The sequence below is a fragment of the Microtus pennsylvanicus genome, chromosome 7, assembly GCF_037038515.1.
Source record: "Microtus pennsylvanicus isolate mMicPen1 chromosome 7, mMicPen1.hap1, whole genome shotgun sequence".
NCBI classification, from domain to species: Eukaryota; Metazoa; Chordata; class Mammalia; order Rodentia; family Cricetidae; genus Microtus; species Microtus pennsylvanicus.
In genome coordinates this window covers 85,908,729-86,030,624 of record NC_134585.1, presented here as the reverse complement: position 1 = coordinate 86,030,624, position 121,896 = coordinate 85,908,729, and the positions used below count along the sequence as shown (strand labels likewise).

General features: G+C 41.5%; 1 protein-coding gene across 2 annotated transcripts; it reads right to left on the bottom strand.

The window, feature by feature from the left end:
• Positions 1-259: 259 nt before the first annotated feature.
• Positions 260-88,641, bottom strand: Arhgef38 (Rho guanine nucleotide exchange factor 38). Of its 2 annotated transcripts, none has more exons than XM_075981299.1 (14): positions 88,303-88,641; positions 62,987-63,174; positions 42,420-42,543; positions 32,412-32,559; positions 26,400-26,417; positions 22,217-22,416; positions 19,991-20,124; positions 16,942-17,046; positions 15,464-15,580; positions 11,581-11,892; positions 10,144-10,287; positions 8,999-9,197; positions 8,620-8,879; positions 260-568 (listed from the first exon to the last, which is right to left on the bottom strand). In XM_075981299.1, the coding sequence occupies exons 1-14, from the start codon at positions 88,496-88,498 to the stop codon at positions 383-385; spliced, it is 2,331 nt and encodes a 776-aa protein (XP_075837414.1). In that variant the 5' UTR covers positions 88,499-88,641; the 3' UTR covers positions 260-382. The 2 variants fall into 2 exon arrangements, with proteins under 2 accessions (XP_075837414.1, XP_075837415.1); XM_075981300.1 differs by having other exon boundaries at positions 15,464-15,577.
• Positions 88,642-121,896: the final 33,255 nt, after the last annotated feature.

Genomic DNA, 121,896 nt, shown 5'->3' with positions numbered 1-121,896 from the left:
TCATGTATAAGCTGCAAAATATATATTATATGTATATAGCATGTGTGTGCAAATAAGATGTAAAAAATATGTTTAAGGCAAAGTACAGTAAGAAAATACTACAATAAAGTGAAAACCTTATTCTTTCACTCCTTGGTGTTGATAAACAAAATATACCTTTTAGAAAGATCTTTACCTTTAAATATGTAGTTGGAGTCTAGGCTGTTTACTCTCTGCTGTTTCTGTTGGTAATATCTCTATCAACAACTATTTTTTATACATCAACAACATCTTATTAGGAAGCAAGGTTTTCCTTAAAACGTGATGCACTGCTTCTGGTCTGCAGTTTCAGTGTCTGTTTCATGAGGTAGTCAGGAAATGATGTCATTTTATGCTTATTTTCTTAAGCATATGTCATCTTCCCAAGGTAGTTAGCTGGCACGTAGCCTTTCTGTCCTTGGGCTTCAGCTAACCACCACTCTCTGTTCCCACTTAGGTCACAGAACCTCAGTATGTGGACTCTCTGGTACTCCTGGAGGCTGAGTTCATGCTCACTTCGTGCTTTGAAAGCATGGACTGCATAGAAAATCTAGACAAGAAAAAAAAAAGACATTATTGGAACAAAACCCAGAATTTCGGAGAAACTTACCAGGTTTCTGACGATAAGGGGCTCCTAGCTTTTGACAGTCACACAGTCCAGGACTTCCTGATGGATTTGGTAGGATATGACCTATCAAATCTGTGGCACATAAGAAAGGAAATGGCACTCTTCCTAATTGGAAGGATTTTAGCCTGGGCATGCTTGAGGCAATTCGGCCTTTTCTATAAAATGTTTTCTCGTTGTTAATTCTTTGAATCAATCGCTCAATCTCTTCTGCAGATGAAAACACAGATCATTTCTGCACAACATTTCTGTGTGTGGAGTGAGAAATTGGAGGGATGTGGAAATGTGTTGAAGAGTTAGAGAAGATAAATTATAGACCCTCATAGTAAATTAAACTGTAGTCATTAAAACAGCAATATAGAAAGTATTCACATTAAGTATTTTTAAATGTAAAATTGCAGCTGGAAGATGACTTGGTGGTTAAGAGTACATGAGCTTTTGCAGAGGACCCAATTTAGGTCCCAGCACCCACTTGGGAGTTTCACAACCAGTTGCCAAAATTCCAGTTCCAGGGTATCCAGTGCCCTCTTCTGACTTGGAGAGTAGCTGCTTTCATACAGACACATCCCAACACACAAACACATATGTATAAAATTAGATAAATAATGTATATCTCAAATTACATTTCTCTGAAAAATACTTCACAGTTACTAGGTAAACTGGAAGACCTCTGACCAGTGTTGAAGTCATTGTCTAGTAACATCATAAGGCTGCTAAAAGAAATGTTTCCTTATGATAAAAAATTAAGCAATTAACCAACACATTTGTATATTCATTTAATCAAACTTTGTAAAAAAATTATGTCAGAACCTTACAACTCAGCTAAAGCAATAATGAATCTTTACAAAAGAAAACAACAAAACCACAGTGCCACCGTCACCAACGATAAACTACACATAAATACTGGGGTGCATTTTGAAGCAAGTGGTCTTTGATAAGGGACACATTAATAAAGGAGTTTAGTATGTCACACCCACAAAGGTGAATACATGGAAAGGTGATAGAAAAAAAGGATGGAAAATTGAGGGCTGTGAAAAATGAATTGATGTCACTGAACTAGAAAAGAGATGGACAGTGTAGTGAGAGAACCAAGATTAGACTGTGGTTACATAAATCTTAATGAATCACTTACCTCAATAAAACCCTGATGCCATTAACTGTTACCTTAATAAGGGGCCTGAGGCAGAATTCAAGGAAAGGAACCATATTGCTAGGGTTGGAATGGGTTCCCCCACCTATTCTAAACTACACTCATCCCTTCTAAGTGAAAGTCTAGCCAAAACGTACTATCCATGAACTAAAAAGTTGACTTCATCAGACCAAAATTATCATATATTTTTGACTATAAAGTTGACTTCATCAGACCAAAAATAGTGCTTGATATCAGATTTCAGGTCTCTACAACGGTGAGGATTTTGTTGTTGGTTAGCCATTATGCAGTATTTTGTTAATGGCAATTTGAATGGCCCGAGGTGTGCCTCTCAACTGGTCACATATGCTGTGTGCACAGTAGAGTTCAAATCTTCAGTTGACCTAAAAGTTCTGGATATCATAAAGAGATTGTGGTGTGTACATGAGGATAGACCGTTGGAAATGGATTATGCTGTTTGGAAGTAAAGATGAAACAGAAGAAAGGAGCTATAAGTTCTTAATGAAATTTCAGCAGCGACACTTTTACTGAGTTTGTAACAGTTTATGTCACATGAGCCACATCCTCAACAGCCCTCTTGGTTAAGACTTAGAAACAGTCTTACTCACAAGGCTACCCAGTGCTACTAGGACCGATGCGTTCTAACTCCCAGTCCTGTGTTTGATCAATTTCTTTTAGGGTTTTAGGAATCAAACTCAGTTCTAAGAAAGAAAAGAACAGTGTATTTTTTTGGAGAAAGGGTCTGTGGTCTCTCCTCTGTCCCTACAGTTCTGCAGTTTTGAAAGTGACAATATTGAATAGGTCCATAATATTAGTGTGGTTAATTTGGTTTGCAAAAGCGTCCAGGAGTGTGACGTGCTAAATTATAGTGCCGGAGTGATCTATAGGAGCTGGAATCAGCAGTGTGATCATCTTTGCAATTTGAATCAGTAATAAATACGCTTCTTTAGCTCAGGCATGGATTTTTCAGAAGGATAGATTAGTTACAATCCCATTCCTCAACACTGTGTAGTCTTTCACTTTGGAACAGATTTCCTCAAGGGGAAAATAAAATTTGATTAGATATATTTATTATTATAATATGTATTTTGTTGTGTTTTTTTTTTGGCCGAGTCTAACTGTGCAGTCATCGGCTTGCCTAGACTTCACTATGTAGATCAGACTCACCTTGAATCCATAGAGATCTGTTTACCTCTGCCTCTAGAGTGTTGGAATTAAAAGTATGTGCCACCATACCTGACTTAAAATATATAATTTAAGCAAATATAAATTCTCATGAAATAAGAAATTTAAAATACAAAATTGTGTAACACTTTTAAATTATCATGGTTCAAGTTTGTTTTAAATTGGCAGTTTCTAGTTCTTACATAACATGCTAAATAAAGGTGTACTTTATATGCTCAAAATGGGCCTAAGTCGGCTTTGAAAGAGAGAGTGTCCCTGGTCTTCTAATTATGTGTGTGTGTGTGTGTTTTAGATGAAAAATTAGAGGTTTTCAGCTTGTCATGAATTTTTAAGAACAGAGTGATTTCTTATTTTCAAATCTCAGTTCACACTCTCTAACTTTAAATGTGTATATGTTTCTGCCCATGAACATTCATTAAAATGTTATTAATATGGTTCATAATAATGTATTTCTTTTTTCCTTGTTATTTATAAAATGTTTTGCTGTTTGTTCCTTTGCTGCATTTCATTTTAAATGTGATAACCTGGCAATACAGATCAGCTCTCCACAGCATTTGATTTAAGAGCACCTAGATTCTCACTGTGATTATTATCCATAAACATCATACTGTTCCCTGTGGCACCATTGCCGCCTCAGCAGCCTCTTACACTACATATTTGTGAATTTAATTTTTATTTCTTAACTTCACTGCATTGTGCAATCTCGTTTTTATTGATTTTATCCCAATTTTCCAGTTACAAACAATAAAATTCATAACATATTTTAATTTTCCTTTCCCAAACTAAAAAGCTTTTAAAGCAGCATTTACTGTATTAATTCCAAAGCCAAAATAATTACACTGCTTGGAACATATCATTCTTTTGCTCACCTGCTAGAAGCCAGCTTTTATTTTCTTCATTCAGTGATTATATATTTTTATTAACAAGTAGAATTTTATGAAGAATCTAGGGTTTAATAAAATATTTTAATATGGATTTAAACCTGAGGGTTCAGGAAAGAGTGCTTCCTAGAGCCTAAAACACACCCGAGTGCCTGAGTGTGGCTTTCACTAAGATATTCTCACTTTGGGGACATTAGAATGGTCATATATAGGACTTGGGAGAATTTGAAGCTACTGTCATAAAAGGTGATAATTGAGAGGACAAAGGTAGGTCACAGACATGCTTGGAGGTAGGTTTATCTTCAGTGTAAACAAGTAGTTCTTATGGAAAAAAGTTTCAAAAGTAAACAAAGAAAAAACACCCATTTAAGTCCTATAAACATCTTTATTCCCTTTCTCTCTCGATCCTGTCCTCCCTCCCTCTCTTCCTGAAATGGCAATAAATGTGGAATTGGATATTTTGACAACCTTTGGCCTTCAAAATAGTGTAAAACATTTCCATATTAAATATTCCCTTAATCTTCATTCTAGTGGATTACTTAAATACCTTAAGATCAATCTGCCACACAGTTGATAAACTTTCAAAAAAATAGCATATTCAATATCACTATCATAAGTAGTTATAAAATGCAAAGTCAAAGACCTGCTCACAAGAATGAGAAAACAACATACTTGTCTAAAAATGTGCTCCATAGAAAAAGATCACATGCCAAGAAGCACAATTTCAAGATAATTGAGGAAATCCTCTGCAGTAATGTGAATGGTCCCTCTAGGCTCATATGTTTGAATACTAGGTGCCCATTTAGAGGAGTTGTTTGGGAAGGACTAGGGGTGTGGCCTGGTTGGAGGAGGTGTGTCACAAAAGCCCATGCCAGTTAGGATAGTCATGGACTCTAACCTTCTGAAACTGTAAGCTGCAAATAAACTCTTTCTCATGATGTCTTATCACTGCAATAGAAAAGTAGATGTCCTTGAAAGCCATTCACCAACTTCTTATGCCCCAAGGTCCAGGTTAAAAGCTTAGATCAACTATGGAAATCACAGAGAAGATACAGAATGAACTTGTGGGATATTTGTACAGTGTGAAGATGTATTCACTATGATTGGCTTAATAAACAGCTGAATGGTCAAGAGCTAGGCAAGAAGAGAGGACTCTGAGAACAAGAAAGGCAGAATCACCAGGAGATATAGAGAGGAAACAGGAGATACAAAGTAGAAGAGAGGTAATACCCTGTGATAGAACATAGATTAATATAACTGGGTTCCTTTTACGTTGTAAGAGCTAGTTAGGAAAAAGCCCAAGCTATAGATGGAGCATTCATAAATTAATAAAATGTCTCCATGCCATTACTTGTGAGCTGGCTGGTGAGACAGGAAAAGATTCATTATGTAAGCCAGTCTTCAGCTGTCTATATCTCGGGATTCTCAAAGCCTCAGAGATGCCCCCTTAAAGTCAGGTAGAAGCCCTTCCTCCTAGTCGGGGATCACTTGAATTATCAAGAAGACTTCAGTACAGCCTAAAACTCCGTAGTATATGCTTCTGCATGTCTGGAGGATAATAAAAGGTACCGCCCTGTAGGAAAGAGCAAAGCAAGGAATAGTGGCCCCAAACACCACCCAGTTAAGCAGTACAGGTTACAGTTGATTTTCCTGATTTTTAAGTTTAAATAGTAACGTGGAAAATTGCTTTTGGGGTCTATCGTATATAAGACTTGACAAAGATCCAATTTGCTACCACTTTCAGTCACTTATGTGGACCTCTATGCTGTACCGTTCTCTGTGACACCCAGGAATATAAGGGGCTAAGTATTCACATGCAGCCTGAGAGCGGATGCAGTGGAAACAGCAGACTGTGGCAAGCATGAAGATGTAATCCTTTCTCCTTATTCCCAGGAATGAAGAGCAGCTGCACTAGGAGTCTGAAAACCACCAGCCTCTATGTGTCTGCTGTCAGAGCTAAAGGGTAAAAGGAAGTATTCCTTCCTGGCTCTTCTTTACTCTTTCCTTTTTCTTTCCTTTACTCTTTCCCCACAGGGGTCGCTTCTCTTTGCAGTAGTTGATCTGGGACGTACTCTGTGCTTGCAGTGGAGAGACCTTCAATTTGAATGAAATCACCTTAATCTGAATGAAGTTATCAGAGATCCCATGAGGCCACAGATCCAAGGTGGGCTTTCCGGTTCAATTTTATTAGTAATAATGCTACTATTTATCCAATGCCAGTTATCTATGTTAAACTGGTTTCCAAACTCAGAGGAGACAGAATAAACAGGATTTTTGGATAAGAGCCTCTAACATATTTTCTATTTTGATTCCCTGCTCTGCTCCCCCTATTTAAAGAAAACATTTAGCATCTAATTTACCTGATTTGTACTGGTAGGATCACTTGAGGAAGATTGTTTTATTGTAGCCACTAGTGGGAGCCAGTTTTATACTGTGCTCTTCCAGCTGAAAGAACCTAAATCATGTTTAACCCCAAATCCTAGTAAAGTTAGGCTATGGTTAGAATATCATTCTAGCTTCAGGATGCTGTCTTAGTTACTATTCTATTGCTGTGAGTAGACACCATGACCAAAGCAACTCAAAAAAGGAAGCATTGAATTTAGTACTTGCTTGCAATTTTAGAATGTGAGTCAATGATCACCATGGCAGGCAGAAGATAGGACTGGTGAAGGATCAGTAGCTGAGGGCTTTACATCCTGATCCTCATGTAGCAGGCAGAGAGAAGGGTGGGGAGAGAAGGGAGGGAGGGAGAAGGGAAACCTGGGCATAGTGTGGGCCTTTGATTCTCAAAGTCCTCCCCAGCAACTCACTTCTTCCAACCAGGATACACCTCGTAATCCTTCTCATCTTTCTCAAATAGTTTCACTACCTGGGAACAAACATTCAAACGTCTGAGCTGTTTGAGTTATTCTCATTCAAACTACCAGAGATGTCATTCCAAACTCAGATTCTGTCGAGGCTATTGAGGTAAGTAAGGTAAACTATGAGAATATTCAATCAGGTCTACAGATTGCACTGAATTAAAAAAAATATCCACAAATGAGTTAAGATTATAGTGTGTCTTTCAGAGGCTGTAAGTAAGCTGAGAGGGCTAGCAAATTACTAAAATCGTGTGCTCTGGAGCTACAAAATGGAGTAATGAGAACATGCCTTGAATATCAGGTAAGCTAAGAGTCCATCGTGGCTTGGAAGGGAGATTTGCAGATAAAAATATCTGATAAAGGCGTTACAGTCAGAATTTACAAAGAAATCTCTCTCATAATTAGGAAATAAGAAGAATTTAGTTTTGTTAATGAGATGGACAGGGAAAAGATAATAAAGGAATTTTAAGGTTAGAAAAAAGTAGACAAATATTTGACTGGAAAACAGAGTGATTAATAAGCATACAGAAAGAGACAAAGAGTGTTCCTGAAATTATTTCTTTATGTTTCTTAAAAACAAAACATTTTGAATATCTTTTACTGGGTTAGTAGTCATGTATGACTTATTTTATAAAATAGAATAAGAGCCTATGTCACAGTTCAACCACTCAGGAGATAGAAGTGAAAGGGTGGCCTGGGATGTATCATAAGATGCTGCCTCAAAAAACAAATTTCTTTTAAATTGTTTTGAGGAATAAATTTATTATAAAGACAGAGTTGTGTTTAAGTGTAAAAAAAGTAACACATATGATATGTTTTATTTGTGTATACATTTATGTATGCACAAAATATATCTGAAAGACACACACAGGATGCTGTCTTTGGAGAGTATCACTAAGGGGGAAGTGAATAAAGACATTACATTTAATTTATGGATACTGTTCCAGTTTCACTTTCTGAAAATGAAATGTATTACCCCTGTGGAAAAGAAATTTAGGCTAATGGAAATTACTAAGTTAAAAGGCAGAAAATTAGTTGGTTATTACTTGGAGATTAATAGTTGAATATACCAAAACTTTATGAGGTAGCAAAAATGAACCTTACATTATAATTAGCTTACCAATTTTTGAAGGTGCCGTAGCAGTAGTTTTCACATTGGCGCAAAGAGAGAAAGGCAAGTTAGGAAGCTTTCGTGCCTAGCAGGTGGCATTAAAAAGAGGTGAAGTGTCTAAGTTCTACTCATCTTAATGAAGGCATTGCCTCTAGAATAGTAGTCTCAATCTTCCTGGAGCTGAGACCCTTTCATACAGTTTCTCATGGTGTGGTGACCTCCAAGCAGGCAATTATGTTCAATACTACTTTATAACTGTAATTTGGCTACTATTATGAATCGTAACATAAATGTCAGTGTTTTCTGAAGCTCTTAATCACCCCTAATCCCAAAGGGGTAGCAACCCACAGATTGAGAACCACTGTTGTAGAGGCTTCAGAGACAAGTTCCTATCTGATATTGATGACCACAGCTCAGCTGCCTTTCTCCAACGGTGGAGCATTAGAAAACAAATTCCTGGCCACCCCGAAGACTTAGCAGTAGACTAGTGGCTGCTAAGGTTTGTTGGATCTCTAGTCTGTGTCAAGAGTTCAGCATGCGTGTCAACCCTACTCACAACACCGACTTGGATGCATAGGGATTGGTTTTTGTTCTCTTTTGAGGAAACAGGTTTAGATAATTAAATTCTTTGCTCAACAATCCACAGATGGTATGTGCTAATAGGTCTAGGTGTTTTCAATGTCCAAGCTGATGGTTTCCTAGTAAGAATTTCAGATCAACGTGAGTGGTTAGAGATTCTTTGATTTGAGTGGCCAAGTATTTTTTACCTTGCGGTTTAAAAGTCTTACCTGTTCGTCTACCTCTTGGAAGTGATCAACATCAGCACCGTTTGTTTCAAACTTCCCACAAGTGCCACTAAGAGATGAACTGCTATCGCTTATGCTGCCTTCAGGGGTACCCGTGACACTGTCACTAGCTGGCCGGCAAGACACAAAGAGGCTGAGGTTCTCGAAATCGTCATCACAGAATCTGTTCTCACCATCCACCTTCTGCTCCTTTGCTGGGTTGTAGGGCTTTAGGAAGGAGGAATACACGTAGCCTTTCACAACTGGCAGAAGGAAAAAGAAAGCACCAGGGTTACATGTTGACCTTCCCTGAACACGCAGAGACCCCTGGGAAAATCTCAACCTGAAGAGCAGTAGTAGGTCTGTGGGAAAAGAAACTTACATCCTGTGTCAACAAACCACCTGCTTGTACTCCCCAGGGGATCCTTCTGTTCCAGGACAGCTACCAACTCTCCTTCTAGAAGATTGATGTCGTGCTCCTGGGTGGCATTGCACTTGCGTTTAGCTCGGTAGAGTTCCTCTGCTCCGTATGTGGACAGAAGTTTGGAGCGGTGATCGTCAGTTTGATGTGGCACTTCTGGCTGGGAAAAGGAAGATGTTCTGATTCAGGTGAACATACAGTGAAATCATCATTGAGTTTTCTTCTGGAAGATTATTTCTCAATATAAGTTATATGCTACTCTGGATTTATTAAAAGGCAGATGCTCGTGTCAGCTGAATTTTCGGTTAAAAAAAAATCTCAAGTAGGCACATGAGGGCAGTGTTGTAGAAAAGAAAGAAAATACAACCAGGGCTAAGAACGCAGAGGCTCTGAGAGCATAAAAGCAGCCCTCCGAAGTCTCATGACCTGGGTTCCATCATCAGAACCCACATAGTGGAAGGAGAGAACCCATTCCCATAATGGGGACCTCCAAATGTATTCCTCTGTATATCTGTGTGTGCAACATACATACAGACAGACAGACATACACACACACTACACACACAGGAAAAGTAAATAAAATTGTAAATTATAAAACAGGTTTAAAGAAGACAGAGGTTCTAACGATTCCTGACTGTTGATATTTTACTATTTTCTATTTACATTCTTGCATAGTAAATACTTTTTAATTTTAATTCATAAATTGCCTATATGCATTTTCCCCCTAGGTAAACGAGGCAGGAGTTGCAAAAAGACACTTTCCAAAGCCTGGCCCTAAGAGAGCTTGAGAAAACCACTATATCTCTGGGGGCTGGAAATTAAAAACGAGGGGCTGCACTCTCTTTAAAATCCTGATCAACAAAATCTGAGTGTCCACCGTGCATCAAGCATGTGTCTCAGCATGTTAAGGAATTATCATCAGTGAAACAGAAACAACATCATGCTCTTATGGAGTTTATCATAGAAGAGATAGAAACAGGGAATAAAACTTAACAAGCAAATGACACATTATTTGGATGTAGCGATTGGTATGGGAAACAATCCGCTACTATTGGGAGGAGGCATAGAGATGCTGTTGGCGCTGTCACAGGCAAGGCTCAACTCACCAGACTCTGAGCAGTCTTCTTCTTTTCAAAGCTAAGTTTCCTCTCAATGAAGGTGGCACTGTTGTCCTTTACAAAACTCAGGTTTTGAACCTCTTCCAGCACTCGATTTTGAATCTCAGAGATGCTCAAGACTGGCAGGGGCACCTGTAGGAGAAACAGTGCGGTGTTTTCAGTCACGTGGTCACACTGGGCCTTAACTCTGCCAGGGTCGTGATGACAGCGGGCATGGAAGACAGTGCCACAGAGGAAAAATCTAGGCAACTTGAGAGCTTCTATAAAGATGGGCGATCTGGTATTTCTGAAGCCACACAACATGGCATGGATACTTTTCCTTCTTAAGTTTCCAGACTCCATAGGAGAACAGAATACAAAAGGGGCAAGAAAGACCCAGGAGTAGAGTTCAGAAGATGTGGAGTTAGCAGCCCCCCAGGTGGGACAGCGGGAGTATGTAGGGAGTGAGGCTACAATAAGAAGCATGTTGAGGCATGTACATATGTTTGTCTTATATGTTTAGCAAGTATGGAAGCTGGGAATGGGCAGGTGTTTGGGAGGTGCGTATACAGATGGGAAGAGTAGAGTATATGTGAAATGAAAGTAGAGAGAGGGTTTACCTGGGGGCCCAGACAGAAGGGGTTGAGCGGGCTAGAAAAAGGCTTAAACATAATGCAGAAACGATTTGGCGCCTATGCTCTTTCAAACCACATAAAAACATAATAGGACATAGAACATATGTGAATTGGGCCCAGGAGAGAATATTGGGATCTAAAGGTTTTAGCAGGAATAGGATAGGTAGGTGTGTAGGGGATGAGGCTGTGTTAACTAAAACTAAGGGTATATGAAGAAACCTTATTAAGCCCACTAGTTTGTAAGTGAAATGAAAATATAGTTTTTTAAAAATGAGTTTAAACCATAGTATTTTTCATATCAGAAATATATGCTGCTCCCAGAAGACATGAGTCACAAAATAAAAATCTCAGAGCCAGGCATGGACTCCTCCCTTTGAGTTCTTGGGCAGAGAGACCCCAGAGGCACCCAGGACAATACAGGCTGTTGCTGCTCTTCTGTGTTCCTCCACAGGGAGATGGCAAGGCCGTATTACTGAAGATATCATGCACTTTGGTTGCGGGACCCAAAGAAATAAATCTTGAACTGACCAGGAAACTCCTCTTGATGGCTAGCTTTTGTCTTAGCTAGGATTTCCATTGCTGTGAAGAGACACCGTGATGATGGCAACTCTTAGAAAGGAAACCATTTTCGGGCTGGCTTACACTTCAGATGCTTAGTCTGCTATCATCATAGTCTTTAAAACTATACGATTCAAAATGCAGAAGGACATCTGAATGACTTCCTACTTAAACAACAACACACAAGGACCACACGCGTACACTCTGAAGGAGGTGTGAAATTGAGGTGGCTAATGGGTAGTGCTCTGCTCACCGGCTTGACTGTGGAATAAGCCTGCAGAGCCACCAGCATCAAGTCCCGGAGGAGGGTGATAAAGCTACACAGGCAGTTCAACAGGATCTTCCTGGCAGCCTGGTTGAACGCCTGGAGCTCTTCCACAAGCTGGGCATTGAGGGCCTCATACTCTCTTTTGGCCAAGTCTGATTCGTCGGCTGCTGACCGCGGCAGGGAGCTATTGCAGTCAAGTAGTTTGTCATAGCGCTTTTGGATGAGCTTCTGAGGCCCTGGGAATAAGGACAGCAAGGCTGACAGGGGGCTCAAGATGAGTCTCTGAGAGCGAGCTACCTGCAAAAGAAAAATACGGAAAATACAGGCACATTACCAAGAGAAGAATGGCTCACTCCATAACCAATGATGCTCTCAGTAGGCCTATCTCCTTCTCTCTTCTGAAGCTCAAAGGGACAGGACAGCACCCAGTCATTTGCAAAGAGAATCTCATATGGGGGGGGGGGGCTGCCTAAGCTTCTTTATTCATGCTTAAAGTAGCAACATTGAACCTGAAGATGAGTGAGAAGAGTAAGTCTTCTCATACGGATCACAACTCTTCTGCCTACAGCTGTGCCTCAGACGCTTCCTTCAGGACCCTCCCTCTCGCTCCCTCCTAACCCCAGAGCCAAGCTGAGTTATCAAGCTGTGTCAAGGTTGGGAGGAGCTGACATCAGTGTGTGGCTACAATTGACCAACTCACCACTTCACCTCTTGCTGTCAGCAAAATGGGCACAAGCATTCTGAGGAGAGACTCTTACACCCCTTCGCATCAGTTCCGAGTCTGTTTTTTACCTCTAGGTTTGTTTTTGGATGGAATTGTATTCCCCAAGCAAGCACTGGTCCTTTAAATGTATATCTTATGCCTGTGACAGAAATGACCAGAGCTAAACACTTAAATACACCTAAGGCTTGAGGGCATGTGACTTGGTTTCTGAAACGGCTGCATTTTCAGCTCTGAGACATGAAAGAAAAACCTTATTGCATTAGTGCCCAACCGCATGTCAGCACTCAAGAATCCTAGATTTTATTTCTTCTCTTTTTATGTTTTTCCCTGTGTTCTGAATTGCAATTTTATCCCATGTCTGATGACCACCCTGCCTTATACCTTATCACACATGTTTATAGGAATCTGGAAGTAGTTTATCATTTGTGACCTCAAAGATATTCCAGGAAACCGAAGCAACGGCCTGTATTAATTAATGTAAATGATTCTGCTAACTCTGTTTGAACTCACGGGGAATCTGAAAGAGGGTACCTCATCTGTTAGTGGCACCAGCGATAACCAACACAAATTAGATTTGATTTTTAGTTTATGAAATAATCAATAGATACTAGCCCACCACTTAATGAGCCCCTGGACTAGGCAACAGATGCATTTACTGTATCTGGGATAAGTCACTGTGTTTATTACTTGCCTGGGAGCCACAGTTTGCTAATTTGATGATTATGATTGTAATGTATGTCCAATGCCCATAGATCTGAACTTTATTTGCCAGAGGGACAGTAGTTGGAACAGATAAGCAGGTTGTATTTTAGAATTTTGTGCTACACAGTATTTGTAGAAAAGGATCATTTATGGCTGGATAGGAATAACTTCTCTGCCTTGGGGTAAACTTTTGAGTTAATATTTCTGTTTCAAAGAGTTCAGTATGCTACCCAATAAAATGCCACTTTTCTACCATACTTTCTGGTGATTCTTCTAACTTAGCAGATGTAATATTATTTTATCAGGGCAGACAGGACAATTTCTTCCTTCTTTCTGTCAGACTGTGGAGCATGCTGGCTAAGGGAGAAGCTACGGAGTATGTGCTCATACCATTTTGATAAATACTTATCAAATTAGTGAATTGAAATTGAGCAAACTCTAAATGGTTTTTCTAAAATGTCCTTCCTATGATTGAACCCTGAAAAAAACTCCCCAAGACCTAGTCACGTTTTCCCAATAAACCCATGGGTATAAAAACCTTTGTCTATTAATCTACCTATACATCCATCTGTCCATTCCTGAGTAACTTATGCTCTATCACTTTATTTTGGATAGTATGATATTTAGTCTTCTTACATTTTATTTATTTTTTTACTTATTTTGTATTCCTGCTAGAGAACATTATTTATTGTTAGAGAGTCCAAGCAGAGATCTGAAGAAGTAGGAGTTGGTTCTTTCTGCCACGTGGATCCTTAGGATCAAACCAGGATTCGGGGTTGTTACTAAGCACCTTTACCCACTGAGGCACCCCCCAGGCCTTTTAAAATAGTACATTAATTTTCTTTTATTTTTATACATGATAATGGTAAATTTTGATTGTTAACTTGACAGGATTTAGAATTGCCCAGGAGACCAACTTCTGGGTATGTTCATGAGGATTTTGGCACTCACCTTTAATCCCAGTTCTTGGGCAACAAAAAAAGGCTGTGCTCTGTTACGTTAAAGGCCAGCCTGGTCTGCATAGCAAGTACAAATGTACTTATCAAAAGGATGTAATCTCAACTTTCTGTGTTATAATGCCAAAACCAGCTTATTCAGTAGTTTTGCAGTAGGATGCAGACTGTCTCATATCCTAAGGTTTGGAAATATTTGGGAGCTCATTGGTTGAAGATTATTTTGAGGTGGAGGCGTTGCTGAGATTTTGAGATTCATGGGCTAGGACTGCTAGAATCATCCAACACAAGATCTAAGACAGTCTGGGCCTAATTCTGACACAGCCAACACAGAAATATGGCCTATTATGCTTTCTCCAAAATATATTAAATACTGATATGAAATAATAACATAATGCACCAAACTGAAATTAGCATTACCCAGAAAAGCTTACCACTCAAACTTTAGTCAAGAATGTTTTTATGCTCCCCGACATATATTTTACAGAACTCTTAAAAACAAATAGTCTATGAAGGAATACAGCACACTGGCAGAGTGCTTGCATAGCATGTGTGAGTTTCTAAGTTCAGCCCCCAGAGCTAGGAAGGAAGGAAGGAAGGGAGGGAGGGATAGAGGGACGGAGGGAAGGGAGGAATAAATAAATGAAAGAAAGAAAGAAAAAAGAAAGGAAGAAAGAGAAAAAAGAAAGAAAGGAAAGGAAGGAAGGAAGGAAGGAAGGAAGGAAGGAAGGAAGGAAGGAAGGGAATCTATCATGGGTAGGAAGACTATCTGACAGTTAAGTGTGTCTTTTTTCAATGGGAAGGCTTTGATGTCCAGTGCACACTGTGCTAAAAATCACAGACGGTGAGAATCTGTTCTCCTTCAGTAGGTGCTCAAGGATTTCCATAGGTTCCTTTAAGTCACAGCTTGCTGAGGCAGTGGTGGTGAAAACCTTTACTCCCAGCACTCAAAGGCAGAGGCAGGAAGATCTCTGTGAGTTCAAGGCTATCCTAGTCGGCAGAGTGAATTCTAGGACATCCAGGAATGTTATGCAGAGAAACTCTGCCTCAAAAACAAAGCAACATAAAACAAACAAATAAAAATCAAAAATCCATAGCTTTACAAACTAATATATTATTAATATCTCATACACAGACTCAAACTGAACATTGTTCAAGTATCTGTTTCTTCAGACACTGACTACCCCAGAAACAGAGTATGAGATTGTGTTAAATTTCCATTATAGTACAATCCTCAATTGTAACACTCTAAACATAGGTAAGTATTTAAAAACTCCTGTCGCAAAAAGTCCAAACTTGAGACTAGCTTTGATTTAGTGAATATTTTGTACTAACTGTAGTGTGTGTGTATGTGTGTGTGTGTGTGTGTGTGTGTGTGTGTGTGTGTGAGAGAGAGAGAGAGAGAGAGAGAGAGAGAGAGAGAGAGAGAGAGAACACAGCTTTTAAACAACTGCCGTTTAGTTTGTATTTGTCTGTGTGTGTAACTTACAAAGTCTTGGCAGGGATTGAAAGCATGGTTTTGGGGTTCCCCGCAGTTCGTCTCTCCATCCTTGTATGAGATCTCACGGAGTTCTGCCACACTCTGCGGAGGGAAGGGCATGGCCTGCTGAAACAGAGGATGGAAAGGGTGAGTTCTAAATGAAGTCAGCACATTAACATCTCCCTAGTGTGAGCTTCATCATTGCAATGCTAAATTTCCCTGAGAGATAGAAAACGTTCTATATGATGACCATGGATGCCATCCAGTCAGGCTGCTTGCAACCCTCAATTTCCTTCCCCTCCTCCCATCATTTCTGACAGGTTCTTGCTCTCTTGGAGTAGGAGGAGCCCATCTTAAAATTTCCTCAGCCATTCCTCAGCCTTCAATTCTTCAGATTCTTTATTTTAAAAAGAACTCCTCTTTGATTTGATCAGCAGCTTTTCTTGGTAAATTTAATATTATCTTTGAGGGGTAAAAAAGGTGCTCACATTTTTGTGGATTCAATCAGTGAAAACACCTGTGCATGTGCCTCAGTGGTGCTCATTCCTTGAGCAATACCTGCAGGGCTGCCATGTCCCAATGCTGTGTCCACTGCAGCCGTGTCTGGGGGCTGACTTCACAGAGATTTGCTAACCCCATTGTGCAATGGACTCTGGGTGTGACTGTAAGGATGCATGATCCTCATCCATCCAGAATATGAAACCCTGTCTCCAAAGCAGTGTGCTGGGCATGTCAATTCTCTGCTGGTAGGATGTTTTATCTAACTGTGAAGCTCTTGGCTCCAAAACCAGATACTCAAGAGGAAAACTTCTGGGCTCATTAACTGATTTCCGTGTAACCGCTAACTTCCTATACTTCAAGTCAGAGCTGTTGTCAAGCTGTTTTCAAGGACACCGTGTCCTCCGGAAGATCCATTACAAGAAACCCTCGGCCAGCTTTTCCAACAAGTATAATTGTTCAGTTTTCCATCTTAGGGGCTTTTAAAAGCAGAGATGCTCAAGTAGGTCGGGACAACCTCCCAAGAGGCTAGAAATATGGAGGGTGTTTTTGTCCTCTACTTCAATTGCACAACAACATTTACTTACCACGGTTTGTGTTGTTCTCTAGTTCAATTTGTTTTCCTTTGTATGGGATTTTATCCTGATTTTATCAACCACAAAGAATTATATTGGTAAAATCAGACAACACAGTGCCTGCCTCACATACAATCTAGTGCTCACAAACTCATTTTTAGTATAAAGAAGAAACGATGGGGGTTTATATTGTATGCATCTGAACAAAAGTCCAACAATATAGTGATTCGGACTGGGGCAGGCTGGAGCAGGAAGCGGGCACAGAGCAAGCCTTTATATGGCTTGCCATATCAGATCTTTGCAGCCTCACAAGTTTGATACAGTTTAGTTCAGCACACAAATGAAGAGTCCCATTTCCTCACACCACCCATGGGGACTGGCGTCCTCCTGAAGCAGCATTCGCGGCTCACCCACCTCTATGTGCTGAAGGCAGGAAGAGATGTGCTTCACGCAAAGCCTCAGAGTCTTCTCTAGTGACCTAAAAAGCTTTTCTTCCCTGTTAAAGGTGTTGTCTTTCACCTAAAACACACGAGAGATTACTTAGTTTCACGACTCAAATGCATTTACTATTTTTAAAATGGTACAAAATGAATACAAAATTAAAGATGGCACAGACCACATTGACCCAGGACATGGTGAAAAAAAATCCTTTGCTGTATGAAAATATTCTGTGATATGCTGACTTCCACAACAAAACTTTCTGGATCCACATGTAGCACAAACTAATGTCCAACCAGTGTTGTAAGTCATATCATGAAGTTTGATTTGTTGTTTATTTTGTACCTTCTCACCCATGTCACAGCAGTCATGGGACTGCAACTCCCCCTTCCTCCTCCTTCTCCTCCTCTTCCCCCTCCCTCCCTCCCTCCCTCCCTCCCTCCCTCCCTCCCTCCCTCCCTCTCTCTCTCTCTCTCCCTCTCTCTCTCTCTCTCTCCTCTCTGTATGGCTGTATGTACTCATGTGTTAGGGGTGGGTCACATATCCATCCCTTCAAAAGAGGACATCAGGTGTCCTTCCAAGGCAGAGCTGAAACACTAGATTAAGTTGGAGGTATGGCTGCCCTGCCAAATGCTTCATTTCCCACACTTCTTTGCAGCTAGTCTGCCTATGTAACTGGATTTGAACAAATACAGTATGAAGGAAGTGTTGTGTTTCATGTCTAAGTCTTGGCCTTGTGGCACCGTCTGTGGGGCTTGGAGGGAGACACAGTAAGGACCAAGTTTCAGTTAACTGAAGACAATATGGTTAAGGAAAACGCCATATGAAATTTGGCAAACTGGGTTCCTGGAAGAATTTTTTGAAGCAGAGCCCATCTACTCACATCTCAGGATTATTATCAGAGATAGAATAAGTGGTTACCTGACTAGTATCCTATGTTCTATTTGCTATGGTATTTTTTTTGCTATGTTATGCTGTGCTATGCTATGCTTGAGAATCTCTTTTTGACAGATACATTGTCTTTGCCCTAAAGTAGCAAGCTAGAGAAACATATTTATAGATATGATCAGGATTAAAAACCAGGCAGCCTGAATTCTAGATCTATACCTGTTCATCTTTGTATTCCCAATCTCTCACACAGTGCCCAGTACATGGAAGTTCAATACATATATGATGGATTGAATAGAATCTTCCTCCAGGGTAATAGCTTTACACCCTAACTCGACCAATATTTCACCTGAGCTGCTGACAAGTACAAAATTGATTGATTTGAGATTTATCTCTTCTGCAGTTCAGCCTATGCAGCTGATTTTCTGATTAACAGTGAAATGCTTCATTGCTGACAGGACATCCTCTATGAAGATTAAGAGGAAAAATCTAATTAATATCCCTTCATGCTATTTTAGCTACAATTCACTTTTAGTTCACAGTTAAAAAAAAAGCTTCTGATAAATATGCGAAAGAATATAATGGTCCCCACAAAAGTCTGCCCCACATTAGAAGCTGCCCGCTCTATTCAATAGAACTGTCTTGAGTAAGAAGCAAAATCGCAGAGCATGGAAGAGAATTTCTGCACACATTTATAAATGCCTACAGGGGGCTACTGTCTCCTTGAGTTCATTTTCAATTTGATTTTATTACTGTTGTCTTTAGTTGAAATGACCCAATTATCTATTTCCTGATCAGTCACCATGCGCTATTAATTTCCCAAACTTCTCACAATATAGCTGCATATGAAGCCTTTTTTTGAGATGGACCTGGTGAATCCCTGGAAAATTATAAAGAAATAAATATAATGATGGTAACAACTATGTACCCCACAAGTGGCAAAGTCACTGAAGCCACAAAGAAAGTGAGAAGAAAAAGATGACAATATTATACCATCCTCCTTCCAGGGAGGATAACTTTCTTCTTTCACCAGATCATGAATTTTATTTCATTCTTAATATATGTACTACTGATCACTTACTTCAGATTCATTAACCCCAAAACTCCTGGGTTGTCTATATAAATACAGGGTTCTAGGTTGTACCATTGAGATAGGTGGAACTCTAGGACCTATCTTTTGAAATTATCTCATGTCATTCTCCTTAAGCAGAATAAAATTTAGAAGTCTTTGAAAATCCAGCTATTTATAAGAGGTTGGGATTTGATGTGGGATGCCCTTCTGTTTATGTGTTGTTGTTGTTGGTTGATGAATAAAACTGTTTTGGCCAATGGCTTAGCAGAGTAAAGATAGGAGGAAAATCTGAACAAAAATATATAGAGAGAGTAGGCCGGGTCAAGGAGATGCCATGTAGCCGCTGAAGGAGAAAGACGCCCCACCAGAACCTTTCCATTAAGTCACAGCCTTGTGGCATCACACAGATGAATAGAAATGGGCTAATCGAGATGCAAAAGCTAGCTACAGATATGTCTGAGTCATTGACGAAACAGTGTTGTAATTAATGCAGTTTTTGTGTGATTATTTGGGTCTGAGTAGCTCGGAAACGAAAGAGCAGTCTCTGCCTACAGGGATTTAAGTGCAAGCTATGTTAAACAGCTGAGTAAGGATCATTAAGGACCAATCTTCCAGTATTATAATGTGCATCTAGGGCGTGTCCAGGAAGAGAAGGGGGTGGGGCAAGAACACCAAAACCATCACAATGAATTGTGCATATAAAAAACACCACTTTGTTTTTAGATGAAATAAAGAGAATCCCAGAGGCACAGAAAAACTTTAAAGCAGAAATAAAACAGAGATGGGGGAAGAGGTGGCCTTGAAGAGAGAGAGAGATTGTGAGCCGCTGAGATCAGGTCTCTTGCGGTTTTGTCATCGCCTGTCCTGAGTTCTCATCTCTTTCTGCCTTCCCTGTGGAAACTGAGGTAGTGCTGAAACCACCAGACACCCCCAAAGGAAGAGCTTGGGGCACTACCTTGATTCTGTGTTCTAGATATAGACACAAAAAGAGCAAAGCCAAGGCCCCACGAGTGGCGGTGTTAATGATCCCTGAGGAAACGTAGGTGGTCCAAGAAGAAAAATTACCTGTGACTCTCCTCTGGTCAGGATCTTGAGATGATTTGTGACTCTTTTTGACTTCTTGCTGATTGAATGAATATTCAGTTTAGATAGTTTGTCTTTGAGTGATTCGTCCTCATCGTTCTTCTTATATTTCAGAACTGAAAGGGAAGAACGCAAGGATACATCCCAGTGTGTGCAGCCAGATTCCACACTCCCCTAGCATTTTTAAGGCCAATATTTATATTGAGGACAGGACTTAACCCTTTTCTGCAGGGGCCATTACCCCATTACCCTATTACCCCATTGCCTAGTCTATCCAAAGTACCTCACCCAATGACTTTCAGAAACTCAGATATCCAAGGGCATGTCTCTCAAGGCTATTCAAGGTCAGGTTAATTTACTTCTCACATTAAAGAAATACCTGGATGAGGAAAGAGGTTGGATTTTACCCTCTGTACAAAAGAGGGAAGAAAAGAAAATTCCTTGTACTAGAAGAAAAGAAAGTATCCACTCTCTGATGGTGGGTATTATCTGGGAGTCTCTAGAAAAGGGAATCAGGTCCAAACCAATGAAAAGACAGCTGAACCCATGACGCATAAGCCTCAAATCCTAGGTTGGCTTTTCAAGCACTCTGTGATTTGGGGCCAGGTGAGAATCACTCTGAGTTTTACCTCTCTTTGAAATAACTGTTAGCCCAGGTTTTATTCCAAATGTTTGATACAGTCACTGTTGGGAAGGGCATAGTTCAGTCAGAGACACTGTTGATGAGGGTTCAGACAACGGTGCATGTTGAGTTAGACAAGATGCAATATTTACTGTTTCAAGCTTGTCAGGAATGGTACTGTACCAAACATAGAAAACTCAAGACTGAGCCAAGTATAGCGGCACACGCCTGTAATCCAGACATTTGGAATGTGGAGACAGGAGGATTATTTCAGGCCAGCCTCATCTATGTAATGAGTTTGAATCTAGCCTGAGCTACATGAAATCATGCTTCTTAGAATACAACATCTTTCAAAACATTTTTGTTATTAAGCCAGTTGATACAGTATTTTATGTCATTGCTTTTTAATCTTCTCATCATATCACAGAGCATTACATAGTTTATTATTTATTACTGGATAATTATGTAAATCTTTAAAACAATTGTTGATCAGTTTCCTACTTTTTGTCTAAGATCACGTATAGTAGTGTTTTGACTAGTACTGGCTAGTGACACCCGTTTTCTGGCTCGTGAATTGAGCATATCACATCATTGTGATTTTAATTTTCATTCCCCCAGTTACTAGCAAATCTTCCTGGGAATTGTTCTTTTTATTGACTTTTTACTAGAATATTCTTATTACTGAAATAATTATAACAATAATACATTCTAGGCAGCCATCCTATGTGTGCAGTCTTTTCATTTTGCTTTTGTTATCTTTTACTCTATTGTTTTGGTATCCTGTTCTTTATGGTTTTAATTTGCTAAAACAAATATTTTGCTTTTTACTTATTGGAAAACAAAACCAATCAAAGAAAATGAACTCATTACACTATTTATTTTTAAATGCCTGCCATTATTTAAGCATTGAGTTCAAGTCATATTAGAAACACAAACTTAGATAAGAGCTCTTTGTAACACTAATACCATGAGAAGATGAAGGCCTGTTATTCCTGGGACATAGGGTCTATAGAATTAGCACTCCTATATTAAAACCTACACTTGACATTAGGCATTAATTGCAATATCTTAGCTTAAAACAGTTAAGAATCATTTGTTAATCATAGAAACAAATAACTTTGTGCCCCTGTGACCCCCAATCTTCATTCCTGTGTTTCAGGATCAAACGAGTCTAAAGTCCCAGATAAAACACTTCACATGGACCTGTACTCCGACCAGCCCATTTCTAGGCTAGCCTCCCAGAGCTGCAGATCCCAGGCTTTATTTCCTCCTTACTCTACAGACATTGAGTGGCAGGAGGACGGTCTGTCCATACTGTACCACCGAGAAAACAGTGGTCAGGGGCTAGTGAACACTTGAGCGTACCCGTTGGATTTGCTTTTTTTAATGACGAGTTTTGTATATATTTTATGGTCTTTTTTCTCCTAGCTATTCAGGTAAACTCGCACGTTCCTCGTGTCCTCTGACTCTAGATTTCAAACATCATGTTCACTATGACTGCTGCGTAACTGGGACACTGTGACTGTCACACACAGATGGAACCCTCCAATCCTGGGGACCAATCAGTCTCTCATGCATTTACCTACCTAGGTCTTTCCTTCTTTTCAGCTCATTGATGTTAACGTTAATGTCCTTCACAGCAGCAAAGGCTTCCTCCAGGGCTCTGTAGTCAGGGTGGGAGGGAGGTGTTGAATTCCGAAGTTCACAAAGTAGCAGGGGGTATTTCATCACACGCTGAATAGGTTTGATCATCAAAGAGCCCATGTCCAGCAGGTTTGGTTTGCCTCTATGACAGACATCATTGATACCCATTTTACATTCATTTACTAACTTTGTTTCTCATTTTTTGATTTAAAGAAAAATAATTGCTCCTAAAACAGTTTTGCTCCCTTGAACTATATAAAATTTTCCAAATGGAAACAAGAGCTGAAAAAAAAAAGACAAAAAGAAGCAAGGCTGAAAGACCCCACTAACTAAACAAAAACCTAAAAGAAAACATACAGGTATACACACTTACCAAACAGCGCCCAAGTTTAGCTTTACATTCAGGTCAGTATATGCACAAGGCTTTAATCCCAGTTTCAGAATGTGTCTTCCCATGACAACCAAGAAAAATGGAATTTCCCCATGGTATTTTTGTTATTACTAGTGAGCAATATAAATTCATTACTGAAACCTTCAAATGTGTGACTGGAAGAACACTATCAAAACTCAACACTGTCCTCTCTTTTCTAACAAGCTGAAAAGCTGCTCACGCAGGGGTCCTGCCACAGACTCCAGAAGAAATTTGTAACTAATTGACACGCACGTGATGGCTTCCTCAGCCCTTTTCCCTTTCTCACAGGTGAGATGTCACCAACAGCTCTTTGTACCAATCAGCACATATGCGTGGCACTTCCATATGTGCTTCTGAGACAGAATGTGACCTTCCCACTGGCCAGGGTTGTGTAGGAGAAAGAAGTCCCAAGTTCTGTCAAGTCGCCATCCAAACGACTGTCACTGACCAGCAGTGGCTTCTAAAAATCAATCCAGGAAATGGTAAATTATAGACATTGTTTAAATCCCAACAGATGGATTTTTTTAATACTCATACTTTAAAATAATTTGAAAAAAGAGAAGTAAAAATGTTAAAAAAATGGTCTAGTGGCATCTTAAAAAACCCATCTAGTTCAATTCTTCATTTGACAAATGAGAAACCAATTGTCATGTGTACACGCACATACACCCATACACCACATGTGCACGTGTGCACGCGCGTGCACACCCACACCCGTCTTTATTCCATCTATCTCCCTGTTTTGTGTTCATCATCTCCCCTAGAATGGTCTGTAATCATTTCATTTCCCAGTTTCCTAGTTCGTGACCAATTTCTCTGTCACCACTGCATCTCCCACCCTGATCACATTTTATCAATGCACATATTTAGGTTGAAAAAAATCACTGAGTTTTCAGGCTTTCTGTCATGGTCTTTTATTTTCTTTTGAAAATCCCCTCTCCCCAAATTTCAAAATGGATAAATAAATAAATGACTATATCTTGAAAAGCGTTACACTAACGTGACAGATACAAAAAACGAAACAAACGGAAACATTTCTTAAAGGAAAACTAGAGCGAACACTACATGTTTGCAAAAAAGAAATAGAAAGATAAAGGCAAAGAGAGAGGGGGTGACAGAGAGAAGGACCAAGAAACAGAAAGAGAGCTCAGGAATGGGAGGAAGGAGATATTGTTGGGTTCCAGGAGAACTGAATGGAGCAGATGAGAAACAATCAATTATATTGAAAACCCAAACTAAAAGCATTTTGATTGATGGGATGCCAGCAGCTGGCAGAATTTTTTTTAATGTATCAAAGCAGGGATTATGCCTTAACGATAGTTTATACTCCTATGGAGACAACCCAATGGGACAAGCAAGAAGTCAGGAACGACATCTAAGTGACTATAGTCACAATTTCTAGTGAGTTTATTCTTTGATTACCACCAAACATTAATTCACTCAATCATTCAAAAGCTACTGAAAATACCTTCTGAAATAAGTAGTCAAATACTTAAAAAAGCTAGTAGATCATTTATTTTGAGTCATCTCTGTGTATATGTATATATGCAAGTTTTTAAAACCAGAACAACAACAACAAAAAAAACCCTCAAAAAACAAAGAGCGAAAAGCACAGACGTGTTAAACGGCGCAGCTGTTTCTGTGAGCTGCCCTTCTTCCTCCTGTATCTAGATATGTCACACGCCAATCAGGTCCGTGATTGAGTCCAGGTGTTATCACTACTTCTTTTTTCTATCAGTCTTTAGCACCAATCTTCTAGCGCCTCTGTTTTACAATTCAAGTGATGATTAGAAATGATTATTGTTTTTTAGAAAACCATCATAAATGCAAATCTGAGAAATGACTGACAAAAGGAGAGATTTCCCAGGTACTCTTGTCTTCAGATATAGTTATTTTCAGTTGCCCAGGCAACCATCAATAGTGTCCTGGTATCTGCATTAAACAGACTACCCCTTGGGAGAAACGATAGAGGATGTGTTGTAAGATAACAGCACTCCAGGCACTCGATGTCACAAAGTTCGCTGCCGCGTCTAATCCCTTCCAGGGAGATTACCTTTTGATAACGGTGAAGGCAGAAGAGTCCCGTGCCAGCCAGTTGTCACCTGCTGCCCATAGTAAGGAACCCAGTGTATAACAGTGCTCCACAATATTGTACAGAAACTGGACGCCATGACTAACATATAGCACTGTTTTGGCTTCCTCTTGAATCACAAATTTTTTGGCAAGTGTTTAGTGCCAGACACAGCTACATTAATCTCATCACACACTATTACTGGGGCTTTACCAGGTCAAGGAAACACAGCTTTGCTTTAGTGCTATCTAGTTTTGCTGCAAAGCTTTTTCAATAAAATGGGGGAAAAATAATATTTAGACAATGTATAAACTATGGTAGAAAACAGGAAAAATATTCCATATGAAATATGCCTGTATGTTCTAATCAGAGGGAGAATAGAGGGAAAAATACAATTGATGACTGGCTATAATTTTTTGAATTTCTTCTATTTTATGGCCATAAGTATACTAAATTTTATATTTATTTTATAGTATCCATAAAGTAGTCTTTTAAAAATTTAATCTCTTTATGGAACTTTTAAGTCAATAATAAAGACCAATGTCTTTATTACATAACAAATAGTATTTGCTATAAAATATGAACGCAAAATAAATGCACAACTATTAAGTTTTAGAAGAATAAAGGAGGAAAATGAATTATAACTCATGTAGATGAATAAAGAAGCAGTAACTATGGAAAGACCATACTTAATTATTCAGGAAAATTTACCATTAACAGCTTCTTAGCAACTAAGGAAGTAGGGATAAAAAATGTAAGAGCTTGCTGCCAAAAGGGGTAAGTTCATGAAACCCGAGAAAGTGGCACCGCTCTTGGCTAGACGTACTCTGGGCACAAAGCCATCATCATGAAGAATATTGATATGGCAACTCAGACCATCCTCACAGCTATGCCCTGGTGGCTGGAATTGACCATTATCCCCAAAAAGTGACAGCTGCCACGGGCAAGAAGAAAATCGCCAAGAGGTCAAAGATCAAGTCCATTGTGAAAGATTATAAGTACGGTCACCACAGGGCCCTCTGTGGACATCCCCATGGATAAAACTGTTGTCAGCGGGTTGTTTTAGAAGAGCAAAGGCCAGGCGCAAAGCCAACGACAAGTGTGAGGAACAACACACGACAGGGAAGAACAAATCCATACGAGGCAGGGAAGAACAAACGGTTTTTCCAAAAGCTTCGCTTTTAGGTATATTTTACTTTCATCATTAAAATAAATAAATTTAGAAAATAAAATGAATGTTAAGCGGTACAAACCTAGCAGGGCAGCTCTATGTATGAAGCTCATGGTAACTGTGACAGCTTGCACAAGCCCTGTGCAAGCTCGACAGACTAGACAGGAAGTCCCACCCTTAGCCAAGGAGAGATTGACAAGTGATAGGTACTGGAGAAGAAGCGTCGGTATTCTTTTTAAAATGTTGCCTCTGGAAAGTCAACCATGCTCCAGTGGAAAGCCACACACCCAGGAGGACAGAGGCAGCACAAATTGCACTTGGTGGGTAGAAAAAGAAGACAGGAAGTTGAGTGGAGAGGGGAAGTGGAATTGGGAGGATCTGGGGAAGGATCATGATCAGCATGTATTGTATGAAATTCTCAAAGAACTAATTAAACTAAAAATTAAAAATCTTTAAAAATGAAGTACTTACTCTTGCATATATATATTCCTGTGAAAGAATGAGAAAAAGTAAATCAATACTAATTCACACACATGGGATAATATACAACATTTCAAATATTTTCAATTTTCAAATAAAGTGGTATGTGAGTTTCATGATTGCCCATGGAATCAAGTGTCTCTAATTAGAAATATGTTCTAAAATGACACTTTAATATAGTACTGTTCTTAATACCACATAAAAAATTCAAACTAGTGATTTCGTTAATATATTTTAACAATTTAAAAATATACTAAAATTCATTTAAGTTTACATTTTGGAAGAAATACATCAAATGCAATCAAAGTAATGTTTAAACTAACTCATATAATAATGTTATTAAATATTCTATAATCTCTCTATGTAGGTGCACGAAGATAATTTTTTAGAAAGGGTCTCACCTGGTATCCTCAGCTAACCTTAAACTACACAGACACGGTTGACCTCAAATTGACAATCTTCCTGCATCAGCCTCGCTAGAGCTGGGATTAAAGTGTCCCCCACTGCGGTTGGTTTATGCATAGTATTGACAGGTCAACAAGAATTCTCAGACAGCCTTCATGCAGGCCTTGCTAGCTTTGGTGACTGCTGTTTGCTTTTATAAAACAAGTGCTTCCATGGAAAAGTGCATGGTCTCTGTCTCCTTTTATAGCTCTCTACCCAATTTCCTAGTACTCATTTCTCCCAGGGTGCTATGGCAACTGCAGACTTCTTGCTCCTAGTAAAGTCAGGCAGGCATGCAGCAGCCTCCAGGATTTTGAGCCTACCACTTTTTCTGTACAGAGTGCTCTCCCTCTAGATCCCTATATATCTCACTCCTTCCTCCCTTTCAGGCCTTTGCTCAGATGTCCCTTCCTTGAGAAGCCTTCCCCATCACCCTTTGCAAATGTCACCCTGCTTCACAGCATCCTGGCTCTCCCTAGTCCCTGCTTTTCCTTCTCTTCCTAAGAGTTGCTAATGTTCCATACTATATACCCCACTTCTTTCGTTGTTGCTGGTCTCTCCAACTCAGGCAAGGGTAGGTTACACGATTTGTTTATTTCTATGACACCAATCTAAAAAGGGACTGGTAAGTGTTAGGGGCTCAAAGCATGTATCAAACTAATTAGTCATGAAAAACAATGAAAATTAGTCAGGACAAATTTAAGACACAAAAGAGATGGAAGTTTCCTCCTAAATGTGACTTATATCAATTACAAAATAACACAATAGTTTTATTATATGACTCATTGCCTCCCTTTGCTTTTCAATCTTTTTTAATTCAATGAATATTTATGACATAAATATTTCTAATATAAAAATCACATGGCTATGTTTTTGTTAGTTTGTTTGAGACAATGTATTCCTGGTGATCCTGGAACTTGCTATTTAGTCCACGTTGGGTTTGAACTCACAGAGCCTCCTTCCTCTGGCTCCTGAGCTCTGGAATTAAAGGTATGCCAGGCCTGACATTTTTATATTCAGTGATTGAGAGAAAAATTTAATGATAAAAGATCATGCTAAGCTGGATTGAATAAGTCAAAAATGTTCTGGTTTTCCATACATGTGCAAGTCAGGTACATGTATGTAAAGCAACTACCTTCTCAGTCCCCAGACCTGTATGTGTAAATGGATCCCTAGACATCTTGGAATAACTGGATTCTGCTGAGTCCAAAATTTCCAAATGGGAATCAAAGACAAAATTACACTGCCTTTAAAATCAATACCTGTTATAAGTCTAGGAAATTACGGATTGACATTTAAAAGTTCTGTAGTGAAAGAAATTGTCTCTCTGTGGTCCCGGGATTCTATCCATTTCTTTTATGCTCACATTCTTCCAATCATTTATATATTTCTCTAGTGGAGAATCTCATTTGTTCTAGGATTTGGTGTGTGTGTTTTTTGAAGATCATATGTTATAACATTAGTAAAATATATAAAAAATAAAACCATAATTTTCCATTGAAACATTACTTCCTAAATGAGATTGAAGGAAACCATTTTGTTTTGAAGCCCTGGAAAAGAAATAGAGCTCTTTTTTCTATTTTATTTACTATTTTCTATTTTATTTACTTCAACAACAAAACCTAAAATTATAATAAAACTAAACATGTGTTTAACGTCATATACCACTCTTTATAAAGGAACCTGACTTTTTTCTAATAGAGGAAGCCATGCTCTGTAAGTGGGGGTGGGGGGCTGCATTATAATGTCCCCTGATTTTCTCACCACTAAAGAAGAAACACTCCTTTCCACAATAGATTTTGAAACTTTCCAGAAGGTGATTCTAGCTGAGGACGATCTGGGAAGAAGTTAAGCAGTGTTCATTTAGCCTTTTATGGGATAAAATAATTAGCTCCCTCTCCTGCTGGGCTCATTATAATTTGACTCACAAATTAAAGGTTTTATGTGGCTATTCCTTAAATATTATAGTCTGTTTCCAAACAATGTCATACTGCAAGGACCTGAAGGAATTTCCAGAGGTGGTTTTGATTTTTATCCGGGACTCTCTGTTTAGAATCCAAAACACAAGGTGCTAGGAAACAGCCCCTTAGACAGTGCACGGCATGAGCCTTTTGCTGCTTCTCCAAGTGAGAAAGCCACAGGAGTCACGTGACCAGGCTGCCTGGATGAGTGAAAGGCAAATGCTCTTTCTCCTGAGGATGGGACCTTTGTTAGCAAAAAGATGAATACAGGTTAATTTATAACGTTAAGACATGAGGCATGGGGCTTGGAGTGCGACTCCAGTCACCAAAGCAAGCAAGCAAACAATCGAAAAACTCAGAAAAGCCCTTTTGTTCTTATTTTATTACAAAATAAACCAATCTTTTGAGGCCACTGACCTGTAAGAGACGCTAGTAATATTTCTAACCGGAAAAACTGAGAAAGGAGGCCGCAGACAGGCTGTTCTAACTAGACCTATACTTGCTGAATGCCTGTCTACCCCTTACTTCTCCACATAGTTCAGAACTCATAAATAACTCCAAAGAGGCTAAGCAACGAGCTCCCCCATAAACCCAGATGTAGTCAGGCAACATTGCAGGCAATCCTAGAGGTCACTTGCTCCACTCAGCTAAACATTCCTGGCTGAGTAAAGAGAGCTTTGTAAATGTCCAGTTTCTAGGCTGCAGATACGGGTGCACACTGCATTTCTGGAAAATTTCAGTTTTGAAAAAATACTTATTCTATGTATATGAGCATTTTGCCTCCTGTATGTATGTGTAGCACGTGACTATGAATGTCAGGTGCCCAAAGAAGTCAGAAGAGGGCATCGAAGTCCTTGGCACTGGAGTTACAGATGGTTGGGAGTCACCACATAAAGGCTAGGCAACACCAGCAGGTCCTCTGTAAGAGCAGCCAGCGTTGGTAAACATTGAACCATCTTTCCCCACCCTCTGTTAAAAGTTCCTCACTTTTAACACACTTTCCTGGTATATCAGGCACTGGAGAACTGACCCACTAGGAAATACTGTCCTAACACTTCAAAACGAATTGTCTGGAAGCCCATTGTCATTCAAAAGAGAAAATTATATGAACTTTGTATTGCTGGCAAGCTTTCCAGACAGTTTTATCTACGACTAGAGTTTATGTTTCTGGAGGGCAAGAACCATGCTTATATATGAAAAGTATTTTCAACATTATCTAGTACTTTCAATAAATATTTATGAGGCCCTCAATAAACATATTTTAATTTTGGCTAAAATGTAACCTAAGTCGTTTTAAAATCCGCTTTAGCTTCCAAGGCATGAAGCCACCTCTCATGTGGATATTTTGCTTCAAACCAACTCATTCCAGTGTCCCTTGCACTGTTGAAAATGGAGGCCGGGGCTAATGTTCATCAGGAACAGCAGCCGCTCCTTTATTTAGCCAGTAGGAAAAGGCAAGGCGACAGTAATAGCTTTGACTGATTACTTGGCAAGGGAAACCAAGCCCCGAGGGTGTTCAGGACTCTCTCTGGCCTATAAACCTGTTTGAAAACCTGTTTCTCAGAATTTAAAGCTTGGCTTGGCTGAGGTCGGTGTTACAGTGATGTCAATAACGCCACTGTACTAAGCCTCCAGGCAGGCCCGCACAATTCATCATTAACTTTATTTTCATGGAAAGGCAACTTCGGGGAAAATAGCTGCCGCTTAAGCTGCTTTGTTTTGATTTTCTTTCTCTAAAGAAATAGTTCTGCCAATATTGTTTCATTTGGATTTTGTGCCTTTTGGTGGGAGAGATTATTTCTAAAAGTCAGAATAGTCTGAATACATAGAATTGGGCACAACATAGGACAGTACTTTTGAAGTTTAAAAAAAAAAAGAAGTCATTTAGGTCTGAAAGAAAATTTGAGATTTCACAATTACCTCTACTCTTTAGCTGCTTTGAAAGGAAATAGTATTGAGCTGGGTTGCATAGAGACTACTGTAGTGGGCTCTGTTCTCTTAGGAATCAAAATTTATTGCAGGGCACACTAATGTTTATCCTCACCCAAGGAACTTAGATAAGCAGTCAGGAGAACCAGGGGCCCAAACTGACTAGCTTCATGTCCAGGTCCTTTGGGTCCTGGGGTTAGATGTGCAGGGCAATAGGAGGAGCCAGTTCTTCCTGTGTCATGTGATTAACATTATTTCTAGACCCCGAAGGAAAGGGACTGAAGAGTCGCAGGGATTGTGAGAAGGTGTTTTGTATGCAGGACGTTACTATCTGAAATGGGGATAAAATACCTGTCCATGCAGAGAGCGTGCTCTTCATCTATGAACTTAGTTAAGCAAATACAATTATTTTACACTTTAATTTTTCTTCCTGCTGACCTGCTGACGCTGGCCTACACTGAAATAGCAAACACCAGGCAGAACTGCTTACCCCCCACACGTGAGTCATCTGAACAGGTCAGTCTCCTTGGGGAGTATCAAGTTTTATTTTTGCTTTGTCAGCACCAAGATGTATACACACAGCAGCACAAGCCTTCCAGAATGGTTCACTTTTTTCCCCCTCTCAAGTTATGGGAAAATGTGAAAGGCCTGCAATTTTTGGCCAGTAGGGGGCAATAGAGTGGAATTTAATCTTTTTTTTTTTTTTTTTTTTTAATTTGAAGCCATGGAAACCAAATTAAACCCATTTCAGTTCTAACTGGAGCCTGGAGTGTCGTCCTCCAGAGTGGCCTCATTTAGTCTCCCCACTGCACCCCAATGCTGCACAAACTCATCCTGTAAAAGGAGGACTCCTCCTCTTGCCCTCACCCAATAGAACACATGAAGGTGTGCTGGACGTTCAGACTGGCACATCTTGGCTTCACACTTCCGCCCCCTCAAGCTGGCTAACCCCTGATTGGGTGCCGCTCGTTCAGCAGTAGACCACCCTCAAGAATGAAGAGTCTGTAGGAGAACTTGACAGGATGAGGAAAAGGGGAATGAGCTTAGCTTTAAATATGACTTCAGTTTCATCTGAAAGGTCAGAGCAAACACAGTCTCACAGCCCCTATTTACAAAGATAAGATAAAATCTGTGCTTACTAATTGTTTGGAGAATAGAAAGAGCTTTAAAGAAAAACTCTTATTCAAACTTCCGTAGCAGCACTACCGCCCCCTCACGTGTTCGGAGTGAAGAAGGCAGAATGTTTAATTGTCCTGAAGCTAACTTTCACCCAGCCTTAATCATCCTCACACTCTCCCCACAGTGAACTGGGGCAACAAGGACTATTCAGGAATAATGTAATCAACTCACCGCCCACTGGTCTTTAAGAACGCATGAATAGAGCCTACCTTCCATTTCTTATTTATTTTATTATTACTGTTTGACAGTGTTGCATTTCCCCCATATCTACAAAGCCTTGAATCTTTGTCTCACTTTTTGATTTTAGTCATCTTCTTGGGGAGCAGTAAAAGTCATTCTGGGCTTGTAGCATATTGCCTTTTTATAAAGCAGCTGTCAAAGCAAGCCCTGTGAAATGCTGGCTGTAGGTGACCTTCTGTATCTGTCCACTGTAAATGGCCCCTGCTAAGCAACCAGAGTAGATGGGAATCTCCATTTGAAAAGGCCTTACTTTAAGGACTGGATACAGTGGTTCAAATGTTGCTTCAGCTCTTCTTCCTTTTCGTAGGACTCCAGTACACTGTGGGCCTCATCGTGATGGTAGCAGTAGATTTTATAAACATCCTCCAGTGGTCCTTTGATCTGCATGAATACCTCTCCTGAGCAGAGCAAAGCAAAGATAAAATGATCTCATCAGCCCAAAGTGACATTTCATTGGCTAGTTCTCAGTGCTGACTATTGGAAAGTTAGGTCTATCTTACCGGATCCCCAGATTGTTTGGAAGGGACACAAGACATTGAGTGGATAGTTCTCCTTTCCTTTTCTTCCTTCCCCTTTCTTCTCCTTCCTTCCATGCCTTCCCCCCTCTCCTATCTTCTCTTCTTCCTTTTATAGAACAAATAAAGAACTTGACAGGTTGGTGCACAGGATCACAGTGAGAGCAGACTAGATTAGAGAGCTATGCCTGTGTTTAAATCAAGTTATCCTACTGACTGGCTTTGAGATTTAAGAAAAGGATTTTAATTCTCTGACTCTATTGTCTTGTGTATAAATTACTAGCTACAACAGATTAAATTTCATAGAGATATAATTACAATTAAGATAGGTAGTGTGTACAAAACTCAAAGTAGAGTGCACACATAATAGATGTTCCAAATGGAAAAAAAGTATTGTTGACTTATTAAAATTATAGGAGACGAAACAAGATATAAGGTATGCGGTTTTATTGCTATTTAGTCTACTAGCAATATTTCCTAAGATTCTTGGGAAGGTAAACAGTAGGATTTAGAGAAAAAAACAAAGACAAAAAACAAGATACAACAATAACCAAAGTAAAAGAGTGGGTGGGGAAAAGATTCAAGGGTTGAGAGTGCTTGCTGCTCTTCCTGATCACCTGAGTTTGGTTCTCAACACCCACATCAGGTGGCTATCAACCACCTCAAACTCCAGGTCAGGGTGTTCAATGCCTTCTTCTGACCTTCCAGGAACCGGCACCAGCAAACACATAATAGAAATAAATTTTAAAAATGAATTTAAACTAATAGAACATTTCTCTCTATATAAGGAAGGTTAGGGGAGTATTATGAAACAGCTTGGACCAATTGAATCCAGACATTTAATGAATCCTCTTTGATAATGTGATAAAATTAGAAATATAACTAGTGGGCCTAGTAGATACCAGATGATAATCTGATTTAATTACTTGCCCCCAGCACCTCAAACTGAGCATAAGCTTTCACTTCCAGCCCAGCATTAGATGTTGAGGGCAATGCACAGGAAACACGTGATGAGATCTATTATCAAAAAGCATTGTAAAGTTGAGATGGGAAATAATTCGGAAGCTGAACTGACAGCGGTAGCTGGCTTTATTAACAGTGACGTGGACCTGCTATATATATATATATATATATATATTAAGCAGAAAGTCCTGCCACATGAAACAGGTTTTATATGTTATGTAAATGCTTCCTTCTCTACATGCATGAAAAGATAAGAGGTTATTTGTCTATATGCATTAGGAATGAATAAATCTGAATTGGAAGCAGATAAATGATTGGTTCAAGTCCTGCTGGGAGGTGACAAAGTCAGGCTAACAGGGTAGATATGAGTTTTAGTCCTCACACTCCAGTGCTCTGCTGGACACTGGCTGAGGCGGGAAGACCACTAAGTCAGAATCAGATACCAGGGCTTATATGGTGATTTGGGGAATGATTTTGTTCTAATTTTTTTGTGACTATGTTCCCTCATATTATTTGAGATACTTCTGAAGTGTCCCACTTATTTATAACTTATATCCAGTCGATAAGGCTTTTGTTTCCTCTTCATTATATGTTTTTTTTCTCTGCTTATAGCTAGATTTTTAAGTAACATGAAGCTGTGTGTGTGTGTGTGAGCACTCGCGTGCACGTGCAAGCATGTGCATGTGTGTATGGAGAGAGAAAGAGAGAGAGAGAAGAGAGAGAGAGAGAGAGAGAGAGAGAGAGAGAGAGAGAGAGAGAGAGAGAGAGAGAGATTTGTGTGGCTTGGAATTAATCCTATGAATTGAGCATCTTTTCAGATGAAGGGCTGAGGGGTTCTTGCTGTTGCTGTTTCTGGGATTTAACTGGGTAGATCTTTCTCCCAGTGTAAGTCTTGAAGATCTGCTCTTTAAAACAGTAGTACATGCAAAAGGAAACCATTAACAACAGAAAATAAGACAGGAAAGCAAGTGAATTTAAGGTTGGTTATAAAACAAAGAGAGACCTCAAGTAGTACAACCAGGGAGCAAATGGGAATTTTGGGACAGACCTAAGCCCTAGAAGCAGGATCTGAGGGGGCATGGATAGAGGCTCCCTGGCATCTGAGTCTACACATCTCCATATGAAATGGAGTTACAAATATGAATGTTAACTACAAATGAGGTAATAATAGAGATATAAGGAAATGGGAAAGAGCAAGGGATAGCCTGACAAATACATACTATCAAATCAGAAAGTTAAAAATCAGACAATACTTGCTTTATATGCAAGTAAACCATCACTTGCCAGTGTCCTGGAATTTCTAGGTCTCCGCGTGACAGTGAAAGCTTCATCTTTTTTATAATTCCCGAGTAAAATTCTGTTGGGGCTCTAATAATAATTATTGAAGTTAAAAGATATTTAAGTACTCTAATTGAAAGTCGTTTATTCACCCAGAGGCCAGCTATAACACGGCTGGGCAGAATATTTGATTTCCCTCCCAACCCATTCTGCCTCATAATAGTGCTGATGAAGCGAGGTGTCTCCCGGCCAAAAGTGATTCTGTTTCCACGGTAACGTAAGCCTTGGCTGCATTTCTTCAGTGGTGAAGGACAACCGCTCAGTCTAATGTGTGTGTGCTGGAAGGATGATTGGGGGTGGAGAAAGGAGAGAACCAAGAGCAGGGAAGGTAATTGCACTCTAACTGCCTGACACAAAGGTGCCAGAATCCTAGAAAACAAAACCACCATCTTCTTTTTAAAAATTCTACGACCAAAATAAATTTTTTTGCAGTGATATTCCCCTAAAGCTGCTCTCTTGCAAAGGAGAAAACAAAAGCAAAAACAAAAAACAAAAATTCTGTTTGAAATTTCTTTAGTCATTGTTGTTAAAGGCAACTTGCCCAAGAGGGTCGATGTCCCTGGCAGAACTGTGGCTCAGTTGCCCCTCATTGATGCCAGTGCATTGGGTTCTTCTACTTTTATGTTCCTGCTGATTAAACTCTTCTTTTCTTTTAGAACTCCATGCTTGTGGTGTAGAGTCTGTATCATTCTGAATTTCCTCTGTCAGTATGAATACTTAAGGTAAAGCTGTGCTACTCAAGAAAGCTACTTATCCTAGGCTTTGTATAAGATTGTGGTTCAAACAGAAATAAATGTGATCATTCTTTTTAGCTCATCTCTATATAACTATGGTTTATTGGACGACTGTTTTGCACTGTGGTGGGCTTGGATAGAGACTCCCTGGCATCTGAGCCTATGCATCTCCTTACGAGATGAAGTTCCAAATAAGTATGTTCACTACAAACGAGGTAATAATAGAGATTTAAGAAAAAAGGAAAGAGCACATGGTAGCCTGACAATTACATATGATCAACTCAGAAGGTTAAAAATCAAAGACAATATTTGCTTTATAGGCAAGTAAATCATAACTTGCAAACACAAAGAACCAACAGTTCATTCAAATAACTTATACAAGCCTGCAAGAGCACAAGAGAAGAGTCAGTTCCCATTCACCATGCCTGAAAGTGCAATACTAGGGCTGGGTATCACAGAAGCGAGCATATTCAGACTCTAGGAAACCAGCTTCAGAAATTATCATTTACTCTGCCAAACACAGAAGTGACATATAGGCTAAACCTCCCTTCTTAAAGTCAAATATATCCTTATGTATTGGAATTATGAAGATGTATAGATACCAAAGCGCATAAAGAAACTACATAATCTGAATCTTAATTTTTTGTAAAGCATTACTAAAACTTCCAAAAGAATTTGCATTATACTCAATTGTTATATAAAAGAAACCAAACTTTATAAATAGATGTGTACATTTAGAATGACTAGGGTAATATAGTAATTTAGTCACATTATGTAATAAGTATTAAGAATAAGCAGCGGGTATATTCTATACTTGATTTTATTGAATCCTCATGAAACTCATATGCGATAAATACAACTGCCTTCAATTTCCAGAAAAGAAGCTGAACTTCAATGAGGTTTCATAACTTACCTAAGACCTAGCAATAGAAAGAGATGGAATCTAAATCAACCTGATATTAAAAGATATAATATTATGCCCTTAAATTCTGTACCATCTTTTATTTTACTTATCCTTGTTTACTATTTTCATAAATTGTCATAGAATATTTTCAATTTCAATATAAACAAGGACCAAAGCTCATCTCTAGAAAGTTTAAAACAACTTTCCTATCCAGATCCAGTGTGGATTTTACAGCCCATTTTGTGGTTGGAATCCAAACAGTTCTCTCCGCGTTCTCAGACCTGCAAACTTCTGTATCTATTTATAAACTTGAGCCTCATCCAGACACCAAGGTTTCTTGAGTAACTTTCTCCTCCTTGTTTATCGAGGTATCTAGTGGATCTGGCACTGCAGCTGTGAGTCACAAACTCTTATCCTTGCTGTCTGAGGGCACAGGGTTGAAACACCTGTGCTTTTCATTTTGCGGTAGCATGATTTTGGAAACATCTCAGTCAATCAGTTTAAATTACTAAATCTAAGTAATAAAAGATTTAGTGATAAAGAATGTCGTTGAACTCTGCACTGACATATGGAGGATCTCAGAGGCCACCTGCACAGCGTCTAAGGCAGACTGGAATGCTGATGGACTTCCCAAGATCTTCCCATACTCTCCTGACACAGGGCCTTTACTCTGTTCTCATCAAGACTGCCATTTGCAGCTGGACCATAGTGGCCTTTAATCCCAATACTTGGGAGGCAGAGGCAGGTGGATCTGAGAGTTCGAGGCCAGCCTAGTCTACAAGAGCTAGTTCCAGGACCAACACCAAAGCTAAGAGAAACCCTATCTCAAAAAATCGAGAGAAAGAAAGAAAAAAGAAAGAAAGAAGGAAAGAAAGTTGGCCTTTTTCATGTAATTGCTACCCTTCTGAATTAGTCAAGTCCAAGTAAGTCCAAACACTACATTCTAAATCAAACTTTCCTCAGCATTTGAGCTGAAATAGTTTTTCTTGGGGTTTTGTAGGAATTAACTACTGTTATGCAAAAACATCACCCCCAAACTTAAACAATTGAAAACAACTCATTGCTCTCATCCTTGGAATGAGGGCTGGGCAGTTTCACTCGACGGCTCCTCTCTCTGTGGGGCTGACAGACTTAGACCTTCACAGTCAGCTGAGCAGCAGTGGCAGAGGAGGACTGTGCTCACCTGTCTAAGGTCATTCCTGTTTCTCAGAATGACTGGGTCGTTTGAGCTTCTCTCTTTATGATCATGGGGTAGAACTCACCATGCAGTTATGAAATATCACTTTGGCTTCTTTTATTAGCATCACAAGGCCAGCTCAGAAACCAAAGGTGAGGGGCCCTGAGAGCAAAGCTCCAACTGACACTTTTAAAATGATACTTTTATTGTTTTAATTTTCTGAAATATTTCTGTAATCTTTCCAGGCATGACTAGAAAATTTGGAAGTATAAGCATCTTTAATTGAATGATCTCTGTAAACTGTGTTGTCTTTTAAAATTTGAATTGATATTTCATACTAATAAAGTAAGTGCAGAGGCAATACAGTTTCCCAACATTCTGTACACAGTTTTTCTATGTTACTGTAGCAGATAGCTACAATGTAACTGTCAGTAAAAGGAAACTGATCTGTTTCTATCAGCAAGATATTTTTTGGATATGTTGAATGCTTTCTTCTGCACAATGCAAAAGGTTTGTGATGTGAGGCTGATATTCCCACTGTTCTTGGCCTTGATCAATTGTTTAAAGTACATTTCTTTTTTTTTTCTTTTTTTCGAGACAGGGTTTCTCTGTGGTTTTGGAGCCTGTCCTGGAACTAGCTCTTGTAGACCAGGCTGGTCTCGAACTCACAGAGATCCGCCTGCCTCTGCCTCCCGAGTGCTGGGATTAAAGGCGTGTGCCACCACTGCCCTGGCTAAAGTACGTCTCTTGCTAGAAGGTACTTCTTTCTGATGTCAGAAATTACTGGTAGACAAACCTTGAGACTTTGAAATCTGTGTTCTCTGCTGTAGGATAACGCTCTAGGATTTGTCACTCGTATTGGTTTAATAAAACACTGATTGGCCAGGAGCTAGGCAGGAAGTATGGGGCCAACCAGACCAACAGAATTCTGGGAAGAAGAATTCACCCAGAAGCAGAGGAAGCAGAGGAAAATGCTGCACTGAGAAAAGGTAGCAAGCAACATGGCTAAATATAGATAAGAATTATGGGTTAATTTAAGTTGTAAGAGCTAGTTAATAATAAGTCTGAGCTAACAGGCCAAACAATTTATAAATTTATCGTTAACATAAGCCTCTGTGTGTTTCTTTGGGACTAAATGGCTGCCGGACCAGGCAGGACAGAAACTCCCATCTACAGTTCTCTAACTTGCACCCAGCATATGTCATATTTACTAGTGGATTTTATATGAAGCAGTTATAATGATGATGGTTGCCTGCCCGTGGATTTTTGTATTTTTCCTTTACTTCTGTCTTTATACATTGAGATCTACTGGAGAGCTGGTTTTTATTCCCATTTATTTATAACAATGTTTTTGTTGTTTGTTGATATTCCTTGAGTTGTATTGATTATAAGTTAATACTGACTTTATGTTTGAATGCATTTATTTCGTGGTATGTGTGTCTGTGTGTGTGTGGTGTATGCATGTTTGCAAGTGTGCATAAAGGTGTGTGAACATGTCCATGTGTATGTGGAGATCTGATGAAGAGGACACTAGGTGCCTTCTATTGCTCTCTTCCTTATTTTTTTGCGGTAGGGTCTTTCACTGATCCTGGTGCTGCCCATTTTCCAGGTAGACTGGTAGCCAGCAAGCCCCAGCAGCCCATGGCTCTCCTGTTCACCACACAACACTGGTTTGCTCTGACTTTTTCACAGGTATTAAGGATTTCCAACTCTACTCCTCATCCTTGTGTCTGTACACCAAGTGCTCACCCATAGAGTTGATTCAAGACTAAACTTGCCAAATTCATGAACTGAACTTTAAATTGGAAAATATTTTGTAAATAAAGAAACATCTAATAGGCTCAGAATATTCTGATAAATGGAAGATGTCAAAATTCCAATTGTATATATCCCTATTTAAAGGTGTATTTATTTGAGCTGAAATACTTTTGAAATTTCTGTCTTTTACCTTTGTTTGGATTCTTTTCTTTCTTTTTATAAGTGATAAAACTTACTAATTTTTTCTATCTATGATTTTTCAAAATGTGATATTGTAAAATCTAGTGCAAAATACAATTTTAGCATGTTAAAGAATATCAAGCCAAGCATGGTGGCTTATGAATGTGATCCCAACACTCAGGGGATGAGGCAGGGGGATCATAATGAATGCCAGTCCAGCATGGGCTATGGAATGAGACCCAACCTAAAAAGTGAAATGGAATAAACTAGAAGTGTTCCTTCCAAAGCTTCTTTTCACGAGTCAAGTGTTCAAAAGTTCATTTACAGAATTTCAAAAATATTTTATACAACATACGCTCTTATCGTTTAATTTTCAAGCTCATTCTTTGTTTTGGTAAGGACAAATTCCAGTGCCTTTCTGTTTATAATATAGTTTTGTAATTGCAACCTGTAGACATCAAAAATCTGAAGCCAATTTTTCTGTTTGCTGAATAGCTTAATTAAAACACTGCAATGCTACTCCATAGGCCTCTTCACAAACCAGCCACAGCCATTGCAGGGATGGTGAAGTTGGAGTTACCAGTGCTTGGGAACATGAGTGAAATGTAATTCATCTGCAAAAGCAATATGTGCACTTAACTGCTAATTCTTCCCTTCAACTCCTATAATACTGATTTTTAAGACGTGGCTACAGTAATACTTACAATGAGATCAATCAATTTTTGAATAATAAATTTCTCCAAATTCGTTTCTGGTTCTGCAATTTTTATTTAAAAGTGTATTTGTTACTAGAATGAGCTGGCATTCCATATTTGCTTTCTCTATTAACTGATACACCCATCCCTTAACTGCAAAACCTTCATTGAGGGTGTCACCCCACTAGTAGCCACTGTTTTTATATGCTTCATAGGACCAAGGAACCTTTGAAATAAGTTTGCATGAAGTCAGTGGAGAGTAGATGTTATCTGATGTACGTGAACAATCTTTGGAATGGTTTGCAAACACACTTTGAGCAGCTCTGCGTATACTATCACCTTTCTTGAGCAATCTTTTTAAAACGATGACTAATGTTTTCTCACGTGAATGTTGCTGCTTCTTCAGCAGATATCTGTCTCCTGGTTAGTTTGTGTTTAGTGACGACTATGTTAAGGTCTGTATACAGGATAAGCATTCTGATATTCATATGTTCATCATCAACTTTCTTGAGAAGCAGAAAAAGCAATACCTACATTATGTGACTACAATGAGTCTTTATATCTGAAGGGTTTGTTGCACAATTATAGTAAGCATAACCAAATAATAACAAGAGGGTTGGATATTGTAGTGATATTTTGTTTGTGTTTTAACAAATAAAACTTGCCTGAAGATCAGAGAGATCAGAGTGCAAAGCGAAGCCACTAGAGGCCAGGCAGTAGTAACACATATCTTTAATCCCAGGACTTGGGGGGACAGATGGATCTCTGTTAACTCAAGGCCACCCTGGGATACACATTTGATCCATTCTAAAAGAGAAACAGAGTTCACACAAAGGGAATTCATCCCAGCACTTAGGATCCCACGCCTTTAATCCCAGGACTAGTGAGATGGAGACAGGAGTGATATGGATGGGTTGAGAGAGGAATATAAGGTGGGAGGAGACAGGAGCTCAATGAAGTCTGAGGAGCAGTCCAGCAAGTTTGAGGCAGTCAGTCTTGGAGGCAGTCAGTCTTGGAGGCAGTCTGAGGACAGGATCCCCCCTTTGGTCTGAGCATTGGCAGAGACAAGAACTCAAGGGACTGGCCGTTCCACTTCTCCGATCCTTCAGCTTTCAACTTCTGATAGCTGACTCTAATTTTTATTATTAATACCAATTAGGATCGTGCTACAAGATACCTAACATACAACAAGTGTCCTGACTGCTGCTGCAGGAACAGGCAGAAACTCCCATGCAAAGCTGCCAGCCTCTGTTCCCCGCACACATTGCATTCACATCTAATTGGAAATCCCTGCGCATCTCACCAACTCCACCAATAGACTTTCTGATGGCCTCATGTTTCTCAGGGGCCATAGTGCATGCCACACAGCATAGGCCATGGCACAACTAGCTGCTGTACCCAGTGAGGATGGAAGGGTTTGCAGCCTCATATACACCTCTAAGGGCCACCAGAACAATTCGGGGCCATTTCTAGCTCCTCAGGTCCATGTGTCCTCACTGTATTAGCCGGCACCCTGCATGTGGCACACCAAAGTGCCAGGAAAGGAAATAGGCTGGATTCCAGTTTACTGCGGTGCACTATTTCACTCAGTCAAAGTCGTGGAAGAGATGACATTCAAAGTTGAATTACCTGAATTTCAAATTTGTCTTCAGTACCCTTCCCAAATGTATTCCCTCCCTACTCCTCCTCTAAATAGCTCTTCACATTAGCTTAATCCCTTACCATTTTCTAAATGTGTTGCTATTTTCTATTAGTGCTAAATGGAAAGAATTCTGTCTGTGTTCCGTGCTACTGAGGGACCTCCACAAATGGCTATAAACCCATTTGGAGATAAACGTGGAGTTTGTGTAATTACAATGAACCTGAAGGCAGACTTGGCATTTATATATCTCCTGGGAAGCTTTGTGCGTCAGAAACATAAAACCAAAGTACCAGGGGGTTATTAAAATACTGTTTCCTGTTGTACTGTAGAGTTCAAGAAAGAACAAACATACCGATTACTTGCATGGCCGGTTCCACGTCTGTTGTGGCCTCTTCCAACAAGGACAGTAGCTTGGCAGATATCTGGTGGACGGATTCAATGTTGCTAAACAAGCCTTCCACGTCCAGCCTGTCAACCTGAAGAAGCAGAACCTCTGAGCATTAACCAGTCGGAAGAGAGCCATTGTGTGCTCCACACTTCCTCCTGCTAAACAGCAAGGATTTACCCACCAGCCCTCATCCTTCTCTGTGAACATGCTCACTTAGGACTTCTAAATGTAAATGTATAGATTTTCATCAAGGAAATTATGATGATGTATAATACCTCTGTCTTAAAACCACCAACAAAAAATTTTGACTTGAGTGTATAGCACTGTTTCTCAATATAAATTGGGTTGGGAAGATTTAGACGTAATGGCATTTTTATTAACTGCCCTCTATGCAAGCATGAACCAGTAAACTTAGAATATTTTACTGTCAAGATGGAACGATGGCTTCGTGGTTCACTCGCTGCTCTTTTAGAAGACCCGAGTTCAAATCCAAGCACTACACCTGACTACCCATAACTTCCTGTAACTCCAGTTCCAGGGGATCTGATTGATACCTTCTTCTGGTCTCCGTGATACATATGTCATATCCCACAAACACACACAAAAAATAAAAATAGGAAATTTTACTGCTTTCACCGCAGAACTCAAACTATATCTTTTTTCAAGTAACTATTTTCAAAGCAGTTTTAAACCACAGATGTTGTGTTTTAAACCACAGAACTGATGGCAAATAAATTTTCCTTAGAGATAAATATACTAATTAAGGGTTTGCCATATGTTATAATCTCAAGCATATTCTCAAAACTCAGTGTGATCATTCTTATACTCATATATGTTTATCATGAAATCTTATTTATTCGTCTTTCACCAGATATGTCCTAGGTACCTTCTATGTCCTAGGACATGTAGGAGAAATTGCGAGCATATATTACCACACCTCACTATTTAAGAGGATGCCAAGGACATGTAGTGGACGAGAGATCTGATCACAGGGAGTGATGAGTAGAGACAGGCTTAGCTGACTGTGTTCAGTCATCTTAGTGTGGTGGCAAACACTCTGATTTGGTCTTAATTTTAAAGAGTATTTCCTCTGTCATAATTAAATTATGCTGATTCAGGATACAGCTGCATTGGTGTAGGATCAGCTGAGGTTAGTATACAACAGAAAACCAGGAATTAGTGCCATTTTCCATGGTTTATTGTGACTGAGGTCATGGATGTGCAGCAAGAGAGGAGTTGATGGGGTTCTTCTGATGAAGGCTGAAGATTTTGTCCTCAAAGTCTGTTAGAGCAGAGAGAAGTGAGCAGCATATTGGTCTTCTTCTGGACATGAGTCAATGTGTTCTCCATCTCGTACATGCCTGTTATTTTGGTAAGCACATTTTGTCACTGAAGTTAAAAGGATGACTTCACATTGAACCTTTGCCAAACACCATGACTGCATGGGTTATTTCTTACGCCACACAGCTATACTTCAGACATTTATCTCATTCATCGCTGAGGAATTCCTTGTTCCCATCTCATCACCACTGTCCTTGAGATAACCCCCAAACTCACTTGTCATCAAATCCATTCAATTACATATTTCAGTCTAACCTTAGGCAGCCTTTCCCAAGTACTTTTTTGCTGTTGTTTTGTTTTGAGACAGACTTTTTCTATACATAGCCCTGGCTATCCTGGAATTCACTGTGTGGTCCAAACTGGCATTGAACTCACAGAGATCCTCCTGCCTCTGTGTCCTGAGTGCTGGGCTTCAAGGTGTGTGCCACGGTGCTCAGCTTTTCCAACTACTTTTATGTATTCTGAATTTATTAGGACCGAGTGTAGGTGTAGTTCAGTGGTGAAGTGCTTACATAAAGTGCATGAAGCCATGAATCTGGCTCCTAGCACTGAAAAATATATTGCTTAAACAAACGATCTACATCTCTACACTAACTGCTACATTGTGATTATAATCAAGACTGGCTTTTAGGTCTCTAATCCAGGGTCCCCAAGAATACCCCTTCATTAAGGATTCACTGAGGAGGAAAGAAGATGTGTGGCTCTTTTGCATGAAATCTAGGACTTTGGGGGGCTTCTGTTTTCTCTCTTATAAGGCATACTCAATATCATACAAAATGTGTAGACTCACATTAACGATTACTAGCTCATGTTAGCTAACATGTATGAAATTATCATTTAATAATTTACTATTCAACTGGTCAAAACCATATAGACCTATTGTACCAAGCAATCTTTTTATTATTTATCAGTTTGAAGTGCACTGTGAAATATGAGCCATCTTGAAGAAATACAGAGTAAAGCAAGGTGCCATGTGTGGAGTTATGCACGGAGATTAAGACAGATCCAGCACCATGACCTTGCAGGCCTACAGTCACGTAAAGATCAGCAAACACCACTCACAAGCTAGCCGTCATCTCTGAACTTCTGCAGTTTCTACTGACTTTTCACCAAGTTGCCACTTCTACCTTTTGTTTGCCAAGGTCACTATCCTGTATATCTAATTTAGATTATAAATCCATTTAGCAAAAATCTAATTCTACTTTCTATCTATAATCTTAGCTCAGTGCAACAAACTCTGAACAACAGAAACTTAGTTTTTAATTCCATTTCTTCCTGAAGGACAGAAAGGATTAAAACATCAATTGGCCTGGTTTCAATCCTATCACCACGGGCCCTTGGGGACTCTGTGAATCATAAAATGAATTCACATCCAGGCACGGCTGTGCTAAGGAACAAACAAACATCTGGTCCAAATCGGCTTTTAAAAGTGATAGATGGTTTTACGATTACTGTTATAAATTCATGGAAACATCCACATATATTTATTAATCATTTACTCAAAACAGGCAATGTTCTAAGAGCTTAAAATCAAATTCTACTTTAAGTGAACTAAAATTTACTTTTGACAAAAGTTTAAGAAAGCACTATCCTAAGACAAATCAATAGTTATTCAGATCTATAAAACAGAAATTAAAGCTGAGTGTTGATGCTGACAATTTAATGTGGTATTTTGCAGAAGTGTTTATCATGGGATATACTTCAAATAGAAGGTTTACATCACATTCAAGCCATTACAAGGGTTTAAAACCAGGTAATGTGGTAACTTTATTAGCTCTTGATGGTTCAAAGGTACTTTGGCTATCCATGATATTTTATAGTTTCATAAAAATTTTATCATTCTTTTTTCTATTTCTGAGAAAATATCCTTGGAGTTTTGATAAATATTTCTTTGTGTTGTATGGACATTTTAAGAACAATATTTTTCTGTCTCGAAATATATTTCTATCTTGCCATTTATCTATGTCATCTTCAAATTCTTACTAACATTTTAGCAATTTCAGTGATTGTTTAACTATGCCATGATATTTTAGTTAACAAACCGGTATAGTACCAACATAAATCTAGGCACATATTCCACTAAGCAAAGCAGGGAGCTAAGAAACAGACCTACACATTTATGGTCAATTGATTTTAACAAACAATGAAGAAAGGACCCTCTTAGTAGTATGCTAGGAAAACTGACTAACCACTTTGCAAAAATCAACTCAAAATAGACTAAAGGTTCAAAAGCAAAACCATCAGAGTTAAAATGGACAAGAGACTAGGCAGTTCTCCAGACAAAACACTAGGAACCAGAAAGTATTCGCCAAAATGCTCAACATAACCAATCACTACAAAAATGCAGAGTAAAATCCCAATGACTTATCAGTTCACATCTGTTAGGATAGTTATTATTGAAACTATAAACAATAAGAAGAATTGGTAAAGACATGGAGGAAGGGAAACCCTATGTACTCTAGGTGAGAATGCAAATGGATTTATTCACCATGGAGAACCCTGTGGAGGTGTCATGTGATCCAGACCTCACTTCTAAATTATATCCAAGGGAACCGAAATCAGAAGGCCAAACAGAGCACTGCAATGTCGTGCTCCTTGTATTATTCACAATAACTAAGAAATACAAACTATCTACATGTCTATCCAATAGATAATCAAACTATCTACATGTCTATCCAATGGAGAATCAAACTATCTATATGTCTATCCAATGGAGAATCAGATAAAGTTTGCATTTACCCAATGGTATGCCACTGGTCTTTAAACAAATAATGAAATTTTATGTGACAATGCAGATGAACTTGGGCTAAAATAAATTAGTTAAAACAAATGAATAAATAAATAAAATAAATTAGTGACTAAAATAAATTATTTTCAGCATGAATACTACTTGATTTACTTAGAAAGTATAACAATGTCAAACTTAAAGAATAGAGAGAAAAATTATCCCAGAGGCTAGGAGGGGTTGGGAGTTGCTTGTCAAAATCATAAAGTTTTCCTTAGAAGAAGCAAGTTCAAGAGATCCATTATTTATCATCTATATTATGATACATACCTGAAAAATTGTTGAGAGTACATTTTCAGTGTTTTAATCTCACACACACAAAGATATATTGCTGAGGTGATGTAGCCATTTTATAATGTAAGCGTATATAAAGATAGCATGTTTCTGAACCTAAATATGTGTGATATTTTGTTTTTCAATTATAAAGTAAAATGTCAAGATGTTGAATTTGCACCAAATGTGTATGATATATATGCAAATATGTCCAAATATAGTTCTTAGTAAAGAAAAATAGATTTATGAAAGTACAATAATTCAAAGATTATAATAACTAATACATAATTACTTTGTACCCTACAGGTACCTGGAAATCTATTCCTTGATTTTCCTGCTTTTACATCATGGTTCAAGCTCTTTCATGTACTCAAAAATGCCTTGTTCTCACATAACACACTATCCAGTTAAATCAAATTTAGTAAGGATTATATTTGTCTAGGTATTTTGCCCAATTCTCTGTCCTTTCTTTTGCATTTGAGAGGAGTATCAAGACCCATAGGTCTTTAGTACTATCTGATCCTGCTGGAATTCTCCAATCACGTCCCTCTTTTTGCTCTGGTACACATGCTAGCTAGCAGACCAGTCAATCTGTTATCTCTTAGTGTATGTGCTACAGGCTGAATGTTTCCAATTTCCCCCCTTCCCAATTCATATCTTCAAATCTCACATTCAAAATAATTGGATTGGGAGAGAGGGTTCTGTGGTGGTTTGACTGAGAAATATCCCCATAGGCTTAGGTATTTGAACATTTGGTCCCCAGTTGGTGCTGGCGAAAAAGGCTACTGGACCCTTAGGAGGCAAAGTTTTACTGAGAAGTACATCACTAGGAGTACACAGGTGCCTAAAGCCTCACCTCATCTCCAGTTCTCTCTCTGTTCTCTGTTTGTGGGTGGAAGATGCAGCATCCTAGCTTCCTACACTGGCATGTTTTCCCTGCCACGATGGACTCATCTTTTGGAATCAAAAGCCAAAATAAATTCTCCTTCTTTTGGCCTTGGGGTTTTATTGTGTGTTTTTTGTTTTTAAAAATTCAACATAATAAACTATAGCCTAAGTGCATTCTTTTTGATGTTTTATTTTTATTTAGAGAATTCCATACAATGTATTTTGATCACATTCTTTCTCCTCCCCCAACTCCTCCCAGAGCTTCCCCCACCTCCAAACCTACCCAACCCTGTGGTTATGGTATTTTGTCATAGCAATAAAAAAATAAGTGTTAGAAGGTCCTTGTGAGATTTCTCTGTCATTGGGGTGGTCACCCCATGAACGAATTAGTAAGTTTATAAAAGAGACCTGGGAGAAACTCCTATTTTCTTATTATGTAGCATTATAATGTCTAGAAAGAGCTCCATCACCAGGCATTGAATCTACTGGTAACTTAATTCTGGACTTATAAATCTATGGACTGTGAGAAACAAACTTCTCTTATTTAAATCACTGTTTATGGCATTTTGCTATCATAAAGGGATAAAATGTAACTGCCAGTTTTTGTAGTTAACTTTGGTAGAACATTGGTGTAGAGAAGGCCGTGTAGTGAGGAAAGCTATACCTAATAATATCATATTATCCCCTGACTCTACCCTTGCCAAGCAAGAAATCCTTCCCCTGCAAACCCACTGGCTCTGTTTACTTCATCTAGTTTGGATTTTATTTTGTCACATAACCAAGTATGTCTAATATAACTTTAATTCTCAGCCAAAAATTATATCCTTAAAGGAAGATTTTATCCTATTTGTTAGGGTTAATCTTTTTCTTTCATAACTTTATCTGTCTTTCAAAAATTATTTTAATTGTATAACCTTATAGAATAATGAAATAATTTAATACACATATGCAGTGTGTATAGGTCAAATTGGGCTAGTTAACACCACATATAATGTGTATAGGTCAAATTGGACTAGTTAACACTACCATATCCTTAAAACTTTAAAAAATTGAGCTAATAGGTAATGATTATACTTCCTCACCCCTTGGGGGGCACAATACAATACTGCAATATATGCATGGAATATGTATGAATTAAATTGGACCATAACATTGCCATCTCTTTATAACTTTGCATTGGGAGACTTCAGCCTACACTCTTCTCGTTACAATATACAATACATTCCTGTGAACTCAGCTCCCTCCATACTGCTGTTCCTCTGAAACTAGAATTTACTAATCTTAATTGCTTATGGGTACCCACTATCTATCCTCCTATGAGCCTTGCTCCCAATCTTCCAGCTTCTAGTAAGCATTCTACACACAATGCCCTCTATGAGAGGGAATGTGCAATGTCCTCCTAAAAGAGGGGGCATGGAGAATTGGCCACACTGTGACTGATTTATTTCTGCCAACATTCTGTCCCCAATCCTAATCCACTTGCTTGCAAATAAGAGGATGACATTATTTTTTAATGGCTGAATAAAGCAACTGGATATGTATAAACATTTTCTTGACCTATTTGCTGTGGTTTCAATGTGGATGTCCCTCATAGGTGCCTAAGCTTTCATACTTGGTCCCCAGCTGCTGGGACTGTTCAGCAAATGGAGTTTTGCTGGAGGAAATGGATTAGTGTGGGGCGGGTTTTGAAGTTCCATAGCCTGGCGCCACTTCCTGGACACCTGCTTCTCTACTGCAGATCCACACCCTTTCCACCATGCCTTCCCAGACACAACGGCCATCCATTCCTAAACTATAAGCCAGAATAAACGCACTTGCCTTGCTTCTTGCCAAATATTTGGCTACAGCACTGAGAAAAGTTAGGTTATACACTGTTGATCCATTTATGGTCATTGGGGTTGATTATAAATCTTAGCTATTGTGCAAAACACAGCGACAAAAGCAGGCACGCAAATGTTATTAGTATCCTTTTCCTTGAATATGTGCCCAAGAGAGAAGTTATAGCTCATACAGTAGCTCTAGTTTAATTTCTTGAGGAATCTCATTGTCACTTTTCTGGTACTGCCCTAATTCACACTGCCACCAACAGTGTATGAGACACACCCCTTTCCTGACTTGATGTTTATCTTCTTTTTGATAATACCATTCTAACTGAGGTGAGGTGTTGGCAAACTGTATTTTTAACTTACATGTCTATCCTCATTAATGAAGTTGGGCATTTCTGAATAAGTTTGTTGACTAACTGAATTTCTTCCTTGAGAAATAGTTATCCATCCTTTGGCGAATTTGAATTGAATTATATTTTTATTATTGAATTTGTAAAATTCCTTACATATTATGCATCTCAATGTTTTGTCAGATTGGTAAGTTACAGTGACTTTCCTTATTTTATAGGTTTGTCTTAACTCCCTTGTTTGTTTCCTTTGCTTGTCCATGACTCTTGAATGTATTATTCTCTGTTTATATTGATGTACATGCATAGACACATATATATTATACCTTCATAGGAGGCATATATATAATATATTTATATTGAAGCTCATTACATACATTATAAATGTTAGAGGGTATAATTATTAGCTTTCTGTCTTGCTGTCAAAACTGAGTTTTCTCAATATATTTGCAGTCCTGGGTTATTCTAATGTCCAACTATGTTTAATACAGTGCTGTGGGTGCACACAATTGTTCAATCAATATTTGACCATTTAAATTGAGTTTTTACAATTAAAAGTTACTTTTTGTGGAAGCCTGTAGATATTCTTTTTATCATTCCCTTGGCTCTGAGGAATAAAATAAGCAAATGTCAAAAGTAACTCAAGAAAAACTGAAAATTTAATTTGATTCTTCAAAATATCATATTAAGTGGATATTTTATAATGTCCTACTTAGATCTGGCTACAAGGGCAAACTGTGTTGCTTAGTTTGGCTGCTTGTATTATGTGGGCAATCTACTGACAGAACCAAGTCTCCTCCTTAGTTTACACTTGGCAAGTGTCTGTTTAATAACAAACACTTAAAATGGGCGACTCAGTTTAAATCAAACAAGTCATAAGGAAGAATAGTTAAATATTCTCAGGTTTCATAAACACTCCAACCACTAACATTTTTTCCCAGACTGGAAAAAAATCTGGAAATAAACTCTTGAAACTGTTATTTGCCTAGAAATTGTTCATATGTCTTACAGAAAACTGAGAATGTGTAGACAAAAGAAAGCAAATATAATATCTCATAATTCACCCAAAAATAACCACTGATATTTTAGGTATTTTCTTCAGAAATCTGTGTGTGGGAGTGGCAGGCAGGTGGCTGCAGGGGTATATCTATTCAAAAGAAGTATATAGCTCAGATAAGCGTTTTTAAAACCTTCAAACTTCACATAAACATTGTTTCCTGCCATCAACTACACATTCACATTGTTGAATAGGAAGATTATATGGAAACATTGTGGTCTTCTGGCACAAAATTTGTTTAATTATGTAAAGATGTGTTGCTGTTTTACGTTGCCTGCCTAAGATGGGTCTAAGAGAAAGCTAAATAACCAATAGCAAGGGAGAAGGTATAGGTAGAATTTCCAGGCAAGAACAGTAAGTAGGAGGAATTTAGGCTGGGGAAGAAAGAAAAAGAAATGCCAAGGAGACGCCAGGGATCAGCCAGATAGACTTGGAGGAAGCAGAAAAGTTGGACATACAGAATGAAAGAAAGGTAGAAAGCCCTGAGGCAAAACACAGGTGAATAGAAACAGGTTAAATTAAGTTAAAAGAGTAAATGGGACAAGCCTGAGTTAAGGCTGAAAGTTCATAATTAATAATGTCTCCATTTCTTTATTTGGGAGCTGGTTGGCAAATTAAAGACAATTCCATCCACGGTCTTCTCTGTCAATTTGCCGTTTTTACTGTTTAAGTAGATCTCCTGGATCAGTCCTTGTTCATTCCCGTGATTGTTTCCTCCTGCTACAGTTCATAAGTATAATGACTGAGTTTAGGTTACTTGCAGGGATTCTGATGAGTTCTGGGGGAGGGGTGGAGAGATGGCTCAGCAGTTAAGGGCACTTGCTATACACGCATGAGAATCAGAGTTAAGATCCCAGCACACACTTGATAATCTGAGTGCCCCTCAAAGGCCTGTAACTTCAGCTCCAAGGAGGGCAGAGACAGGAAGATGTTTTAGCCTTGCTAGCTTCCAGACTACCTGAACAACCACAACAGAAAATATGTGCATCTAGGCTTGGGGAAAACCTTTACTCAAAGGGACAGGCAGAAAGTGATAAAGGCAGACACTAAACACCCTTCTGCAGTCAGCACGTGCAGGTGGGTGCAATACCCCCACACATATATGCATATGTTTACACACGCAGACCCAAATTCATTAACTAATTAATTGATCTTTTTAAAAACAAGTTTTAGCAAGTAATAAATATCAAGTTTCTTGATGTTCAGTTATTACAACCCTGATCTCAATTTTTATTTTAGGCTTCTAGTTTTATTATCACAATTGTGCCTCTTCAGAGTCCCAGATACATACACATGATGTATACACAATACCTGTAGAACAGAAAAGAAAGTAAATCATGTTGCTTTTGAAAAACATGACAGTTGTTGCCAACCAAATGCTTCTGGAATCTAATCCTAGAAGAGCTTTAGTGCTTCTATTTAGAGCAGTTTGGCAAAAAAAAAAAAAAAAAAACAAAAACAAAAACAAAAACAAAAACAAAAAAAAATGTAGAGTCAAATAGAGTTCAACTTGGATTTTTTCCACTTATCCTGGCCATTACTATTACTATTCAACGGGGGTGTCATTTAACTTGGCCTAACAGATCTTTGGTCCCATGCCCTTCCTAAAGAAGTTCCAGGTGAGTCCTAGATGCACGCATGCACTAGCACATTCTGAGATTATCTCAGAAACTCTTAAATTCCCATGATGGTTCAGTAGAAATAAGGGTACTGGGAGAGGAACAGAACAGGAGATACATGAAATACAGAGGTGTGAAGGAGAGCCCCAGGGGGACATTCCGAGTTGACAGAACTAGCTCTTGGGAGGAAGAAACAGAGGAGGGGATGCTCACAGAACAGATATCACAGTGAGAGGAAAAGAGGATATTGGCATGAAGCCCTGGCAAGCGCTGTACTTGGGTGATTCTCTAATTACCTTGGCATTTACTTAGACAGTTGGCTACTAGATTACAAAGCTTTTCGGGATAAACTGGTCATTATTTCATCAGGTTTCTCAGAATTGCAGATTTGTATGTGTGAAATTTCTTGCAGAGAAACTAGATTCTAAGCGGCTAATTAAGTCAACCCATCAGCTGAGTCAATACCACAGCTAGACAGCAAGCCTTTAAACAGGTCCTGTAGCTAAGCTGCCAAATTACCCAATGACTGCTGGATGTACTCTGGGACAGGCGCTCACATTTGGACAGACTGACATAGCGCAGAAAAGAGGAAGGTCTGGGCAGGAGGATCTCAGTGAAGGAGGAAGGATGGAGCCAAAGAAGCGAAGAAAGACCAGATCAAGGACTTGTCAAGCTTGAGGAGTCCTGAGTGAAGAAGCCCACTCTAGATTTTTTTGATGAATAACGGAAAATTAAAGTGCTTGCAGTGATCTTCTTAGGGTGGGGGCTGCCCGAGTGGCTGGAAGAAGGGAGCTGCCATTTTGCTGAGATGAAATAGCCTGCAAGGCCAGTGTGTGCTTCTGTAGGTGACCAGTGGAAAGTGGGCAATTCACAAAGAACAGGTATACATGTACTACAGTTCTAGAGCGTGGAAAATCCAGTCCAGAGGCTCAAAACTAGTGATGGTTTCACTGCTCTGTCATGCCATGCAGAAAAAGTGGAAGAGAAGAAGAAAATGCATGAAAGAGGGGTTTATATTATTTTTTAAGTAAATCCTACTTCCATAACAGCATTAATCCCACCGAGAGAGTAGAGCCCCTGGTAACGAATTCCTTCTCCCAACGTGTTGCATTGAGAATTAAGTCCAATACATGGACTTCAGGGGATGCATGTAACTGGAGATGGGAGACGTGCCAAAGGAAAATACTACTGAACACTTTGAAACTGAGATGCTTTCTAGTCACCAAGTAGGGATTTATGCTACCCCAAGTAGGGGTCAGATGCATAGAACAGGACGTCAGGTCAATGTCAGAGCTGAGGATTGCCAACCATCAGAACATAGCTGTGATTTATGGCCATGGAAGCTGATCAGATGCTCCACAGCTGGTTATAGACTAAGAAAACCAAATCTGAGCCCCGAACTACACTAGCGTTGAGAGATGAGATCAAACCACAGAGGTGGGGGTAGCAGCAGTCCAGGGTTTCTGCTGAATGCAGCAGATAGGTCAGGGAAGCAAGCACTTCCTCCGCTAATGTCTAAAGCCATTGTTTGCTGCGTAGCTAATTAGCATAGCTAACCATGAACTGCCTTCTGTCACCATCATTGCTAATGTCATCTTGAAATAGGCTGATAATTGCTCTTTGCGCATCTATCTGCTTAGGAGGCATTTTCTTGACCTCTTGCACACTCTTGTAGGGCAGGATCATGACACGCATTCACATGGTATCCAGGCAGAGTACAGCAGCAGGCATTAGGCAAACTAGGGTCCTGACAAACATCAGCCATCTTGTTTGTATGTATCACATTCTCCACAAACTAGAGCCCAGTCAATCCATCTGGAAGGGATGTGTTCCTTCTCTGAACTCCAGCTGCACCCGTCAATCACTGTCTTGCATTATAACTTCTCCTAACTGCACGAAACCTATCACCTCTAATGACTGGTTCTAAGGGAACTCTTTAATAATAGGAACTGAATTTCATATGCCTTTGTATACTTCCACGACCTGAAAATCACGGACTCATTGGTTTGTGAGGTCATCAACCTCCTTTGTGCCTAAAGTGCAGATTGAAGTCATTACTCACAAAAACTTATTTTTTTTTTTTGTACTCGAAATTCAACTCGGGACTTTATGCCTAGCAAATACGCTACCATTGAGGTACATCCATTATTATTATTATTATTATTAATTTGAGACAGGATCTCACTATTTTGCCAATGTTCGACTTGAACTCATTATGTAGCTGGACAAGTCTTAGCCTTGCAATACTCCTGACTCAGCATGTTACAGATGCGTGCTACCGTGCCGAGGTTACAATTCTTACCCTTAACTGAACATTAGACGTTACCTTGTTCCTAGTCCAGTGTTACTCTTTGGCATTTAAGATTTACAGTTCTTGTACTGATACACATGTCTGCATTGATCTACATCCAAGAAAAACTGGTCACAAGTTCACAAGCTTTTGCATTCATGATGTTTATGTGCTCATTATCATAATCATGGCCAGAGGAATTTCACTGCTTGCTCTTTACAAATAAAAGCAATTAATATGGTTGTGTGTGTGTGTATCTCAGTCCTAGGAGGTGATGTAATAAGTACAGGGTCAGCCACCTCCTCAGACTGAATGGGTTATTCCTGGGTTTTAAAGCAGATCTGTATATCACACCTCTGATATCCAGTTCTGAGCATTCCAATATTCGCATGGGATTGGGAAATTTGTTTAGTTATCTTTTTAATGACCCAGCGGCTTCTGACTGAACTATAGATTAGAAAATTAGAGAAAACTATAGTCACCCTCAACATAGCTTTGAAGAAGTTTATAAACATAACAGCAGGAGAAAGGTCTCTGTCAAAACCCAGCAATGCTGGGATTAAAAAAAAAATCCTTTCCTTTGTGCGAGGAGGGTTCCTGAACAAGCAAAGATAAGGGAGTTCCCTCCAGGAAAAGAAGCTGCATCCACTGGAACTGGGTGCATCACTTTCATCCTCAACAAATTCTGAATCAAATACAGCAGCGAGCTATGTGTCTTCCAGGATGGCAAGACTGAAGTGTCCCTCCCGGGAAAACAGGAAAAGACGGAAAGCCTGTGGCTAAGTGTCAGTGCTTGAGAGAGGCAGGTTGGATATGAGCACTAATGGATTCCCTTTCTGGAGTTTTAAATGTCGTATCACACAACTGTGACTTTAAAAAAAAAAACTCTTTGTATTTATTTTAAACTTGTGTGTAAGCATGTCGGTGTGTGTGTGCGTGTGTGCATTCAGCTTGTGTGGAGGTTAGAGGACAACTTTGAGTGTTCATCCTCACCCTTCGCCAGGTTCGGAGTTGCATGCATCAGGTTGCATACATACAGCTGTCCAGGGAGTCGCCTGTCTCGCCTCTTCTCTCTCTTAGTGCCGCTGGGATTTCAGAGGTGTGCTACTCTGTACAGCTCTATACGGTTCTGTGACTCCAAATCCAGGTCCTCACTTGCACGACACGTGATTTTTGCTTACAGTTTTCTTTCCAGTCCATAACTTGTCTTCAACAAACAGGAACTTCACTTATCCATAAGATTTTAGGAATAAAAAGATTGCACGGCAGTTAAGAGGCCTGGTTGCTCTTTCAGATGGCTCAGGTTCGATTCCCAGCATCCATGTGGTGACTCACAATTATCTGTAATGCTAGGTCCCAAGGGGGTCTGGTGCCTTCTTCTGGCCTCCAAGGGCACCAGGCCTGCCATAGTGCACGACATACAGGCAGGAAAAACACCCACACACATAAAATAAATAATAATACAATTTAAAAATAGAATAAAGCTTTAGAAAAGTAAGGAAGACTTTCCTGAATCCATGAAATCTTTCTACTTCCTTTCTATCTTTCTCTCTCTCTGTCTCTCAGTCTGCTTCATCTGTCTGTCTGTCTGTCTGTCTGTCTGTCTGTCTGTCTGTCTCTCTCTCTCTCTCTCTCTCTCTCTCTGTGTGTGTGTGTGTGTGTGTGTGTGTGTGTGTGTGTGTCTCTCTCTTTCTGACAGGGTCTGGGTATCCCAGGCTGACTTTGAACTGTCTGCTGATGTAGCCAAGGAGGACCTTAAACTTCAGATCCACCTGTTCCTATATTCTGAGTGCTAAAGTCACAGGTGTGTGCCACCACACCCGGTTTTCCCCTGGTGTTTTGGTTTCCTCATTGTTTGGGTTTCACAATAGGACTTCACGTATATGGTTTTATCATAGAGGGTTATTGCCTAGATTATGTGATAAGTATTGGATTTCACACAGAAGACTTGGCTAAGTCTTAGCTTTAAAAAACAATGGAACAAACAAACAAAAAGGAAGCTCTAACGTGGCCATATAAATCACAAGGTTCATCATTGTGATGTTATATTACTAACCATGAAAATCAGTATTTCTAAAGAATTAAGGAATATTTGTACCAATATTTAAAGAAAATTTCTAGCAAGAATATGACATTTAAAGTCAGCATAGTTGCTCAAAAGATATGACATAAAACAGAATCAGAAACTCAAGCGTATTTCTTTTGAACCATCACTCCATTAACTTAGTTACAGAGAGTTGACATTATTTTTATTTTACTCAGATTTCTATTTAATGTAATACTCCAGATTCATATCTTTTCTGGTCTCTTGCTTCCTGGGCATACTTTGTTTTTGTGTAACCATTCTGGCTTTGATCTCTGTGTTCACAAAAGTCTATGAGGTTTTGTGACGGAGGAGATTGGCCTCAGGAATGACTGAACTTTAAAAGGAAGAAGATTGAAGAGGAGGTGGAAGTGACAGGAGGTTGACCTTTTCCTGATGCAGAAGGATTTCTGGGGTATTGAGAGAGATACAATGAGAGATTATTATACACTATAATCTTCTAATGTATATCTGTATGCCTAAAAACTCATTTCAATATCACCAAAATCACAATAAAAATAATCAGAAAATTTGAAATAATGAACAAGGTAAAAGATAAAAATCTTATCCTTTCATATAAAAGAATACACACATTTAAAAGGATGACTTAGGATGAATGAAAGCGAGGGAGAAGGTGAAAATAAGAGCATTAGATTTTAATCAAGCTTTTCATTCAGAAATAATTGCAGGATCTCATCAGCCTTTTCTTGGTTTCCTTTAATGGCAATGCTTAGCAAAACTACAGTTCTAGAGCGCTGGATTTTTATGAGATGGGATAGGATAAGTTCTGAGTGAAATGTAATGACTGAACAATATAGACACGTCTAAAATACTCAAATCATTTCACTTAGTTCAGAGTGATGTCACGGAGGAAATGGGACTTTAGAAAGAAACTTGCTGTAAGATTGAAGTTCTAATCATTCGGCCAAAATGGACTATTTAAGATCTAGAATACAACTTGAAAATTTTGGAACAGTGATGTATATTGTAGTTGGGCATCAGAAAAGAGAAAAAAAAATCTCATGGATGCCTTTTAAAACAAAATAAGTAGAGTCTTTTGACAGAGGCAACAAGTAATAAAGACAATTTGGACAAGGATTTTTTTCCAAACATTTGCTCACATATAGTTTCTCTTTTGATTACAGAGATTAAATTTTAGCCAACAGCTTTGTGAAGCCTAACTACCTGTCTTCCTTCTGTGTCACTCAGCTAACTGGGAAAGAGGAATAGGTTTGATCATTACTAGATGAAATATTTCTGTTGTTCTTTAATCCTATGTTTTAGCAAGCTGTCATAATAGTAATTTTGTCTTTGGTTCCACAACAGCAGCGAGACTGCGTTATGTTCCAAACTCTGAATTTTTGTTATGAGTAGTGAGCTGAGCAGCTGGGCTAGGGAGAGAGGTGGGGGAGGGACCAGGAAGAACTAAGGGTGATTTAGATAGGCATCTAAACAGGCACTCTGAAACCACTCTGCCATGTGACCGCAGTGCATGGTAGCGCTTCGGCCACTCATGTGGAAAGACAGCCAGGAGCCAAGCACATAGTTACAACCAGGCATTGAGGGATTAGGACAGGCATCAGAGATGCCCAGGCCAGTGGCTAGCCTTGGAAGAGGCAGCAGGAGCGAAATGCTTGGAGATTTTCAGGACATGTATTGAAGCTCTTAGTATTCCTCATAGGGGCCACAACAGTTTACTGTGGTGAGGACAGAGCCATTAAAAGCCACAGCCATCTCAAAGGGCTATAAAAGCTTTCACTAAGCTATAAGATAACAAGTGTAGGTTAGAATTCACAGGAAATCAACTGGATCGTGTCCGTCCTTTTAATACGCAAACTTCCATTTTCCTGTATTTAGATGCGTTTTTAATTACTACATGCATTTGTATTTCCCTCCTGCTTTTCTCCTTTCAGAGATAACTTGATCTACACCTGGCTTTCACAGAGTTGATGAGTTCTTCTCATACATAATCATACCTGTCAGGGAACAACAACTTCACTTGGCAGAGGCAGGGATCCATCCTATAGGCCCTTCCCTCCATTGCCCTTAGCGAGAGGACCACATGCCTATGTTACTTCCTCTTCCTTGTTCCCCTGTCACAGGCTGCTGCCATTCAGTTTGGACCTTGAGGGACATGCAGGGTAGGACATTGATACATTGTGTAAAATGTCACATAGAATAACTACCCCACCTAGACTCTGCCATTGGGACCGTTTGAAACAACTGCCAACCTAAGTATTTCAACACCATCATAAATTGGGATCTGAGTTTAAAAAACATGAACATGATTTTTCAAAATTAAAATTGCTTGCTAATTATGAAGAATCATTTTCCCCATTCAATATTTGTTGTTTAAGATAGGGCTAATATGAATATATTCTGTACAGGGAAAAGATTCCAACTGGTATCCACACTACAAATTCAAACTTCAAAAAACATTTGAAAATGTTTGTGCTTAGATAATAAATTAAAATATTTATCATATTTCTCTCTGAGCAACAAAAATATGAATGATTTAGTGTAAACTCTTCATTTCCTTTTCTTTTATACTTTTTGTGAGTGTATGCATGTGTATGTGTTCATGTGGGCACGTGCATGAGTGTGTATACATGTAGTCACCTGGGTGAGCAGGTGTGGAGGTCAGAGGTTAATATTGTATATCTTTTTTGGTTGCCACATAATTTTTGAAATGGGTTTTGCCACTGCATCTGGAACCCACAGAGTGGCTACAATGCCTGGCCACTTACCTCTCCAAGTACCTTCCTTGCCGCTTGCACCACAGCCGGGATGAGAGGTGAGATCTCTTTGGCTACATTCTTCACGCTTGTGTGCCAAGCGCTTTACCAACTGAGTCATCACCTCAGCCCCCTCTCCTAATATTTTTCAAATGAATTTTCATGACCAACTTGTTGCCACATAGTATGCAGAACTGAACAAAAGACTCTGAAGAGCTTGGGCCAACATGAAATTACAGATTATTTCTCTTGTCACTTTCCAGGAAAGATACGATTTCAAGCATAAGACACATAATTAGACCATCCGTAAGCAAAGACAAGGGAAACACATATAGCCTTGGAAGGGTAGAAATAAACTGGACCTGGTGTTCCTCTAGAGTAGTGGTTCTCAACCTTTCCGATGCTGCAACCCTTTAATACAGTTTCTTATGTCATGGTGACCCTAACCATAAAGTTATTTTATTGCTGCCTCAAAACTGTAATTTTGATAGTTATGAATCATAATGTAAACATCTGTGTTTTTAGATGGTCTTATGCAAGTCCTGTGAATGGGTCATTTGACCCCAAAGGGGTTGTGACCCACAGGTGGAGAACTGCCATTCTAGGAAAGGACATTGAATAGCTGAAGGCTTAGGTATTAGGCCCTGTGAAGTTTAGGCTAGAGTACTAGAAACTAAATAATACTAAATAAAAAAGAAAAGAAAGATGTGCACTCAAATTCCCCAATTTTTTGCCCAGCTTTTGTCCTTTCCTTATACACAGACCACAAGCCCATTGTTAGCTTGGCTTGCTCTGGTTTGATTTAGTTTGATTTGCTGCCAAGAACCATAGAGACTCTCCTCTTGTTGAGATAATAAACAGGCCTAATTTCCCATTTCTACAGCGAATGTTGTGGGTACTTTTCCTTCTTGACAACCTATGCCAATGCTGCTTAGGGAAATGTCGCCTGGTTTCAGGTCGGTGAAGACCTGTGACAGAAAACCCTAAAGTTAAGTCTCAAATTTGTCACCTGACAGAGAAGACCTGTCAATCAAGAGGGAGAACTCCTCACTCATTGTGCACTACTCACTGAGTTAAATTTGATAATGCTAACCTTTGGTGGGCAGAGACAGGAAATCCTCTGAGCACACTAAGGCTCACCTAAGGGTAAGAGCATCTCAATAAATAAATGGAAAGCAACTGAGGGAGGCTCTGGGCTTCCACATACGCTAGTACTACTCACAAACATGTGTGCTCAAAGCACGTGAACACGAACACACACACACAGACACACACACACACGGGATAGAAGGGCAACACCTATTGTGATTCTGAGGGTACATATATTAGTGGAGGTGGGAAAATAACGACTGCCATTAGTACAAGTGACCAGTAATAGTTTTATAATTGTGGGTATGTACTAGGAAACTAAATCCTGAACCATATGCATAAATATGGTAAAAAAATAAAGCAAAACAACAACATCAACAACACTCTAATTCTTAAACAAAATTATACAGCAAAAGACAAACTAAGAAAGTTATTCACAGTGTGTAGGAAGGAAAAAGAATATTCAGAAAGGTGTTATAAAAATACTGAGGAAATATATAAACAATAATTTTAAAAAGCTAAGAATGTAAGAATGTGAAAGGGGACTAAATTATAAAGACTAAGAAATATATAAGAAGATGTTTTCTTAGGAGGAATGATACAGGGGAAAGACCGCCCAACCAGCAGGAATGAAAACCAGGACTATTGGATTTTGGTTGGCAGTTGACATTGAAAACAAAACAAAAGGTGTGGCCGACGACAGCAGCAAAAACAAAACAAATCAAAAACCAAAAAAACAGAAACAACAACACAACCCAACAGCCTTAATTACATTGTTTTTTGGACAGCGTCTTTCTTTCTACGTAGCCCTGACTGGGTTGAAATTCTATGTAGACAGGCTGATTTCAAACTCAGAGATCTTCTGCCTCCTGAAGGCTGGGAGTACAGGCTTGTGTTACCCTGCTTGGACCTAATATGCTTTCTAACAATTCCATTTATGAGACTCTATTTTAAGGAATTAAGCAGATGAATAAAAAAATATTTATCTAGGGATCATTAAGAGCAAAGAAAATTTAGAAGTATTGGAAGTCACAAAAAGAATTGCAATAGATTGTTGAATGAAAATATACTTATTAGACTGCATAACTCTGTATGAAAACGTGTGTGCGTGTGTCTGAGTGTGTCTGTGTGGATAAGTGTACAAACATCTCAAAGTCCCCAACCTAGTCAGTGATTTTCTTTGAATGGAGGAATGTGTTTATACATTTGCTTTCTCCTTATTGTCGAGCAGTTTGGATTGTATATAAGGACCACTTACAACTCTGCCGAGATCCTTGTTCTTGTCTCTGCCCTGCCTCGAGCCCCTCTTACTTCTATTCTGTGCTCTGATGCGCACACGAGAAAGGATTTTGCTTATCACTCTCCTTGGAATGGAAGCACCACCACCTGCTTTCCGTATTTCAACCTCATTCCCTGCATTAGTTGGTGTGCTTAACGTCATCTAACATATTTTCATTTTATTTATTTATTGTAAGACTTCCTCACCTGCACTAAAGAGGAAACCTTGCAAGGGCCCAGTGCTGAGAACCGTGCCAATGATCATGAATTTAAAAAGCAAGTGATGAATTAGTAAATGAAGTAGCTGCTATTCTAAACTGCATACCCTGCAAAATAATTCTCAGAAAATTTTTTTAAGAGAGAAGAATTCTTCATTTATAAACACTTGTACTTTTGTGTAGGTTCACCCCTACCAAGGAGAAAAATTTTGCTAACATTGAGGATAATTTTTATGCTGAATTTTTACTTAGTCATGTAGTTTCAAGTTCAGATGAGCTTTGGAGGGGTAGAGGTAGGGCTTACATCCATTTTCTCTTTTGTATCTATGATAATCACTGAATTAAATGGCTTGTACTCAAGACTGCTGAAGACCTATTTCCCAAATTTGGGATTTGGGAAATTCCAAGGAAGAACACAGAAAATTCATGATGGAAAAAATAACTGTGAATTACTTTCTCATAAAGCTTGTGACTACTGTTTCCTCTGATAAACAGGGAGGCAGCACTCTCCCCCTCCCACCTCTCGATACCAGAATTAGGACCCGATGAGTTCTTCTCTGAATTTAGGACTAGAAACCCTGAGAAAGATACACCTGCCACCCCACTGATAGTGGGTCCTTGGACTTCATAGTGCTGCTGTACCTATTTAGAATCTGAGAGAAAATGCTAGGAAAAGAAGAGTAATCTCAAACTTGTGTTCACCTGTTTGTTTCTCAGTGGCTGGACCACTTCTCTGACACACAGTTCCAGATCCGTGACGTAATCCCTTTCAGTCTGTATCAGCTCCCTGATGATTTTGGCCCGCTTTGCCATCATCTTTCTCATCTGTTGCTCTTCCTCAGGGTTTGGGGTCTCAGTGGAGGAGCGCTCAGTCTGCGGAGTCATCTTTTCTGTGAAACAACAACATGTTCAGGTGAGATGCTCTGCTGTGGTCTACTTTTCCTCCAAAACATACAATTCAGGGTTATTGTTAGCCAGGTGAAAGGCGTAGGGATCTTCACAGTGGGTCCTGGGAAGTCCTATGTTAGTTCCTCACTAGATAAGGATTCTATGAACAAGACAGAGCCGAGTGAGAACTGCTACTACAATGTCATGAAATGGCATTCAAAAGCCATGGCTTCTGACACATCCGAATCTCAGTCTTCAAAGTTGACCCTCAATTAACTTTGGATGTATAAAAACTCAGTTTGGAACTTTCGAACATGTCTGCTTTTGAAAACAAGGAACATTTTAATTAGGAAGTGAACTGCCTCTCGGTTCTATTTGTCCCTATTACTAAAAACAATCACCTAGCAGGTAATAATCAGTGGAATGAAAACCAACCGAATGTGATTGGGTTTTTCCTTTTCGTTCATCATCAGAAACCATAAACAGTGAAACAGTGGGGGATTAAAAAAATTCAACTAAGAATTCTCATGGGTTATCTTGGCTATTGTGTAAATCTTGTTACTTCTTAATTATTGAACCATCCTGACTTTTTTGTTGTTGTTAGTTTGCTTTGCTTTGCTTTTAAGTCACAGTATTGAGAGGTTGAAATAAATTGTAGGTCTCACATGCAGCCAAGCATCTGTATGGGATATTAAGGTAGAAAAGTAAAAGTCATCAGGAAAACCTTCTCATAGCAACACAAAACTCTGGAAGCTACAAACTCACTGTTCACTATAAGTTCAGACCGGGACCTAAAATTGAGAAGTCATAGATATCAGGGCTCACTCTCCCCATCTCCCTCCGTGTGTGTGTGTGTGTGAGAGAGAGAGGGGGGGGGTTCAAGATTGAAGCTTAGCTTTCATGTTAGTCTCTGCAGTTCATAACTTTATTTCATTTAAGGTTAATATTCTTGTAACTAGCATGTGAGAAATCTTCAATGTTGATAAAACAAGCTTTGCAAAAGGATCTTGAATCCTCTGAACAGAAAATAAAAGGTACGAGCCACAATATATGCAAGAGGTAAAGAACATTCTTCACCTGGTTGCTCCTGGGAACAAAGGTAAGGGACTCGGAGGAGGGCTCGGGAGAGGAACCAATGGTTTGTTCTGAAGAGGTTTGCCCGAGAAGGTGAGTGGACACTTTAAAAAGAAAAGAGCCTTCTCTTCCTGCCCGACTAACTCCAGCAATTTAGAAAAGCACATAACCAAACATTTGTGGATAATGCTGTAAAGGAAACTCCAACATCAGATCGTACTAGAGCGGGCATCAATTTTTCAGTCATTAGGGAAGACCACGGCTCGGAAAAGTGACATAAAACCATGCGGTTTTACAGGGTAGGCCATTCCATGCAAAAAAAAAAAATCTTCCAGAGTTGTATCAGAAGATAGAATCTATATAATGAGAATGAATGTTGGGTGTGAGAGTTCTGGGGGCTTTATATTTTATCTGCTTTGGGAATTTGGGGTATACTGTTAGTCAGTACTGTTCTTAATAGACAGTGGCATAATCCTGTATTTCAGAGCCCCAAATAAAAGGACAAGTGATATCCCATGCCATTACTGTTATTTCTGTGTGAAATGAATGATGAAGGTCCCTTTGTGGGGAGACACAGCAGTGAGTAGCCATGCACCCAGCTATAAAGAACCTTAAAGGGCTTTTATTGCTTTGAGGTTAGGTTGGCCTTGAATTCTCTAGGCAACTCAGGACTAGTTTAGATTTTTGTCCTCTGGCTTCTGTCTCCCATGTACTGGGATTACAATTATATGCCCAAATTTCAAATTTGTGCAGTACTAGGGATCAAACCCAGGGGTGTTACATGTGAAACAAGCATTCTAATGACAGTTGGAGTAGCAATGACAACAAAGATAGAGAAATAGATTTTAAGTTTTTTTTTAAAATATTGTATATATATTTAAAGTATACAACATGAATCACATATATAGGGGAATGACTTGGTGGGGGCTGTGAGATAACACAGAGAGAGACTGACAATGTGTAAGGAGCCTTTACTTTAGGGATATGTGAAGTTGAGCACAGAAATTCATGCCTATACCAGAGAGCTCACAACCAACTCTAACCCTAACCCTGAGTCCAATTACTTAATATTGTCTTGAAAACTAAACAAACATACTTTACAAAATTAATCGAAGAATGTAACAAGGACCTTTATCTATCTTTGTCAAGGAAATGCCCCTACCACATGTCCCTAGATTCCTTCCAGTTCTAAATTCCAGTCCTCAATTCCACATCAACTTCTTCCCCAAGTGTTCCAGTTGCTGTTCCTCAAAACATATGACAACCTTTCTTTTTTTAAAATTAAAAATGACATAGTTTTTTTTTCTAGTTCTATTTAGCATCTTGGCCACAATTGTGGACCCTGGGTGCCATTTGGTTGCTATAAGATGTTGGTCAAGATATTCAATTTTAAAGGTGTTTTTCAGGAGCAAAAACTTCTCATAGAACTCAGAGTTGAGCAGCCTTCTAGATGTCTTTGTTTGTTCTTCTGACTCAAGTTTATTACAGGAACAAAGACTCAACTCGCATCCTTTTATGGTCAGACCTCCAAACATTTGGCTTTTGCTTGCATTCTTAAGCTAACAACCTCTCCACAATGCGTTGGGGATACCAAGCTTTGTTTTAACAAGCCCCTTCTCGCCTTTGAAAACGTTTTGTACACTTGATTTACAGCTAGTTTTACATAGAAATGTATTTCTAGCACAGCATCACGAGCAGCTACCATCACAGTCAGCAGGCAGTTATAAAATCTGCATGCAGCTGAGACTAGAAGAACATTTAAATTCTTGTAACCAAAAAATATACCCCTGAGTGTTAAAGGAGTGATTGTGGTGACTTTCTCTGCCTTCCTCCTCCTCTGTAACCTGCAGACATTCTTCTTCCAGCTCTGGTGATGGATTTGAACTATTTTATTAATCAAATTTAATTGTTAAATTTTGTGAGCATTCACAGTCAGAAATGAATGACAGAAGAGGGAAATCAGTGAGCAGCTTATGTAGAAGTTCTTTGGGATCCTCAAAACAACACAAATGTTAAACTTCCTTGAAGGCAGGGCAGCCACAGAGATCCGAGAACTTAAAGAAATACAGGTGACAAACATCCCCTAGGCAAGGATGCCATGAGATTCTTTATTCTATAGTGTTCAGACTGGTTCTGTTTAAATCACTAGTGTTGGAACACGTGAAAGCATAAATATGGTCTGTCCTGTGTTTCATTTCCTGTGTAGTACTCAGCACCTGGCATGAAACAGCCACATGTTAGTGTGGTTAGTTTTGGTTAGTGGGTTTTTTCCCCAAATATAAGATAACACAAGAGTTTGGTATGCCTAATAAATAGCCTAAGTTAAGCTACAACATTCTGCTTATTATTTGACTTCTCCTTTTAAAGATCATCAATTTGTGATAGGTTTTATTGGGACATCATCCGTCCTATATCCCAGACACACATGGTTCAACCTTTCACCACCCAAGGCAAATAGTTGTCCCATTGTTTTATGATTGACAACCAGTCAAGAGAAATACTTATTCCTAATGTGGACGGATCAGATGGCAGAGAAAGAGGAAACTAAATATGGAAGTCTGTGTGAGGACCGAGCTGGGCTTTAGAATCCTGAGAACCTGCTGGCGTAGGACTTGCACAAGGAAGACCCTGTTTCTTTATGGATACAAAGGATATGAAAAGATGTCCAATGGTAAGTGAGGCTGTGGGGTGGGGAACGGAAGGCTTCCTTCACTGGTAGTCAGGTTCTACACAGAACTAGCAGTGTGCTTGCTGCTGCTATTACTGCTGCTATTGCTATTTGGGGGTGGATTAAGAAATGATTTTTCAAACTATTTGCAATAATAACTATTATCAAAGATAAGTACATAGACTTCAGAGCCAGGAAATGTGGGCTCAAACTTTGCCTCTGCCATGTATTAGAGCTGTTATCTTCAGCAAACTCTTTAACAATTTATATGTAAAATTCCTCATCTATAAATTTGGGTAATGATAGCAAACATTAGAAAGCAGGTTTGGGAATGAAAAAGAATAAATGTTTATTAAACATTTGCAAAGTATAACATATTACAGAACTTGTCAGGTAAATGGTTGTTACAGTTAGTTGTGTTCTCTTTTGTAGCTGTAATCTGGTCTTCACTGCATTGATAGCTGTTTCATAGTTTAGTGTATGACCTATATAAACTGTTTTCATGTATGGACGGATATATGATTATAGTAGTTCATTTATTTTATTTTCAATGCTAGTGGGCTCACACGCATCTTCTGCAACCATGTTTTGCACTTTAAAAGTGAACTTTATTTTTAAACAATTTTCTTTAAAAATAGATTTAACTTATATTTATTGCTATTATGTGTGTGTGTGTGTGTGTATGAGAGAGAGAGAGAGAGAGAGAGAGAGAGAGAGAGAGAGAGAGAGAGAGAGAGAGAGAGAGAAAGAGAGAGAGAGAGAGAGAGAGCGCCAAAGTCTAACTAGAAGAAAATACTTACATCTAGGACACATTCTAAATCAAAACCAGCAAGAGGAAACACACTCGGGAGCACAAGTAGAAACAAAACCATCAAAAATGCTTCAAAAAAAAGCACATTACTCTTACTATCCCTCCTCAGCCTTTGCTCTGAGTGAAGGCAGAAAAGAAGTTACCTCTGATAAAACTCTGACTTCTATGAGTTTTGGATTTGAATTTATTGACTGTTTAACAATTAATTCTTAAACCCTAAAACTGTCCTTGGAACTGGGACACGTCTACTTCAAAACATCAAGTAACAAGTCTCATTTCTCACGTCTCTTCACGCTAGTGGGGGAGGAACACACGCAGTTGCAATATCCTGTTTAAGATCCTCCAAGGTGACGAGTGATGGGGAAATGAAGCAAGGAGCACGGCTAGCAAGAGCTCAGGCGGCATAATGGTTTTAAATGAGAGACCAAGAAGGGTTTAATATTGAGCAAGAATCTGAAGGGCTGGAAACACAGGTAAGTAGAGAAACCGGTTAGTGGAAACTTGGGGCCCAAGGGCGTAAGCTTCATTTAGGTTGAGGAAGGTCAGCGGCCAGGAAAGGAGATAAGAGAACTGCAGGAAAGGATAGCATGGGGGAGACTGAGCTGGCTTGCACACATCTTCAAACTATAACACAAAGGCATTAATGCATTTCAAATGTTTTGAAGTGAAGCATATACTTTAAAACACTGTGGCGGACCACTTAAATATGTGACATTTCAAAACCCTTAGAGACAAAATGGAATGAGGGGGAACAGTTCAAAGGAAGAGATGAAAGAGACAGACAGGAGCAAGTGTACCGCAGTCACCCCAATCCTGAGAAATCAATAGCCAGCAACCGAGTGCTTAGAAGTCCATATGCCGTCCACACCTCTTGTGGGAACCAAGCACATGGGAAAAGTAGGAGTGAACTTATTTTGCCAATGCCATGTAAACAGAGGTTGGAAGACAGTCAATGTGTCTGATGAGAATGGTCCCTGCATAATATTAAAGTGTTCTGTTCATCGGGAAGACAAAAAATCTAAGCTCCATGGGAACATCAAAATATGACATTACATCAAAAGATGAGAAGCAAAACACTGGAAAACTGTGTGCAGGAATAGACAAGCCACCCCAGCCATGATCTGTAGCATTGAAAACACAGCATAATATCTGATGGGCCTGCCAGGAAAAAAAAATATTTCCAACAGGCACTCAGAGATGCGGGTTCTTCTAAAGGCCTGACATAACCTTTCTTAAAATATGCCAAATAAGTGACTGAAAGGGATGGAGACATAGCCATTCATGAAATATCAGAATAAAACTGGAGTTCTTGCACTTCAAAACTAATTGGAACCATGCCAGAATGACAGAAATATAGATAATAAAATAGATTATAAAGATAGAAATACACCATCTCCTTTGTGGTTACTGACTTTCCATCTACATGGAAGCCAAGATCATTCAAGAGTAGAGAATTATTTTTCAGGAAATGGTGCTAGAAGAAGCAAGAATGATATCAAACCTTTACTTGATAGTATTTATATAAAATTTTAGTCTTTATTCCTCTAAGTTGAACCTCTAGCTGTAAAACTCTGAGAAGAAAATACAGTGTAAAGTTTTCATGATACATGTGGCAGCGATTACTTGGATATTGACACCAAAGGGTAAAACTACAACAACTAGAAAACTTAAGTAACTGAACTTCAGGAAAAGTTTTAAAATTTGTGCAAGAATAACATCAGTGCACTAAAAATATTACCGATAAGGTGGGAGACAAAGCTTAAAAATTAACATCTAGACCATGTGAAGAACTTCTGAAATTGAACAACAAAAATAAAAAAAAAATAATCATCCAAAATGGGCAAAGCACTTGAACAAATATTTCTCTAAACATACACAGCCAGTGCTTGTCTGAAAATACTCCCAATATTATTAATCAAGAAGGGAATGAAAATCAAACACAGTAAGACACCACTCAGTGGGGTCTTGGATTGCTGATAAAGACAAACCACAAGAAATTCCTGCCATGATGTGGAGAATCTAGAACTCTTCCACACAACTGGTGGGAATGCAAAAATGATCCCGACACTGTGAACAGTGTGATGATTCCTCGAGCAGTCAACAGTGGGTTACTATGTAGAGCAGCAATTCCACTTGTGAGTGTGTTTCTTTTTTTTTTATTTTTATTTATTTATTTATTTTCTTTTTCTTTTCTTTTATTTTTTTTAATTTATTTATTTATTAAGGATTTCTGCCTCCTCCCCGCAACCGCTTCCCATTTCCCTCCCCCTCCCCCGATCAAGTCCCCCTCCCTCATCTGCTCGAAGAGCAATCAGGGTTCCCTGACCTGTGGGAAGCCCAAGGACCGCCCACCTCTATCCAGGTCTCATAAGATGAACATCCAAACTGCCTAGACTCCCTCTCTCTCTACATTAACGGAAAGCACGACGTGCAAGAGGTCTTTGTACACGTGTTTATAGCAGCACGGGCCACGTCAGTGGTCAGCAATGGACAATGGATAAGCAGACTGTAGCAAACACATCACACAGAACATTACTAAGCCTTCAGATAGAAGGAAATGCTGCCATTCATTACAACATGCATGACTATTGGGAACACTGTGTGGAGAGGAACAAACCAGGCAGAAAAGGTTGACTGTGTATGATGTCACCTAATTGAGGTTCTCAAAGCAGTGAAAGACCTCAAAGACGGCTGGTGTGGTGGCACCACTTCGGAGGCAGAGGAGGAGTTTTGAGGGCACCCCCAGCTATCCAGTGAGACGTTGTCTCACAAAACCAAACTGAAATCACAGAGCTAGAAAGAGAATAGTTGGCAGAATCAGTGAAACGTTCTCTTTGCACTTTTAAGAAAGTATTTTTATCTTTCGTGTAAGTGTGTGTTGGTACATCTGCAGACGCCTGTGGATGACAGAAGATGGCACTGGGTCCCCTGGGCTCTACATATGGTTCTGTGCTAAGGCTATGAGCACTGGAAACCAAAGTCAGGTCCTCTGAAGGAGCAGCAAGTACCCTTAACCCCCGAGTCACCCTGTCACTCTGCCCGAGGGTTACAAGGTGAAAATGGTTTTGGACCTCGGTGGTGGTGACATTATAATATTGTGGATATATTTAACATCAGTGAACTATATATTTAAAATGGTTATGATGTTAATCTTTATAGATATTGCCAGGATTTTTTTTAATTGAGGGAAATACCACATAATGAGATCATAAAACAGAAGGATAACAGAGACATCCAAGGCTTTCTGGATATATTAAAATTTCCTCACAATTAAACATTTATTATAGTAATTGAAAAGGAAGAGGTTTCAATGTCAGAAACTGTTTCAAAATGCAAAACGATGCTGGGTTAAGTTTGGAGCACAGCAATTTAAACAGAATTGACGATATCTTTAAAAATAACGCCTTCAAGGATTTCTAAACACCACACGAGGAGCGTGGCTTATAAAAGTGGAGATGTGAGGTATAAATAGGGTAAGCCTTATAACCAAACGCAGCTTTTTCCAGAAGGCACCCTGGTGAAGAACGACCTTCATAGTTAATTACCTTCTTGCATCTCAGCTGTTCCACGGTACCTCATGTGCCGCGCACTTGACTGACAGCCTTGAGCCTGGCTGCCTTCTATCATGCACTGCGTGTGCTGCGTCAAATTTCCTGGCAAAACTGTTATTTCAAGGTAATGTGTATAATAAAGCCGTTCCCTCGTGTCCAGCAGCATGGCTTGTGACTGTACTGTCAGAATGAGAGCCACCTTGATTGATACTCACCAGCCAACTCAGAGACACACTTCCTGGGCAAGAGGATCATTTTGTTCTCACAAAATGTTAAGATGAGTGTGGCTTCTTGGTGAGATTCAACACAAAGCATCAATAAGTTGCTCAAGGAGGATAACTTGGGCCTGAGAGTGATGGTAATTTTAATACTTCCTACAGTTTCTCCCCCTCCCACTGTTACAAGTCTTTATCCCATCTCTTTCATCGCAGCAACGTGTGGATAATAGAAAAGGCACTGTGCTGTTTTGAAGCGTGCAGTTTGGCAGCAGCAAATGCATTCCATTGTGTGCAATCATTACTGCTGCATGTGTCCAGAGCATGTCCATCTTCCCAAGGTGAAACTCACAATTCCTCTTTCTCTCTTTTCTGCCATACTGCCTTTTGTCTCTATATGTTGAACTGCTCTGGGTACGTCAATTTAATGGAATTACAGAGTATTTGTTTTTTGGTACCTGACTTATTTCACTGAGCATAATGTCCTGAAGGCTCAACTATGCCATAGTGTTTATTAAAAGCCTTACTTTTTAAGTTTTAGTAATATTTCATTGCATAAACATACTATATTTTATTTATGAAAGCAAGCTAAAATTGCTTTTGTTATATTAAATCATTGTACATTGTTATTCCCTTATAATTTCCATAATATACTGAACATGCCTGTAATGCGCACAACAATTTTCAAGTATTTGTTAAGGACCAATATTCATTATCTATAATCATCCTTACAACCTAAAAGAGAAATAATATGCTAATTTTAGTGATGAAGAAACAGCATATGAATATGAGTAGAATTTCTCCAATGATTCTCAGACGACACTGAAGAGCTGGGGTTCTCACCAGATGCGCTGGGCTCTGCAGCTGGAGCTCTCTCGCTCGAACCCCCGTCTGGCAATGCTACTATCATGGTACTCTATGCATATGCAATAGGATCTTGCTGGACAGAGGTATGTGCAGGTCAGTGCTGGCGGTGCCACTCACTGCTAGTGACACCAGCCAAACCATGTGGTGCCACTAAATTGCTTCATCTCTGGAAGAGAACTAATCGAAGCTGGCAACGGCAATAATAACAAGATGTCATTTTTAAGTACCAGCTCTGCCGCACAGGATGGACGTGCTTGCTCCTTACCCTTTAACAGACAGAAGTGGAAACACATGGGGGTTAAATCACTTGTCAGACATCTCACTGCTTTCAGTGGCGGGGCCAGGTTTGAACCTCCGTTTTTTCATCTGGCTTCAAAACCTTCATTTTAGCCCCGACTCACTGCCTGGGACTTGTGGGAGGTGAGAGGAAACACAGCAGTCACATTGCCCATGTCTGACACAGAGATGGCCCTCCATAAAGAGCCACTGTTCTTCATCTGACCAAGAATTACCTGCCATTGGTTCTGAATGGCCCCTAGAGTCCTTCTACCTACCCCCACCTGGGAAATAACCTAAGGACAGGGGCACAGATGGTACATCTACAAGGACATTTCCCCGTCAGCTGGGAAAAGCAGAATTATCAACGACTACTACAAAGCCAGTTCCATGGCAGGCCTAATGTGCGTGCCATCATTCAGACGGAATTTAAATGAGGTGGGAATTTGCCTTGACTTGCCATTTGCTATAGTATAATAATGATGGATTTCTTAAAGCCCAATCATCTCCCATTTATCTCAAGGTCCAGTCACAGTGCTAAGAAGTTTCTGAGGTTTCACCGAGAATGTCCTGCTTCTCAAGAAAGCTTAACAGTAAGAGGAGGAAGAAGGCTACCCCTGCTGGGGTACCATTGACTATTCCTCTGGGACATCTAGGTGGTAAGTCATTTCGATTAATTAATACTCTTGCTGGTATTAATTGTTAGTGGTTGCTAACAAATCATCATGGATTTTAATGTTCACAACTGTGTTACTTGTTTCTTAGTAAAGGAGAACTGTAAGTGGAAATTTGCATTCTGACCTTGAGGTTTTGTTCGATGCCTTATGTAATAACAGCTGCTCTTAGCCTCTGGCCCCTGATCCCAGAGATGGCAGGTGAGATGCATGCCTCTCACAGTTATTTATCAGACAACTTCTCCAGTCACTTGATTGCAGAACAGAAGCGTAATATATCAAAAGTATCTAGCCTCAAATTAATTTATAATTTCATCATAACCACAGAGCTAAATGAAATCAGTAAGTATCAGAATTTGAAGTTAATAATTTTGTAAATTACTTACTTGGAGAGTTAAAGAAATTTTGCATCTCATTCAATATCAATTTAAAACTATCTATTGGATTTGAGTAGGTTCTGTTATAAATGTAGTAATGAATAATGCAACAGCCCTTGCTGTCAGGAGACTGGGTAACTAGAGGTAATGATGGGTTATTAAAAGTCACTGGGTAAGTCAGCATTTTCCCTCCGCTCCCTAAAACATATGGGGATGTCTATGCACTTCCCTTAATAGTCAATTTTTTGCATTTCCCAAAAATTAGTTGCATACAGCAGCAAACCTGACTGCATGGCTGCATTTTTATTGTAATTACATTAGCTTAACGAAACACACATAAATTGGCAAAATATGGAAGTGATAGAACATGCGTGTTTCTATAAAAATGGATTTAATGCTTTGAAACAATTTTACAAAGTCAAGTTGCCAAACGGTTACTACTATATTAGAGTTTGGATGAGACAAATGAAAAGGATTAAGAAGAAAACAATTCTAGAGTGAGCCTGCAAACCAATTACTTTGCAATTTAGAAACATCAGTCATATTGGGGGAAAAGACAGCGTACAGATTAATAATTATCATTCGCTATGGCCTGGGCTAAAAAGTCTAGCGCAGCCTCGAAGCCAGGCTCTTGAGAGGTAACTAGGAGAGAAGAGATGGCATTAGCTAAAGGAGCAGGATATATAGGGCTTGACTAAAAATCAAAATGGAAAACACCTTCACGTGAGGGAAGTATAGTTGTTAGGGGCACGAGAAGACACTATATTTACAGAGACTGTTATGGTACAGATCGTAAAGGCATCCTTAAAAAAATCTCAGACTTTTAAATACTGCAAGTGCTAACTAGTGTTTAGTTTCTGTGCCAAAACACCTAAGGAAAACAACTTAAAGTGGAAATATTTATCATGACTATGTGTCTATCTCAGTTCATAATTGGATGACTCCAACCTCTCTGGGCCTCTAGACGAAGCACAATGGCAGAAAAACATAGTAGGGCAGGGAATCTCATCCCAGGACAGCCAGGAAGCAGAGAGAGGGACTAGAAAAAGCCAAGGACCAAGATGCCCTGTGACCCACCTACCAGCCACCAGGCTCACCTCACCTCCTATTAATAATAGCATCAGATTATGAATCAATCAATGGATTGATTCCTCAGGGAAGTCAGAGCATCCAGGATCCAATAGCCTTTTAGTGACTGGTTCTACTAGCTGGGGGCCTAGTCTTTAACATTATACCTTTTGGATAGGCACTTTATACCCAAACCATGACAATAGGAAATCGTTGGAAAAAGCAGTTATGCAATTAAGGTTTTTGTTTCAAGGTCACTTTGGTCTGTGTAAGACCATATTTGGGAGGAGAGGTTTCCAATCAACCATAAGGCAAGGAAGCAAAGGCAGACATTTAACTGCACAGCTAAATAGTCTGCTTAGTCTATTTCCATGACAATGATAAGAAGTGAACAAATCAAGAGAAACTTGGAAAGAAATTAGCATGGCCTATCAATCAATGCAGGCTAACAGAGGGGTGAAGCCTAAGCTTAGATTTCTGAGTTGGTTGACGAGGTAATGTGTCCATAAAACCAAATAAGGAAAAACAGAAAAATAATGAGGAGGAGACAAAATGATAGTTGTACCTAATTCTATGCTTTACTTAGAGAACAAAACTTTTTTCTAGAAAATCTAAGTCTAGGCTGGAGAGACGGCTCAGTGGTTAAGGGTATTTGCTGTTGCAATAGAGGACCAGAGTTTCATTCCCAGTATATATATTAGCTACTTCACAACTATCTGCAACTCCGGTTCCAGGGACTCCAGTGCTGTCTTCTGGCCACCTTGGACACCAGAAACACGTGTGGTGTACATATATGCATACACTCACTTATACATATAAAACAAAAATAAATACTTTTTTTTTTTTAGAAAGAAAGCAAAATAAGACACGTAAGCAACAAAGGCAGAAACGGAGGTAGGACCATCGTCTTCTCCATCAGCATCAGCAGCATCAGCATCAGCATCATCATCAACATCATCAGCATCACCAGCATCATCAGCATTAGCATCAGTCTAATTCTAGATGTCCGTACAGAGCAAACTTCCACTCATTGAATCTAGAGTTTTACTCTCACTGGATCCTTGCCATCTCCCCAGATATGATTATAAATGCTCTTTAACCCAGGTCTTATTTCAAACCTTTCCCCATGCTTGCCACACCCCACAAAATACAAAAGCAAAATAAACAAAAAGCCCTTGGCAGGATGCTGTTGAACCCTATGGACATAATTTTCACACGGTAAAACTCTTTTATCAGCTAATGGAAATCTGACCCACAGGAAGATGAATGGGGTGAGCCTTCTGTGAAAGAGGTGAAAATAAGTGCGTGTCAGGCAGGTTTTGGAGGGAAGCCAGGGAGGTATTCAGAGAAAATATGGAGGAGATGAACCTCCACTGCTCCAAATTTGAAAGCTCAACTACTGGGGGAGGAAAATACTTTACCCTCACTCACAAGGCTTCTGATTTATTTCCTCTGACTGCTAATTGCTGCAGAAGGTAGCAATGTGGCTTTCTAAAAGGAATTCAGCAACACTTACAGGCTTGAAAAATACTGAAGTCGTATTCTTTGAATTTAGAGGCCCTAAGAGTGAGCAGCATAGCACAGCCAGGATAATTAGGAGCTAAAAACGGGTGGGCACTTTCTGGAAACGTCTTTATTTCACGGCCTTAGTAGAAAAAGATGAATGAAAAAGGAAGCTCTATGTTCTGAACAGAGTGAGAATGCGGGTAGGTAAATCTTGCCATGCTCAGTTTTTCCCATTGTCTGTGTCTTATTGTTGAGTGTATAGAGTTTTGACTGGATGGAACACTGATTTTTATGCACATACTCATTTATTTGACAAATATTTATTGAGTACCCATAGTGCCTATGAGTGGCTCATAGCTTGACAATTCTACATGTCCTCTTAGGAAACATTTGTGAACAATTACTGTTTTTGTTGTCATAACAGAGAGGTGTGGAGAAGAGCTTCTAGCAGCTAGTCCACAGAAGATGAGGATGCTGTTTATGTCCCACAGTGCACGGGGCCTCACAGGACAACTGAGAATATTCTGTCCCCAAATGTGAGCTGTGGCACTGCTGAGAACTTGGTTCTGATTGTAGCAACAGCAGTGAAACACAAAGCCAAGCCTCGGTCTTTAGAAACATCTAGTTAGGAATGAGGAATCGCAAGACAATTGCTGGTGAGAAATATGGTATGCCAGATAGTGAGGGGTGGAACGCTGTGACGGAATGCGATCAGGAACTGGTCACGGTCACAGCTGCCACTGGAGAGAGAGGTCACCGGAGGGCCACTGAGGAGCAGAGTTTCGAGTAGAAACTTCCAGAGAAGCAAGTCAGGGTTTCCGTAACAGTCACAGGATTGATACCAACTATTCTTTTCTTTCGTTCCTTCCTTTTTCCTTTTCTTTCTTCCTTTCTCTCTTCCCTTCCCTCCTTCCTCCGCTTTTGCCTATAATCCCTGAATAAATTTACTGCAAAAATAATTTGAATATACTGTGAGAAAATCATTTGAGGATCATTGCTTATTCCCTCTTTTTTTTAACTTCTAATTTTTGTTAAATTTGTTTTTGGCTGCTTCATACATGTGCACAAAGCATTCTGCTCATTCTCAACCCCTTCCTCTCGTGTCTGTTTCCCACCTCTGTTTACTCTCAATTCCACACAAGGCCTACTTTTGTATTCATGTCCTTTCATTTTGTCAGCCACTGAGTTTAACCAGGACCATCTGTCTTACGATGTGTTTGGAACTGCCCAGTGGAGCCTGCTGGGCTCACCTGAGCTACACAACTGAAGACAATGACTGCTCCTCCCCAAGAACCAGGAGTAAAATTCAGCCCAGAGAGGCAGGGCTCTGTGAGTGCCTCCCCAGCCCATGTCTGACTGATGACCCGCCCTTTCCTGTACTGGCTCAGTGCAGGCAACCACAGCTGCTGTGTTTTCGTGGGTGCAATGACTGTCATGCCAAAGAACCAGCATTTCACAGCCCTGCTCTTTCTCATTGTCAAAGCATGAGACATAGAGGTTCGTCATTTTCCACTCTTTCCATTCCCTCTCTCTCCTCCCTGTTCTTTGTGTTGTCCTGGGAACTGAACTCAGGACTACACATATGTTAGACAAACATTTTATCACTGAGCTACGTCCCTAGCCTTTCATTATCTATGTAATTATCATTGTAATAGATTTCAGAGAAATAAAAACCAGAATTTGTTTTCCTTTCAACTAACTGAAATTGATTTTTTTAAAGTTCTATTTAATCACTTATTGTAGATTCTAAGCATCATCTACAAACAGGGATCCACACATCAGTATATGTGTGTATAGTGCACATATACATAATTGTGTACATACTGTGAGTTATATTCCCTATCATGATCTAATATGAGGTCCTCAGCTATCATACAGATTTTAATACAATCTAAAAATACAGAAAAGTCAAACTACATTTTGAATATCTTAAAATAAATTTTTAGTTTTTTAATTTAAACAATTTAGAACATATAGCAAAAAAATGTAAGGACTTGAAATTTTGTGATTAGTTTTTCCTCATTAAAAATTGTATTAATACAATTTTAATGCAAACTGATGTAGTGATGTATGAGTTATATTTTGTGTACTATAAAAAGCAAATGTGGATACAGCTCAGAGTAGAGCATTAGCCTGGTATATAAGCCCTAGGTTCAGTCCCCAGACCAGAAAAAATAAAATGTGTAAAAGTTATTTCTTGTAACTGCAATGTGGTAAGACTTCATTTTTCTCAGAGAATATTGATTTCTCTCCAAATATTCCTTCATCAAAAAGAATCTAAATTTATGCCCTTATTTGACATGTGTATAAAGAAATATTAAAAAATGAAAGGTTAAGGCATAAAGTGAACTTATACTTTGAGAAATATTTAGTTTTGAATAGTTTATTATTTATTTATTTATTTATTTATTTTAATTTTTTCTCTGAGCTGAGGACTGAGCCCAGGGCCTGGCACTTGCCCCTCTTTGGTGCTAATTAACAAAAACAACATGGACTCTTTGGATAGAAGCACCATGAGCAGACATCCTGGCTGTCTTCCAGCAAGCATTCTTATTGAGCTGTGTTCTGGGGTTAGTGCTGACCAGCAGTTAAGACCAGCTCCGATAATTCATGTTAGGTTTTTAAAGTAGGCTATTCCAGTTATTCTAGGAAGTACTGACTTTATTCCCTGTGCGCACAGATCTTCCTTATTTACACGTATGTAAACCGTTTTCTTGCAAGTGTAGAATGATACAGTCCTCGAAAATACATGCTCATGGTTTGCTTAAAGGTGGTAGTGAATGTCCTTGTAAATCAGGGGATCTAAGGGCTTCGGGACATTTTTCAAAACATTGTCAAGATTGGTCAATCCCTTACGAAAAAAACAGAAAACAGGCATGGCTACAGAAGACTACAGCTAGAACAAAGAAGAAGGCAGTTTATCTGTTTACACACACACACACACACACACACACACACACACACACACACACACACACACAGTGACCTTGGAACACAGGACACTCAGAAGAACTGATGTCACCACTTACTAGTGTGACCAGCTTAGTGACAAACACCAATGTTCAGCTGGTGTCTGGGTACCTTCCATTTTCAACAGTCAGTGTGTATTTATCCTTTGTTTTAAATCATAGAACATGTTTAATCACTCTGAGTGACCCACCTCTGAAAATCCTAAAAGCCTTCTTGTTTCACTGTTTTGTTCTGCGCCCACCCCACCTACATTTTAGAGGTGTGATTAAACTTTTTCTTATCACAGCTTCTGTATTGCTTTTCGTGTGCCTCTGATGTCATAGAGACAAAGGTCATGACAGCAGTAAATTGTATTTTCTTCTTCAATCTGTTGATTTCTGTTATCTTTCCTCTGCTACAGAAAACAAAATAACGTAGTTGCAAAAGTTGGCTACCATTAAATACTGGGAAAATTGGAATTATAGAAATACGCCAGCCATACGAATCAATACAGCTGCAGTTAACCATGAAATACTTTCAAATCATTAAATGGACAACAACCAGGGGGTGCGCACCAAATATCAGGCATCCCTTAAATACTGAAGTAGGCCTAAGCTTCTGCTCCCAAAAGGAATTATATCTAAATAGGAAAAAGAGAGAGGGTTGGAATACTTATGTGAATTCAGAGGTGAAGACCACTGAAGGAGCAGAACACACCCCTCCACATGTGATTTCCTGTATGGATTATTCTGAGCTGAAGGTGTCTGGGAAGGGCAGCTGCAGGAAGGGCTCTGTCTCTCCCCGTTGTTGTATTCTAAAAGTAAAGCACGAATTTCCACGCCGAGAGGGGTTGACTGGGTCAGGAAGAGCAGAGCTCCTGTCACTGGAGGCAGACAGCTGGCATCCTGATGAATCTTCACAACATCCCTTCTTGATAAACCTACAGCCTTCCTCAATTTCTTGCTGGCGGCTGAGCCTCCAATCCTGCTTTTCGAGAGTACAGAACTCCAGGTTCATCTGTGTCTTTGGGATTGGTGCTTTTCTCTATAAAGTACTTTGAGTCAAATGAAACAAACAGATTTCAAATAAAATTTGTCACTTTTCTCCCAGTTAATCTGCCTTTTATCAACCCGTTTCCCCATCCCCATCCAGAGACTCTAAGAGGGTAGAGGAATGGTATTTCCTTTCCATGCCACTGTAGGCAGGGACCTCAGGGGAAGGATTGTGGAGGGTGCAGAGACTTCAGTGAGGAGGATCCAGACCTCCAGGGATTTAAGGAAAGAAACTTTCAGCTTGAGCAAAGGCCTCATTCTCAGCCAGGAAGCAGGTGCGTGTTTAACTCTACATTTCTGATTGCTGATCATAGAAAATTGCTGGCACTTGTGTGGGAGGAGACACCTTCTAATTCTTCAAGGGACTCGCTGTTTTTCCCCGAGTAAAATCAGGGCTGCACTGAAGGTAAACAATGCCTTCAATCAGCCATTTCATAACCAACACAGAAGCAGAAATCAGTGACAGCTCTCTCTCTCTCTCTCTCTCTCTCTCTCTCTCTCTCTCTCTCTCTCTCTCTCTCTCTCTCTCCCCCTCTCTCTCTACTGACTTTAAAGACCTAACATCAAGAAGCATTCAGGGAAAACAATGTCTTACTCAGACACCTAGACCGGCAGTGGGATGGTATGGCCTTTCAGCCTCTTCAAGTCACAGCTCCCTGAGACAGCCAGAGAGTACCAGGCATTCTTTGCCGTGGCCTCAGTGCAGCTTTCCCAGAACTGCTCTTCTCTGATTCACTAATCAAGGGAGAAATTGCTCCAGATACCCTCATACAAAGGCTTTTAATCACAAGGCTCTATTTTCCTGCTGCATTCATGTTTACAGCTCAGGATTCAGACTGACTTTGTAGAATTCTATTACAGTCTCACTCATCCATACACAGAACTGCTAATTTCTGAATGACAGCTCCATAGTTTTGTTTGTTTGCTTGCTTGCTTTATTTTGTTTTGTTTCGTGAGACAGGACCTCTCTGTGCAGCCCTGGATGTCCTAGACAGTGATGCAGAACAGCTTGGTGTTGAACTCATAGAGATCTGCTTGCTTCTGCCTCCCGAGGGCTGGGATGTGCCGCCATATCCTGCTAACTGCATACTTTCATTTGTAACGGTGGTGTCTTCACCTCTGCTACAAACTAGGGCTTTCAGCCTCTTAGATGTATGATGCATTTTATGGGGAGAAAAATAAAGGATAACGGGCATAAAAAATAAAGAAGAGCGTTAAGGTGTTCAACGAAGCAGAAAATGGAGACCGTTAAACTCCGGCTACCAAAGGGAAGACTTGCTTGGCCTAATTTCGCAATTTTAGTCCCTGAAAAACAGCAGCAATAAGAATTATTTTTAAAAACAGTAACACTGGCTAGGCCACGTTGTGAAAGAAAGAATGCGTGTTTCCAAGCAAAAGCTGGCCAGTCAAGCTGTGTCACAAGAGTAGAAAAATGTCACCACATTGTAAAAGGCATGCAGTAAACCCCAAATTGCTTTAACTTGGTATCAGTAAAATGTCTGGCAAGTTGCTTAACTGACTGTATTCTGTTTTCCAATATTGTATGCATCTATGTTCAACCCCAAGTTTTACCAGCTACATTTTCAACTACAAACCAGAAGTGCAAAGATTTGGGATTATGTGCTGGTGTGGAAGTTCTTTGCTGCCATCACCCTGGTGGATAATGGCACTCACTTTTTCCCTATTCCCTCCATTTCACTTTCCTCTTACTTTGCAGGATCCTGCATAGAGGGAAGATGACATGCAGGAGGTATGTCACAGCCACAGTTCATGCCTGCCCTTCTCCAGCTACCCAGTGCAAGGGTACAAATGCTTCTGGCATGCCATGCCTACATATCTAAAAGTTATAAACAGAGCTGGCCAACTGTCAAGTGAAAAGTGATGTAGCTTTTTTTTTTTTTGACAAAGCTACCTTCATAGCAATCTGAAAGCCAAGTTCAAGCTTAGATTTCTCAGATCGGTAAGTGTCATGCTAGAATTCAGCTCAATGCAGGGGCACACGCACTCCTACCTAGCCTTAAGGCTTGTAAACTTCATCTTTCCCTGTGAGGCCTCCCATCTACCAAGGGCATCCTAGGCGTGGTACAAACACTCCAGTTTGATCCGTTCAAGAATTTCCCCATAATCAGTTACCTCTCGGGACTAACTGAAACACAGCAAAAGTCCATCCATAGGAAAATGGGATAGAACAGGCCAAAGCAAGCCTACAGCCAACACTGAAGGCTGTGCATCAGAAAATTCCAAGGTTCCAGATGCAGTCTCCATGGGAGAATAAGGCAGCCTAACAGGCAGTAACCTTGATTCCAAGGACTCTCCACTCACTTGGTCAGGAGAGGGCAGCCAGCGACACTCGAGTTTCACCTGAGAACATACGTGTTCAGTGTTACTATGACAATCCCACTTTCCCCAGAAAACCAACCCTTACAAAAGAACTGATGTTAATATGATGGTGTCAGCTTATAAATAGAATTCTATAAACAGACATTTTTTTAAAAAAAATCTTCTATACTAGCAGAGGTAAAGATTGTCATGGAATATTTGTTTACATCGTGAAGATGTGTCTTTGCTAAGGCACCTTCTGATTGGTTTAACAAAGAACTAAATGACCAACAGCTCGGCAGGAAGAGAATAGGCGGGACTTCTGGGCAGAGAGAGCAGAAGTCAACAGGATGAATCTAGGCACGTGGGAGGCACCAGTGTGATGCAAAGCAAGTCAGACAATGGAACAGAGGAAAGGTAACTGAGCCGTGTGATAGAACGCAGAGTACTAGAAATAGGTTAATTAAGTTATAAGAGCTAGTTAGAAAAAGCCTAAGGTAAGGCCATACTTTCAGAATTAATAAATCTGTGTGTCATTGTTTACCGGCTGTGGGCCCCCATGAGAAACTACCAAAGATGAACATTAATCGAGTCTTCCTCTCTTACTGGTCTTTCCCCAGCTCTGTTACTATTTTTAAATACATTTATTTTCATATCTGGCATCCCCTCCCCCCAGCATCTTTCTTCTTTCCTTTCATTCTCTCTCACCACTTGATTCCACATTTCATGCACTGGTAAAATTCTGATTTTTATGGATAAAAAACCACACAACTAGAAATAATGCCTTCCGTCTTTAGGAAAGTTACCGAAAAGCCAGCCCTAGTCAACACAGGGTTGTGTTGGAGTCGCTGCTTTCTTGTGGCTCGCGATTTCAAAGAAATTTTCTAACACCTGCAGGACACCTTGACTCTCTAGTGAAAAAGAAGGCACCGGAACACACTTCCATTTTGTTGCTCCGCATAAATGAGACAGAAACTACTGGAAGCAGTTAGACTTTCTTTTCAGGGCTTGTTCTCCAAACAAGCACACACCTCTTTTGGCAGGTGTCAAGTTCCTAGTTCTGAGGAGTTGTCTTTAGCAAATGGTGTCTGGAGGCAGCAGAAGGAGGCAGGAACGGGGGGGGGGGTGGCTCTGGCTTAGAAACACATAAGTAGTTTAGCCTTTCCATTCAGGGCCTCCTCCATGAGGCCTGGAGCAAAACAGTCACAAGTCTTTCCTTGCAAGTAGCTCCCACTCACTCCAGAATATTCTTTAGAAACACAATACATTGAGTGGACTCATAATTTGGCCAAGTTCAACTTCTCAGTTGAGCTGTGTTCCTCGTATGATGCAATCTGTCTGAAGTGTGTGCCTTAGGGAAATTTGTTTTTTTAGCATTAGAGTACCAAAGCCTTAGGATTCTATAGGAAAACCTGCCAGTTCTTTCTCAGTGGTAAGAGATCTTTCTTTTCTGAGGAAAGAATGAAATATAATAAAAGAAGGATGGGAATAAGATGCCATCGGCCCTGCTAAGAGTATAAGTTTTGACTCCTGTTATCAGAGATAATGGCATTTTTTTTTCTATTTACTCCCATTCTCAGAGACTGCTTCACTAGCAAAAATATTTACCAAAGAGGGTGAAAATACTATTGGTCAGTTCTAGCTTTTCTAAGCTTGTATTATAGATTGTGTGGCATAAGGGACACGCTTTTGTTCCTCACCATTCTACCGGCTGTGAAATCCAAGGTCAAGTTCCTAGCAGACCTGATTTCTGATGAGGGCCTCCTTCCTAGTTTACAGGTATTTATACCAGTGGCAGCAAAAAGACAAGAAAGCTTCTTGAGTGTCTTCCAAAGCCATCAATTCCATTTATTAGGGTTCTTGTCCAGATCTGATTACTTCCCAAAGGTCTCATTTCTAAATGTCATTTTTTGGACTAAGTATTACTGCGAAAGTTTGGATTTATTGTAAAAACATATGGTCTGAGGGGCAGAAACTGCATCAGTAACATCCATGGTTACGGTTTCAGACAAGACCGCAGAACCTCAGTCACTAACATTTTAATAAAGAGCTTAAGCGGCGAAGAAATATCTCGAGTGCACACACATGTCAGTGTATTCTTTATATAGATAGCTACAGATGCAGATGTATAGAACCAAGACATGCTTAATTCAAATAAGGTTAATACAGGTAATCCTATACGAAATCCTACATTTTTACAGCTCGACCTCTAAGCTCCCCCTGATGTTTCCTCTACTAAGGCCCTCAGTAGGAAGAGAATAAGGAAGCTAGCTAATCTGAAAGGTGGGATGGATGACCATAAGGAATGGGAGAAGGGTGAACAGAGTATAGTCACTGCACTCTACGATGCAGAGTGAGACATGAGGATAGACCGCCACCAAAATGAAGTCATTGTGTGTGCGATTCTGTACATTCACCTGTTTTGTTTGAATGAACAATCATGTTGATTGCTGGAGGTATGAACCCTCCCGTGTGAAGGCACTTGCCGATGCCTAAGCTTTATTCAGGCTTTGGTGTCTGCTCATGTCCTTTGCCTGCATGGGTCAGAGCATTCAAATTCTGTTGAATAGTTACTGAATAGGTCAATACTATCGGGTAGTTATTTGTGCTGGGCCTGACTCTATATGCAGAAATGTGACATTCAACAAAGCAAGTCTCTTTCATGGAGTATGTGTAGCGGGAGAGGTTGGAGAGGGAAGGAGAGTTGATATGAGCAATAAGGAAGAACATTGTGCTTCAGATGAAATACTGCGAAGAAGTTAAAATCCCCCCACTTCCCATCTGTACTTTCTCCCTATCTCCAGCTTATCACGTCTTAGAGACCTAATAACTTTCTCCACCCACTGGTTGTTGAGAATCTTTGATCCAGCCCCTACCTCCACCAAGCTGCCGTTTTGCATCTGTTTGTTTGCCTTTCTTATCTTTCTCATGCTGACTACAAGGCTTTGAGGAATAAAATATGTCCTTTTTTTTAAAAAAAAAAATGACATTATCCTTGTGCTTTGGCTCAACATTAAGACAAGACACGACACATAACATATATGACCAACCGATTCACTGAATAGTCTGGTGTAGGAGTAAAGAAACCCAGTGCTGGGTTTAGGATCCAACTATCCCTGCACCCCCAAAAGTGTATCAGGAGCCAAAAGTGGGAAGACAGCCTTCTACAAGGTCATTACTTTAGAGATGTTTTCTGTGGCCCTGATCCTGTAGTTTTTATGAAAAGCTTCATTTAAAAAGTTATTATTGCAACTTAAAATTTAATCAGCTAAAACATTATAAAAATTAAAAACAACAGCAACAGCAAGACTGCCTCATGTGAATTAAAAGGTAAGCTCACAGACACTGGAGAAAGATCCGTTTTTTCAGGACCAACGAGCAGGCTTTGGCAGGGAACTGGAACAGAGAATTACTCAAATATCAACACACCACTCTGAACAACTGCCTGAATGAATTGAGGTCTGTACAAGTACTGGAAATTCCAGTCTTCGAAAGCATCCTGACCTCAAAATCGTTTTGGACCATCTTTCTAGGGCTCTATCCAGCCCAAGTTGCCTTTTTTAAATTCCTCCTGGGGCCTACCAGTTCCAGCAAAGATGGAGGCCAAACCTTTGCCATTTCAATAAGGGAGAGATGTAGGAGTCACCTGACCACAGTCCACTGTGGGCATTGAACAAACCAGACAGAAAACCCACAGAGCTGCCTGCCTTGAACATAGAGGAGGAAACACCTCCCACCGCTGCCGAAGCATCTGCTGTAAATGAATCCTGAACGTCCCCTTAGGCATTAGAATTTAGGTTTCACTGGATTGCGGCTAAACATGTTTCTTCTCAGAAGTCCAGCTAAATTACAGCTCTGATGTGACCTCTACACTCCCTGGTGATCCCCCCACACACACACACATACACAAGTACTTCTAGGAACATGGGTGAACTCTGAGTCTTCTTTCCATTTCCAAAGACAACATCCAGCAGAACAGACAAAACTCACAAACCAAATGAAGTGTGTAAGCAGCCTGTGGACTTTGACAGAGCGACTAACAAACGCCCACTGGGTTTTGTGGCTGTCGGCCTATTTTGTTGAATACAGTTAGGAAGAGAAGAGCAAAACTTAATAAGTTCCAAAATTATTCCTAACTTATTTCTTTGATGGAAAGTCTGACGCAGAAAGATGCTGGATTAGTGAAAGCAATGGAAGAGGCATTGCTGAGAACAATGTGGGGGACTTCTGAATTCCTGTATGGCCTATCTTTATCAAGGGGCAAAAAGAAGTTAGAAAACATAAGACAGAAACGTTTGGATAAATATCCTGCTTGGCCTTTAGTATGGTACCCAATGTTCTTGAAATTGAAAATAACTATTGTTCTTATTTACAGAGCATATAATATGTCAGCCAAGGTACTAGAGGTTTGTGTAATTGTCTAATTCAGTCTTCAGCACTATATGACAGATATCATTAATCTCACGTTCAAAAATAAGAAAGCAGGAGCTCAGAAATTTTAAGACATTTTTCTTCAAAATCTTGTATGTAGTAAATTGAAAAGTCATAATTGCAAAACCAAGTGTGCATGACTAAAATTTGCATTCTTCCCAACATTGCCTGGAAGGATCAAATACTATTCCTCATTAAACACAGCTTCTTTAAGGATAAAGACTGACACTGCAATTTAGTGTTGAGCCATGCAGAATTTTCAAAAAGCATGATGCCCCAGTTAGAGTTTTTAAACATTTAATTTAAATGCATTTGAGTTGATTAATTTGCATAACTAAGTCTAGGCTTGTTTCCAAGGAAAGCGCTCCGCTAACAAGTGTGTCCCATTGGTCCTTTAGTGCTGTTGCCGTTTTGAAGTCTAAAATGACAAGTCGCAGTGGGCTGGGGGTGGGGGGTTCATGCCCGCTTTGTGCACAGAACAGGAGAGACAGGATCTGGAGGCTCACATGGCAGGTGCAGCCACCGAGACAAATCCCTGCCTGCTGTCACACCAAATGAAATCTTACCGACCTTTAGAGGGGAGTCGAGAGGAGGGAGGACTCCAGGGCCAGATAGGGAAGACGTGTTATAATAATGGTGCCAAATTATCTTACCACCATCACAGAAGTAAAGTGGTTATTTCCTACGTGGTCACTCAGCGTTAAGTGTGAGGAACAGCTCTGCCCCGCTCGGAGGCTATTCAGTCCACTCTGAGGGCATGCTCATTAAAGTGATTTTCCAGCAATTCTTTCAGAGCATCCCACTGACTATAACACTACTTAGTTTTCACAGACATGATTATAGCTCCACATCCCTGTTTAAGGTAACTTCAGTCATGGCTTAGTACAGTTTCCTTGCTAGAGCTCACGGTGTGACATCTTAGAGCCACCTACCGGGATGAACTGCCTCTTGGAGGTTTTAAAATCACGTGTGTACCAGTCCTTCCCCCTTTTTACGTTGGATGGGGGAAGGAGGAGGAACAAGGAAGGTAGAGGGAAAAAAATATTACTCTCACCAGAGAAAATTGAACGGCATTAAGAAAAATTCAGCGGGGGCTCTTTAACCATCGATTCTCATCATAGAAATTGTCTCTATGTCTCATGAGTCCCTTTTTCAATTTCATTTTCTTGTTTTGTAAGAAGGGAAAGTTGGATCTGATTTTCTACTCTGCCTCAAGTGTCCCTGCAAATGGGAACGGGCCAACCTAGACCTGGAGGAAAGCCACCTGCAGCAGCTTCCTTTCCTCTGGTTACCTTGCAGTTTCTGGTTGTATTCGGTCCTGTCAGACTGGCTCCTCCTCAAGGTGCCAGAGTGGTCCCCAGGAACACTGCTGTCCACCACAGTATCTGTCTTCCTTCTCTCCAGCATGTACAGCCTGGGTCTCAAGAAGGTCAGGTTCTTTCTCTTGCTTCCCATGGTTTCCTTCCCAGCGGCTTCCCTGGGCTCCATCTGAGGCCGTGAGACAAACTTTGGAGGTTTACAGGCAACGGCTGGTTGCTTAAGCGCCTCAGGGTGAACCTCGGCATGAATTGACCCCCTTCTAACGACACAGCCTCACTGCAGGATTACCTGTCTGTGAGTGCTACCTGGAGTCCCCGAGCTCCACCCCTATGAGGTCATTCTTTTTTTTATACCTACCATCCAACAGGGGAAGTTGCCACCTGTTACCCGAGAGACCTGCGCGCTGAGTTAGGCAAAGCAGGTACTCTACTGTCACATGCTACCGAAGCAAACAAAAATCTCATTGTGTGGGGCGAGGGCTGGGGGTGGGGAAGGGAAAGCGAGCGAGGTGGGGCAGGGAGGAGGGCAGGGAAGGACATTAGCAGAACCCACAGCCTGTGGCTTGAATGCGTGCCCGTGGGTGTGTGCAGGTGCACTCTGAGAACTGTGTTGTGACCGGCCGCTGGGAGCACTGGGCCGCTTTCCTCCGGTCTTCCACCTGTGGCTCTCAAGTCGACCTGCCGCAATGACAGTTTGCATTTTATTTGGAGTATGTGCCCTCAAGTGCTGGCATCCAGCGATTATCTGCTACCATCCGACTGGCTAAACCCTGATCAGATCTCCAAAGAAGTAAAGATTGACATTTGAGAGTGATTACCCCCACCCCCAAAAGGGTCAGGAACTGGAGAAGAATGAAATCCGCCACCCCCGCCCCCAGCCCAGAATCTTCTCTGTCGTTTTTTTCTCCATATGCCGCCTTTGCATAAAGGGATGCCTCCTTTCTGGTCCCAGCCTTGTCCTCCTATGTCTTGGTCCTTAGGAAAATAATAGATGGGTTCAAGATTAATAATAATAGATGGGTTCAAGAAAATAATAGATGGGTTCAGGATCTGTCTCGTGTAACTTCACCAGTGAAGTGCGAGGAAGGGGCAGTGTCCTTTGGAAACAAGGGAGGAGAAGACAGATTTGAAAACTAGGAAGCATGAAGAAGAAGAAATAGAACAAAGCGGTACAGGCCTTTCATTGTTTGAAGTTGTTTTTCCTCGTATTTGTTGAGATCTCCCAAGGGAGAGATGGCAGAAGCTCTGGGAATGTGCTGACTGTATTGTGCACAGCCTTGTTAAGGAAAAGAGAGACCCTAAGGAGACAACTAGCTTCTCTTCTGCAAAGGGACCACCGGCTTCCACCTGCCCAGTGTGAATCTTGCTCCACTCCATCTTGACCTGATTGCAAATGAGGAGAAAGACAAAAACCATCTTCCCAACTCGGGATATGTAGGCTGAATGTAATTTGCATAATTACCTCAAAAGATAAATGATAAATCCTCACTATAGTGACATCCATATATAGATTGGCATACTGAATGGCTTTTATTTAAGATAATTGAGACTTGTTTTTTTTTTTAACAAGCTCTCCTAAGTATATTGAATAAATACCTTTAAGGTGACTTTTAAAGCTGTAAAATGAAGTTTATTATTTATTAAAATATTTCACTTGTTCACCTAGTGACTTTCAGAGCTCTACTCTTCAGTATAATGTTATAATTGAAAAATTATGCCATTAAAACTGCAAGAAATTTGGAGAATAAAAGGTCTAGAGACCAAACACTTAGAAATCCTGTCAGTGGTCCATACAAGAACAGAAAATGAGCAAAAACGGATAAAACATTTGATGTTTTTGCATGATAATTTTTTATATGCTTGCTTTATTTTTTCATTTTTGTGAGTGTGTGATATGCATATGTGTGTGCATGCATGTTTGCATTTGTGTGTATGCACTTGTGTACATATGAGTGAAGAACAAGGTGGTTTGTTGTCAGAAATTATTCTGGCTCAGTTTACCCTTCTCACGGAGGCAAGCCTCTTAGTCAAACCCAGGGCAGGCCTCTGTGGCTAGTTCTGCTAGCCAGCCATGCCTTGCTAGCATTTGCAGGAGTTCTGGGGATCAGAACTCTGCTCCCTTTGCTTGGGCAGCAAGTTCTTTGCCCATTGAGTCACCTCCAGACCCCATATTGCTTCAGGGTTTGTTTGTTTGTTTGCTTGCTTGCTTAGATAATCTCACTATGTAGCCTTGCTGGGCCTGGCACTCACTCTGTGGAGGACAGGGGCCTTGAATGCACAGAGATGTGCCTGCCTCTCCCTCTTGAGTGCTGGAATTAAAGGCACATGTCACCATAGCTGGCATAGTTTTGTTTTTTTTTTTTATACAAGATCTTTGCTTTTTTATATAGGCTGACCTAGAACTCACAATGCTGTATTTGTTCTCTTCCTGCCTCACCTTCCTGGATCCTGGGATTCAGGGTGGGCCACTGTGCCACACAGGTTAAACATCTAAAACAGGTGTGACCTCTGCAGTAGATTAGCTCTTCATCTCGGGAAAGTTCTGCCCTTTGCTTGTGGCTGGGCATTTTAGAAAGACTGCTGTACTTGAATTTGAAAATGGCAGAAGCATTCGAAATCACAAACATATATAACATTGATGATAGATGTGGCCCATGATATGGTCAGGGATGAGGTTTCTGGCAATGTTTAAAGGGTATACAGCTGACTTTTGTGGTTTCTAAGTCATCATTTTATCTCGATAGGATTTTTTTTTTGTATTAACCTAAATGTTTCAAGTGGACCCATCCACACACAGAGGCCAATGTGGGATATGTTCAAACAGTTCCTTAATCTGCCAATATTTCTGGAACAAATTTCTCTTTCTAAAACATACATTAGCATTAGTAATCTGGTAGATTTATTGATTTTACTTTTAATGATGGACACACACATATTATAGTTTCTGTAGATTCTGTGGCAAATGTATGCTTCATTTATTCCTGATGTTTTATCTTAAATTTTAAAAATTATATTTCATTAATTGCCTTTGTGTTGGCTCGCAAGTGGAGGCCAGAAGACAGTTTGTGGGATTCAGTTCTCTCCTTCCTCTCTGTGGGACCAAAGGAAGAAGTCAGGCCTTAGGGACCGGTGGCAGGCACCTTCCCCTACTGAACCATCTCCCTGGTCCCTTAAACATTTTCAAATTAAGCTTAGAAACAGTCAAAGCTGTTGCTGTGGTTTAAATCTGAGATGCTCTCCAGACCACATATTGGGTTAGGGCAATGCTAGCTACCAAGTGAATGGATGCTGAGGGTTATGACTAAGCCATGGATGACCCCTTCAGGGATAGATGCATAACATAATGGTATTACCAGAGGGTGGTGGGAAATAGGAACTGGGCCCTGGTGGGAGGAAGCAGCCACTGCGGCATGCACTGAGAGGATTCTCTTTTCTCCCCAACTCTTCTCTTTCACTGATAGCTGACTTCCTCTCCATCGCTTCCTTTCCCCAAGACACTCCGCCTCGCACAGGTCCAGGAATATTGTAGGAAGCCAGCCTGGACTGACACCCCTGTGAGGCAAGATAAAATAAACAACCCCTCCCGTAGGTCAGCTTTTCTCAGGATTGTGTCACAGTGTCACAAACCTACTAACCGTAGTTTATGCTGTCAGCGACTGGGGCAGACATTGCCAGTGGTTTACTGTTTTTATCCTCATACCCACTCCCCGTTGCCACTCTTAGAAGAACCAGAACCATCATTTTATTCAAGGTAGCACCCGGACCAGGCTAGACCAATCAATCGTAATTTCTTTCTTTCTTTCTTTTTCCAAAAAGTGATCATGCCGCTCTGGTCTTAGAGCCTGAGTTAATTAACCCTGAGCATCTCAGGGTTAATCCAGAATAAAGGGCAAGGTATTGATTTTAAAGAAGCTTTTCCATGGCCTAGCAAAAGGAGCATGCGCAGCTGGCTCCAATTTCTTCCTCCGGACTCAATTGTATGTGTGAGCAGTCACAGCCACCCTGTATCTGAGAGCCCAAGATTGATGAATTCTTATACTGTTACACTATTGAACCAGCACTAGCAGCTGCTTGCCTTAGACTTTGCTATTCGGGTGAAATATAGACTTATTTTCTTCAGACCACTGTTGGGGTGCTTGTGAGCATATTTGAAGTGTTTTTAGCAGATAGCACACAAGCAAAGTGCATTTCTCTTGCTTATCTCCTGGACATTTACTAAGCCAGTGTATTTAGAATCTCCAGCCTACAACGTGCTTTAGATTCTCCAGAAATGAAAATGACTGGGTCAGATAAACTTTGAGTGGACTTTTTATTGGCTCATCAACCAGGCGAGAGCAAGGCCTCCCTCTAATCTATCTACATACAGAGGTATTTCAATACAAGGAGTTTATATCACTTGGATAAAATGATAACTCCGAGATGACTAATTGTAATTTCATTTAATACAGGATGGATCCAGGTTCACTGTTAGAAGCAACATTGGGGAGTAGACCCAAGATAGTCTCCATCCATGGCATCAGAATCCAGTGTTCTCCTGGTGGCTATGGGTCCCAAATCGTTCATCTGAAAAATGAAAAAATGAGTTAGTCATTAGAGCTATTTACCAAGCAGCTTTGGTTCTTCCCTGAGGCACATGGGAGTATTGCACTGCCCGGTCTCCTTTGAATTTATCATTGCAAAAGTATCTCGTTTTTGGTTAACAACAACAACAGCAACAACAAACTGACTGAAAGAGATGTGTCTCACACCTGGGTAAATATTAAAAGAATTCTGCTTTGCTGTGGGTTACTTTCTGTCGTCTATGGGATAATGGTTTCTCCCTCTCTGTTGACTCTAGAACATAGGTAACTCAGGAATAAAGCCCTAAGTAATGTATTTGAGCATGAAATAATTCCGGTTGCCTGTGCTGCTAAAATTTAGGGTTTGTGTTGCTGTTTTGAGATGGACTCTCACTACTTATCTCGTTGGACTGCAACTCATTTTGTAGCCCATACAGACCTTGAACTTGTGATTCTCCTGCCTCAGTTTCCCACAGGCTTAGATTAGAGATATGTACCACCACACCTTCAGGGCCTTTAACAAAATTTCTAATCACTGTAGCATAACCTAGACTATACTTACGAATGCAGAGTATTGGTCAAATGATACTTATTTGTTTATTTTTTTTTAGGTCAAGCACTATGGGAGCTCAGGATTCTAGTCCAGGGTACAATTAGGTGGCGCATCCCAATTCTAAAATGAAAATAGCAATCTCTTGGGTACTGTTATAAATAATTGGGAAGAGGAGGGGAAAAGGAAAGAACTTTATTACAGAAAGCAAGGCAAGACGTGCTTGGGCTGGCGTAGTGAGGGTAGTACGGAGGAGAGCTGAGGAAGTCAAGTACATTATGAAAGCTCAAATAACAGAATTTTCAGCTGCTTTGACTACCATGGATGAGGAAACCATGAGAAGGGTGAGTTCACATGTGAAGACCAGATAATTTGGTGGAGAGAGGAACAAAGGAAGTTTGGTGGTGTTCCAAGATTCTGTTTAAGGCAGCCACGGGCTAGACTGCGCGAAGAAATGACGGCTGTGACAGACAAGCTGTGGATTGACAAATTTGGGGTTAGTATTTAGATTTTAAAAATTAGGAGTCAATATAATGTACATATTATTTAAAGGCATGGATTGAGGAGATCGGTTAGAAAGAAAATCTATTCAGAAGAGAAAGATCAAAACAAATCCTTAGTATCTCTAAGTCTAGAGGGAGGTTTCAATGGAAACCCAACAAATGGAAGAAAATACTTAAAGTCAGAGAAAAGCAATAAAATGTCACTTTGGAATAGCACAAAAGCAAATTTTTCTCCAAACTCAAGAATACTTAGTCCTCCAACGACAAAATGAAATGGAAATCACCCAATTCCTCTAATTTTGCATCATTTCGAGCATCTGTAAGATTTCCAGGTGGAATTGAATCAAGTGGCAGATGTGGAGGCCAGAAACAGATCCCGTTTATAAAGGTCAGAGTAGGGCTGGGGAGATGGCTCAGCTGCTAAGCTCACAACGCAACGTGTAAGAGCTCAGAGCTGTAACTCCAGAGCTAAAGAGGTGGGGTCAGAAGAGTTAGGAATTCAGTGTCACCCTTGGCTACACAGCAAGCTCAGAGACAGCCAGAGCTCCATGATAATATCTCAAAAATACAATAAATAAATAAATATAAAAAGAAAGAAAACTGTGACAATGACACTTTTGAAAAAAATAAGCAAATATAAGCTCATGTACTACTCATGGCAACGGGTTACGGGGGTTGGCTGAAAACAGTGCTCAATAATTTCCTATTGTTGAGTATATATTATATGTAAGGAGTGAGGAAACCAGAATCATACCTGTTCTCTTTTAATTGTTTAGTTACATTCTCCTCTCCTTCCATGTGGGTCTCTGGGATCACACTCAGGCTGTTGGGCTTCTCTGTGGGACTGACAACCCGATATTCATGTTTTTCAAGACACGGGGACAGATTTAGGAAATGTGAAAAACGACCGCACTGCTGATAAATAATGGAGGTAGAGACTCAAATCCATTCCCACCCTGTAGAGAAGGCTGTGACCTTTGACATGCAGCTGCACATACCCCAAAAACTTCTGGCTGAATGAATATTCAACAGTTTTCCTTCCTGTTCTCTAAGCCAGGCATCCAGGAGCAATTCTTATGATCTAGGAACGACCTCGTTTAGTTACGGGTCTAATTATTGACTGCGGAATAACAAGCCGCTCCCTAAGCCTTAGAGGCTCGTAATAGTGATAATCAGTGCAATGGGGTGCACAGTTTAGGGGCTCAGGAACTTGGGGAAGGCTCAATCGGCTCAGCAGGCCTAACGCACACATCCCCTGTGGTTGTAGGCAAAGCAGCCTTGGCTTAACCAGAGCTACCTTTTCTGTTGAGCTGAGACCTCTTCTTTTGACCTTGCGGGTGGAACCTCATGAGGGCTTATCTCTGACGCTGAAGTTTGCCGGGCTTCGCTACTAAAGCAGAGGCTCTGGGCTCCCGAAGGAAGGTCACTAGCGTCACTTTCAACAATGCAAATCCTACCTAGTCTAGGAGAGACGTTTCTGTGACTATCTTTGAGAAACAGTCTGGTTCACACACCCTGATGTGCCCTGGATTCTCTTCACTTTGGGGGTTGATTATATCCAAGCCACTTCTTAGACCGGGAATCACCTTCTCCATTCTGATGAAGTTTTACACATCCTTCGAAACCCAGCTGCAAGGTGCCTTGCACTGTAATGTTCCCTCACGGCCTCTGAAAATGATCACATCCTTCTTTCTCTGAACTGACTCCTTAGCACTTCCTTCTCAGTGGATGCTGCTCTTATCTTAATACCCTCCAACTCCAGTTGGGGTTCGAGCTTTCAAAGCGATTTGCCTTTGCTCCCCTCCTGCCTAGCAACACGAGATCAATAGATATTGTTGGAGATCAGGTCTTATAGCTTAAGATCACATGACATCTACCAACATATGGAGAAGGGCTTTTGTTCCTTGTCCTCTATGCCGGTTCTCTCATTCCCAGAAAGAAAAGGGTAGATCTGAAACAAAAGCAAAAATTGGAGAATATTATTTCTTCAAAGATGAGGTCATTAATGCATCTGTGGGGGTGGTCATAAAGCCAGCTCTGAGAGATCCCTGCTCAACTCTCAGTTGTTCACAGTGGCCCTACTGTCTTTTAGCCATGTTTTTATATCCTCCCATACGCTTCCTGAGAGCCACCACTTCTAATGCACTGGCCAGGCAGCGTATAATCACCCTGTCAGCAGCAATGGATGGAACAGCGGACAGGATGGAGGGAAGCCTTCTAACGTTTTCATCCTCTTGACCGAAGTCATTTCAGCAATGACATATGAGCAGAGCTGGGCCTTTGTCTCGGATGTAATGAATCAACCATTTCCAGATTTTTAAGGTTGGGCTGAGGAGGCGTGGGTGAGATTTATCGTGGATGGGAAAATGTCTTTGCAAAAGCAGGGGATGGCCTTTGAGCCAAGCCAGTCACATAAGCAAGAAAATATGCCACAGGGATCTTTGAAAACTAGTTAGGAATTGCCAAGATCTTAGACAGATCACTGGATTCAATTTCCTGTTGGAGATGATATTCCAGAATCCATTCATTAAGAAAAGTTGCTCAGCAGAACTTGAGCAAAAAGAAGTGAAATGGGAGATGTAGTCTCATTTCCAGGGAGCACTGAAGATGTTATTTCCTCTCTCTCCAATTTCTCCAATCTGCATTCCTCTAAATTCTGTGCCCAGTTGTTACAGTAACTGGCTTCTAGGAAGGAGATAAAAACATAGGCACTTTTATTCTGTCTGTAAACAGCCAACTTCTTTTTATTGCAAGTATGAGTAAACCAGAAGTATTTATTATAGAGGAAAGTCTTAATATTACAATTGAGTGTTAACTGTGCAAATCGTAGCACAGCCATTATAATGCAAGATTGGATGCTGTAGATCTGAAAATATAGTCACCAGATGGCCTAGGAACTCCTCAAAATAAAACAAGTGATCATTCTCCTACTTCCCAGGCATTTCCTTTTTTATCTTTCTTCGGTTCAGTAAACTGCTCGTTGTGGGAAGTCAGTAGAGGGACTTCAAGTAGATGTCTATGTGTCTTTAGCTGGGGAGGTGAAAAGTCATGGTTAGGGAAGGCAGGGAGAAAGGGGGTGCTTTTAATAAGTGTAGCAAGGACCCATGTAAGTCACTTACACTAAGAAGGTTTTTTGGTTTTTTTTTTCTTTTACAGCTTGAGTGACTTTGAAAAACACACCAACCTGGGCTTCATTCCTTCTGAGATTTCCCTAGGACTCTCCCAGCATCCCTGTCGGTGCAGGATGAAAACACAAGAAGCCCCTCTGACTCAGTTTCTTCACCCTTCAAAGCCGAGCTTCAGAGTGATCTCAGTGTTTTGTGCAGCTGTATTGCTACTCCTTTAGAGAATACTATTAAATTCAAAATTACCGTCTCCATGGCAACCATAACTAGGTCAGTTTGTACTTAGAGGAGCAACACTGAAGATTCTGTAGCCTTTTTTTTTTTTCAGCCGTCCTCTGTGCCTGCAAACCTTGTTATGCTGCAGAAAGTGGCTTTGCAAGAACAGGGCCCAGGAGCAGCCAGAGGACTGGCATTCTTATTCATTTGCTCCGCACACTTCATGCAAATTAGATAATGCATATGTGACGTTACTTCCAATGGTGAATTTGAGAAACAGTTTTTAATAGCGAAGGTGCAGTTATTTCTTTTAAAATATCATGATTAGTCCTCAATAAAATTAAAACCCAAGGAGTTCTATGAAAAAAAAAACATAGCAGTTTTGATGAGACATCCTTCCGCTTTGGTGGCAGTCACTTTTTCCCATAGCAGAGATACCATTGTCTTGTTGAACCAAACACTCTTCATTGTTCTTTTCTCCTGAATATCTTTATCTAACAGTGTATGCTTCATGACCTGTTTTTTATATAAAATCAATTATATTCATGTACATATAACTTCACATACATAGGTAATCACAAACTGTCATAGATTGATGGGTGTGGTGGTATGTTCGCCTTTAATTCCAGTACTTGGGAGGCAGAGGCCGGCAGATTTCTATGCATTTGAGACCAGCCTGTTCTACATAGCTAGTCCCAGGTTTGCTAAGACTACTTAGTGAGACCTATCTCAACACCTGTACCCACAAATATCAAACTATCATAGAGCAAGTATGAACAGCAGAACAACAGAAAAAATGTGGGAAATTTGCTCTTTAAATTCCAACATTTCTATGTAACTTGTAAATAGCTTGTATATAACTTACATATAAGTAACAAGTTATATATAACATATATGTTATATAATATATATATAACTTATAAATAACATAAATGACTAAGCAGTTACTAAGTTCTGTGTGTGCATATATGCTTGTGAATGAATGTGTGTGGTGTATACATGTGGTATACAAGTGGGGTATATGGCTGTGTGTGGGCATGCATGAGTGTGTGTATGTGTGTGTGTTACTGTAGGAGGCACAGCTTACAAAAAGCATTGGAAGAACAGACTTGTTAAACATGTGGACTTAGTTTCTTCAAAGAAAGGAAAATGACTGACACCTGGCCCCCAGAATGCTGGAGTGGATGTTGTCTAATAACCTGGTGATCTTTTTGCTATTCTATGGATTCAGCCTTCCTGGATCCCCCCAGTATCCTGAGCACATGTTGGGTCCTTATCCTGAGCTTACTATGAACGAGGTCCCATTTGCTTTGTATCCTCCACCAGTCAAATTTATCCTTATGCTTATCATAGATCCTTCCTCCTTGGGCCCTAGCTCTGAGCTCTGTCAGTCAGTAGAACTGATTCCTACTGCAAAGATCACAGGTGCTTTGCTACTTTGCTAGGGAGCTACAGACTTTGCTACGTAGCCCTGCCTAGAGCTTTGTTGTGATGTCACATGGAAACCTTTCCCCAAAGTTTTGCTGTGTTTAAATGTGTAAGGAAAATAGGGCCCAAAGTCAGACTCTGGAAGTTTTGACGCAGCACCTGTTGAAGCGGTGCTGACCCGAGTTCCATTCTTCACCCATGTCGATCGCTTTTTTGCCAGCCATGAGGCTGAGGGGTCCCCAGAATGTCTCCATGCGTGCAGGCCCCAGGAGGGATGTCAGGGGTCCTGCTCCATCACTCTCTACTTAATTCCCTCGAGGCAGGATCTTCTACTCACACTCTCTCTGAAAGAGTGACCACTGAGCCCCGACAATCCTCCTGCCTCCACTCCCTCAGCACTGGGGTAACAGGTGTGCATATGGCCACGCCCAGATTTTTTTGTGGGGATACTTGGGATTTGAACTCAGGCTCTGATGCATGTGTGCTAAGTATCTTACCTACAAGTCATGTGACCAGACTCTTGGCGTTCTTTATAGCACTGAACTCTTCAAGTCACCCTGTGACAACAATGCTACTGTCTCTTTAAGTCAACAAGTCAGACAGCAGTATTAAGCATTGAGACTGGCCCTCATCTAATGAGCACTGACTCCACCAATCAAAGAGCTGATAGTGCTCTCAGGAAGTCTCTGGGGCCTTTAGCTGAGATTCCTCCACTTTGCTGTAACCACCTTCTTACTGTTTCCACCAATGTATTTAAAAATAACTTGACTTTCTTATTGTTTCTACAGGTGTATTTAAAAGTAACTTGACTTGCAATTCTCTTTGTTCTGTTATTACAAAACTCTATGAAATTGCTTCCACATTGGAAAACATGGAGTTAAGGTAACAAATCTATATGTTCCTGGGTCATGGTCACTCATATGTTCTGGCCCCAGCATGAACTCTTTCTTATTCCCCTTGAGCTTGAGAATCCTGTTTTTTAATCGAGAAAAGTTTCAGAACAAGAGGCTTGATGGGATGCCACTCCTGGCAAGGCTAATTAGCCAGCATGTGTCTATGGACTTGAATTATCACTTTTCTGGAAAGTCCTTTGAACCTGAGCCTTAAGGGAAGATTTGCTGGGCAGTGGAGTTGCATGCTTATAATCCCAGTTCTCAAACAGAGGCAGTTGGAGCTCTGAGCTTGAAAAACCAAAGTGTGTATGTGGTGGGGGGGAGGGGGCTTATGTCACTTAAGTAATTCATCCAGAAGGCATACCAAGGTGACAAGAGCCGGCACCAATCAGTTAAAATATTTATCCACTGCCTGATGCTTTCTGCGAACAGTTGTGCTCTCTCCCAGGAATGGAATAAACAATCGCTTCTCAGAATTCTGACCTCATCAGGAGCTGGCAGAATGACTTCAGCAGATGACGTGGCAGAATAATCTGGATTTATGCTGACCTTGGTGACATGAGGTGCGTGTTGTGACCTTACTGGCATTGTTCACATTGTTTTTCAAGGCAGAATGTATAATCTGTCAAAAGCAAATTGGATCCAGACCATAACAAGGCTGGGCTTTTCATCATTTTCCATAAATTAAGCCTCGCATGAGGATTCCAGCATCGTTCCTGAACAATATGCATTGAAAATGTGCAATTTACTACTATAACATCCTTTCTCATCTCTTTCTGTCCTTCATGCATCAGGAGGCAGACAACCAAGAGGCTTTCCTGGAGATTGGGTGCTTCCTCCCCTGACTAGCATTAATTCCCATGAAAATGTAGCAGAGCTGATGAAGAGGTGATGACTTCCACATTATCATTTAAAGAGCCCCAACTTTTTCAGGAACAGTCCAAAGTGCACCCACACTGAATTTTCTCATCCTGGATCCCTTTGGTCTACTCCCAGGAAAATTTCAAGGTTTTCTAAAAAGCTATTTGCTCTATAAAATTTTCTGTAAATGACTTTAATAATATTATCTTACATTTGTCTACTACCTTATGCTATGGTTTATATTTTGATTACAGATTTTTTAGTGTTTCTCAATAGCAACCAACCCACTTATTGACTGTTAAATGAAAAAAATCTTACTTTCATATCCATTTCATACTGATTTCTCACGTTTACTTCAGACAACATACTAGGTGTCTTTACATCGCTTTAACAGAACACCTGAGATAATTGCTCATAAAGAAAAAGTTTCTTTTCAATTCACTTCTCCCAGATTTGTGGGGAAAATGTACCAAAATGTAAATTATGAAAAGTATGGCTTTAATTCCTGCACTCACAAGGCAGAGACAAATGAATTCCTGTGAGTTCAAGGCCAGCCTTATCTACGTAGAGAGTCCAGAAAAGTCAGGGTTACCTGGAGACCCTGCTCAACACTCAAATTAACAACAGCAGCAACCAAAAGGGCATCAAACCCTGATTAGAGCCCAGCTTTGTGGTACCTAGCCCCTGCTGACACCTCCAGAGAACCGCATGGGATCCTTCTCCCGGATAGACTGTCTGAAGCTCCTAAGTGGGCCAAACTTTGATCCCTCCTGTACTTCCTGAGTGTGAAGAGCCACTGTTTTCATCTATCATACAAACATCTCCAACATCACCCTTGGAATGTGCTTCATCCTCTCCCTTCTCCTTCTCTAACTACAGTATCTCATCTCAATTTCTAATGCAGTGGTCCCACAGCCAATTTCTCCCACCCTGGCTTCCAGTTCATGAGTTCTTCAGACATATTTAATTTGGTGTTAAGTATATCCCTTGAGCTTTCAGTAGCTATTTTTATTCCTAAAAAGATAATTTTGACACTTTTCAAGTATGTCAGTTCTTTAATTAATATAGTGTGATGGCTGAGCTTGTCCACTTAACACTTGACCTGGGAAAAGGGACCTTCAGTTGAAGAATTGCCTACATTGGATTTGCCTGAGGGCATACCTATGGCGTAGTTTCTTAATTTCTGGTGTATGTAAGAGAGCTCAGCCTATTGCTGATGGTTCTAGCCCTGGTCAGGTGAGTCTGAGCTGTATTTAAAAAGTGGTTAAGCCAGCCAGTCTTCAGTGTTTCTTTGCAGTGATCTCTGTCTCAGCTTCTGCCTCTGCATTCTTGCCTTGAGTTCCTGCTTTGGATTTCTTCAGTGATGCACTGTGTGTAACCTCTAAGTTGAAACAAGCCCTTTCTTCCCCAAGTAGCTTTTGGTCGTGGTGTTTATCTCAGCAGCAGACACACTGTGTCTCTTTTCTGTGTTCTGAGTCCTCTTAAGAAGTTTTAATGATTTTAAGTTTACTTATTATTATCTCATTTCAAGTTTTCTATTATCGGTATTTTGCAAGTCCTTATTTAAAAAATAGACAGGAATTCTTAGCTTAATGGCTTATTTCTTCAAATACCTTTCATACAGCACACATGTTTTAGATTCTAACTCCGTATTTTATGAGACTTCTTTCTCCGTATTTTATGAGACTTCTTTTTCCTCCAAAGGAATACACACACACACACACACACACACACACACACACACACACACACACAGAGGCTGCCACGACAGGTTCATAGATAAAGGCACTTGCAATGCAAGCCTTGAGTTTGAATCTCCGGACCCCCACAAAGGTGGAAGGAGAAAAGCATCTTCTCAAAGCTCTCCACTGGCCTCCACTCCTTTGTCATATGTTCCTGCGGAGGCACTTACTGCATGCAGTCCACAGGACCTACATAGGGTAGTTCACAAGTTTCTTTAGCTCTAGTTCCAGGGGATCAGACGACCTCTTCTGGCCTCTGTGGGCGCTGCACTCATGTGTAGATACACACACACACACAGAGAGAGAGAGAGAGAGAGAGAGAGAGAGAGAGAGAGAGAGAGAGAGAGAGAGAGAGGAGGAGGAGGAGAAGGAGGAGGAGGAGGAGAGATTATTTAAAATATTTTTAGTCTTCAGTTCCAGGTTTTAAAAAGTTGCCAAACATCATGACGTCTAGATAGTAAAGTTAGAATTTAAGCATCAGTGCAATTTTAAATTGTGATGCCAGATATATGTTTCATCATTCCTAAACATGTTTTCTTCCTCCTTGTATTGGCTTAATTAGCTCTTCATAATTGTGCCATCTTTCTCACTGTGTGAAGCCATCTGTAGTAAACATTGAGTAAATACCGTATGGTTACTGTGGCTTTTCAGAGACAAGGAAGTCACGTTCTCACTGACTGTATCTGGCACTGAAAGAAAAGAGCAATTATTAAATGCCTAAACATAACATCAAAACTCAGAAGAGGCACCAATACTAACAAAGACAAATTTTAAGAACTTGTATCGAAGCAGTATGATTGACAGGGCAAAAGTTTTCTTTATTGATTAATGCTTAACTGTGCCTAGCTGCTAAGCTGCAGTTCAAAAGTAATCCTTAAACCAATAGTCATTCATCTAAATTATCCATCACAGCAATCTCTTAAAGTTCATCCAAAAGTGATCATTTTAAATGTGCAGTATGTGTTACTTTAAAAAAAATGTTTACTCACAGTTGAGAGTAGAAAATACTTGAAATTTTGAGTGCAAGCAAAAATGGTCACATCTGCATTCCGGTTTCACTTCTCTAATCGATTATAATGCAATTTTATAGAAATATAAAATTCATACATATTAGCTGGCTAGTGGTGGCACTTGCCATTAATCCCAACACTCAGGAGGCAGAGGCAGGAGTATCTCTGTGAGTTCGAGGCCAGCCTGGTCTACAAGCACTGGTTCCAGGACAACTAAGGCTGTTACACAGAGAAACCTGTCTTGAAAAACCAAAAAAGTCATACCTATTAATAAAGTCCCAAATATATGTATATGCACACATGGTTGAGAGATGTTCAAATGAGGTTGAGTTATCTGTCTGATTGAAATTCATTATTTCTTCATGGAGAAAACGTTCAGCTTTCAGTTCACAGGCAGTGCAACCGTGGCTGTACTGAGCTTACTGGGCAATAGCTCACCAGAGGTTCTTGCATCTATGCAACGGTAGCTTACACCCACTATTCAATTGCTCCTATCCTCCTTCCAGACTGTACTGCCAGCTTCTGACAAACATCATTCTACTCTGAACTTCTGTGAGATCAAAACCTTAAGAACATATATATGTATATTAACACCATGAGGTATTTTATTACTGCATTTTGGAGTGATTTTTTTTTTTAGGAATCAAGTTATCCATCTTCTAAAACCAGATTTTTGCACTTTATGAATGTCTGTGTTGATTTTGAGATTGCTATGAGCAATATGCATAAAGAAAATGTAAGCAAAAAGACAGAAAGATAGGAAAACAAAATTACTGATAAGCAGTCCACTGAGAAAGTTAATCGCAACTGTGAAAAGTTGTAACTTTGATATTGCCTTGGTAGGAAACAGCAAGGAAGCTGAAAAAGAACAATATGAATAGTTCAATCACAAGACATGGCAAAGGTCGTGAACAGCTATTTTACAAAAAAGAAAATGGAAGTGGTTTTCCTGCTATAGTTAGGCATTTTAGAAAAGTAGAACCCTGGTGTTGCCTCTCTGGTCATTCTCTGTTCCTGTGAGTTTAAGAAGGAAGCTGGGCTCAGAACTGCATAGTCTACATTGATGACAACAGAATAGCTTTATCTGAAGAGTCACTATCGCTAATCAGATGTGTGGAGATAAGAGACCATTTTGGGAAATCACCAATGTTTACATCGCAGTGTTCAGTCAAGAAGGTCCAGAGAGCGAGCCCTCACAGTAGCTAGAAGGGGAAATGTGCCTAACACAAACCAGGGACAGATTCGTTTTGATTTCTTATTTTCCTGCTTTTTTTTTTTTTGAGAGAGAGAGAGAGAGAGAGAGAGAGAGAGAGAGAGAGAGAGAGAGAGAGAGAGAGAGATCATCAATGTAATTAACATTTGTGGACATTTTAAAATGTAAAGATAAGAAGAACCAACACATTTCTCTGCACAGAAAAAGTGTGCATGTTGACGGGTGTTTTGTGATGCTTGGGTCCATGTATGTTTGGTATAATGTTTAAGAAGTCAGGGTGAGTGTGGCTTTTCTAGTCAGTTCACCTATCATAAAGGAGGCTGACAGGAGCAGGGAGGGATGAGGAAAGGAAGAATGGCAGGGGTGAGGGAAAATATGTTCAACATGTAGTCTCTACATGTACGAAAGCTAAGAACAAACGTCCAAACTGCTTTCATCAGAGAAACACAGTCATCCCGCTGAGGAACAGCACAGTGGAATTTCTTGTTCCTGGCAGTAACTTTGTGCCCATCACCTTTCTCTTCCCTTTCTTTTTCTGTTTGCTTGCTTTTTGCTTTTGTTTTGCTTTTTAAGATGGAGTAAAGAGACCTGGCCATCCTGAAACTCACAATGTAGACCAGGCTGGTTTTGAACTCACAGAGATCCACTTGCTTCTGCTTTCCAAGTGCTGGGATTAAAGGCGTGCACCACCATGCCTAATTTCCCTCGTTGTCTCCTGACCTGTGCTAACTAACATTCTACCTTTAATTTCTATCAACTTTAAGAGGCCACATCTGTGACATATAAGATTTGTCATTTTGTGTCTCGTTTATCTCATTTAACACAATGATCTCCAGGTTCACGGAAAAATCTTACTCTACAGGTAAGTGTACGGAAAATGGGGGGAAGAGCAGTATCTATCACTCTAAGATCGCTACCCAGAAGCAGGTGGCCTTTTAGAGAATTCTCTGCCTGTACCGCTTATGGGCCACATTTTTATATGATTGGATGTTAGATTTATCTATACAAATGTTATGCTATTTCTATCATTTTTAGTCCAAACTTTTAATAGTTCTACAATAGAATTCTCCTTATTGTTTTTGTCATATATGAATTTTATTGGAGCTTGCTCATTAGACAAAACCCATACGCAGATTTAAAACAAAACCAAAGCACCTTTTACCCCTAAGGTTCTAATGAGGATGTTCAAGGAAAGCTAGGTAAGGACCATATCCCTAGTGTCTTCTTCTCTCTTTACAGTCACCCTCAGCTTGATCCCCGGAACATACTCTACTGAGTAGAAACTGAGTGATGTTTGCTCAGAAGCAAATTCTTAATTTTAGCTTTGTATTTTCCCATCACAGCATATCATTATGACTAACCACTGATCCCACATCACACACATTTTTCTCCATGAATATATGGATAACTAGCCCTACAGCATAACCAGATTTTCATGCCAGCATATATTTTACAAGAAATATTTTTTTAAAAAATATTTTTTAAATAGCTTTTTGCAAATAGCTGCTGCTCTTTTATCATTTCCAAGATTATACATTGAGGTAGCCATTTTTAATTTTTTTTTTACTTATAAACGACATACCAAGTGAGTCAAGCATGGTTATTTTTAAGATTTCAGCATTTCCCCCTTAGGTTATCTTCTGAGATGTAAAATAACTGGGTCAAAGGATATTAATATTTTAATTACTTGATAAATATTACAAAGCTGCTTCTCGGGGAGGTTGGATCATTTTTCACCTTGCTATCTTTCTTACTTTAGGCTTATTACTTATCTCATTCCTCTCATAATCTTCCTACTTTCAGCTTTTCGTCAGTCTTCCTGCTGTGAGGCCCTTATTTCTAATTAAACATTCCCTCACTGGTTTCCTGGTTCCAGTGTATGCATAGCATGAGGAAGCCAGTATCTTCCTTTGACCTTCCCTATTTCCTCCAAAGTAGAATATGCATTATCTATTCAAATGATTTTTAATTTATGTGTTTGTGTGCATGTGTCTGTATGTGCATGTATGTGTGTATGTGTGTGTGTGTGTGTGTGTGTGTGTGTGTGTGTGTGTATGCTGCATGTATGCAGGTGGCCAGAGAGAACACTGATCCCTTAGATCTGGAATTGCAGGAAGTTGTGTATGTCCCATTGTGGGTGCTAGAAACCCAACTCATGTCGTCTAGCAGAGAAGGAAGTACTTTTAACTCCTGAGTCATGTCTTCGTTCCTCCATTTTCTTCTATTTACATTGTTTTCTTTTTTAAGAAGTGTGCTTTAATTAAACTTTTTAAAAAATAAAATGGCTCACCCTCAGAACGCTATGGCATATGCTCATAAAACACTCTGTTGAAATGTAATTTTTTAGGTTTTAATCAAAACACATTGGTCCTTTTGCACAGATGCCACAAGCTTTTAGTGTTCTGTATATGTCTTGAGTTGCATCCGTTTGTGTGTGTTTCTGTTTGTGCATGTTTATGCACAGGCACATGTGCACATGTGGAAGCCAGAGGCTGATGTTGGGTGCCTTTCTCAATTGATCTCCACCTTATGTTTTTGAGATGTGGTCTCTCACTGAATCTGCAGTTCACTGATTCACCTGGACTGTCTGATAAGACCCTGGGCCCTCCTGCCTGTCTTGTTCTGGTGCTGGGATTACATGTGCATGCCAGTGTGTGAGTGTGCCAGTGTGTATGTCCCACTGTGTGGGAGTGTACCAGTCTGTGTGAGTGTGCCAGTGTGTGAGTGTGCCGGTGTGTGTGTGCCACTGTGTGAGTGTGCCACTGTGTGAGTGTGCCGGTGTGTGAGTGTGCCAGTGTGTGAGTGTGCCGGTGTGTGAGTGTGCCGGTGTGTGAGTGTGCCGGTGTGTGAGTGTGCCGGTGTGTGGGTGTGCCGGTGTGTGGGTGTGCCACTGTGTGAGTGTGCCGGTGTGTGAGTGTGCCGGTGTGTGAGTGTGCCGGTGTGTGAGTGTGCCGGTGTGTGAGTGTGCCAATGTGTGAGTGTGCCGGTGTGTGTGTGCCGGTGTGTGAGTGTGCCGGTGTGTGAGTGTGCCGGTGTGTGAGTGTGCCACTGTGTGAGTGTGCCGGTGTGTGAGTGTGCCACTGTGTGAGTGTGCCGGTGTGTGAGTGTGCCGGTGTGTGAGTGTGCCGGTGTGTGAGTGTGCCGGTGTGTGAGTGTGCCACTGTGTGAGTGTGCCGGTGTGTGAGTGTGCCACTGTGTGAGTGTGCCGGTGTGTGAGTGTGCCACAGTGTGAGTGTGCCACTGTGTGAGTGTGCCACTGTGTGAGTGTGCCGGTGTGTGAGTGTGCCGGTATGCGAGTGTGCCGGTGTGCGAGTGTGCCGGTGTGCGAGTGTGCCGGTGTGTGTGTGCCACTGTGAGTGTGCCACTGTGTGAGTGTGCCGGTGTGTGAGTGTGCCGGTGTGAGTGTGCCACTGTGTGAGTGTGCCACTGTGTGAGTGTGCCGGTGTGTGAGTGTGCCGGTGTGTGAGTGTGCCGGTGTGTGAGTGTGCCGGTGTGTGTGTGCCGGTGTGTGAGTGTGCCGGTGTGTGAGTGTGCCGGTGTGTGAGTGTGCCGGTGTGTGTGTGCCACTGTGTGAGTGTGCCGGTGTGTGAGTGTGCCGGTGTGTGAGTGTGCCGGTGTGTGAGTGTGCCGGTGTGTGGGTGTGCCGGTGTGTGGGTGTGCCGGTGTGTGGGTGTGCCGGTGTGTGAGTGTGCCGGTGTGTGAGTGTGCCAGTGTGTGAGTGTGCCGGTGTGTGAGTGTGCCGGTGTGTGAGTGTGTCGTTGTGTGAGTGTGCCAGGGTGTGAGTGTGCCACTGTGAGTGTGCCGGTGTGTGAGTGTGCCGGTGTGTGTGTGCCGGTGTGCGAGTGTGCCGGTGTGCGAGTGTGCCGGTGTGCGAGTGTGCCGGTGTGCGAGTGTGCCGGTGTGCGAGTGTGCCACTGTGTGAGTGTGCCACTGTGTGAGTGTGCCACTGTGAGTGTGCCGGTGTGTGAGTGTGCCGGTGTGTGAGTGTGCCGGTGTGCGAGTGTGCCGGTGTGCGAGTGTGCCGGTGTGCGAGTGTGCCGGTGTGTGAGTGTGCCGGTGTGTGTGTGCCACTGTGAGTTTGCCACTGTGTGAGTGTGCCGGTGTGTGAGTGTGCCGGTGTGTGTGTGCCATTGTGTGAGTGTGCCGGTGTGTGAGTGTGCCGGTGTGTGAGTGTGCCGGTGTGAGAGTGTGCCAGTGTGTGGGTGTGCCGGTGTGTGGGTGTGCCGGTGTGTGTGTGTGCCGGTGTGTGGGTGTGCCGGTGTGCGAGTGTGCCGGTGTGCGAGTGTGCCGGTGTGCGAGTGTGCCACTGTGCGAGTGTGCCACTGTGCGAGTGTGCCAGTGTGCGAGTGTGCCGGTGTGCGAGTGTGCCGGTGTGCGAGTGTGCCGGTGTGTGTGTGCCACTGTGAGTGTGCCACTGTGTGAGTGTGCCGGTGTGTGAGTGTGCCGGTGTGTGAGTGTGCCGGTGTGTGAGTGTGCCGGTGTGTGAGTGTGCCACTGTGTGAGTGTGCCACTGTGAGTGTGCCGGTGTGTGAGTGTGCCGGTGTGTGAGTGTGCCGGTGTGTGAGTGTGCCACTGTGTGAGTGTGCCGGTGTGTGAGTGTGCCACTGTGTGAGTGTGCCGGTGTGCGAGTGTGCCGGTGTGCGAGTGTGCCGGTGTGCGAGTGTGCCGGTGTGCGAGTGTGCCGGTGTGTGTGTGCCACTGTGAGTGTGCCACTGTGTGAGTGTGCCGGTGTGTGAGTGTGCCGGTGTGTGAGTGTGCCACTGTGTGAGTGTGCCACTGTGAGTGTGCCGGTGTGTGAGTGTGCCGGTGTGTGAGTGTGCCGGTGTGTGAGTGTTCCACTGTGTGAGTGTGCCGGTGTGTGAGTGTGCCGGTGTGTGAGTGTGCCGGTGTGTGAGTGTGCCGGTGTGTGTGTGCCACTGTGTGAGTGTGCCGGTGTGTGAGTGTGCCGGTGTGTGAGTGTGCCGGTGTGTGAGTGTGCCGGTGTGTGTGTGCCACTGTGTGAGTGTGCCGGTGTGTGAGTGTGCCGGTGTGTGAGTGTGCCGGTGTGTGAGTGTGCCACTGTGTGAGTGTGCCGGTGTGCGAGTGTGCCGGTGTGTGAGTGTGCCACTGTGTGAGTGTGCCGGTGTGTGAGTGTGCCGGTGTGTGAGTGTGCCGGTGTGTGAGTGTGCCGGTGTGTGAGTGTGCCACTGTGTGAGTGTGCCGGTGTGTTAGTGTGCCAGTGTGTGAGTGTGCCGGTGTGCGAGTGTGCCGTTGTGTGAGTGTGCCACTGTGTGAGTGTGCCACTGTGAGTGTGCCAGTGTGTGAGTGTGCCGGTGTGTGAGTGTGCCGGTGTGTGAGTGTGTCGTTGTGTGAGTGTGCCAGGGTGTGAGTGTGCCACTGTGAGTGTGCCGGTGTGTGAGTGTGCCGGTGTGTGTGTGCCGGTGTGCGAGTGTGCCGGTGTGCGAGTGTGCCGGTGTGCGAGTGTGCCGGTGTGCGAGTGTGCCGGTGTGCAAGTGTGCCACTGTGTGAGTGTGCCACTGTGTGAGTGTGCCACTGTGAGTGTGCCGGTGTGTGAGTGTGCCGGTGTGTGAGTGTGCCGGTGTGCGAGTGTGCCGGTGTGCGAGTGTGCCGGTGTGCGAGTGTGCCGGTGTGTGTGTGCCACTGTGAGTTTGCCACTGTGTGAGTGTGCCGGTGTGTGAGTGTGCCGGTGTGTGTGTGCCATTGTGTGAGTGTGCCGGTGTGTGAGTGTGCCGGTGTGTGAGTGTGCCGGTGTGAGAGTGTGCCGGTGTGTGGGTGTGCCGGTGTGTGGGTGTGCCGGTGTGTGTGTGTGCCGGTGTGTGGGTGTGCCGGTGTGCGGGTGTGCCGGTGTGCGAGTGTGCCGGTGTGCGAGTGTGCCACTGTGTGAGTGTGCCACTGTGCGAGTGTGCCAGTGTGCGAGTGTGCCGGTGTGCGAGTGTGCCGGTGTGCGAGTGTGCCGGTGTGTGAGTGTGCCGGTGTGTGTGTGCCACTGTGAGTGTGCCACTGTGTGAGTGTGCCGGTGTGTGAGTGTGCCGGTGTGTGAGTGTGCCACTGTGTGAGTGTGCCGGTGTGTGAGTGTGCCACTGTGTGAGTGTGCCGGTGTGTGAGTGTGCCGGTGTGTGAGTGTGCCACTGTGTGAGTGTGCCGGTGTGTGAGTGTGCCGGTGTGTGAGTGTGCCGGTGTGTGAGTGTGCCGGTGTGTGTGTGCCGGTTTGTGAGTGTGCCGGTGTGTGAGTGTGCCGGTGTGTGAGTGTGCCACTGTGTGAGTGTGCCGGTGTGTGAGTGTGCCACTGTGTGAGTGTGCCGGTGTGCGAGTGTGCCGGTGTGTGAGTGTGCCACTGTGTGAGTGTGCCACTGTGAGTGTGCCACTGTGTGAGTTTGCCGGTGTGTGAGTGTGCCGGTGTGTGAGTGTGCCGGTGTGTGAGTGTGCCGGTGTGTGAGTGTGCCACTGTGTGAGTGTGCCGGTGTGTTAGTGTGCCACTGTGTGAGTGTGCCGGTGTGCGAGTGTGCCGGTGTGTGAGTGTGCCACTGTGTGAGTGTGCCACTGTGAGTGTGCCACTGTGTGAGTGTGCCGGTGTGTGAGTGTGCCGGTGTGTGAGTGTGCCACTGTGTGAGTGTGCCGGTGTGCGAGTGTGCCGGTGTCTGAGTGTGCCGGTGTGCGAGTGTGCCGGTGTGCGAGTGTGCCGGTGTGTGTGTGCCACTGTGAGTGTGCCACTGTGTGAGTGTGCCGGTGTGTGAGTGTGCCGGTGTGTGAGTGTGCCACTGTGTGAGTGTGCCGGTGTGTGAGTGTGCCGGTGTGTGAGTGTGCCGGTGTGTGAGTGTGCCGGTGTGTGAGTGTGCCGGTGTGTGAGTGTGCCTGTGTGTGAGTGTGCCGGTGTGTGAGTGTGCCACTGTGTGAGTGTGCCGGTGTGTGAGTGTGCCACTGTGTGAGTGTGCCGGTGTGTGGATGTGCCGGTGTGTGAGTGTGCCACTGTGTGAGTGTGCCGGTGTGTGAGTGTGCCGGTGTGTGAGTGTGCCGGTGTGTGAGTGTGCCACTGTGTGAGTGTGCCACTGTGTGAGTGTGCCGGTGTGCGAGTGTGCCGGTGTCTGAGTGTGCCGGTGTGCGAGTGTGCCGGTGTGCGAGTGTGCCGGTGTGTGTGTGCCACTGTGAGTGTGCCACTGTGTGAGTGTGCCGGTGTGTGTGTGCCGGTGTGTGAGTGTGCCGGTGTGTGAGTGTGCCGGTGTGTGAGTGTGCCACTGTGTGAGTGTGCCGGTGTGTGAGTGTGCCGCTGTGCGAGTGTGCCGGTGTGCGAGTGTGCCGGTGTGCGAGTGTGCCGGTGTGTGAGTGTGCCGGTGTGTGTGTGCCACTGTGAGTTTGCCACTGTGTGAGTGTGCCGGTGTGTGAGTGTGCCGGTGTGTGTGTGCCATTGTGTGAGTGTGCCGGTGTGTGAGTGTGCCGGTGTGTGAGTGTGCCGGTGTGAGAGTGTGCCGGTGTGTGGGTGTGCCGGTGTGTGGGTGTGCCGGTGTGTGTGTGTGCCGGTGTGTGGGTGTGCCGGTGTGTGAGTGTGCCGGTGTGCGAGTGTGCCGGTGTGCGAGTGTGCCACTGTGTGAGTGTGCCACTGTGCGAGTGTGCCAGTGTGCGAGTGTGCCGGTGTGCGAGTGTGCCGGTGTGCGAGTGTGCCGGTGTGTGAGTGTGCCGGTGTGTGTGTGCCACTGTGAGTGTGCCACTGTGTGAGTGTGCCGGTGTGTGAGTGTGCCGGTGTGTGAGTGTGCCGGTGTGTGAGTGTGCCGGTGTGTGAGTGTGCCACTGTGTGAGTGTGCCACTGTGAGTGTGCCGGTGTGTGAGTGTGCCGGTGTGTGAGTGTGCCGGTGTGTGAGTGTGCCACTGTGTGAGTGTGCCGGTGTGTGAGTGTGCCACTGTGTGAGTGTGCCGGTGTGCGAGTGTGCCGGTGTGCGAGTGTGCCGGTGTGCGAGTGTGCCGGTGTGCGAGTGTGCCGGTGTGTGTGTGCCACTGTGAGTGTGCCACTGTGTGAGTGTGCCGGTGTGTGAGTGTGCCGGTGTGTGAGTGTGCCACTGTGTGAGTGTGCCACTGTGAGTGTGCCGGTGTGTGAGTGTGCCGGTGTGTGAGTGTGCCGGTGTGTGAGTGTTCCACTGTGTGAGTGTGCCGGTGTGTGAGTGTGCCGGTGTGTGAGTGTGCCGGTGTGTGAGTGTGCCGGTGTGTGTGTGCCACTGTGTGAGTGTGCCGGTGTGTGAGTGTGCCGGTGTGTGAGTGTGCCGGTGTGTGAGTGTGCCGGTGTGTGTGTGCCGGTTTGTGAGTGTGCCGGTGTGTGAGTGTGCCGGTGTGTGAGTGTGCCACTGTGTGAGTGTGCCGGTGTGTGAGTGTGCCACTGTGTGAGTGTGCCGGTGTGCGAGTGTGCCGGTGTGTGAGTGTGCCACTGTGTGAGTGTGCCACTGTGAGTGTGCCACTGTGTGAGTGTGCCGGTGTGTGAGTGTGCCGGTGTGTGAGTGTGCCGGTGTGTGAGTGTGCCGGTGTGTGAGTGTGCCGGTGTGTGAGTGTGCCGGTGTGTGAGTGTGCCGGTGTGTGGGTGTGCCGGTGTGTGGGTGTGCCGGTGTGTGGGTGTGCCGGTGTGTGGGTGTGCCGGTGTGTGGGTGTGCCGGTGTGTGAGTGTGCCGGTGTGTGAGTGTGCCGGTGTGTGAGTGTGTCGTTGTGTGAGTGTGCCAGGGTGTGAGTGTGCCACTGTGAGTGTGCCGGTGTGTGAGTGTGCCGGTGTGTGTGTGCCGGTGTGCGAGTGTGCCGGTGTGCGAGTGTGCCGGTGTGCGATTGTGCCGGTGTGCGAGTGTGCCGGTGTGCAAGTGTGCCACTGTGTGAGTGTGCCACTGTGTGAGTGTGCCACTGTGAGTGTGCCGGTGTGTGAGTGTGCCGGTGTGTGAGTGTGCCGGTGTGCGAGTGTGCCGGTGTGCGAGTGTGCCGGTGTGTGAGTGTGCCGGTGTGTGTGTGCCACTGTGAGTTTGCCACTGTGTGAGTGTGCCGGTGTGTGAGTGTGCCGGTGTGTGTGTGCCATTGTGTGAGTGTGCCGGTGTGTGAGTGTGCCGGTGTGTGAGTGTGCCGGTGTGAGAGTGTGCCGGTGTGTGGGTGTGCCGGTGTGTGGGTGTGCCGGTGTGTGTGTGTGCCGGTGTGTGGGTGTGCCGGTGTGCGAGTGTGCCGGTGTGCGAGTGTGCCGGTGTGCGAGTGTGCCACTGTGTGAGTGTGCCACTGTGCGAGTGTGCCAGTGTGCGAGTGTGCCGGTGTGCGAGTGTGCCGGTGTGCGAGTGTGCCGGTGTGTGAGTGTGCCGGTGTGTGTGTGCCACTGTGAGTGTGCCACTGTGTGAGTGTGCCGGTGTGTGAGTGTGCCGGTGTGTGAGTGTGCCACTGTGTGAGTGTGCCGGTGTGTGAGTGTGCCACTGTGTGAGTGTGCCGGTGTGTGAGTGTGCCGGTGTGTGAGTGTGCCACTGTGTGAGTGTGCCGGTGTGTGAGTGTGCCGGTGTGTGAGTGTGCCGGTGTGTGAGTGTGCCGGTGTGTGTGTGCCGGTTTGTGAGTGTGCCGGTGTGTGAGTGTGCCGGTGTGTGAGTGTGCCACTGTGTGAGTGTGCCGGTGTGTGAGTGTGCCACTGTGTGAGTGTGCCGGTGTGCGAGTGTGCCGGTGTGTGAGTGTGCCACTGTGTGAGTGTGCCACTGTGAGTGTGCCACTGTGTGAGTTTGCCGGTGTGTGAGTGTGCCGGTGTGTGAGTGTGCCGGTGTGTGAGTGTGCCGGTGTGTGAGTGTGCCACTGTGTGAGTGTGCCGGTGTGTTAGTGTGCCACTGTGTGAGTGTGCCGGTGTGCGAGTGTGCCGGTGTGTGAGTGTGCCACTGTGTGAGTGTGCCACTGTGAGTGTGCCACTGTGTGAGTGTGCCGGTGTGTGAGTGTGCCGGTGTGTGAGTGTGCCACTGTGTGAGTGTGCCGGTGTGCGAGTGTGCCGGTGTCTGAGTGTGCCGGTGTGCGAGTGTGCCGGTGTGCGAGTGTGCCGGTGTGTGTGTGCCACTGTGAGTGTGCCACTGTGTGAGTGTGCCGGTGTGTGAGTGTGCCGGTGTGTGAGTGTGCCACTGTGTGAGTGTGCCGGTGTGTGAGTGTGCCGGTGTGTGAGTGTGCCGGTGTGTGAGTGTGCCGGTGTGTGAGTGTGCCGGTGTGTGAGTGTGCCTGTGTGTGAGTGTGCCGGTGTGTGAGTGTGCCACTGTGTGAGTGTGCCGGTGTGTGAGTGTGCCACTGTGTGAGTGTGCCGGTGTGTGGATGTGCCGGTGTGTGAGTGTGCCACTGTGTGAGTGTGCCGGTGTGTGAGTGTGCCGGTGTGTGAGTGTGCCGGTGTGTGAGTGTGCCACTGTGTGAGTGTGCCACTGTGTGAGTGTGCCGGTTTGCGAGTGTGCCGGTGTCTGAGTGTGCCGGTGTGCGAGTGTGCCGGTGTGCGAGTGTGCCGGTGTGTGTGTGCCACTGTGAGTGTGCCACTGTGTGAGTGTGCCGGTGTGTGTGTGCCGGTGTGTGAGTGTGCCGGTGTGTGAGTGTGCCGGTGTGTGAGTGTGCCACTGTGTGAGTGTGCCGGTGTGTGAGTGTGCCGCTGTGCGAGTGTGCCGGTGTGCGAGTGTGCCGGTGTGCGAGTGTGCCGGTGTGCGAATGTGCCGGTGTGTGAGTGTGCCGGTGTGTGTGTGCCACTGTGAGTGTGCCACTGTGTGAGTGTGCCGGTGTGTGAGTGTGCCGGTGTGTGAGTGTGCCACTGTGTGAGTGTGCCACTGTGTGAGTGTGCCGGTGTGTGAGTGTGCCGGTGTGTGAGTGTGCCGGTGTGTGAGTGTGCCTGTGTGTGAGTGTGCCGGTGTGTGAGTGTGCCGGTGTGTGAGTGTGCCACTGTGTGAGTGTGCCACTGTGTGAGTGTGCCGGTGTAGAGTGTGCCGGTGTGTGAGTGTGCCGGTGTGTGAGTGTGCCGGTGTGTGAGTGTTCCGGTGTGTGAGTGTGCCACTGTGTGAGTGTGCCGGTGTGTGAGTGTGCCGGTGTGTGGGTGTGATGGCATGCCTGGTTTTCTTCTGAGGATCCTGGGTGATCAGAATTGGGTCTTCATGCTTCCACAGCCAGCATTTCCCCAGCTCTTCTGTGCTCATCTTATTAATTTCGCATGGATCTCAGAGTGTTAGTAGGTCTACTGCAGCAAGCATTACGACATCAGGGGTTCTTCCGCCAAACCTCTAAGATGCGGTCCGTGACAGCTCAGGCGTTTTTGTGGCCTTCCTGTGAGAAGCAGGGACTAAAACACAATCCACAGCAGCAACTTTTCTTTGGTAATGGATAATAAAAGAGATGAATTCCTGGGAGAAATATGGTAAAGTAACTGGTCTCTGTAGGTGTTCTTTATAGGTGTCAAACTTGCGAATAAAAAAGCTTTTTAAGGTCAGGCAAGACAGCTGACGAAGGTGACGGTGACAAAACCTGACTCCCTGAGTTCAACCCTGGGACCCACATGGTAGAGAGAGCTGATGCCAGCAGGTTGTCCCTTGACCTCCATTCTTGCCCATCACACACAAATAAATAATTAAATATAGTAAAAGTGATAAGATTTTATGATCGATTTAGACAGAGTATCGGTGACTGCTAGTGATATAAAAATATAAGATTATACCTTCTTAATAGAAAAACAACTATTTTAATTTTTAAAAATTTAGTTAAAAATTATATAACACATTTTTATTGCAGTCCTCCCCTCCTGTAACTTCTCCTAGATCTTCTAAGGCTACCCACTCAACCTCACATTCTTTCTCTTTCTAAAAACCAAATGAATAAAAATGGCCACCACCCTCGTCAGTAGCCACAAAAATGACCACCACCATTACCAATAGCCACAAAAAGCAAGAAACTACCAAACCAAGAAAAAGAAGCAAAAAAAAAAAAACCCCTTGGAATCTGCCTTTTGTGTCCAGTTTGTGTTGGCCAGCTACTCTACCATAACCAGCTACCCCATCATGGCCAGCTACTTCAGCACAAGGTCTTTTCTGTAATGTGGTTGATATGCCAGTGTCACTCCACTGGAGAGAATTTACATTCCCTCTCCTAGCAGATATCAATTGCAAATGTTCTTATATACAAAATATTTGAAAAAATTCTAGTGCAATTATAGATGACAGCAACATATAACATCATACCACCATTCATGAAATAATTCAAGTACTTGATTTATTTAGAAGAAGAAAGCACAGTTTGGGGAAAAACTGGAAACTCATTAGGACTCAAAGAGATTCTGAGCTGTATGAATTGAGGCTGTGGTATAGCGTTATTACATCCTGCTCCAGAATAACTATGAAGGAATGGGGAGATGGCTCAGTGGCAAAATCTCTCACTACTCCCAAGCCATCCTTGGTAGTAAAGAGACACTGTCTCAAACAAAGTGGAAAGGTCAGGATCAATATCCCAAACAACAAGCATGTGTGTGTTTGTACATCCACACAAACAAGTTCGCGAGCACACACACACACACACTTAACTTTGAAAATTATGACATATATGAGAAAATTTGAACACTAAATATTTGTTAATCTTCACAAATTATTGCTAATTGTTTTGTTTTTGTTATAATATTATTGCAGTAGTGCTGAAACAGTCCTTAATTCTTAGGAAAGCAAACTAACATGTTGACAGATTAAAATACATGATGTTTGTAGTCTTTATTAGATGTTTTTTAAAAACACAACCTTGAGAAAGTGAAGCTTTATCTGCCTTCACGCTGATTTGGGCTTAGAATTTATTCCCATTTGGAAAATAACACTGGGGATGGATAGAGCTGAGGAGCAAAACTCATGAAACAGAAGGGAGTGAAATACTTGGTGGGTTCCACACCTCCAGGATTCATCCCCAGACTTGCCATAGACAGTGTCCTATTTAAGATGAACTGAGTCTGTCTGCAGGTTCCAGCTCAACTCCCTTTTGTAATTTGACTCCAACAGTGCTTTAACCATACAAGGCTCACTGCACTGACAAAAGTCTTTTACCATCTCAACATCCTGCACGCCCAAGAGAAACCTCAATCCTCAAATCCCACTGTCATCTATTACAATTGGTTGTGCCATTGACTCTCTGGCCTGTCTACCTTTATAATATTCACTAGACAAAACTGCAGCTCCTGTTAAATCTAAAATCTCATGCAGTATGAAAAAAAAAGTCAATGGCCTTTCTGTCTACCAATTGTGAAGTGGCCTGCGAAGAAATCACTTTAAAAATTTCAACTTTCACTAGCTTCAAAACTAACTAAATTCCCAAGGACTAAAACTAACAAAAGAAGTAAGAGCTCTCCATAAAGGAAGCATTAAAACACTGAAGAAATTAAAGAAGACTCTATGAGATGGAAAGATCGCCCATGCTTCACATTCGTTGAATCAATATTGTAATTGCAAAAGGATGTCCACTTGAGGTAGAATGAAACTGGATTCATATCTCTCATGGTGCACAAAAATCAATTCAATATGGATCAGAGACTTTAAAATAAGACATGAACTTCTGAAACACTTGGGGGGGGGCAACAACAGATAAAACACTTCAATATAGAGGTACAGGCAAGGTCTTTCTGAAAAAGGCTCCAGTAGCACAGGAAATTATCTCAAGAATTGATAGAGTTACATAAAATATTCCATAAAGCAAAGGAAATCACCAAAGTGATAAACAGCCTACAGAAGAGAGAAACTGTTGGGCTAATCAAGAAAAAAATGGCAACAAATGCTAGCAAGGATATTGGAGGAAAGAACCATTAGCCATTGCTGCTTGGAATGTGAACTGGCAGAGCCATTATAAAAGTCAGTGTGGAAGGCCCTAGCTATACTGCTCCTAGACGTGTGCCCCAATGACTAAGTCAATAGTTAAAATAACAAAAAAATGGAACCAGGCTAAATATCCATCAACAGATGACTGGATAATGAAAATGTGGTTCAGATCCAGGTTTGAGTTCAAGATAGAAGCCAGAGGATTGCTCGAGTTTTGGGTCAGCTGGTTTACAAAGCAAGTTCCATGTTAGCCAGGGTTTCCTAGTTTTCTTTCTATTGTGATAAAACACTGATCAAAATCAACTTGTACAAGAATGGAGTTAATTCAGTTTGTAGGTAATATATAGTCCATCTGTGATAGTTTGAAAGAAAATGACCCCAAAAGGAATTGGCCCTCTTAGGAAGTGGGGCTTGTTGGAGTAGGTGTGGCCTTGTGCATGGCCATTGAGACATTTCCTGTTGCCTATGAGATGTAGAACTCTCAGTTATCTCTCTCGCATCGTGTCTGCCTGCATGCCTCTATGTCCCACCATGATGATAATGGACTGAACCTCTGAACTGGAAGCAAGTTACCCCAATTAAATGATTTCTTTGTAAGAGTCGCTGTGAACATGGTTTCTCTTCATAGCAATAGAAACCCTAACTAAGACAGAAGTTAGTACCAAAGGACTGGAATATTGATGTGATAGGCCTGGCCATGTATTTGTTTGGAATAATATGGACTTTAGCAGTTTGGGTTAGTAAAGCAGTAGAAAGCTTTACACGCTGGTTAATGGGCCATACTAGTAAGGCCATGGAAGACAGTGGTACTAAGAGTTATTTGAGCTGTTGGGGCCTGATTCGAGTGGTTTCAGATGAGAATATTAGTATGTGACCCAGAGATTGTTTTTATATTTTGGTGAGGAGTGTGGCTGCCTTTTCCCCTTGTCTGAAGAGTCTGCTTGAGGCTAAAGTGAAGAAATCTGGATTAATTCTATTGGCAGAGGAAATCTGAAAATAGCATAGTATAGACTCTACCATGCGGTTATCAGTGGTCACTCTAATGAACATTTATAATGAAAAGAAATAATGTATAATCTAAGGAGAAAAGGAACACCAGGAGGTGGAATGGAGCTAAATCCTGGATTCAAGGTGATAAACAGATTAAGAAATGGAATAAATGGAGTGGTGACCTCAGGGCAAGGTCCCTCCCAGCTAAATTTCCAACCAGTGAAAAGGAATTAAAGCAAAGTTTAGTTGTGGGTGTGGGGGTGTTGGCAGAGACTGCTCTTTTGCTTCCCAGCTGCCCAGACCCGAAATATTCACACAGAAATAGTATTAATTAAAACACTGCTAGGTCTATTAGCTTAATCATATTTCTAGCTAGTTCTTATATCTTAAATTAACCCATTCTATTATCTCTGTATTGCCACATGGTCGTGGCTTCAGCATTTGTCGTCTATAGTGGCTGGCTACATGGAGTCTTTTCAACTCTGCCTACTTTCTCCTCTGTCTACTTGGAATTCCTGCCTTGCACTATTCTGCACTGCAATAGGCCCCAAGCAGCTTATTTATTAACCAGTGTATTCACAGCATACAGAGAGGAATCCCACAGCAGTGGCATATGCCTTTAATCCCAGCATTCTGAAGGCAGAGGCTGACAGATCTCTGAGTTGAGTTCATCCTGATCTACACAGCAAGTTCTAGGATAGCCAAGCTTAGGCAGTGAAGGAAAAGCCATGGATATCAGAAAACTGAAAAGGTGTAATTGAACAAATGGGCCGTGTTCTAGCCCCAGCAAGCAGCAGAACTTGGCAGCTTCAACCACATGGTTCTGGCTTTAGAGTTAAGGATAGAAGAAAGAGACTGTGAAATTTGCCTCCATGACTAAAGAAAGTCTATGAGACCAGGCTCATGTGAGGAGTGTCCCTGAATGGAGGCTTAGAAAGGTCACTGTGTGAAGTTGTGAAGTTGAAGCCTAGATTCCTTTGGAGACTCCATGATGTTGGAGATGCCAGAACTGTGGGATACCTGCCAAGAAGAGCTGCTAACAGGGAGTGGAACCAGCCCAGGAGAAAAAAAAATGTTGCAGTCAACAAAGCTGAATGGGGTTGGAGATCTGAAGAGTGTTTTGACATCAGACATGGAGATGCAGAGTTTGGAATTCTCCCAGCTGGTTTTTGGTCATACTTTGGCCCAGCATTTCCTCACTCTGCTCCCTTTCCTGCATTTTGGAATGGTAATGTATATCCTGTGCCATTATATGTTGGAAGTTTATAATTTTGGTTTTAGGGGAATTATAGCTGAGAATTTGCATGAATCTCAGAAGAGATTTTGAACTTTAGAATATAAATTAGTGAGATTGTTATAGACTATGGGGACTTTTGAAGTTGGACTGGATGCATTTTTGCAGTATGTTAGGGCTACAAGCCCTTGGGGACCAGGGAGTGGAATGTGGTAGTTTGAAAGAAAATGACTTCCAAAGGGAGTGGCACTCTTAGGAGGTAGGGCTTGTTGGAGTAGGTGTGGTCTTATTGGAGGAAGCGTGTCACTGTGGAGGCAGGCTTTGAAGTCTCATATATGCTCAAGCTACGCCCTTTGAGACAAATAGCTTCCTGTTGCCCGCAAGATGTAGGACTCTCAGCTACATCTCCAGCACCATGCCTGCATGGTGCCATGTCCCACCATGATGATAATGGATTGAACCTCTGAACTGTAAGTGGGCCACCCCAATTCATTTTTTTCCTTTATAAGAGTTTCTGTGGTCACGGTGTCTCTCCACAGCAATAGGAACTAACTAAGACACCATCACTGAGAGAAGCCAAGGCAGGAACTCAAGCAAGAACCTGGAGGCAGGAATTGAAGTAGAAACCACGGAGAAATGCTGATTCCTGGCTTGTTCCCAGGCTTGTGTTCAACTACATTTCTTAACAGCCCAACCCACCTGAAGAGGGATGGCTCTGCCCACAATTGAACCTGCCTATATTAACTAGCAATTAAGAAAATAGCCCACAGACAAGCCCATAGGCCACTATGTTACAGGCAATTCCTCAGTTGAGTTCCTGCCTCTCAGGTGACTCTAGTTTATGCCAAGTCGACAAAACTAACCGGCACAATTGCTCCTTTGCCAACTTGACATGCAAGCACATCAGTATTAAAGGAGAGAACCAACTCAAGTTGTCCTCTGACCTGCACAGCACACACATATACACATGTGCATGTAAGCAAAAGTGTAATAAAATTGTTTTAATTTTTAAAACTTCTTTGCAACTACAATAAGCATGGCAATGGGCATAAACAGGCAATCCAGAAAGCTAAGGACTACAAATACAGTTATCAGTGTCCCAGCAAACATGGGACACTTTTAAAACTAATGAGCAATATTCACATTTATCAGGCTAGTGTGAAATGCTAATACCAAGCACAACGCAGGTGAAATGAATGAGTGGTCCTAGGGCTCCTGGTAGAATTAAAAGTTCGTATGACTCTGGAAAGAATTTCATAATACATAAATATTAAATTGGCAGCCTTTTTTGGAAGAAGGGAACTTGGCAATATCCTAACTGGCAGTGAGTCTTTTGTTCAGTCCTACACTATGGCCCGAGTCTGTTCTCCTAATGTGCTCCTTTGTTGAAATCTTGATCCCCAGTGTGACTGCATCAAAAGGTAATAGAGCCTTTAAGAAACATCCTAACAGGAGCTAAGAGGAG

Bases quoted from the DNA above. Each gene is read 5' to 3' on its own strand.
- Arhgef38 (XM_075981299.1), bottom strand. From the start codon at position 88,498: ATGGAGCCCAGGGAAGCCGCTGGGAAGGAAACCATGGGAAGCAAGAGA. The intron at 17,047-19,990 runs GTAATTTTTCTT...CGTGTGTTTTAG, and splicing joins TGACCAGAGGAGAGTCACAG to GTGAAAGACAACACCTTTAA. The intron at 10,288-11,580 runs GTGAGCAGAGCA...TTTCTCCTACAG, and splicing joins CTTATTCCACAGTCAAGCCG to GTGCCCCTGCCAGTCTTGAG.